We start from the raw sequence: 136,116 nt of genomic DNA, 5'->3' as shown, positions 1-136,116 counted from the left end.
GGGCTGGACCGAGGACTTCCCATCTCGCAGATGGGTCCACCAGGGCAAGGTTTGCCAGGTGCTGATGGTTAACTGGATTGGCTTCTGTAAACCTGAAGGACTGTGATTCCAGACTCTCAAGATCTCGTTCTGTAGAGGGCGCATATGCCATAGGGCCCAAGGAACTGCATCTAGGGCAGCGGACATCAATCCGAGGACCTTCATCGCCGTCCTGATGGTGACCTTCCGTGTGGAAGACAAATGATGTGCCGCCCGAGCAATTTTCCTTTTGCGAGGAGAGGGTAGAGAGACCGTCATGTTGAGAGAGTCTAGAATAAGTCCCAGGAACTGAACTCGTGTTGATGGCACCATCATTGACTTCTGCCAGTTTACCAGCCACCCCAGCTTGTCTAGTAGAGCTACGATGGTCTGCACCTGCGTGGTAAGAACCTCCTTTGAATGAGCCTTCAGAAGCCAGTCGTCCAGGTACGGGACTATGAATATGCCTTGAAGGCGCAGGGCGGCAGCGACCGGAGCTATGACCTTTGTGAAGGTGTGGGGGGCGGAGGATATGCCGAACGGGAGGGCTGCGAACTGGAAGTGCACCTCTTTCCCCTGTATGTCTACGGCAATCCTTAGGAACTTTCGGTGTGCCAGAAAGATGGGTACGTGGAGGTAGGCGTCCTTCAGGTCCAGAGTGACGAAGTGATCTCCAGGGTGCATGAAAGGTAGTACTGACCTTATGGTTTCCATGCGAAACCGCAGCCTAGAAGGCTAGAGCCTTCCCCGCCTTCCCGGTCTCTGATTCTTAGGGTCTTGAATACTCTGGACATTTTGTCCAGGGGAAAAATCTCCTTCTCCTCCTCCGTACTAGAAGACGACTCCACATCCCTGAGGCGCAGCTTTTCCAGAGGCGGCAGGGACAATTCGCAATCCAGCCGTGGCCTCTTGGCCAGGGAGACGGCTTCCATTCTTTTCATGGAGTCCTGGACGTACCCCTTCACCCAGGACACCATCTCTCGCATGGGAGTTGTTTCAACAGAGGGGGCCCTGCACCCCTGACAGAAGCGATATTGGGAGTCATCAGGCAGCGGCACTCTACAAGAAGCACACGCCAGATGCTTCCTTTTGGAAGTAGCTTTCCTTCTAGGCGGAACAGTGGAGGAAGAAGAAGACATTCTGAGGAGGAAGAAAAAGGATACACTAACTACTTACTGCACTCAGAGATGCAACTCTCCAACCTCCCCCCCCCCCCCCGGCCATGTCCACCAAACCTTAGTCAATGAAGACAGTTCTCCAGCACAGAAATTGACCAGGGAGATTCACCAACTGATGTGCTTGCAACCGGAGCGACAAGCACTAACTGAAGCTCTAAGGGGACTTAAATAGACCAGGGGGCGGGGTTTTGCCCGGAGCCCCGCCCAAGGGGTAGGGGCTATAACGGAGCCAGAATCTCATGAAAAAAAAGGGGAGGGGAGAGGAGAAGACAGGGGGAGGGGGATCTGACCCAGGTATGGTCCCCAGGACCGGGGGACCCCCCTCCCGAACTACCGTGCAATGCTCGTGTCTAGGGGTTGTTCTCTTCCCGTCCGCCGCGAGACCCGCGCACTGCGCATGTGCGGCGGACCCTATTAGACGGCGGACCGGAGGAACCTGAGAAAGGTTCCTAGGTCTAGCGTTCCTAGGGGAAAGCCCCGACCCGGCGCGCCAGCCGGACAGGAGCGTGCACGAGCCGGCAGGGTCCCTGCCGGGAGAAGGGGACCTCTGCTGAAAAAAGAGGATGTCCAGAAAAAAGATCTTCTGCTGTCAGGTACCAGTGGGGGAGAGTAGTGGACCCCTATAGGAGGTCAGAACATCTGCTCCCCCCCTGACCACCTGTCCTGTCCCACAGGACAGAAAAAAACACAAGGGAGGAGCAGGTCTTCCGGCCTCTTATAGGGGTCCAAGCTGTTAGGTAATTAAAAATTCCACCTGTCCTAACAGCTCATAGGGGCAGGAATACCCCAGTTGTGCTGCTGTTGGGCGTAGGGGGAACGAGTTTTAACTGAGAAATAATTCTGACAGCTATTTTTAAAATTGTCAAACTGGGTATAGTCTCCTGAAAAACAGTCGGGTAACTTAATTTTAGGCTCCACATCTTGTGGCAGCCCTGCAGTCTCAAGAGCTTGTATGCGCTGACCTAACTCCTGATTTGAGAGAGTCAGTTTTTTCACCTGCTCAATCAAAGAACCAATAGCTTGCTCCATGACAAAAAAAAAAACTATTGAAGGATCCCACAAAAAAAAAAATTCCAATGAAAAAGGTCAGCTAGTTTTTTCTTTTTGGCCGGTCTTACTGTTATGGTCTCGGGATCCTTGACCACGGACTAGCCCCTGACTGATAACTTCTCAGTACAGTACAGGAAAAACACACCAAAAGAAAACAAAATCGGAAGTATGAGCAGTTTGGACTTCTAGTGTGGATCCTCCTACACCCTGCCTCGCACAACTAGAAGTAGCCGTGGGCCCGAATAACTTACCTGAATGGGCACGAGCACAGCCGGAGAAGTAGCTAACCTGCCAAGGGAAATAGAGCCCCTGTCTAGCTTCACGTTTACGAAGGAGAGGCAGATACAGAACAAGCCCCCCACGGATGTCCAGACGCGGACTAACGGTGAACATGAGAACACAAAGCATAGGAAGAGAATAAACGTGAAACACAGAATAACTGAACTAAGCAAGGGATAGGAAAAAACAGAACTTAGGATCACACACAAAAACCCCTACCAAAATTCCAAACTTCCAAACAGAAAAATACCTAGGGCTCGCTGCGCCCGGAACACTATGTCTGGATACAAGCTCAATACTTAGCGAACCAGTCCTGTGTGAACAGGAGCAAGAAACTGGATGGGCCAGGATGCAGATGGTAGCAGCTTCAGACAACAGACATTCACTGAGAACAGGAACAGACGTTTAAGACCGGCATCAGATAGCATGTGCAACAACCTTATATAGTAAGGAGAAGGCCTCGCCCATGGCCTGTAAAGTATTCAGCACTGCAGAGAACTTAACCCCTTCAGAGGCCAAGACACACCAGGCACTGATCCATCAGGCCACTCACCACGTGATCCACGCCCGAGTGCCAGAGCAGAAACTGCATGTCTGGTGTGAACATTCCCCTGCTGTGCATCAGGTGGTTCACGCACTGAATGCCGTCCGGACACTCTGCGCCTGAACCTAACAGGCCGAGACTGCTGAGACCGGGTCATAACATTTACCCCCCAAGGCTAAGTGGGATACACAGCAATTCAGTCATTCTATGCATGCAACATCCAGCTTTCCACATGCTGTACCCCCCAATGCTAAGTGGGAGACAGCTGTTCATTCAGTCAGTCCATATCCGCGACATCCAGCTTTCCTCCACTGAACCCCCCCAAAGCTAAGTGGGAGACAGCCATTTATTCAGTCAGGCCAAGTAGGCTCAAACCTGTTTTTGATGCTGTACCCCCCGAAGCTAAGTGGGATACACAGCAATTCAATCAGGCTACATCAGGTCAATCCAATTTTTAAGGCTCTAACCCCCAAAGCTAAGTGGGAGACACAGCCGTTCATTCAGTCAGACCATGTATAGTCAAACCTGTTTTTAATGCTGTACCCAGCGAAGCTAAGTGGGAGACACAGCAATTCAATCAGGCTATATAAGGTCAATCCAATTTTTAAGGGTCTACCCCCCAAAAGCTAAGTGTGATACACAGCAATTCAGTCACGCTATATAAGCTCAATCAAATTTTTGGACAATCCAGATCTGCTAGCAGGTTCTGGCCATTATCACATACGCAAACATGCCTGGGCCCAGGTGCAGCGGTGAAAACCATATTGCCATATCATCCAGGATGGCATCCCTCACCCTGGAGGCAGTGTGCTGTCTGTCCCCCAAGTTGATGAGCTTCAGCACGGCCTGCTGACATCTCCCCACACCAGTGTTACAGTGTTTCCATCTCGTAGCTGAGGTGGAGGTTGCAGCGCAGGAGTAGGCTTTCAGAGAGGCTTTCCCCAAAGTGTCAGAGACAGATATAGAGGTGTCCAGGCCGGTTGGACTGGACTGCAGCACCAGCACTGTAAACAGTGAAAGAGGCAGTGTCGGCAATGCCGGGCGACGATTGTCCTGTGTTTGCTCTCTCCCACTGAGCTCAGAGCTTGCCTTCCAAATGACAGCACACGCAAAGGTGGTAAGGTTGCTCTTTTCAGAGCCCCTACTCAGTTTAGACTTGCAAAGTGTGCAAACCACACTAAATTTGTCATGTGACTGGTGACACTAAGCACCTCAGTGGCGATAGTTTGGCCAGGGGGTGCCGCTAGCCTCCTGTGTGACAATGAGATCATCTGCGGACAGGAGTGTGCACTGACTATCCTGCTGCAATGGTTCTGCTCCTATGCCTGACTCCTCAGCGTACAATCCCTGATGGTGATGAGGGATTCTTGCATCACACACAGGAGTGGGATTGTTAAAATCACTAATGCATCGTTACAGCTGACCCTCTTGGTGGACTCCTCAAAGACACGGAGAGATCTCGCATAAGTCTGGCAACACGGGTGAGTGGCTAGTACAAGGAAAATTTTTGGCCTTGCTGCCTCTGAACATGCCTCTGTCTCTAGCCACCTTTTTTCTTGCTTAGCTCGCCCCCTCATCTACACTGCTTTCCCCGCTATACATCACCCCTGTCCATGCCTCTGCCTGTAGCCACCTTTTTTGCTGCTTAGCCTGCCTCCATATTTACATATTATTTGTGCGATTTTATTCTTCCCCTGTACCAAAACAAAGGATGAGATTTTTAACTTATACCGGGGGTCGAGGATTGCAAAAATCCATTATTGTTTGCTCTCCATGATGTGAACTATGCCTTTGTCTCTTGAAAAGCAACCTAACATGAAGTCAGCCATGTGTACCAGTGTGTTACTTGGCATGACTTATAATGAGCTTCTAACCAGCACAGTTGGGGGAATCAGGGTGGATTGAGCCTCTAACCAGAAGAGTTTGGGGGCACTAGTGTGAATTGAACCTAGTAGGAGCAGAATTAGGCAACGCTGATGGTGGAGGAGTATGAGGAGGAGGAAGAATTGTAGAGGGTGAACACACACATGAAACTTCATGTCAGGGTGCTTGACACTGCTGGACATGAAAATGATGGGTCTATCCAGTGGCTGTTCATTTTGATCAGCATCAGCCGGTCAGCACTGTCGGCTGACAGATGGTTGTGCTTATCCGTGATGATGCCTACGGCTGCGCTGAAGACATTTTCTGATAGCACGCTGGCGTCAAGGCAGGAAAGGACCTACAATGCGTAGAGCGCAAGTTCCAGCCACAAATCCAACTTGGAGACCCACTAAATGTAGGGCGTAGAGGGATCGGAGAGACAGGGCTGGGGTTGGCCAAGTACTCCCGCAACATGCGCCTATACTTGTCCCTCCTGGTGACACTAGGCCCCTCAGTGGCGGTAGTTTGGACAGGGGGTGCCATTAACGTGTCCCAGACCTTGGAAAGTGTGCCCCTGGTGGGTGTGGACCGGATGGCAGTTGTTAGCCTGTTGGAGGAATTAGTCTGGCAACATGGGCGAGTTTTGCATGAGTGGCTAGTACATGGAAAATCTTTGGCCTTGCTGCCGCTTGACATGCCTCTGCCTCTATCCACTGTTTTTGCTGCTGCGCTTGCATCCACATCTACACTGCTTTCACCCCTAGACATCACCCCAGTCCATGCCTCTGTCTGTAGTCACCTTTTTTCCTGCTTAGCTTGCCTTCACATTTACAATGCTTTCCCCGCTATACATCACCACTGTCCATTTAGGGTCGGTGGCCTCGTCGTCCACCAACTCCTCTTCCAATTGCTCACTCTCCTCTTACTGCAAACCGCACATAACCACAGCTTGCCCTGATAGCAACTGTGTCTCGTCATCATCACTGAGGCCAAGAAACGCTGGTTGCGGGTCCACAACCACAAGATTGGCAGGAAATGGCAGATTCTCCAGTATTTGGGCATCAGGACACACAAAGTCGTCTGGTAGCTCCTGGGATTCGGGAAGTGGTTCAACAGAGGAAGAGACAATAAAAGTACCCAAAAAGAGATCCTGGGAGGGGGCAAGGGTGGGATGACTTTGTTGGTAAGATTGGGCATGTTGGGAGGAAGGAGGGGCAGACTCTTGGGTATGAACACGACTGCAGGTAGTGGCTGACTGGCTGGTAGAAAAGAAGCTGGAAGCATTATCTGTTAGCCATTGTAACACCTGTTCCTGGTGCTCGGCCTGGTCTGCGTTGTACCCTGTACCCTGCTTATCAGGAATTGTGATGAGCGCATGCTAATGTTTCTTGTCCAGTGGAAAGGATGGGATAGGATTTCACATAAGTCTGTCACCCATGGAAACTCATTGTACAGAAACTGAGGGAGCTGACTTTGATGAACCCTTGGGTTTTGTAGATGGAACTGTCACAACCTGAAGACTTGTTTAAAAGTTGTGTGTTTCTAGTGGGGTTTGGTCCGGTGGTCTGAGGTCTTCTGGTGGTTTCCTTGCCATTGGGCCATCTGTTTGGGCATTGAGTATCGGCCTTCAGAATTTACTTGAGGTTCTTTGGATCGAACCTCAGGTGTTGGTTGTTACCATTATCCTATGGGACAATTCTGGGGCCTTTATTAGGAGGAGGGCTGGCTTCACTAGTTGCCGGTTTTCGTTGTTACCAACTGGAATTCATGGCTCTGGGAGGAGTATTGTTTTGTGGAATTACAACTGACTAGGAAGTGGTGTGAGTGTTGCATTGTGTGTGAGTTTGGTTTGTCCCTCCACACTTCTACTCTACCCTGTCCTTCAGTTCTGTTTGCCTGGCACTATCTGGTTATTTGTGAGGTTTGGGTTCCAGTTTGTTTTGCCCCAGTTCTGTGTTTACCCTTTCCTCACCTCTCCACTGTCCCTCTCCTCATTATCTTGTTGCGTATTGTGTTGTTCTGCGTGTCTGTTGTCCAGCACATCCCATCCTGTTTGTTTTGTCTGCAGCTGCACCTTGGTTTCTGTAGGGGTGACCACCTTAGCATCCCCAGTCCCTAACTCTCTTGTAGCTCTCGCCCTATCTGTCAGCTAGGCCTTCTTGTTAGAGAGCCAGGAGTTGTTGGGGCCAAGGCTAGCTTAGGAACAGCTGACCACCATCCGCAGGCAGGGCCTAGCCAGCCGCTGTAGCATCAGGGAAAGTCTCCTTCCCCTTTTCCCTTAGCGGTGCAGTCTGCAGTCCAGATTCTGGGTCTGGGCATAGACACAAACGTAACATGAACTCCATCAAAGGTCTCTGCTCAACATATGGTATCTAGGGTTTCAGCGTGTGGTGACCTCGCACAACAGCCGGTGCTTCAGGCAGATGTAGGCGTTGCTGGAGTGTATTGAGGCTAGCACCAGGTACTGTAGACTTGCCAAAGTGGGAGCACAAGCGCCGCACTTTAACCAGTAGCTTGTGTATATTGGGGTAAGTTGCACCAATAATTTGAAAACGTGGGCCATGGTTTCTCAAGGGTGCAACAAGGTTAAGGCCTTCCATAAGCTCTCCGATCCCCCAATGGGACCATTCTACTGTCTTAGTGGGGCTTTGTAGTCCTCCATTTGAGCCAATGCATGAAGTGGACCTAAAATTTATGTCTGTAAAGTTGGCCTTTCTTTTAGTGATTACATCAGCTAAACATGTAGGTGAACTACAGGCTCTGTCAGCCCATGAGCCTCACACAACCTTTTTTCCTGATCGTGAGATTTTTGCCCGGGTTTTTGCCTAAGGTCCCTTCCTATGCTAACCTAAATCAGGTTCTCTCATTACCTGTATTTTTTCCCTCTCCCTCCTCTCCTGAGGAGGAGAAGTGGCACTCACTGGATGTGGTGAGATGCTTACGTATTTACCTAGAGTGTACTAGGGATTTTAGGAAAGAGGAGAACTTGCTAGTTTCCTTTTTAGGGCAATCCAAGGGGTATAAAGTCTCAAAGCCCACATTAGCCAGGTGGATTAAGGAGGTGATAAGGCTCTCATTTGTCTATCAGGGGCTTACTCTGGATTTTGTTAAAGCCCACTCTACTAGAGCAATGTCTACCTCCTGGGCGAAAAAGCATTCGGTCTCTTTAGAACGTATCTGTTCTATTCTCAATCCACTTTTATTAAGCATTATCGTTTAGACCTTCAAAGGTCAGAGGCTACCGCCTTCGGCCAAACTGTCTTGTTATTTGTATGTCGTGGGGCCCGCCCTAGGGGTTATCTCGCTACATCCCCATCTGTTGTGCTGCGGTTTGGACGTAGGGGAATCGTTGGTTATGTATGATAACCTGTCTTCCCTTAGTCCAAACAGCTGCACAAGACTCCCTCCCTATTATGGCTATTGTTATTATTGTTATTTTACTTTATAACTAACACAAGGGGAGGAGGTTCCTCTTACCTTTTTATAGGGGAGGTTAATTATTGCATTTCAATTAATAAAAATTTCACCTGTCCTAAACCGCACACAGGGGCAGGAATACCCCATCTATTGTGCTGCTATTTGGATTAAGGGAAAACAGGTTATCATACATAACCAACGATTATCTTTCCTACAAAGTTAGCTTTTTACTTGCTGTTACTTCAGCTAAGTGCATTGGTGAGCTTCAGGCATTGGCATTGCCTTTTTCCAGGAGAGGGTTCAACTTAGATTATTCCGGGGGATTTTACCTAAAGTGCCATCTTTTCAAAATGTCAATCAAGTCACTATGTTACCAGCTTTTTTCCTCCTCCCACTTAAGAGTGGGAGGAGAAATTACATAAATTGGATTTGGTGAGAGCCTTGCGGATCTACTTAGACCGGACATCGCCTTTCCGAAGATCAGAGAACTTACTGATTAATACCTGTGGTCATGACAGAGGTATCAGAGCCTCTAAACCCACTTTATTTAAGTGGGTTAGGGAGGCTATTTTTTGTTCTCGCCATGCTCAGGGCCTTCTGGTTCCTGAGTTTTTACAGGCCCATTCAACTAGGGCAGTATCAGCTTCATGGGCTGAAAGACGCGCTCTCTCTCTCTGTGGACCAGATCTGCTCCAAAGCAACCTGGAGCTCTCACCTAACCTTTGCAAGACACTATAGGCTGGACTGGCGCACCTTTGAAGCAGCTGCTTTTGGCCATTTAGTCTGTCATCCACTTGCCAAGATCTCCCTCCCTAGGGGATTATACTTGCTAGTTCCCCAATCTTGTGCTGCTGTTGGGCGTAGGGGGAATGGAAGATTATATAGATAATGTTTTCCCTTAGCCCAAACAGCAGCACAAGGCTTCCTCCGTTATCTTGTTGTAATATTTGTTATATCTGTACTTATTTTTTCATGTGTATGATACTTTATGACTAACACAGGGTGGGGGAGGTCTCTCCGGCCTCTTATAGGGGATCTGTTAGTGTAATTAAAAGTTCCACCTGTCCTAACAGCACACAGGGTCAGGAATACCCTAATCTTGTGCTGCTATTTGGGCTATCTATATAATCTTCCATTCTAACAGCTAAACTGCATATTCAAAGGAGCAATCAAGATGTGTCTCTATCGGGAAAACTTAATTAGTGATGTTCAATTTAAAACAAGTTCCCTTATTAGAGATGAGCGAGTAGTATTCGATTGAATACCTCCCCTGCATAGGTATTGGTGTAATCGGTCGAATACCAGTAAACGCAGTAAAAATTTGACTCCCCTCCCACCTTCCCTGGCGCTTTTTTTTTTTACACCAATAACGATGCAGGGGAGGTATTTGATCAAATACTACTCGCTCATCTCTATTCTTTATGTTTGATAGTTGCAAGTCAAAGGATCCCAACAGATTAGTTCGGATGACAGTAAATGTTTTATCTAAGCATTGTGCTACACGTGAACATGCAGAGTACAAAATACAACATTTCGGCTGTTATAGCCTTTTTCAAGTTGTGTTATGTACTCTGTCTCTGTGGGCTGCAAATGTAACACGAGTGATTGTCCTGGCTGTGGGTAGGAGCAACCTTATGGGTTAAATATAGAGCCGTAAACAGAGGAGGCCCACGAGACCTTAATTTGCTTGTGGTATACAGTCCCTCTGGTGGAAAGTCCCCCGTACCTGTGGCTCAAATTGTCTGGGACCAAGCGGCCTAATAAGTTTGTGGAGATGGCCTGTGGGGCTTGTTGATGAAGTTATATGTCATGGCGAGGAGTCCCTCTGTAGCGTGGTCCAAAGCGGGTACCGTTGGTGGCAGTAGTGGAAGGTATGATCATTGTCACAATTTTTGCGTATCTTTTTGAATTGGCCGAACGGTATATTTTTCAGCCAGGGGCCGTAGTGTGCGCTATGCTACTATAAATAACTATTGACCTCCACGCTTTTGAAGTGCATAGATGTGGAAAAGGAGCCATCTGCTATGATTGTGATGAGCAAGTCAGGGAACTCAAGGCTCTCCGTGGAGAAATGGTAAGTGAAAGAAAGACCCAAATTATTTAGTCCCAGGGAAATGAAGTTCCTACCTGATTGCTCATCACTAGAGATGAGCGAACACTAAAATGTTCGAGGTTCGAAATTCGATTCGAACAGCCGCTCAATGTTCGTGTGTTCGAATGGGTTTCGAACCCCATTATAGTCTATGGGGAACAGATACTCGTTAAGGGGGAAACCCAAATCCGTGTCTGGAGGGTCACCAAGTCCACTATGACACCCCAGGAAATGATGCCAACACCTCTGGAATGACACTGGGACAGCAGGGGAAGCATGTCTGGGGGCATCTAACACACCAAAGACCCTCTATTACCCCAACATCACAGCCTAACAACTACACACTTTACATACTCAATACCACATCTCTGACAGTAGGAAAACACCTTGAAACATGTGTATTTGGCACTTGCAGTGAGGAGAGCTTGTCACCAGCAGTGAATTTGGCCCTTGTAGTAAGTTGAGGTTGGCACCAACATTTGTTTTGAAAATCAGGGTGGATTGAGCCTCTAACCAGCAGAGTTTGGGCAAATTCATGGTGGAGGGAGCCTCTAAACACCCCAGTTTGGGCAAATTCATGGTGGAGGGAGCCTCTAAAAACCCCAGTTTGGACCAATTCATGGTGGAGGGAGCCTCTAACCAGCCCAGTGTGGGCAAATTCATGGTGGAGGGAGCCTCTAAAAAACCCAGTTTGGACCAATTCATGGTGGAGGGAGCCTCTAACCAGCCCAGTTTGGGCAAATTCATGGTGAAGGGAGCCTCTAAAAAACCCAGTTTGGACCAATTCATGGTGGAGGGAGCCTCTAACCAGCCCAGTTTGGGCAAATTCATGGTGGAGGGAGCCTCTAAAAAACCCAGTTTGGACCAATTCATGGTGGAGGGAGCCTCTAACCAGCCCAGTTTGGGCAAATTCATGGTGGAGGGAGCCTCTAAACAGCCCAGTTTGGGCAAATTCATGGTGGAGGGAGCCTCTAAACAGCTCAGTTTGGACCAATTAATGGTGGAGGGAGCCTCTAACCAGCCCAGTTTGGGCAAATTCATGGTGGAGGGAGCCTCTAAACAGCCCAGTTTGGACCAATTCATGGTGGAGGGAGCCTCTAAAAAACCCAGTTTGGACCAATTCATGGTGGAGGGAGCCTCTAAACAGCCCAGTTTGGGCAAATTCATGGTGGAGGGAGCCTCTAACCAGCCCAGTTTGGACCAATTCATGGTGGAGGGAGCCTCTAACCAGCCCAGTTTGGGCAAATTCATGGTGGAGGGAGCCTCTAAACAGCCCAGTTTGGACCAATTCATGGTGGAGGGAGCCTCTAAAAAACCCAGTTTGGACCAATTCATGGTGGAGGGAGCCTCTAAACAGCCCAGTTTGGGCAAATTCATGGTGGAGGGAGCCTCTAACCAGCCCAGTTTGGACCAATTAATGGTGGAGGGAGCCTCTAAACAGCCAAGTTTTGGGAAATTCATGGTGGAGGGAGCCTCTAACCAGCCCAGTTTGGACCAATTCATGGTGGAGGGAGCCTCTAAACAGCCCAGTTTGGGCAAATTCATGGTGGAGGGAGCCTCTAAAAAACCCAGTTTGGACCAATTCATGGTGGAGGGAGCCTCTAACCAGCCCAGTTTGGACCAATTAATGGTGGAGGGAGCCTCTAAACAGCCAAGTTTGGACCAATTCATGGTGGAGGGAGCCTCTAAAAACCCCAGTTTGGACCAATTCATGGTGGAGGGAGCCTCTAACCAGCCCAGTTTGGGCAAATTCATGGTGGAGGGAGCCTCTAAACAGCCCAGTTTGGGCAAATTCATGGTGGAGGGAGCCTCTAACCAGCCCAGTTTGGACCAATTCATGGTGGAGGGAGCCGCTAAACAGCCCAGTTTGGACCAATTCATGGTGGAGGGAGCCTCTAAAAACCCCAGTTTGGACCAATTCATGGTGGAGGGAGCCTCTAAAAAACCCAGTTTGGACCAATTCATGGTGGAGGGAGCCTCTAACCAGCCCAGTTTGGACCAATTAATGGTGGAGGGAGCCTCTAAACAGCCAAGGTTCGACCAATTCATGGTGGAGGGAGCCTCTAAAAACCCCAGTTTGGACCAATTCATGGTGGAGGGAGCCTCTAACCAGCCAAGTTTGGGCAAATTCATGGTGGAGGGAGCCTCTAAACAGCCCAGTGTGGGCAAATTCATGGTGGAGGGAGCCTCTAAACAGCCCAGTTTGGGCAAATTCATGGTGGAGGGAGCCTCTAAAAACCCCAGTTTGGACCAATTCATGGTGGAGGGAGCCTCTAAAAATCCCAGTTTGGACCAATTCATGGTGGAGGGAGCCTCTAAAAAACCCAGTTTGGACCAATTCATGGTGGAGGGAGCCTCTAAACAGCCCAGTTTGGGCAAATTCATGGTGGAGGGAGCCTCTAAAAACCCCAGTTTGGACCAATTCATGGTGGAGGGAGCCTCTAAAAACCCCAGTTTGGACCAATTCATGGTGGAGGGAGCCTCTAAAAACCCCAGTTTGGACCAATTCATGGTGGAGGGAGCCTCTAAAAAACCCAGTTTGGACCAATTCATGGTGGAGGGAGCCTCTAACCAGCCCAGTTTGGACCAATTCATGGTGGAGGGAGCCTCTAACCAGCCCAGTTTGGGCAAATTCATGGTGGAGGGAGCCTCTAAAAACCCCAGTTTGGACCAATTCATGGTGGAGGGAGCCTCTAACCAGCCCAGTTTGGGCAAATTCATGGTGGAGGGAGCCTCTAAAAAACCCAGTTTGGACCAATTCATGGTGGAGGGAGCCTCTAACCAGCCCAGTTTGGGCAAATTCATGGTGGAGGGAGCCTCTAAACAGCCCAGTTTGGGCAAATTCATGGTGGAGGGAGCCTCTAAACAGCCCAGTTTGGGCAAATTCATGGTGGAAGGAGCCTCTAACCAGCCCAGTTTGGACCAATTAATGGTGGAGGGAGCCTCTAACCAGCCCAGTTTGGGCAAATTCATGGTGGAGGGAGCCTCTAAACAGCCCAGTTTGGACCAATTCATGGTGGAGGGAGCCTCTAAAAAACCCAGTTTGGACCAATTCATGGTGGAGGGAGCCTCTAAACAGCCCAGTTTGGGCAAATTCATGGTGGAGGGAGCCTCTAACCAGCCCAGTTTGGACCAATTCATCGTGGAGGGAGCCTCTAACCAGCCCAGTTTGGGCAAATTCATGGTGGAGGGAGCCTCTAAACAGCCCAGTTTGGACCAATTCATGGTGGAGGGAGCCTCTAAAAAACCCAGTTTGGACCAATTCATGGTGGAGGGAGCCTCTAAACAGCCCAGTTTGGGCAAATTCATGGTGGAGGGAGCCTCTAACCAGCCCAGTTTGGACCAATTAATGGTGGAGGGAGCCTCTAAACAGCCAAGTTTTGGGAAATTCATGGTGGAGGGAGCCTCTAACCAGCCCAGTTTGGACCAATTCATGGTGGAGGGAGCCTCTAAACAGCCCAGTTTGGGCAAATTCATGGTGGAGGGAGCCTCTAAAAAACCCAGTTTGGACCAATTCATGGTGGAGGGAGCCTCTAACCAGCCCAGTTTGGACCAATTAATGGAGGGAGCCTCTAAACAGCCAAGTTTGGACCAATTCATGGTGGAGGGAGCCTCTAAAAACCCCAGTTTGGACCAATTCATGGTGGAGGGAGCCTCTAACCAGCCCAGTTTGGGCAAATTCATGGTGGAGGGAGCCTCTAAACAGCCCAGTTTGGGCAAATTCATGGTGGAGGGAGCCTCTAACCAGCCCAGTTTGGACCAATTAATGGTGGAGGGAGCCGCTAAACAGCCCAGTTTGGACCAATTCATGGTGGAGGGAGCCTCTAAAAACCCCAGTTTGGACCAATTCATGGTGGAGGGAGCCTCTAAAAAACCCAGTTTGGACCAATTCATGGTGGAGGGAGCCTCTAACCAGCCCAGTTTGGACCAATTAATGGTGGAGGGAGCCTCTAAACAGCCAAGGTTCGACCAATTCATGGTGGAGGGAGCCTCTAAAAACCCCAGTTTGGACCAATTCATGGTGGAGGGAGCCTCTAACCAGCCCAGTTTGGGCAAATTCATGGTGGAGGGAGCCTCTAAACAGCCCAGTTTGGGCAAATTCATGGTGGAGGGAGCCTCTAAACAGCCCAGTTTGGGCAAATTCATGGTGGAGGGAGCCTCTAAAAACCCCAGTTTGGACCAATTCATGGTGGAGGGAGCCTCTAAAAATCCCAGTTTGGACCAATTCATGGTGGAGGGAGCCTCTAAAAAACCCAGTTTGGACCAATTCATGGTGGAGGGAGCCTCTAAACAGCCCAGTTTGGGCAAATTCATGGTGGAGGGAGCCTCTAAAAACCCCAGTTTGGACCAATTCATGGTGGAGGGAGCCTCTAAAAACCCCAGTTTGGACCAATTCATGGTGGAGGGAGCCTCTAAAAACCCCAGTTTGGACCAATTCATGGTGGAGGGAGCCTCTAAAAAACCCAGTTTGGACCAATTCATGGTGGAGGGAGCCTCTAACCAGCCCAGTTTGGACCAATTCATGGTGGAGGGAGCCTCTAAAAACCCCAGTTTGGACCAATTCATGGTGGAGGGAGCCTCTAAACAGCCCAGTTTGGACCAATTCATGGTGGAGGGAGCCTCTAAAAACCCCAATTTGGACCAATTCATGGTGGAGGGAGCCTCTAACCAGCCCAGTTTGGACCAATTCATGGTGGAGGGAGCCTCTAACCAGCCCAGTTTGGGCAAATTCATGGTGGAGGGAGCCTCTAAAAACCCCAATTTGGACCAATTGTGGGAAAGCAGGGTGGAGGGAGCCTCTAACCAGCAGAGTTGGTGGAAATCAGGGTGGAGGGAGCCTCTAACCAGCAGAGTTGGGGGAAATCATGTTGGAGGGAGCCTAGTATTAGCAGAATTGTGCAACGCTTATGGTGGATGAGTATGAGGATGCGGAGGAATTGGAGAGGTTGAGTACAGACATGGAGTTTCATGTTGGGGTGCTTTACACAGGTGGGCACAAAAATGAAGGCTCTATCCAGTGGTGGTTCATTTTTATCAAAGTGAGCCGGTCGGCACTCTCAGCTGACAGACGGGTGCGCTTGTCAGTGATGATGCCACCGGCTGCACTGAACACCCTCTCAGATAGGACGCTGGCGGCAGGACAGGACAGCACCTCCAAGGCATATAGGGCAAGTTCAAGCCACAGGTCCAACTTCGACACCCAATACGTGTAGGGCGCAGAGGGGTCGGAGAGGACAGGGCTGTGGTCGGAAAGGTATTCCCGCAACATGCGCCTATACTTCTCACGCCTGGTGACACTAGGACCCTCCGTGGCGGCACTTTGGCGAGGGGGTGCCATCAAGGTGTCCCAGACCTTAGACAGTGTGCCCCTCGTTTGTGTGGACCGGTGAGAACTTGGTTGCCTACTGGAGGAACTGCCCTCCCTGCCGCCAACGTCACATGCTGGAAACATCTCCATCATATTCTGCACCAATTGCCTGTGGCAAGCATTGATGCGATTGGCCCTCCCCTCTACCGGAATAAAAGACGAGATGTTGTTTTTATACCGGGGGTCAAGGATAGCAAAGATCCAGTACTGGTTGTCCTCCATGATTTTGACAATACGCTTGTCGGTTGTAAAGCACCCCAACATGAACTCAGCCATGTCTGCCACAGTGTTAGTTGGCATGACTCCTCTGGCCCCACCGGAAAGTTCAATCTCCATTTCCTCCTCATCCTCCATGTCTACCCATCCGCGCTGCAACAATGGGACGATTCGAAGTTGCCCGGAAGCCTCCTGTATCACCATCACATCATCGGACAACTCTTCTTCCTCCTCCTCCTCCTCCTCCTCCTCCTCCATTAAACGCAGTGAAGCGGACAGATGTGTGGACCTACTCTCCAGCTGTGACGGATCGGATGCTATCCCTAACTCCTCTGTGTGATCTGAGTTATCCCTGATGTCAATCAGGGATTCTCTCAGAACACACAAGAGCGGGATTGTAAGGCTCACCATCGCATCCTCAGAGCTCACCCTCCTTGTGGACTCCTCAAAGACCCGTAGGATGTCACAAAGGTCTCTCATCCATGGCCACTCATGGATGTGAAACTGAGGCAGCTGACTTTGTGGCACCCTAGGGTTTTGTAGCTGGTATTCCATCAAAGGTCTCTGCTGCTCAACCACTCTATTCAACATCTGAAACGTTGAGTTCCAGCGTGTGGGGACGTCGCACAAAAGCCGGTGTTGTGGCACATGCAGGCGTTGCTGGAGAGATTTTAAGCTAGCAGCGGCTACTGTCGACTTGCGAAAGTGGGCGCACATGCGCCGCACTTTCACCAGTAGCTCTGGAACATTGGGGTAGCTCTTTAGGAAACGTTGCACCACTAGGTTGAAGACGTGGGCCAGGCATGGAACATGTTGGAGTCCGGCAAGCTCCAGAGCTGCTACCAGGTTCCGGCCGTTATCACAAACGACCATGCCTGGGCCCAGGTGCAGCGGCTCAAACCATATTGCCGTCTCATCGAGGAGGGCATCCCTCACCTCAGAGGCAGTGTGCTGTCTGTCCCCCAAGCTGATCAGCTTCAGCACAGCCTGCTGACGTCTACCAACGCCAGTGCTGCAACGTTTCCAACTCGTAGCTGGGGTCAATCTAACAGTGGAGGAGGAGGCGGTGGCGGAGGAGGAGGCGGTGGCGGAGGAGGAGGCGGTAGAGGAGGAGGAGGAGGGGGGTGTTCTTCTCGTGTCCCTGCCAGGAATGTTAGGCGGGGAGACGAGGTACACCGGGCCAGTTTGGGAAGCAGTCCCAGCCTTAACTACATTCACCCAGTGTGCCGTCAGTGAAATGTAGCGTCCCTGTCCGCATGCACTTGTCCACGCGTCGGTGGTCAAGTGGACCTTTGTGCAAAGCGCGGAACTAAGGGCCCGCCTAATGTTGAGTGACACGTGCTGGTGCAAGGCGGGGACGGCACACCGGGAGAAGTAGTGACGGCTAGGGACGGCATAGCGAGGTGCCGCAGTTGCCATCAGGTCCAGGAAGGCGGGAGTTTCAACAAGCCGGAACGCCAACATCTCCTGGGCCAGCAGTTTAGCGATGTTGGCGTTCAAGGCTTGCGCGTGTGGGTGGTTAGCAGTGTATTTCTGCCGCCGCTCCAATGTCTGAGAGATGGTGGGTTGTTGTAAAGAAACGCCTGATGGTGCCTTTGATGGTGCAGGAGAAGGAGATAAGACAGGACCAGGGGAGGATGAGGTAGAAGTCAACAAAGTGGCGGAGGCAGATGAAGTGGTGCCTGGCTCGTCCTCTGGAGTGCATCGCCAGCACAGTCAGCAGTGGCAGTGGCAGAGGCAGTGGCAGAGGCAGTGGCAGTGGCGTGAACGGCAGGCGGCCTTTGTCCTGCCGTTGCTGCCTGCCACTGATTCCAGTGCTTGGATTCCAAATGACGGCGCATTGAAGTGGTGGACAGGTTGCTCTTCTCAGAGCCCCTAATCAATTTCGAGAGGCAAATTGTGCAGACAACACTATATCTGTCCTCGGCGCATTCCTTGAAAAAACTCCACACCTTCGAGAAACGTGCCCTCGAGGTGGGAGTTTTTCGGGGCTGGGTACGAACTGGAACATCTTGGGAGATTCCGGGTGTGGCCTGGCTTCGCCTAAGCTGCTGACCTCTGCCTCTAGCTACCCTTTTTGGTGCTGCACCTGCCTCAACATCCACACTACTTTCCCCGCTTGACATCCCCCCTGTCCAGGTCGGGTCAGTGTCCTCATCATCCACCACTTCCTCTTCCAACTCCTGTCTCATCTCCTCCTCCCGCACAATGCGCCGGTCAACTGGATGCCCTGACGGCAACTGCGTCACATCATCGTCGATGAGGGTGGGTTGCTGGTCATCCACCACCAAATCGAACGGAGATGGAGGAGACTCTAGTGTTTGAGCATCTGGACACAGATGCTCCTCTGTTAGGTTCGTGGAATCGTGACGTGGAGAGGCAGGTTGAGGGACAATGAAAGGAGCGGAGAACAGCTCTGGGGAGCAGGGACAGTTTGGGTTATTGTTCTGTAAAGCTTCGGAATTTTGGGAGGAAGGAAGACAAGACTGTTGGGTAATAGGAGGAGAGGAGGCAGAGTCTGACTGGCTGCTGGACAATGTGCTGTAAGCGTTCTCTGACAGCCATTGCAAGACCTGTTCCTGGTTCTCGGGCCTACTAAGGTTTGTACCCTGCAGTTTAGTTAATGTGGCAAGCAACCCTGGCACTGTGGAGTGGCGCAATGCTTGCTGCCCCACAGGAGTAGGCACGGGACGCCCTGTGGCTTCACTGCTACCTTGCTCCCCAGAACCATTCCCCCGACCTCGCCCACGGCCTCGTCCACGTCCCTTTCCGGGAGCCTTGCGCATTTTGAATTCCTAGTTAGAAATTGGCACTGTATACCAGTAGTAAAAATTGTGGGTGCACGTAACCCCAATATATTCTTTGAATTACCAGTCAGAAACTGGCACTATATGGCAGTAGCAAGAAATGAGGGTATTTGTATTCCCAATATATTCTTTGAATTCCCAGTCAGACAATGGCACTGTATACCAGTAGTAAAAATTGTGGGTGCACGTAACCCCAATATATTCTTTGAATTCCCAGTCAGACACTGGCACTATATGGCAGTAGCAAGAAATGAGGGTATTTGTATTCCCAATATATTCTTTGAATTCCCAGTCAGACAATGGCACTGTATACCAGTAGTAAAAATTGTGGGTGCACGTAACCCCAATATATTCTTTGAATTCCCAGTCAGACACTGGCACTATATGGCAGTAGCAAGAAATGAGGGTATTTGTATTCCCAATATATTCTTTGAATTCCCAGTCAGACAATGGCACTGTATACCAGTAGTAAAAATTGTGGGTGCACGTAACCCCAATATATTCTTTGAATTACCAGTCAGAAACTGGCACTATATGGCAGTAGCAAGAAATGAGGGTATTTGTATTCCCAATATATTCTTTGAATTCCCAGTCAGACAATGGCACTGTATACCAGTAGTAAAAATTGTGGGTGCACGTAACCCCAATATATTCTTTGAATTACCAGTCAGAAACTGGCACTATATGGCAGTAGCAAGAAATGAGGGTATTTGTATTCCCAATATATTCTTTGAATTCCCAGTCAGACAATGGCACTGTATACCAGTAGTAAAAATTGTGGGTGCACGTAACCCCAATATATTCTTTGAATTCCCAGTCAGACACTGGCACTATATGGCAGTAGCAAGAAATGAGGGTATTTGTATTCCCAATATATTCTTTGAATTCCCAGTCAGACAATGGCACTGTATACCAGTAGTAAAAATTGTGGGTGCACGTAACCCCAATATATTCTTTGAATTCCCAGTCAGACACTGGCACTATATGGCAGTAGCAAGAAATGAGGGTATTTGTATTCCCAATATATTCTTTGAATTCCCAGTCAGACAATGGCACTGTATACCAGTAGTAAAAATTGTGGGTGCACGTAACCCCAATATATTCTTTGAATTCCCAGTCAGACACTGGCACTATATGGCAGTAGCAAGAAATGAGGGTATTTGTATTCCCAATATATTCTTTGAATTCCCAGTCAGACAATGGCACTGTATACCAGTAGTAAAAATTGTGGGTGCACATAACCCCAATATATTCTTTGAATTACCAGTCAGAAACTGGCACTATATGGCAGTAGCAAGAAATGAGGGTATTTGTATTCCCAATATATTCTTTGAATTCCCAGTCAGACAATGGCACTGTATACCAGTAGTAAAAATTGTGGGTGCACGTAACCCCAATATATTCTTTGAATTACCAGTCAGAAACTGGCACTATATGGCAGTAGCAAGAAATGAGGGTATTTGTATTCCCAATATATTCTTTGAATTCCCAGTCAGACAATGGCACTGTATACCAGTAGTAAAAATTGTGGGTGCACGTAACCCCAATATATTCTTTGAATTACCAGTCAGAAACTGGCACTATATGGCAGTAGCAAGAAATGAGGGTATTTGTATTCCCAATATATTCTTTGAATTCCCAGTCAGACAATGGCACTGTATACCAGTAGTAAAAATTGTGGGTGCACGTAACCCCAATATATTCTTTGAATTCCCAGTCAGACACTGGCACTATATGGCAGTAGCAAGAAATGAGGGTATTTGTATTCCCAATATATTCTTTGAATTCCCAGTCAGACAATGGCACTGTATACCAGTAGTAAAAATTGTGGGTGCACGTAACCCCAATATATTCTTTGAATTCCCAGTCAGACACTGGCACTATATGGCAGTAGCAAGAAAAGAGGGTATTTGTATTCCCAATATATTCTTTGAATTCCCAGTCAGACAATGGCACTGTATACCAGTAGTAAAAATTGTGGGTGCACGTAACCCCAATATATTCTTTGAATTACCAGTCAGAAACTGGCACTATATGGCAGTAGCAAGAAATGAGGGTATTTGTATTCCCAATATATTCTTTGAATTCCCAGTCAGACAATGGCACTGTATACCAGTAGTAAAAATTGTGGGTGCACGTAACCCCAATATATTCTTTGAATTACCAGTCAGAAACGGGCACTATATGGCAGTAGCAAGAAATGAGGGTATTTGTATTCCCAATATATTCTTTGAATTCCCAGTCAGACAATGGCACTGTATACCAGTAGTAAAAATTGTGGGTGCACGTAACCCCAATATATTCTTTGAATTACCAGTCAGAAACTGGCACTATATGGCAGTAGCAAGAAATGAGGGTATTTGTATTCCCAATATATTCTTTGAATTCCCAGTCAGACAATGGCACTGTATACCAGTAGTAAAAATTGTGGGTGTATATAGCCCCAATTCTATTGCTAGGGGACTTGCAGGGTATTTCTGGGGTGAAGGTGGGGGGGCACACCGTTGGAACGGGTATCGGGTATACGGGAATACACTGACAGTGTATTCCATTCAGGATCCTGGGAAAGCTGGGTTGCGGCGATTGAGCCCGTCAGTGCCACGTTACACTGACAAGCTTCTCCCTGGAATTTAGCTCTTACAAGAGCTGTTGTGGTTGTCTTCTCCTTCCTATCCTAGCCTGTCCCTGCCTACCCAGAATCTAAGCCCTAGCTAGCTGGACGGAAACCTCCGTCCTCGGTGAATTGCAAGCTCAGAATGACGCGAACCTGGGCGGCGCTGTTCTTTTAAATTAGAGGTCACATGTTTTCGGCAGCCAATGGGTTTTGCCTACTTTTCTCAACGTCACCGGTGTCGTAGTTCCTGTCCCACCTACCCTGCGCTGTTATTGGAGCAAAAAAGGCGCCAGGGAAGGTGGGAGGGGAATCGAGTAATGGCGCACTTTACCACGCGGTGTTCGATTCGATTCGAACATGCCGAACAGCCTAATATCCGATCGAACATGAGTTCGATAGAACACTGTTCGCTCATCTCTACTCATCACCTTTCCATACAAAAATGAGATTGTGAATATACCGCTTAAAGAGAGCAATGTGTGTGTGTGATAAATAGGGGAGCTATAGATATACGGTTCTTCAAAACGACGCATATACAGGTTGGCATACGAGGGTGTGAACCTGGTCCCCATTGTACAACCCCTTGTTTGTCTGTAGATCTTATTATTGAAAGAAAAAACGTTATGTTCGAGGATGAAATTGATGTCAGACAGGAGAAATTGCCTCTGATTGTCTGGCATGTGTGTATTTGATGGAAGAAAGTGGTCTACTGCTAACAGACCTTTGTCATGGGGAATGTCAATGTATAGCTGTGAGACATCTGCAGAAAGAAGGGACCAGTGAGTGTTGGATGGACGGTTCTTATTGAGCTGGTGTAATTCTTTCATTGTGTTGAGTCCTTTAAGTATGATGTAATGTTAATAGTCATTTCTTAATTGCTCGTCAGAGAGCCTACCCCAGAGATAATGGGGTGGTCAGGGGGACATGTGAGAAACTTATGTACCTTAGGCAAAAGATTAAAAAAAAAAAAAAAAAAAATAGAAGGGGTGGCTCAGTAACGTGTAAAAATGTATTTTTTTTGGTTAGTGCGTTTTCTTTTGATGCTTGTGAGATGAGAAGTATGTATTGGTTAACATATGTGGATAGTGGATTAAAAGGAAGGAGCTCGCAGAACTCCATATCACCCAATAGATTTACTGCTTCATTGATATAATCGGTTGTATCTTGGATAATCATACCACCACCTTTTCGGCAGGTTTAATGGTTATATCGAAATTAGACTTAAGTTGCTTTATGGCTCGTAGTTCAGAGTAAGATTAATTTTTGGCCGAGGGTATGTGGTGTCCAGATAGTTTTTGTAGGTCTGTGTGGATAGCGAGAAGAAAGTATCAATAGCAGGGCCCCTGTGTTGTGTGGGATTGAAGGAGGAGGGTGGTGGAAGATTGGGTGATGGTGGTGGAGCTGTTAATTGGGGTAGCAGAGTGATGGTGGGAGCTGGTATGAAATAGGAGGCACGGTTAATTGCAAGGGGAGGGCTAAAAAGGAGTCAACAGAGGGTTTGGCGGAACGGTGGGGATGCTCGGAAGACTACACATATGGTGTGGAATTGAAACGTGGTAAGCGGTAATGGCATTGAGTGGGCCCAGAGGTAGTGCAAGAGGGGCCTCCAAAGGCACTGAGGTAGATGAGGGTGAGGATGGGACCTAATGGATGGAGATATGTGAAGAGAGTATGGGTGAGTCCTCATGGACCGATATTTGTGAAATGTGGAGGTCATCTGTAGATGTAGGTTGAATAATGGAGGCTAGGTGATCTAATTCTGAAAGCTCCATTGGCGATATTGCCTGCTGAGATGGGTGGTATTGTATGGTATCCTCTCTTCTTAAAACACTAAATAGACGTTCACAAGACCAAAGTTACAGAAGCAATGATCTGTACAAAATCCTACTCAACCACTACTTGTGTTTTCATGTACTCACACACTTTAGGATAGCAATTTTTATTTATTTTATTTATTTTTTAACGATGGATAAAAATTAAGTTGTAATGCAAGTCATTGTCCACAAATATTAGGATTTTTACATGGTAAACTAAAAAAAAAAACACAAGTCAATGTTTCTGTTAATAAATCTTTAATTTCACTTTTACAAAAAAAGTTTTATTTTAACGAGCACTTAAAATCAAGACAAAAGCTGTGTATTCACAATATGGGGAGAGAGTGTTCTTAAAAGTTACTTCTGTTTATTCCTCCTCTACTTCCTAATGGAACTCCTGCAAAGAAAGAAAACTACTGTAGAATTATATCAATTAGATAATACTTGAAGAAAAAAAAGTCAATTTTGCTATATTTTGAGCATTAACAATATTTTCTGACTAGAACTTTCACCCATAAACTATTCTACACTGTATTGTATCTAAAAATGACAAACTACCAGGTGTGTATAAAAAAATAAAATAAATATAAATATATATATATATATATATATATATATATATATATATATATATATATATATATATATATATATATATTTCACCTGAAGAAATCCATCATGACTTCAGCACAGAGTATTCTGTATTCATTAATATGCTAACCACTCCATGATCAGGCCATTTTGAAGGCTATATACACACTACCAAAGCCTTCAGTTTGGAGAATCCAGCTGTCAATCACACACACACACACACACACACACACACACACCTCAACAGCCTGGATATATATGGTCAATGAGTGTAGGACATTGTCTAAAAGAATCAATTGCAATTTAAATCCAAACATGAACTGGTTAATAGCTTAAAGTTTATGGCCGTCTCATAGATGCTATAAAGTTTCTTGCAGAATGATTTATACAGACATTAAAGGGGCTATCCAGCCTTTATATGGATAACTAATCCTCAGAAAAGGTTATAAATATAAACTCGGTGGGGATCAGATATCAGACGATCAGTAAGGGTACCAGCAAGCTCCATTGTGCAGTGTCGGTGCTGGGGTAATACAGCCCAGCACCCATATTGATGATCATGAAGATAGGTCACCAATATTAAGAGGCAGGTGAACCCTAAGTTATTTCACTTTACACTCCATTTTACTTTTATGAGCCAACCAACCTCTTTGCCTGGTAAACTGTCGCCCCCGAACACCAGGTCTTCCAGTCTGTGGATGAAGTCTCACTCGTCTGAGGGGCTTTGACTGATTGGTGCTTGTGTCTGCATAGAACACATCAAGAAAAAAAAGTGATACGTTATATTCCAACACACCAATAGGTCTGCAAAGAAGGCTGCAGATGGAAGTAAGTGGCCAAATAATCTAACTTTCAGAAACTATATAACAAGTATACTATTAATATACATGATGGAAAAGTAACAAAGATTCATTTATGGGCATGAAAACACGCTTACCAGTCTGGTGTGAGGGTGCAGAGAGGTTTGGAAGATAATGTAATAAAACATGCTTTTCCACAAAATGGGGAACTTTTTGATGTGATACAGTGGGATTAATGACTAAGGGGGCTTTCACAACTGTGCTCTCTCTCCAGTTTGTGCACTTCCGATGGAAACCCGGCAATCTGTTTTAAAACCCATTCACTTCAATGGGTTTGTAAAGATGACCATCTGTATGTGCCTTCTGCCTTTCCGCGGGGAAACCGTTTTCTTTTAGCCAGATGCAAAGTTGGACATGTTGGACTTTGTGTCCGGCTAAAAAAAAACGATTTCCCAACAGACAGGCAGATAGCGCACACAGACGGTCACATTTACAAACCCATTCAATTGAGTGGGTTTTAAAACTGAATGTCAGTTTCTGTCCCCTGTCCAGTTTTCCTGGGGCTGAAGACAGAAACCCAGCTGAATGCACACACCAGACACCAAGCGCAGGGGTGAAGGCCCCCTTACTGATCAGTCTGTATGTATTCCTTGTTGTCCATCTATGGATATCGATTTACCACTGTAATTGACATACTACTTGTAATTGTTATACTATGCCTCATTTCAGTGCTATTCTGCCCATATACATAGCTTAAAGAGGACCTTTCATCAGATTGGGCACAGGCAGTTCTATATACTGCTGGAAAGCCAACAGTGCGCTGAATTCAGCGCACTGTCGGCTTTCCCGATCTGTGCCCCGGGTAAAGCGCTATCGGTCCCGGTACTGTAGCGCTTTACAGTCAGAAGGGCATTTCTGACAGTCTGTCAGGTACGCCCTTCTCCACAGCAGCGCCTATCGCGCTGTACAGTGTGAGCAGGGAGGAACGCCCCCTCCCTCTGCTCACAATGCTCGTCTATAGACAAGTATTATCAGGAGGGGAGGGGGCATTTCTCCCCGCTCACACAGTACAGTGCGATAGGCGCTGCTGTGGAGAAGGACGTACCTGACAGTGTCAGAAACACCCTTCTGACCGTAAAGCGCTATGGTACCAGGACCAATAGCGCTTTACCCGGGGCCCAGATCGGGAAAGCCGCTGAATTCAGCGCACTGTCGGCTTTCCAGCAGTATATAAAATTTCCTGTGCCCAATCTGATGAAAGGTCCTCTAAGTTTTTTTTGGTAAGGTTGTACTGTTTTCTGTGTATACATTCCTGTACCATAAATGGTCATGTTATGCATTGATCAGACATACACATCCATGAAGCTCACCCCCCTCACCCCTCTATCTAAAAGGTACTATAACACTGATCTATTGTGCTGGTTGGCTACATTCCAGGAATGCCAGACGGGTGCTTATTAGAGCATAATATGCAATGCGGCCTCACATTTCTTCAAGTCAACCACTTTGCGTCACCTGTAGCTATCATCTTAGTTTTGACTTCCTTTATATATTATATATTCTAGTCATTCTACAACCATCTTGAAGTTAACCTGTTCAAAAAACCATTTGCATACTCATATCCATTAAAATACCAGTGTAAAAATACAATACCAGCAGAAGAAGAACTAGGAGGATCTTGGCTTGTAGAAGGAAGGTCAGTTTCAGAAGGTTGAACGGGATCTTGGTCTTGCTGCGTTTCCATTTCCAGCGTGGACTCTGCGGCAATTCTGTAAGAACATTATATGCTCTTCAAATTGAATAGCTTTTATTTTGTGAACCAATGTTTCATCCAAGTATGAACTAGATACTTGAACACATGTAGTACACAAACCGTAAAAGGAAATTAAAATATTAAAAGCAGAGCTTACCCCTCAGATTCCGCCTCCACAAAAACTTCATCTCCTTCATCTGCCGTGCCAGACTCAACAGCTGTAGAAACATTTCCAGTGGAAGTTGTGACCATAGGAACGGACTGAGACGCATGATCCGAAGTATCAGCCGCAGGGTTCTCGGCAAAAACAGAAACTAGGAAGCAAGGCCAAAACACATTGAATAAGAACAGATTATGCAAACGTTTCACTTCTAAAAACAACAAGACAATCAGCTGGACGCTCTGCTACAGTAAAGATATGTTCTCGGACTTGGTTACATGTTTGGTCCTACCTGGTGCTGCAACTTGAAGAGGTGTCGTTGGGACGCTGCGACCACCTGACTCCTCCTCATGAGCAAGAAACAATGGCGTTTCATACATCCCTAGGCCTTCAAACATAGAACATGGTAAAACAAATGAGTGTTCAAAACCTAAAGTAATAAACTTCACAAACTCAGGACAAGAAACGCAGCTACAAAATGTAATACACTCCCAAAATTCACCAAGGAGGAGCTGCATACATTGAAACTTTACATGTGTGAACGTAATGGTTGTGTTTACAGGCAAAACTGGACAACAGAAATAAGGCTCTAGTATCTGAATACAAGAGGGAATATGGTTGGGTATAGAGGCATACAGGTTCCAAATGGGATCCTGCAGCACAGTTGTCCAGAGATGTTTGAGGTTGCCAAAGCCGGTTTCATATCAATTGGTAACAAACCAGGGCTAAGTCTCCATACCCACACTTGACTCCAAGCAGAACATGAATTTTTTTTTACAAAACTGGTGGTCTGTTTGGGCATATTTGCCGTGTGCGTGCCCTCATATAACCACTGCTCCAATACCTCTCAATAGCTAGGTCAGAACAGATTAAATAGTAAGCAATTTTATTGACGATCCTGCATCTCTATAGAATGACCAACACACTCCAAATCAACTGTGAAAAAATCTGATTGTAATTAAAGGTATGTCTAGCTGTCAACAATCTCTCACCATAAGGCACACTACCCAAAAGTAACTTTTTCTTGTGGCAAGACCCAGTGTATATCAGACCACACCTAAAATCATTTACATAGCTGCATGTCAAACTTTGCATCAATCAACCATTTCTATGTGAGTGCATTTTTTTTTTTAATGTCAATGAGTATTCATAGGTTAAAGGTTTAACTCTAAAGTACTGCTTAGATAAAAAATGAACACTGAAATGAATTTCATACCTCCTTGAGACGCAAGCTGACCAAGGTCAGAATGACTAGAGCTGGCTTGTGGCATGTCTTCCGGTGGCCCAAACCGGAACCGAGGTACTCCAGCTACTTGGGGGGAGCTGAAAATATGTACACAAACCAAAATTACTAAACTATTTAATTTAAAAAGATGGAGAATATAAATAGATTGTCAGGATGAACTGTGACATTACTGGAAAAATAGTCTGGCTGTCATTTTACCACATATAAGTACGGTCACCTATCCATTACTCTGTGACACCATACTGTAATAGAATATTTTCATCCACAATGGTAAAAGCGTGTAGTTAGCCTACTAAGTGATCAAAGGATATAGAAATACTAGCCATAATCAAACTATGGATTTATAGTTACTCAAATACTAGAACATTTCTCACTCTTTTTAGCACCACTGGTACAGACCTGGCCATCGACATCTTTTGTTATTACTAGTGTCAGCCTCTTACTGTCCAGGTCTATACCCATGGTGCAATGTCCCCAAATGAATTCAATGAGAAAAGGATTTTATGGATAGTACATTTAACCTGCACAGACAATCCTAGTGTGACAATAAGGACAAGTTACATGAAGCAGGACCCTGTATTTCTATAATACACTACATCTTATGCAACAACTTACTGAATTGCTTCTGCAAAACCATCTGTACGATGCGGTACAACAAGTGTTGGTGTGCTCGGCACTGTGCGATCTTCATCATCAAAAAAGTGTTGCTGTTAGGGAAATCAATGTAAAGTGAATATATATAATTTACTTATGTCTTTAGTAAATAATTTTAAACAAAACTTAAAATCTGCAAATATTAAATACATCTGTAACGATAACTAAACAATAAATGAATCATCAAAATATTAATTGTTGAGTATAAAATTCAATTGCTTACCATTCCACCTAAGCCAGGTGTAAGCTGAAGTCCACGGCCTACTGACTGTCTACGGGCCATCTGAATTCGCTAAGAAATTGTAAGATATTTATCGTTATATTCATTTTAGATGACATTCAAACATTATATTGCCTCCGCTATATTAATATCAGGAAACTTTGTCTTTAGGGTGAGATTTCTATTAATCTGGGCACCAGCAAAGACCTATGATGCTAGAAGTTCCAGAATGACTGCGACTCTACTGTTAACTCACATTATGTTGCAAGTATGACACTAGTCATTTTGGAATTCATTGCATTATTACCATGATGAAGTAAATTCAGTTAATTAAAGCCACGGTCAGGACAGAATAAGAGTAGGCACAATGACTGTTTCATGGCCCAAATAAAGCAGTGTAGGGCGCTGAAGCGGACTAAGCAATAAATACATCGGATCAGCTGACAATCCCCCCTACCCCTCCATCAGTTCAATTCAGATAAAAAAGGGTTGATTTGAATTGGTACCTGAGCTGGCGGTCCAAGCTCTTGAGGAGGAGCATGGATTGTTAAACGGGGAGGCAGAGGATGTGGTGGTCTGCGCGGGGACTGAGGAGGGCGAGGACTTGGACGGTCAGAAGCAGAAGAAGGCTGTTCTCTAGCTTCTTGTGAAAGTGATGATTCAGTGGTCCCTGTAGAAGCTTCACCTATACACAAAGATTAAGGCAGCTACTGAGTATGAGAAGTCAGTCAAAAGAAAAGCAATTCACCAAGTTCACCCAACAAATCCTCTTCCAGGTAGGAATACATTGTAGAATAATCCATACCACTATTTTGAGAGTCGGCAGGTCTTTGCCCAATATCTCCAGTACCCATACTTTCTTCTGTCTCTGTGCCAGGATCAGTTCCTTCAGCACCCTGAGGATAAACAAGTTAAAATGAATTCTTATCCTATAGATTAGGGTAAACTTTGAAAAAAACAAAAAGGCCGAGACCACACATTATGGAAAATCTGTAGTCGTTGTGCAGATTTTACTTCATTTATTTGTCCAAGTCCGGAGTGAATTTTACAAGACAAAAAAACAAACAAAAACAAACCTGAGACATGCGTTGACCAACCCATACACAACCTCTCACCTCATTCTCCTACCCCATTCCACTTTTTCCCCCTGACTCCCAGATTGAGGGATAAGTGCTTTGGTGGACATAGCACCCTGGCCCCGGCCACTAGGAGGCTGACACATAGCCTTCAATAGAGCCCCGCAGGACTGGGCAACACCTAGGCCCCCCCAGTTTTCCCAGGCATCCTGGTCTCTCTTGGCTGGGTGCAGTGAGGGTTGGAAGGGGGAGGGGTTTAGACGTCTTCCAACCCTCTGTGTGGGAATCCAGTGCTCCTATGCAAGCAGCCCTGCTCTCAGAGCTTTTAGCCAACCTGGTGGGATACGGCTCATGTGGAAACTCTGCAATATTTTTTTTTTTTACTTCTGACTGACAAATAAATGCAGCAAAGTCTGCTGTTTTTTTCCACGTGTGGTCTCAGCCTTAGGCAGCTTTAGGTGCGGTGTTTTTTTAAATTTGTCTGTTTTTTACTCTGTCCTGTTCTATAGTTTGAAAACGATGACAAACCCAATTTACATAAAACCACTTTCTCAGTGTAATATGGGATAACTAACTATATTGCTATTCTACAAGAGGGCTGATTTAAAAATCACAACTACATACTGGAGGATCATCTCGGTCATAGGTATCATTGTCATCAGGACTACCATCTTCGCCATTACTCTCATCCCCTTCTTCACCCATATCACCATCATCCTCATCATCTTCATCCTCCTCATCATCATCTTCAATGTCCTAAGGAAAAAAAAAACAACAAAAATTAGGAAAAACTACAAACACTCTATGCAGACCTCTAGCATGCAGAAATTGTAAAATATTACCTCCTGCTCTCCTTCATTTTCATCCTCTGCATCCTCTCCATCACTTACTATAACAATTATGTCATCATGTTTAGTGGTAGAGGCAGAATCCTGAGAGGATTGCACAATTTGAGGTGGATCCGACGCTGGCATTGTATTATCCATAACCGGTGGTATAGACTCCTCACTCTCATGAATTAGCGGGCATTCCAGACTAGAAGACTTCAAATTTAAAAGAATTAAGGAAAAAGAAAAGGGGAGAAAAAAAAAATTACTTCAAGTGCAAATTCTTGGCTTTCTAAATAGATCTAGTCAAAATAGTTTAGTAAGGAGACGTGGTGGCGAACCTATAGCATACGTGTAAATGCACATAATAGCTGAAAACTGTCTGTGTAGGACGCAGGTCCACGGCTTACATTGACAGAACACTGTGACCTCTCCCCAACTCAATGACGGCACAATTACATCATTCATCAGCACCTGTATTTCTGTGGAAAGGGAGGGCGTCAGGTCGCTCTTCGTGGCAGCGCAGGTAAGTACAGGAGCAGATTATACTGTGTTGGGGCCCCTTCACTATTTACATCATACGGTGTGTTTTATAGCAAACAAATGATATTAGAGGTTGTAAAAACCTTGCACAGTCACTATAAAACAGGTCCTGAGCAATGTAAATAATTTAGAACAATTAAAGGGGTTGTCTAGGCAAAAAATGGACAATCCTTTAAACTTTTAAATCAGCTGGGGGCATAGAGAAAAAAAAAAAAGCATACTCACCTGTCCTTGCTGCTCTGGTGTCCTCCCATGTGTCCCAGTTCTTCTGCTCTGGCAGCTTCTCCCGGGTCTCTTCCAGAGTTCCACTGAACCCGCGCTGAGGCAATCTGTGAAGTGCCTGCAATGTCACTACCTGTGACAGCATAGGTCCTCTTCCTGAGGCTGTTGATTGGCCTCAGCGCTCATCTGAACCTGGACGCGCAGGAGGACACCAAAGGATTGGGGACAGGAGAGTACGCTTTTTTTTTTTTCTTTCAATGCTCCCGGCTGATTTAAAAGTTAAAAGGGTTGTCCATTTTTGCCTAGAAAACCCATTTGGGTTAAGGTCTCACGTGGCGTCCCGCAGCAAATAAAGCGCTGATGTTACAACCAACGGCTACGCATCATGGTTCTTCTCGCAGCGCTTTAGACAAAGTTTGCAGTGGTTTCCTGTGCGGACTGTCTCAATTATACCTATGGGGAAACCGCCGGTGTTTCTGTAGGTATAATTGACATACTGCAATTTCCAAAACCGTTCCAGTTTTGGAAATCACCAAGTATCCGCAGCGCAGTTTTTACCATAAAGTGGACATGCGGTGTTGCATTGCATAAAATGCGGTAAATAAAATACATTGAATAAAATGCGATGTTGCACTGCTGGTGACTCACGACAGGCTCCCTTTAACCTTTCCCCGCCAGTGACATTTTTCGATTTTGATTCCTCGCCTTCCAAACCCCATAACTCTTATTTTTCCATTCACAGAGCCATATTATGGTTTAAAGGGGTATTTCCATGAACTGAACTATATTTAAATTAGTAGATAATTAAAAGCTAAAACATTTGTGCAAATGTAACTAAACATTTTGCAGAGTTGTAAAGATTCTCTCTAAATATCTTGTGGTCACAGTCTGTTGTCTTGATCGGTTGCCAGTGGATAAGACCATGAATGCAGGACCTTTCTAAAGGTCAGAAAATCAGCCAAGATGTCCATATTATGGTTGGGTTATCTTCTGATACATGTAGTGTCCCTGCCTGATGACCCTGCTACAATAAGAAAATCATGGCTGGGTTTCTGACAAGTCCCAAACCATACAAAGTTTCTGCATTTCTGGTTGTATCCATTGGCAACCGATGTAGACAACAGACTGTCACTACTAAGATGGTTAAAGAAAATCTTCAAAACTCTGCAGAATTTTTAATTACTTATATTTCCAAAACTGCTTAACTTTTAATTATCTACAAATATAGATATGATTATGTACATGAGAATACCCCTTTAATGTTTGTGGGACAAATTGTTCTTTATAATGGTACCATTTATTCTGTACAAAGTAATAGTAAGCTGAAAAAAAAAAATTGAAGTGCATTTATGTGACTTTCTTACGGCAAGATGACCAGGGGTGGTGGTGGGGTGTTAATATGGACACTGTTCATGGGCATTAGTGCTGGATATCTGCTGTATAATACAGCAAAACCCCCAGCGGCTATGAAGACCGCTCAGCTCCTCCTCATATTTAAATACCCGACTTTCGCCGTACTATTACATTTTAGGTACGACAAAAAATTGCAGATTTTGTGCAGAACCACCATTTACATGAAAATTTGGAACTTCTTGCCTGATCAATTTTTTTCTTCGTAGATCAAACTTTGATGACACAACACCCTTATGAAGTAGGCTCCAGAATATGTTACAAATTATTGCCTATTTTCTAAATTCTGTTAGCAGTAGCTGAGGCAAGCCAATTTCCCATCTACACTTGTATAGAAATAAAATCAGAAAAACTGAATAATGTATCACTATCTGATTTTAAATTATACACAGAACTACAAAGAACATTTATTTTTCACCAGTAAGCTCAATGAACGATACAAGACTGTGGGGCTGGGCTGATATCCCTTTAGCCTACCATAGGACTTTCTTACACTTCTGCTGCAACTTACAGAAACAAATGTATATTGGAAGTGAAGAAACAAGATCATTACCTGTGTAAGTGTCTCTTGGGATTCCTGATCAATTGAGTGTGATTCTGCCTCGGGAAGGTCTTCTGCTAAAACCTCCTCCTTAAAAGAAAACAAAATCCCAAGAAGACATTAACTCTCTGGAGAGGCACTTTACATTAAACAGGTTGTCCGTCTTTAAAAGTGAAACTGTTTGCTGGCTGTGACATCCCAGATCCCTTCCGCTGAAGCCCCTTTAGCCTAAGGCCCCACGTTATGGAAACGCAGCTTTTTTTGTTGCGGTTTTTTTAGCCTTTTTTGTTCTTATACTTTCCCTTTCTGCTCAATCCACCGCTGACTTTGGTTCAAAAAATTGCAACAAAAAAAGCTGTGTTTCCGCAATGTGGGGCCTCAGCCTTAATGGGTCTTAGGATGAGACCCAGGAACGTTACAGGTAGTGATTGGCCTCAGCAGTCACATGTGCTGCCAGAAGACAATAATGGACCAGATAATACTGGGAAAGGAGAGTATGATTTTTAAAATTTTTTACTGCAAAGTTGAAGCGGTCAAGTTGAAAGCTGAAAGGTGAAGCGGCGCTCCTGCCGGCGGTCAGTTCACCGAACTGCAAATCTTTGAAGAGAGCAGTTTTAACTGCTTTTAGTTAAGAGATGGCAGACTAAGGGACCCCTGATGAATCTTTGTGTCTAAAAGACGAAACGCGTAGGGTCAGCTTATATAGTACTAGCTTTTACCCGCGACTTCGTCTGCGGTGATTTGAGAATTGGGCGGACACAGACGTGTGAAACTGTAAAAGTGCTTTAAAAAGTTTGGTGGGCTAGCAAATGTGATGTGTTATATTGTGTATGTCGTGATACAGACAATGTGATGTGTTGTATTGTGTATGTCGTGATACAGACAATGTGATGTGTTGTATTGTGTATGTCGTGATACAGACAATGTGATGTGTTGTATTGTGTCAGACAATGTGATGTGTTGTATTGTGTCAGACAATGTGATGTGTTGTATTGTGTCAGACAATGTGATGTGTTGTATTGTGTATGTCGTGATACAGACAATGTGATGTGTTATATAGTGGAATGTGAGTGAGTAGAGTGAGGGCTACTCCTGAGGTGACAGTAAGGAGTGTGCAGGCAGGTTGAGGCAGGAAATGCCAGGCAGTGTGTGTGAGTCTATAGCTGGGGCTAGGAGTCCTGCTTTTGTGAGTCTCCTGCTAGGAAGCCATGTTGTTTAGTGGCACCAAAAGTAGCCTGTGACTCAATCCTAAGGGAAAACTATGTTTGTGGAAAATTGCACGCAAATCCGTCCAGGCGTTTTAGCGTGATTGAGGAACAAACATCCAAACTCACAAACATCCAAACACACAAACTTTCACACTTATAATATTAGTAGGATATGTGAACCATTTGCCAATGTGAGTCTGAACAGGGACCTGGCCATCAGTACCTCCCCCTCTCTGTTGGTGTGGCGATAGACCAGTAGCCTCGGAGGGGTGGAGGAGTTTTCTGCTGAGCCTGTCTACATAGGTCCTGTGTATGAGACTAGACTTCGATTATATGGTCACTAAATCTTTGTAGGAGGTAGCCATAGATGGTATGGTATCTAGAGCAAGGTGCCTACAATAGTGCTCCTCCCTTCAAAGATTTTTCTCACTAATAGGATATGGTTAGCCTTTTGTGTGGAACATGTTTTTACACTTTTTGGGATGTTTTTAAAGGATATTAATAAAAGTGAAGTTTTATTCATTTATAAATTAATATGGTGGACAAGTCAATCCTCCCTCTGTGAATCCTTTGATGATAGGAATTAACTACAATATATTTAGCTGAGAATTTGTATTTATAACCTTATCCCATAGAAGTGAATTGGACAAGGCTGTAATTACAGTCCAAGCGGGTGTCTGTGGTGTGAGCTTTCAAGAATGATACACTTTGACAATTGTTCTTTCAATATTGATGACCTAACAAAGTGGACAACCCCTTTCACGTGCAGATGAAAAGAAGAAGGTAACTACAATGCAAAGACTACTGCTATAGAGCCACTTCTAATAAAACAAACCTCTGGCTCCACTCTCTGCAAAATCCTCAGCTTCTTGTTATGGGGAAAGTCGGGCTCCTCCATGGTCTGCTCTGAGGTCTCCATAGAGCTTTCTTCTCCTTCTTCACGTTGACGTTTTGACACAGAAGAACTTGCTATTGCTGAAACTGCAGAAGTGTTCTAGGTTAGTAAATACAATTTTTAACCCCTTAAGGACCAGGCCATTTTTTGGTTTCGCATTTTCGTTTTTCCCTCCTCACATTTCGAGAGCCATAACTTTTTCATTTTTCAGTTCACAGAGTCACATGATGGCTTATTGTTTGCGGGACAAATTGTACTTTGTAATGGCACCATTCAATATGCTGTGCAATGTACTGGGAAGCTGGAAAAAAAATCAGAATGAGGCGCAATTGGAGAAAAAAATGCATTTGCGCCATTTTCTTATGGGTTTAATTTTTACAGCGTTCACTGTTTGGTACAAATGACATGTTACCTGTGTTCTACGTGTCAGTACGAACGCGGTGATACCAAATTTATATAGTATTTGAAATGTTTTGATACTTTTAAAAAAATGATAAACTTTGCAAAATAGAAAAAAAAATGTGTGTCATGTTCTAACACCTGTAACTTTTTCATATTTCCATGTATGGAGCTGGTTGTGGTGTCTTTTTATGCGGGACAAGATGACGTTTCTATTGATACCATTTGGGGAAAGATCTGATGGTTTGATCACTTTTTATTCAATTTTTTATAGGAGGCAAAGTGTTGAAAAAACGCTTTTTGGCTGTTTTTATTTTTTTTGCCGCTACGCCGTTCGCAGTACGGGATAAATGTTTTAATATTCTAATAGTTCGGGCATTTTGGAGCGTGGGGATACCTAATATGTTTATGTTTAATGTTCTTTAATTACTTTTATAGCTGATCTAGGGAAAGGGGGGTGATTTGAACTTTTATATATTTTTTTAATACTTTTAAAAACTTTTTTTTTTCTTCTGTTACATTTATGATCAGACCCCTTAGGTACCTTGAAACCTAGGGGGTCTGATCACTCATACTAGTCACTGCAATACTACAGTATTGCAGTGAATAGGAAAATCGCAGCACTTCTATTAGACGATGCCTCTGGCATCGTCTAATAGATCTAGTGCAGAGACAAGCCTGGAAGCCTTCAATAGGCTTCCGGCTGTCATAGCAACCGATCACCGCCCTCATGTGACGTTCAGGAGGGCGGCGATCGGAGAAACATGGCGGCGCCCGTGCCGCCGGCGCCGTTTACACACTGCGGTCACGTTTGACCGCAGTGTGTAAAGGGTTAACAGCAGCGATTGGCTCGGGCACCGACCGCTGCTGTTATTGGCAGGTCCTGGCTGTATTATACAGCCGGCATCTGCCGTGTATGGAGCGAGCTCAGCGTGTGAGCTCGCTCCATACATCCCCATGCGACCCATGACGTACAAGGGTCGCTAAGGGGTTAAGCTTAAGACTATAATAAAATGTTAAAACACCTACAAGTGGTAAACACAGATGAGGATGTAGATGGCCTTTCTATAGGAGAGCTTTGGACAACTTCTACAGCGGGTTCCAGAGTGCAGAGTTCTATGGTAGGATGCGACTGCTGAGTAGGCTGGACAAAGGCAGTTTGCTGCTGGACAGCTGGAACTGGTTGTGAGAGCGAGGACTGAACATTTGGGCTAGTAGAACGAACAGATCCACTGGTACTTCCAAAAACTGGTACATGCTCCAAAAGGCCTTCGGACTGCATTGCTACATAGAACAAAAGAAACAAAATACGCACCCATATTAAACAAAACAGCATCTTGAAAGTTATTGTAAAAACAAGAAAAATAGACATGCAGCAAGTTGTGATAAAGAATAGCAGACAGGATACATGCCTTCTTGTGTTTCCACCTGGGTCGTGGGCATAACTGTAGCTGTTGGAGTAGATGCAGCAGGGGTAACCATGGGACGGATACTAGCTCTTGGCGGTCTTTGAGCTGTAGTCACTTTACTCGGTGTGGCCACAACTGGAGTTGGTTTGATATTAGCAGTTGGTGGTTCTGTCATACTGGCCCTGGAGGATCAGGAACATAGGCAAAAATAAGTTCATGATTTCAATGTATTGGATCATATCTATGCAACACCCTTAAAAAAACTCACTTATGCATGGCCTAATGCTACATTTTTGCCACTATGTTTTTCTGGAATGTCAGGGTTTTTTTTTTTTTTTTAATTTGTTTGATTTTTGCCACTGACTATATGCAAACAATAAAAAAAAATACAAGAACTAAGTTATTGGTCCTAGAGAGGATCAATAACTGGAGAAAGGCTTGCTGTCCATTCCCCTTTACTTACATTCCCCTTTCACCGGGTGCAGCAGTTGGTTTCACAGTTATCTGTCTCTGCTCTGGTCCCTGCAAAAATGAATTTTAGAAGTTAGCAGGGGAACTCCTGAGAAATGAACCTGTCCTAGACTTCCAGTGCAAAGTTTTACCTTTGATGGCTCCTGAATCTCATCCCTTTGCTCATGATGGCGTTCTTGTTGCTCACGCAGCTCTCTCTCTAAGCGGCAGATCCTCCCTTCATACTGAGATTTTAAAGCACTCATTCTAACCTCCAGCTCTTCCTTCTGCTGGTCGAGAGAATTGAGCCTTTGTTTCAAGTCTTCATTTTCACTTGACAGCTGCTCCTTTAATGCTATATAAAATTACAACACATACAATCAAATTTTAGAACTATATGCTACTATATACCAAGTATACTAATGTAGAACTATTGCTAAATAGCAAAAACAATGGATACTTGGATACTGGTTTTTGCCATGTGGATGAGAACTACAAAGAAAATGTGCTTGCTGTTTCACAGTAAATCACTGTGGATTTTTTAATGCAGTTTCCACCCATGTGGCTTATAGAAGTGAAGCTCAAGCATTACAATCAACTGTATCCACTGTACAAGCCATAGCTGCATTGAAAACTACAGCAATTTGCGGTATGAAAGCAAGAGGTTCTCAGACCCACCAAACCTATGTGTATGAGTACACACTTATTATCAAAGGTACAAAGCAGACACACATGTATGACCCGTAATGGTAGCACTTCATCCTTACATGTAAGTTGTGCAAGCTTCTGCTTGGCTCCGAGGAGAGTTTTCTTAGTTTTCTCCTCCTTTTCATTCATCAGCTGACGCATTTGCTCCTCTTGAGCAGTTTTGTCTTGGAGATCTCTATGTACTTTGGATAGCTCAGACTGAAGTTGTGTAATCTGTTCCTGCAAAGCCTTAAATTCATTTTCTTTTTCATCCATGGTCTACAAAACAAACAGAAGTATATATTAAGTATATGGCTAGAACACTTTCACAAAGTAATGAAGTCATCTTTAACAAACCATATGGTATGCAAGCCACTCCATGCTGCCCGTTGAATACGTAACAGGTACAATTTAACTTTGTAAATTTTTTATTCACCATATCTAGCCAATATAGGATATGTGAAAAACTCAAATATGTGGAGATATTCGTATTAGCAAAAAGTATTTGACCAAATAAAGTGTTGCTTTTCCATAATTCTTAGATTGATTTCTACTAGAGATGAGCGAGTACTGTTTGGATCAGCCGATCCGAACAGCACGCTCCACAGAAATGAATAGATGCACCTGGTACTTCTGCTTTGACGGCGGCCGGCCGCTTAACCCCCCACGTGCCGGCTACGTCCATTCATTTCTATGCGAGCGTGCTGTTCGGATCGGCTGATCCAAACAGTACTCGCTCATCTCTAATTTCTACCATTTAAAGTATACTATGCATACTATATGGAAAGAGGTTATTTCAATTTTAGTAAGAGTTACCTTCTTCATAGCTTCCAACTGTCCTTCTAGCGTCGATATCTTGACTTCAGCTTGTGCCCGGGAATCCTTCAATTCTTGTAATTCCTTTTGAGCCGCTCGCTCTTCTGACTGATTTGCTTGGGCTGTTGAGGTTTCAGCAACCAACTAAGAATATAAACAAGACCTTGTAATAGAATACAGTCTCCGAGTACAATAGGCTTTACTGCACTGCTATTAACCAGGTGGAAACACATGCACCCAATACTGTAACACTCTAAGCCTTTTAAGATTTTGGTTTTCAAATATTTTTGAATTATAAATGTAAAAATCAAATACAAAACAAGTAGACAAAACAGGTTACACAATTCAGAGATGAATCTAGATGTGGGTCAGTCTCAAAGCCTATGAACATTAGAGATCAATAAAGCATTAACTAGGAGAACAGAGTAACATCAAAGTCTCCTTATACTAGTGGGATAAAACATCAGCATGTTTGGCAAAAGGGGGAAGGAGAGATAAGTAGGTTTATGTTAAACGGAGAAGGTGAGGGGGAGGAGAAGACAGAGTAGGCTTGAAGAGGTAACAGGTAGGTAAAGAGGAAGAGTATGATAATGGGATATAAAAAAATAAAAAAATTGTGAAAAAAGGGACTGATTCAGGCACACAAATCCAGCCAGGGTTGCCATGTTTTCCGGAATTTGTTGTGGGTTCTGTTTTGGTAACTTGAAAGTTCTTCAAAACGGGAGATTTGGGACACGTTGGCAAACCACAACTGTTTGGTAGTAGGGTCTGTCTGGAACTGGAGTTGGGGAATGAGAATTTTGGCAGCAGATAGTGAGTGAGTGCTTAAAGGGGTATTCCCACGTCGCATACTTACCAGTCTTCGTTTCTGTGAATTCTTCAGTCTTCCGGCTTTGTCTCGTCATTGGTGGGCGGGGTCACATATGCAAAGCCAAGCGGCGAGATGCCGCCGGCCCTGCGTGCGCGCTCATAGACCAGTCTAGCTTTCACAGTGCAAATACAGACCCGACAGGGTGTCGGGTCTGTATTCGCATTGTGAAGGCTAGAACTAGTGTATGAGCGCGCACGCAGAGCCGGTGGCATCTCGCCGCTTGGCTTTGCATATGTGACCCCGAAGCGGAATAACAGCATCGCTCCTGCCGCTGCTTGCTTCATGCAGGGCAGAAGCATAGCGATGTTGCTGGCTTCACCTGTACCGGCGTTTAAACCTGTATTGGCGGCCCCTTCCCCCAAAGGGTAAACTACCCCCCCCCCCCCTCCAGGCTCGCTCCCGTGTACTTAGCCCCTCCTCCCTCCCCCCTGAGAGCAGGCTGATACATCACTTGACTCAGGAGCAGCTAGGTCAGGGCTGTAGCCACAAAAAAATGAATAAAGTAAAATAGTGGCCAAACAAAGCAGTTTTGCTGAAGCAGTGTATTTAGGAAAAGTCTTACATTCACATTAACAAGCAGTATAGATAGGATCCTTGTGATGGGACAACCCCTTTAAGTTTGCTTTGGAGGGCTTGTATTGAGGCCATGGCAAAGAAACTATTTCCGGAGTGATAGAGAAGGGTGTTTTTGTGATCTTTTGAATAGTATCTTGAATATCTTTCCAAAAAGTCTGGATGATGGGACAGTACCACTAGATGTGCGATACAGTTACTTCATGGGACTTGCAATGCCAGCAGGAGTTGGAGGAGGATAGTAAATGTTGGAAGAGCCAGGAAGGGGAGCGATACTACATAGTTAATAATTTGTATTGGTTTTCTTGGATACGGACGCACTGTGAGTGTCCGTGCGCAGAGAGGATTGTTTGATGCCCAGTTCAGATTCCCAAGAAGAGAGGAAGGATGGTTTAGAAGGTTTCATTGGATGTAAATATCTGTCCAGCATATAGGAGATCTTCTATGTATGCAGGGTATTTACCAGAAGATAATCCTTTCATTTTGAGGAGAGACTGAAATATGCGTTCAAAGTGATTCCAGTGAAGGAAAGAGATGAGTGTCTTCCTCAAGAAGGGACATTGCCTGTGTTGGTAAGTTAGGGCCATTTTGAATTAGAGTATCCCAGATAGTGGAGGACCCAAATTTTTTAAAGGCTATGCAAGGATGTGCTTAGTTAAAAATGACTTTTCCCAGTGATAGAGCCCCTTTAATATTTTTGTAATTCATGAAGGAGACTTCTCCGCTGGATATGTTATTCAGCCAAAACATCACATGCATTGGTGAGTAAAACAGAAAAAATCTGAAAAAAAAAACAAAAACAAAAAACAAAAAAAAAAACAGCACCCCAAACATACATCTACTTTTATTCATGGAAGTATATCTGACCTTATCATGCTGAGCCTTTAATTCTTCATACTGGGTCTTGTATCGCCTTCCAATTTTTTTCACTTGGGTGATGGTTTTTATCTTCTCTTGTATATCCGCTACTTTAGCATTAAGCTCCTTCTGCAGATTTTCCTTTTCATTCTTTAGTCTCAGGCTCTCTTCTTTTGCATTCTGGCACTGACTCTGACTTGTATTCAGGGCTGCATTTAACCTGATACAGGAAAGGGAGAATATTTGCAAACTGAAATACATGGAGGAAAATCACTGCAAGATCCCATAATTCTATTAATAATCATAAAACCTAGTATGTTCTTATTTTATAATAAGTTTTAAGAGCATTTGATAAGTGACCCATAAATTGAGGTGCAATATTCTGTGATTGTTTTAGAGCAAACTGGGTAAATATACAAAACATTGGTATTTAACCCTATATTACGCCTTGTTCTGAGGATTGCAGAGATCCCAGCCGTCAGATCAGAGAGGAAACTTCTATCCACATAAGTTTCCATTTACCGTGCAGTGTCAGTCTTCAGTTTTCCGGTCTCTTCAGTCAGCTGCTGAATGCGTTTAATAGTAACCTCTCTTTCGGACACAAGCTTTTTATACTCCTCCACATCTGTATCCTTTTGTTGGTTAAGCAAGTGCTTAAAATGAGAAAGAAAGCAAAAACAATAAGTAAAGGTTCAAGATGGATTCAGGATGCATGGGAAACTTGCATGAGCTCTGCAGTTATATTACAAAAGATATATGCTAAATAGCGCAAATCGTTCAGTTGACTTTTACCCTGAATTCTCAGTGTGGACCTGTGGCTGACCGGGTATGTAGACTTAGTGGATTTAGGTTTTTACAGCCTTCAGCTGTCGTGTGAATCTTTCTGGGCCAGAGAATGTTGAACTGCAGTCCAAAAAGGCCTTTATGACCAGTCAACAGTTACCGCTAGTCCAACTCTCTTATGTAAGCTTATGAAAGCTAATCTTGTAGGTTTTCAATATCCAGAGCAGGACTTACATTCCAGGAAAAAAAAAATAGGGTCTTTACAATTTGTGCTCAGGGGGTTGTCTGGATACATCCAGTTTGGTCCATGTCTTGTTTTATTAAAAACCAGAACTCTCCTGAATTCATGTGGAAATCTCAAAGAGAGCTTTGACAATTCATCTCTTAACAAGCACCATAACATTACAAGAGGTTGTTTGGGCTTCAGGTTTTTTTATGGCCCATCCTCAGGACATGTCAATAAATACCTGATGGGTGGAGGGCCAACAACTGTATCCAGAGGACTGGCCCATCCTGTACAATGGGAGGTGAGCTGTGATGATTGTTGCTATACAAGGGACAGAGCTTTCTGCTCCTGGCCCTTTATAGTGTATAGGGAAGGTGCCAGAAGTGGCTCTCTACAGCTGATCAGTCCAGGGACTTGCTTTCATTGCCCAACCATAAAGTATTTATGGCCTAGCCCTTCAAACAGAAACTAGGTGGAATCATAGGTGCATTTTTATTACTTGCAGTGGGTAGAGGATACACCCCCCTTCCCAAACACACTATGTTTCAGTTGACTTTCGATAAAATTAAGAAATTACAAGTAGGATTTTATGAAAAATGCTGTAAATCACCTACCAGGGGACAAGACTGAAAAAGCCCAACAGTAACTAAAACACTGTATGAAATGTGGTGACTTGATTCAGCAGAATACCTGTGTTCGGGACCTCCAGAGTTTCACATCTTCCTCAAGCAATTTCTTCTCTGCCTGTAGCATACCACTTTTCTCACTTAACTCCGAATTGGATTCTTGCAGTGGTAATATATTTGCCTCAAGTTTCCTGATCTGAAATACAGATTGGTGGCTTAGACCTTAAGACCTCTTATGGGTCAATTCTCACAAAACACAAATAAGGCATAAAAAGAAATGTATTTTGTTATAAAGATTTTCTGTCAAGAAACCGTAAAATATAGCAAGTTGCAAAACGTAATCAGCTGATCTTGGTTATAGATCATCAGCATATTTCACAACACTTTACAGGCGTTCACTCACTGTACCTAGTAGAACTCACAATCTAAAATTCCTTACCTGTAGATCTATAGCTGCAATGATCGATACGCGCACTGTAACATACTGAGTAGAACTCACCTTAGCTTGAAGTTGCTGCAAGTCATGTTCCAGCTTCTCTTTGTCTTCCCTTAACAACCGATTGGTTTCAGATAAAACGTTCATGTTATCGGTTTTTCTCATGAGCTCATCATATTGGGCCTTAGTTTTTGCAGTTACCTGAATTTGATAGGAAAAAAAAAAAAAAAAAGTGTCACACCACATCGATAGCTGTCTTTAGGATTCCAATAGCAGTAACATAGCAGCATATCCAGCCCATACCAAGTGATTGACCGCTTTCCCTGTATCACTGGATATCAATCATTGTGTGCCTGCCTCTCTGTCTGCCTCTTGACCTGCCATTATTCTCCATGAGGAGTCCGAGCTGGATTTATTTTTCTTCGAAATTCTGCTCCAGAACTCGTAAACCTATATAAATCACTAAGCTCAAACTTCTCTTCCACTATTATACCCTGCTCTCACATAAGACAACATACAATCATCTGTCAAGCTCTGTTTAACCTCTTACGGACATCTGCCGAAACAGTAAGACATATGTCAGGTATTTAAGTATCGTGTCGATTTAGAAACTAAGTAGGTGCCATAGTTGCAAGTCTCTGCTGTGATCAGAAGTGACAACTCCCCCAAACACATATAAAGATACACAAAAGGAAGCCAACACACTAGGCATCCAACCCACACAATGCCAATTGAATTACCGTATATACTCAAGTATAAGCCGAATTTTTCAGCAAACTTGAGTCAGCAAAAAAATTTTTTTATTTTTTTATTTGTTTAAGGGGGGGGGGTCTATCTATGACCAGCTGCAATATCAATGTATAGAATCTCCAATAAAATAGTGGGGGGAAAAAAAGAAGCTTTAAAAAAAAATAAAAGTTCTAAATCACTCCCTTCCCTAGAATACATACAAAAGTAGAAAATTACAGTGAAACACATACACATTAGGTATCCCTGTGTCTGAAAGTGCTCGTTCTACTGAATATAGGGGATCTGCAGTGCTCCTGTTCCGTCGGGAAGGGGTTAATAGGAGCACTGCAGATACGCTATATTCAGCCAGACTGAATTCCAAGTAGGGGAAAAACCCCAGTCTTGAAGCTCAGGGAAGGGGCAGACAACCAAAACACCCCCTCCCCTTCCCCAGCACCCCAAAACTCCGACCATTTTAATTTTTGAAATTTTCCAGTAGCTGTATTCCCCCCCCCCCAGGCTTATACTCGAGTCAATAAGTTTTCCCAGTTTTTTGTGGTAAAATTAGGGGCCTCGGCTTATATTCGGGTCGGCTTATACTTGAGTATATGCGGTAGCTCCAAACGAAAGAAAGCTTTAGGTAGGTACATTCTCTCAAACACATTTCATGGAACAGAAGACTTCCAGTAAAAAGATACACTGAACAGAAGTTACAAACCCAACCTGAACTTTTTCTCGTTCTGCATTCAAGCTGTCCTGCAGCTGACCGATTTCTTTCTCCATATGTTCTATGCGCTGGCGGTATCGCAAACATTCAACTTGTGCAACTTCAAATCTGGTCTCTGCAATTTCTTTTTCCCGTCTCACAAATCTGCAGGTCACCAAACAAAGATATTTATCACAGCAGTTGCAGGCATGAAAACACATATGTACATACAGATCCAAGTGTCTAAATGGCACTTGAAAAAAGTACGACGTGCGAAAGGAAGCGTAAAACATCACTATGGCTAGCCAAGTAAATAGCGCAACTGATATTTAAAAAAAAAAAAAAAACACATCTGTTGCAAGAACTAAAAGGATAGGAAAATTAGTGTCGCAAAGAACAGCAGTGTGAACAGAGACAGACAAACACAAAAAAGCCTTTTTTTAAATTCAAACGTTACTCTGATCACAGACATATCCACAGGGCATGAGAGATACAGACTGTTGTACCAATACACAATAGATTAGACTGGGCAGAGAACTGCATGTAAGCTTAGATTGCTCTTTTCTTGTCAGTCATTATTCTTGACATAACAGGGTTCACAAAGCCCCTGCTGTCTCCCATTGCTGGGGATCCTAAAATCACAGCACACTCTCCGTTCACATACCTGAGAATTTCCATAACTTGCTCCTGGGACTTTCCTTCTTCACTTAAGGGTACATTATGAGCGCTTTCCTGAACAGATGTCACCATTTTTTTACTGAGGTTTTCTAACTGTTCATGTAATAGCCTATTTTGCTTTTCCAAATCTTCACACCGAGATATACTCTTTGAAGCTTCATCCTATGGATACATTAAGTGACTAAAGTGAGAAAGATACTTCAACTGGTCGCAGCTAAGTCGCAAAGCACTACACAAGCGTAATGAAAGGCTAAACTAAGCAAAAACATTTTGCCTTTTTTTTTAACCTTTGGAAGAAAGTCTAGGAAACTACATGTGAAATTAGCTCTTGGTATGGTATTATTATATGTTGCATCATGTCACGTGACCTGCACTCATAACAGCACCTCCACAGAAGAGATGCCTACTTAAAATTACCTTCAGCATTCGTTCTCGCTCCTCCCAAGATGCCTTACTCTCCAGCAGTTCAGCTTCCGCCTTCTGGGCAGTCTCCTCAGTTTTCTGGCGTGTAGCAGCAGCATTATTCAATTGCTCTTTAGCTGCCTGAAGAGCTTCCACGTCCGCTGCATGCAACATCAGTTCACGCTCATATTTATTCTGTGCTTCAGCAGCAACTCTAGCCTGTGATGGAGGAAAATATGGTTTTAGAAAGTTTTACTAAAAAGTTTCAAACTTTTCAAAAGTACAAAAACTCACTTGCTCTTGGCAATCCTGCCTGGCTTTCTGCTCATTGTTTGCTGCAGTACTCGCCCTTTGAAGAGCAGATTGGACTTCTCCTTGGACGGTGGAAAGACTTTGCTTGAGCTGTGATAGCTGGTAAGGAGGGGAACAAAATAAAAATTATACCAATAATCACTAAGTCTAAGTTCATATCTGTGCCAAGTTTCTATCTGGTCTAGATCTATGATAAGTTACTAGATGAAAAAGTGCTGTGAGCCCAACTTACTCAGGCGATTTTTAGTTCATTAACGTAGTCTCTTATAACTAAAAACATAGGAACTTATAGTTCCTAGAAGACATAAGTCTATTAAAACAACTGTATGCTGACAGTCACATGGCAATTTAAGAAAACGTATCGCCATTTCTAAAAACATATCTACGCAAACTGTCATAGGCAGGTAGCAAACTAAAGACTTGTAACCATATATGCACGGCATACCTGTTGCTCCATGTTTTCAATAGCTTTGTGTTTTTCATCTCTGAGCTCTTGTTTTTCCTTTTCTGCTTCCATCATCTTCTTTTCAAGCTGTGCTTGGTACTCCGCTGCCTCTTTCATTCGTAATTCTATGGTTTTACGTGCTTCTTCAGTAACCTTTTAAGTATTATTTTATGATAGTTTTAGGTAAAAACACTTTTTAGAATTAAATCAGTCAAAATAAACTAGAATGCCAGAAGAGAGGAGGAATACTGACAAAACTGGGGATTTGTTCTGGTGCTCTATAAAATGCTTTAGTAACTAAGTTATACCATAACATTCAAAAACTAATACATATCTTGTATAAAACACTTTACAAGGCCAACCACTGAACTTACAAGTCACAGTCTCTAGAGACAAGTAAGACCTCAGTATCCTAAGAACCAAGCAGCTAATATATCAATGATATCCAGGTTCCGCAGTTACATTTCATTTAGTTTTCTTGTACCTGTTTCTCCTTGTTGAGAGATTCTTCCAAGCCAAGCACAACCTCTCTATATTGCTCCACATTACTAGTGGCAGTCTTCAGCCTCTCTTTAAGGTCACTCACTGACTCTTCAGATTGTCTCAATTTATTCTTGATCTCTTCTATATCTTCACCTTTGTCATCTGCATCTAGAAGAAAACAGCACATGCACGATTTACAATGTACAACTTATCCCTAGAATACATACATTACATTTTCCTGATGGAGAAACGTCATAGCCATCCCCCAATGTATATTACCTTTGTTGGCTGATGACTGGCTTGTGCGAGATGCCAACTGTGCTTCAAAACTACCAAGTGTTTGTTTCAGTGCAGAAATTTCTTTATGGGAATTTTTCAGAAGTTCTTTTGTGCTATTGTGAAGATTTACTTCCGATTCATACTGTCTTTTAAGGTCCAAAATCTGAACCTGTAAATTAAACATTTAATTTTCATAAACAGATGACAAATGTTAAGAAAAAACAGGGGGATGGGAAGCCTAAACAAGGGTTGACTTACATCTTGATTTTTACCGGTGATATGTTTCTGCTCTATTTCATGCTCCAATTTCTTCTTGACTTGGGTTAGCTCTTGCTCCAGCTTTTCTATTTGATTGGTATATCTCTGTCTAATTTCTGCATCAGATCTTTCAAGGGTGACCTAGAGAGCATATCCAAAACTAAGAACTCCATAACCAGCACAGGTACAATGGTGAACCAAACAGAACAGACTATCCAGATGGCATCTCAGGAAAAATGTAATACCATCAATAGGTATTCAATCGAATATTACGGTATTCAAAATATTCATACTCAGTTGAATACCATGCAGTAAAAATTCGATTCCACTCCCACCTTCCCTGGCGCTTTTTTTTTTTTTACACCAATAACTATGCAGGGGAGGTGGGACAGGAACTAGGACAACGAAGGCATTAAAAAAAAAAAAAACACCGTATACAGTAGAGATGAGCGAGTAGTGAAATATTCGAAAATTCGAAATTCAATTTGAGTAGACCTCAATATTCGACTATTCGATCGAATACTTACTCGATCGAATACTACTCGCTCATCTCTAACCATCAAAAATGGCTTAAATATTAATGTGCTGCTTAATAGATTAATAAATAAAATATAGTCCAATTATAGATGTAGTTACATATCACACAAGTCACAAAATGAAGAAGAAAGCAATGAAATAATGTAACTAACCTGGATAGTCTGTAGGTTTGTTAGTAGTAGATTTTGACCCCTTTGCTCAACAAGTAAGGAGTCTCTTTCTTGGGTAAGTCTACTTTCTGTCATCTTCAAAAGCTCCTTTTCCCTCTTTAAGTTTTCCACTCTTACCTTTAAACAAAAACAGAAAAATAAAAAAAAAAAATTAAAAATTATACTCTAATAAGCGAACACAAGGGCCAAAAGTATATTAAACATGCAGGACGAAGGAACCAAAGCACTTTGTATCTTTGGGCCCAACTTTACTAAGAGACATCTCATTGTGGAATATACACAGATGGCAGAAAGTCTACACATTTTCAGGCAGAAAATCTGTACCATAATACACTATCCACTCCAGTAGAGATTAACAAATCTCATCCAAACAATACTTAAAGAGGACCTTTCACCATATCCGGGCACAGGCAGTGTTATATACTGCCAGAAAGCTGACAGTGCGCTGAATTCAGCGCACTGTCGGCTTTCCCGATCTGTGCCCGGTGTGAAGAGCTTACGGCCCGGTACCGTAGCTCTTCTATGGTCAGAAGGGCGTTTCTGACCATTAGCCAGGAACGTCCTTCTGCCTCGCGGCGCCAATCGCGCTGTGCTGTGGAGCCGGGAGGAACTCCCCCCTCCCTCTGCTCACACAGCTTGTCCATAGACGAGCATTATCAGGAGCGGGGGGGGGGCGTTCCTCCCCGCTCCACAGCACAGCGCGATTGGCGCCGCGAGGCAGAAGGACGTCTCTGGCTAATGGTCAGAAACGCCCTTCTGACTGTAAAGCGCTACGGTACCGGGACCGATAGCGCTTTACACCGGGCACGGATCGGGAAAGCCGACAGTGCGCTGAATTCAGCGCACTGTCAGCTTTCTGGCAGTATATAACACTGCCTGTGCCCAGATATGGTGAAAGGTCCTCTTTAAGAAACATGTAAAATTGACACATGGTGGAGGTTCTTAAAACCTCAGCACATCCATTCTTTCCGTAGACTTTCACTGTGCATTTCACACGACTAGCAATACATAGGGTGAAATCTGGGGCAAATCTGCAGAAAAACATGCATGGACCTCAGTAAATTCGTAGAGAAAAAAAAAAACAACTCCATTTCCAAATGCATTCATACAACTGTTTAGCCTAAGGGCTCGTTCACACCTGTGCCCGATCTCCGTTTTGCAGGTTTCCGTTTCCTGCACAAAACAGAGGCAGGATACGGAAACCTGCAGGACTCTCTCACCCATTCATTTGAATAGGTGAGAAAGCTGTCCGGCGGTGAGCGTTTTATGCTCTCCGCCGTGAAACCGTTTTTTTAAAATCCGGACACAGAGTCGGACATGTAGTACTCTGTGTCCGGATTTTTAAAAAAAACGGTTTCGCAGCGGAGAGCATAAAACGCTCACCGCCGTACCCGGTCTGTGGTATCCGTCTTCTTGCATGCAGAAGACGGAAACCACAGAACGGAGTGCCGAACGCAGGTGTGAACCTAGCGTAATACTTACTTCTGCAACAGCTAGCTTTTCATTGGCCGCTCTCAAGTCTTGTGTTATTGTGTTAATGATTTGTTCTTGTTTTTGAGTTGTGGCAGAAAGCTTTTGCGACTTCTCCTGTAAAGTTGTTATTTCCCTTCGGTAGCCTTCAACATTATCCTGTAACATTTCATATCTGACGAAGCAATGATAAGATTAATAATATTATTTAAAGCCCATACAAGTTTAAAAATCACATGAAATCACATACATCGAATGACAACTCTGTCTGACATATGAATGGGCCAAGTAATAATGATGGCATGTAAGCAAGTGCCATCTGTAGTCAAAAATGGTCATTACTAGTAGAATCACAGGAAGGGCAACATCCCATACTAAGCTTTTCTTTGCTTGTGAAGAAGCCTGCATTTGAATTACATTTTTTTTTAAATAAATAAAAACATTTTAGCCTTTGTTCACACTTCGTAGGAGACTCAGTCCCAGATTCCGGCGAGAACCGTCAAAAAGTCTCGCAAAGGAGTGGCAGTGTCACACCTTCCATGAGGCAATGGCCCCAGGTTTATGGAATAAACTGGGGTGCAGTACTATTATTATTATTTTTTTTAAATCAGCAACTACTTATTGTGTTATTCCAATATGCACCTGCCAATCTTTACACTCCTGTCCATACTTCTGTTCTGGCTGCCCTCTAGGGAGCGCTACACTTATGTCATAGCACTGGGGGGGCAGTTGTCATATACTGCAGACGGGCTTTAAAAAAAAAAAAAAAAAAGGGGATGTCATACACTGTGAAGGTGTATAAAAGGGGGTCAAACAGTGTGGACGTCATAAAAAGATGTGACAGGCACCAGAGTTAGGCTAGGTTTTTTTTAACAAACACAAAATGCTCAAAAGGTTAATCATCACTGGTTTAGATAAATAGTGTCAATGTGTATAGGGACAAACCAAAAGGTACGGCACAATTTCAGGGAACAGATAAGTGGAGCTCTAAGGGATATTACCGTTTGGAAGCAAATTCTAGCTGAGTGGAAATTTTTGCATGTTGGGAACGAAGCTCGGTAACTTGCTCCTGCAGTTTCTCATTTTGGTCATTAAGAATCCTGTCATTTTCGGCTTTCTCTTTACGATAATTTTCAAACACTTCTTTAAGCTGTAGGAAAAAAAAGGCAAATTATTAATGGCCACTTTGCATCTCACATTATTAAAGTATAACTTATTCCTTATGGTACACTGAAGCACTGCCATGCATGTGCTAATATTAAGCCTTGACAGCTCTCCAACTATCTGCTCTCCACAATGATGGCCACACTGCCTCATCCAGTTCTGAGCTGCAGAGACTAATGTCATAAGACAACCAGGTAGTAGATGAAGTCCTTAGTACCTGAACTGAGGGCAAATGAAGCCTTTGTTCTTCATAGGGGTTAAACTATACTTCACCCATTCATCCACATTCAATTCTTATGAAATTGAGTAAGTTGATAACCTTTCACCCCCACAGACACCAATTTAGATCTATACGTAACCTGTTTCAGTGCAGCTTTAGCTTCAGTAGCCTCTGAGGATTCAGAGATCAAAACTGCAGGTGCTGGAGTAGAAGAGAGTTGAGATACTCCAGGGGATTTTCTTGGTGTTGAAGTTATGGAGGAGTCATCTAAAATGGAGCATTCAAACATGTATTATCCACTTTAAGGTAATGCATGCGTAAACTCACTGACCCCACTCACTACAGTAGTGTCTTACCTGCTCCAGGCAACGTGACTCCAGTTGTCTGAGCCAACAGTATGCGATACATGTCTCGCTGACGTGCAGTAGACTCCACCAAGGTCATCTGATGCTGACGGTTTTCCCGAAGTTGCTCTAATTCAGAAAGGGCCATTTCAAGCTCCCGCCTCAAATCAGAAAGTCTAGGAAGAGGATAACAAAGCATTAACCAATGATAATTTATACAGGGCAAAAAAAAAAAATTATCAAAACGGGCTGTATTAAAAAATATAAATTGTATGAGGGTCGTAGTGGTTGGACCTCCACAGATGTAGAATGAATCACATATCCAGTGTAAAGAGGGCAAGTGTCACCAGAATATATAAAATTCTACTCCTTACTTGCAGTCCATTGCTCCCACATCAGACCACAAATTCCCTTTTTAAATAAGTGAATGCTACAAGGCAAACTGATGATGAGCGATACCTTCATATTAGAAATCTATTGTTCAAGTAAATGTTACACTATAGGAGAATATTCATTACTTGAATCTAGGGTTGGCCAATCTCAACCCAAATCCAAGTAATTAATTGAACCTTCATTAATTTCTGTGCAGCGATATCTCAGAAGACAATAAGAGTTATTGAAAAAGTCAACGCCATGTGCCTCAATGTTAACGTGTTAAGAGACATATTAACCTTTGTACATCTCTCTGTATATCTACATCTCTACATATCTATCTACAAGTAGTAGTGGTATTGCTATATTCCATTTCACATTGCCAAGTCAGTTATACACATGTAGCTGAAAAGGGGGTGTTTTACACTCTTAGTGAAGGCAGCCATGAGAACAGCAACCAATCCCCTGGGGGGCGCTATATGGATAGAGGATAAATACTGCTCATGGCGCAACCCCTTTAACTACAAATGAAAACAACAATTGCAAATTAAAAAACAATTTTAGCACAGAACCCAGCCCAATAGAGGACCCTGACCTATCTATTGGCAGTGCTAGATGATAAACTGGACTCTGGTGGTAGACTCCCTTTAATAACTTACTGTGCAGCAGAGGCTTCTTGCTCTTCCTTCTCCTTCGCTTCACCAAGCTCTCTCAATGCAACCAGAAGCTTTTGGTTTTGCTCCTGAAGTTCATCAATGTTCCTGAAAGTGACCAAGTGCTGCGTTATAACTTCAGAAGAACTGCTGATATTAGCAGAGCTGACATCGTCGTCTCTTTGGACATGATTTCCTCTTGCCTCTTCCAGTTCTACTAACAGAGCTTTAATCTATAACAAGAAAAACAAAATACATTTACAAATTGCAATAATGAACATGGAAAAAACAGACAAACCCACACACTATTAAAGAGGTCAGCCCTGGCAAACAAGAACAATATGCTGCAATAGTAGACATACCAAAAGTCATCCAAGTCAATCCTAATGCATAAAACTGTTACTTTAATTCAGTTAACCGACTTTAGTGTATACGCATAAAAACATGCCCAAAACGTAGATACTTGTGCAAATTGTTTGGGCAAAAGTCTGAAGTCTGGGGGAGATTTGGGAAGCGCCCCCATACACATATAGACGGTCAATGGAATCCACCATAATCAGTGGTTCAAATGACAATAGTCTGATTTCAATGGTCAGATTATCTTTATCTCTTCACCTAAACTATATTTAAAGTTGTAACTAAACCTACATATATAGCCATCAACAATAAATATAAACCAATACATAATTATTTCAGTATATTCTGAGTTACTCTGGAAATTTGTAGAATCATTATATATAAAGCTGTACCTGTTGGGAAAGATCTTTCACTTGTAACTCCAATCTCTGATTTTCTCTTTCAAGCACAGAGGAAAGCTTGTTTGCCTTATCAGTTTCATTTTGCAAACGTTGAATTTCCTGAAGATAAATGGAAATTAGCAAAAACCTTCATGAACAAGATGCAAAAACCGGAAAAGTTAAAGATAAAAAAATACCTTCATAGCTTGTTCAAGTTTGGCAGACAGACTTGCCACAGTTTTCTGCATTCGCTCATACTCTTCCCGTTGACGTTTCAGAATGGGTGCTTTAGCCTCAACCTCTTTCACGATGTCGTCCAAGTACTTTGTAATTCTTTTATTTTCTTGTTTTTCTATTAATAATTGGTCTTGAGTTTCCATGTATGCATTATAGAGCTGGAAAAAAATATACACTACATTTACATAGAATGCGGAAACAAGTGCAACTATGTTCCAGTCTAAAACGTTAAAGTGGGGTTCTCACAAAGACTTCAGAATTCCCTTCAAGGTAGACATTCCCATTTTACAACTTGTGGTTTATGCTGGGTGAGTGGAAAAAAAACCCATTTCTCTCACTAAAAGTGACATATAACAAACTGATCTTGCCATCTACTCCATTGGTGTCAAAAGGCTTTTACCGGTTTCCTCTCATAGGGTATGACCTCTGAACTCCAGAGAGAAACGTGGCTTAGCATGGGACTGTGTAGTTAAAAGCATCTATAGTTATAATATATAGTTAGCACCTATATACTGCTGTCCACTGTAGAAAAGTACATTGTGGCAAATTTATTAAATATACACCAGTTTTTTGGCATAAGTGGGTGAAGTTGGGCAGGGGCCAGTTTTCTGATTTACAGAAGACAGAGCTTAAACCTGAGGTCTATGTCACTTTCTGACTGGCACAGATTTAATTTCTAAGAACATGGCAGCTCCCATGGAGTTAAAGAGACTGGAGTCTCTTGATTCAGACACATTGTCACAAGCACAATAATAACAACACCCCCCCTTCCCCATTAAGCGTTACACACAGTAGGCACACAGTCACAACAAGGTGATAATACCTCGGTAAGTTTCATGCCCGGTTTCACAACTTTTGCTACAGCAGCAGCTGTTGGGGACATTGCAGTTAATTCTTCTTCACTCAACAGAACACCTGTATGGACAAAAACAAAACAGAACAGTATAAGTAATAGTGTACTACTAGCTTGGAGTAGTGATTGACTGGAAGTGCCAGATTTGGTGGTATACATAGAGATGGGTCCTGACATCATAGCCTAGGAAACAACTTATCTGGCGTGTATTCATTGGATTTCCTGGCCTCAATAGTTATGTATGATGCTAGAAGTCCCTCTCCTGCACACTGTTCAGGCTGGGAAATCCAGCAAACACACAGTTTCATGAGTGAAACTCAGTCATGTGAATCTAGGCGTAAAGGGATTCTACCATTAAAAACTTTTTTTTTCTCCCTAACATGTCAGAATAGCCTTAAGAAAGTCTATTTGTCTCCTACCACCTTTAGATGTCTTCTCCACCCCACCGTTCGGTTAAAATCCCGTTTTCCACCGGTATGCAAACCGGTCTTGACGCGTCTTCTTCAGGGGGTTGGCTTCAAACTTCTAGGCCCTGGGCCTAGGGCAAAGCAGACTGCGCATTCCCGCAGTCACAAGGAAAATGGCCGCTTACACAGTATTATAAGCGGTCATTTTCTTGTGGCCAGTGGGCATGCGCAGTCAGCTTTGCCCTAGAAGTTTGAAGCCAACCCCCCAGAAGAAGACTCATCAAGACCTCATTTCTGAAAATGGAGGCGGCGCTGGAGAGTTCCCTTGCAGCATTGGGGACGCCTCAGTCCTGCGAGAGAACTCATTTGCATACTGGCGGAAAACAGGATTTTAACAGAACGGCGGGGCGGAGAAGACATCTAAAGGTAGAAGACGAATAGCCTTTCTTAAGGCTATTCCGTTTAGGGAGAAAAAAAAAAGTTTTTAATGGTAGAATCCCTTTAATCTGTGAGTTGGAGTACAGATCAGATGTGTGTTAAATATCTAAGTGGATCCACATGAAGACATCTAGATTAGGAATCCACTCTGATAAAAAAGGTGTGGTCGTTCAAACAAATACTATACATTTCAGGAACCAATATTGCTTAAACCTATAGATGACACATATGTTTAGCAGTGTAAATATACTCATTAAATTGAGATTGATTAGCCATACCCAAAGAAAGGCTTTGATACACAGTAAACATAATGTAAAATTCTGTATTCAACCTAGTTCTGCACATATAATGCAGATTTTTTTTAAAAAAAAGTTTAAAAAAAAAAGTGGTAGAAGGATGGGATCGGAACTATTATACTGGTAATCCTAAGTCCCTAAGTTCACCATGTAAACAATCCATAAGTAACAATTTTTAAGTATAGGATATGATGTGTATTCTTTTAGCATAGGGCTAGCACACAGAAGTCCGATAAGTTCAAAGGAAAGTAAATGCACTGAAAGATTAGAAGCAATCCTCAACCAACTGCAAGGATAAACTAGATGACATTTACACACTACCTTTCCGCTTGGTGGATGAAAGCAAATCGTTTGCATTTTCAAGTTCTCTCTCTAGTTTACTGATTCTTTCACCAAGGTCTTTTTCAGCCTGACGCTTTGAAGCCTCCATTTCTCCTAGTTGATCCTGGAGAGAGGAGTTATCTTAAAAAAAAAAAAAAAAAAAAAAAAAAAAAAAAAATCAAAACAATGAAACGTGTAACATAAGATGATTCACGTGGTTATCAGAACATGAATTTAGGTGGAGCCCATTATGAAATTAGATATATTAGAAACAGCAATGGTAATATAAACGTCAACTTACTATCACCAGCTTCTTTAAGGAATTTCTGCAGTTCCTCCACTGCCCGAGTCAATTCTACATTCTTTGCCTCAGAGTCGTCTGCAGCGCTCTAGAGTAACACACAGCAAAATAAGTCATTTTCCTTTTGTAAACTTGTTTTGTTGAGAATTGTACATCACAGTATACAGTACAGAAATACAATGCTAGTAGAACAAAATAAATACAATGACGTTCCATACAAGAGACATAAAAAAATGTACAAACACAAAGGAAAAACAAATAATCGAAACCGTAGCTGCGGAGTCCATAATCCTGAAAAGAAAAATCACAAGGAAATAGGCAGGGAGACCAGTCAAACCAACCTGTGGAGGTAAGAAAGACACGCAGGAAACATTTCAATTATTCCCACAGGCCCAAAATAAGTAAGAGGTACCAACCTAAAGTAAAGGATAGATGGAGACCATTGAGATGCATAGTAAGGATGCCAGGCTAAGTCATAAATGAATTAAGAGCCACCCGAAAAAATGGGGCCGTATATAAGGTCAGTGGTGAGGTACATGAAGGACCCCAAACCTCGATGAATTTTGCAGGACAACCTCTACCCTTATATACTTGTACTAGTTGATTATATGGAAGGAGTAATTTCACTAGTTTCCTCCACTGTGAGAGAGAAGGCAGGCAAGGCGCCATCCATCTCAAAGCTATGGCCTTCCTAGCTAAGAATAGGGATTCTCGCAACATAATGCGAGCATGATGTGGCCATATTTCTTCGTCCACGATGCCAAACAGGCAAATATCTGGAGTAAGTTGGACAAGGGTACCGAGGACCTCTGACAATATATCTACAACTTCTGCCCAGAAGCTTTTACAGGGCATTCCCATATCATATGCCAAAAGTCTGAGTATTCTGCAGTACAGCGTGGGCATCCTGGATGTTGCAGTCATCTCATTTTATGTAACCGCACAGGTGTCAAATAATATTGATGTATAATATATACTTATATCAACCTGTTAACTGACAGACACAAATTGCGCTGGTTCTTAAAACTCTAAATAACACTCATCAGTAAGAGCGCAAATCAGGGTGCGCTACTTCAACAAAGAAGATGCAACCAACTGAGATGTCTTAGCCTGTATAAGGTGGGAATATAAGTTTGAAATGAGACCCTGGGGCCCATAGGGCCGAAGTACCCCAATTAGAGGGTAGGTAGAAATAAGTGCATCGGGCAGGGGAAACTAGTAGTCATGGCATGTCTGATTTGTAAAAAACGGAAAAACTGTGTGCGGAGAATATTACACCGAACACTTAGGGAGTTAAAGGAGCAAAAAATACCTTGATCATATAGATCAACCAAAGACACAACTCCAAACCTCTCCCAGTACCGCGAGTCTGGAAGAGTCAGGAGCTCAGTCAGTCCAGGCTTCGCCGCAGAGACCAGAAGCTGGTTTCCGTCTCCTGTCCAGTTTCTAGGGCAGAAGATGGAAACCTGAAAGCGGAGACCGGGGCGCAGATGTGAATCCGCCCTTAATTAGGTTTATACGCCCAGCTACCGACAAAGGCAGGGCCCTCCATACTTTACATTTAGTTTTAGAAGGGGATATACATTCAGAAGGGGATATACGTTCAGGATCAGAAAGTTACTATAATCATTAGAGCTATGAATACCCAGATATTTGCAGGTATCAACTACTTTAAGACCACAGACCAACTCTCCAGTATTCACCGGTAGGTGTGAAGAGATGGGCATATAGGAGGATTTAGACCAGTTTATTCATAAACCAGAATAAACACAAAATCTATCAATAACGTCCATAGCTCTGGGCAGAGTGTTAGATGGGGCAAGACATAAATAAAAGCATATCATCTGCATACAAGGCCATCCTCTCCTACAGTTCGCCAATGGTCACCACTTTATATATTGGGTCCCTCCTAAGGGGATAGCAAGTGTCTCTATCGCTATTGCAAACAATAATGGGGGTAAAGGACATCCCTGATGGGTTCCCCTGTGCAGGGGGGGATGTGGGAGACAGAGCACCATTAATAGAAAGTGCCGCTGTAGGGGACTGATAAAGATAAAGGATTCCCCAAACCCGAAGCAATGAAGGATCAGGAGGAGGAAGGGCCATTCTAAGGAATCAAATGCCTTAGCAGCATCTAAAGAGGCTATCACCCAATCCTTTTTAAGGGCAGACCCGATTTGAGACATCACGTGGACTCTTCTAAGGTTAAAGTTATTTTCCTTAATGAATCTGTGAATAAACAACTAAACCTTTAGACTGAGGCATCACGTGGCAGAAATGCACTTTTATTGTCTGCAGATTTTGCCTGTGGTTTTTTGAGCCAAAGCCAAGAACGACTACAAAAGGAATGGAAGCTATATTATATAATTTATACTGTCTGCTCAATACACTCGTGGCGTGGGCTCAAAAAACTGCAGCAAAGTCTGAAGAAAAAAAAACAAAAAAAACAACAACTTATCCAAAGACACCTTTAATTGTCTACAACTTCCACCTAAAATACACTTCATAAAGAGGAAGAAGTAAGAACACTGGAAATACCATAATACAAAATAAGAAGCCAGTCAAATTTCATGCAAAGGTTCAGTGAAGACATGCCATTTAATAAGACAAATTCTAGGCCAGAATACAAGATCTGAAAGGGCCGCTATAACTTGACAATTCTCCTGTCAGTTTATTAACATCGGACCAGGTTTTCCAAATCCCAGTAGTGTTTTCTCACTTGGGCACCTACTAATTTTCCTGGCAGTGTTCTCCATATTACATTACAAGAGGCTCCGATACATAATGAGGTGACCAGATAATACATGGTTGCATTGATTTCACCTGAGCAGGATCCATTTTTTCCAGCTCTGCCCTGAACTGAAAGCTTCCTTCCAATCTTTGATATGTACGGACCAGATTTCTAGTTCTATTATATATTATGCATAAGACACCCCCTCCTAGAAAACTTTTCAGTGTAATTCTGAACAGTTTCAAAAGGTTTTTATCTAGGAGAAGAGGTTTATCCAGATGTGACTGCACTAGGATGATTTCCAAGGAGCATTTCGGATGGACTTTTGTAATGTCTAGTCTTACCTTGTAGAGGTTACAAAGCTTAATATTTGCTTTGAGTTCTTTATGAAACTTTTCTTCCACACTTGCTTGCTGTTCCTTCGCCTGCAAAAGCAAAAATATTAATATGGTAGTTACACATTTTAGGCAAAAAAAAAAAAAAAAAAAAAAAAAAAATCAGTGTATGATCCTTCAGTGTTGGTTCAGAAGGCATAAACTGCTATGTAATGGTATTCACATACAGAAGTATTTTCCCAGCAACCTGACACCAAGATAGTCACGAATACATTGGTGTTCCTAAAACTAATTTGACTTGCCTCTTTGAGCTTATTCATTAGATCTTCAGCTTGTTTTTGTAGGTTCTCATTGCTTGCCTTTAGACTTTTAACCTGTTCCTCTAGTCGAATAACCTTACAAAAAATCAAAACAACCATTTTAGCATCTGGAGAGAAATAGTAGTAAAGCAGGAGTGCAACAGTAAAGCGAGGTCCATTCTAATAAACTGCTCTTGTGACAATAACATGACATCACCTCATCTTTTTTGTTTTCCAGAGATCCTTTAAGTTCTAGAATTTCATTTCCTTTTAGTCTTTGAACAGATAGAAGTTCATCTGTTTTCGATCGCAGTTCATCGTTCAGCCAGTTGTTTTGTGTTTGTAGAAGTTCCTTTTCTTGTTCCAAGCGATTCTCTCGATACTTGTGAAAAGAACAGAAAATAAATTTAGAGCTCACGTGCTTCTAAACATGATCTCAGCCTTTCATGTCTGAAATGAGAATAACTGAGTCTCCGGTCACCCATGGGGTTTAGGATTAAAGAAACAATCACACGTGTTTTACTTCTTTTCAGTAAACAGTTACAGTCTACAGACATACCATAGTTCTCTCTGTTAGTCTGTTTGCATAGCTCACCATCACCTTAATGGGAATCACAGAAAAAGCCAAGCACAGCCATGTTCAGCGGTTCCCTTAAAGAGGACCTTTCACATGCAGTGTTATATACCGCTGGAAAGCAGACAGTACGCTGAATTCAGCGCACTGTCGGCTTTCCTGATCTGTGCTCCGGGTAAAGAGCTATCGGTGCCGGTACCGTAGCTCTTTACAGTCAGAAGGGCGTTTCTGACAGTCTGCCAGGAACGTCCTTCTGCAAAGCAGCGCCTATCACGCTGTACAGTGTGAGCAGGGAGGAACGCCCTCTCCCTCTGCTCACAGTGTTCGTCCATAGATGAGCATTATCAGGAGGGGAGGGGGGCGTTCCTGACCGCTCACGCTGTACAGCGCGATAGGCGCTGCTATGCAGAAAGACGTTCCTGACAGACTGTCAGGAATGCCCTTCTGACTGTAAAAAGCTATGGTACTGGTACCGATAGCTCTTTACCCAGGGCACAGATTGGGAAAGCCGACAGTGAGCTGAATTCAGCATACTGTCGGCTTTCCAGTGGTATATAACACCACATGTTCCCAAACCCATGAAAGGTCCTCTAACTTTTAGTCATGATTGGCTGAGATTGAGTATCAAGCATTTCCTTTTCTATTCCTGCTTCTCTCTATAATCTTTCTGTGCACAAAGTGAAGTTACACTTGTTTCGAAAGCATTATCCAGCCTAGTCACTGTCTGCTTGCTAGTCACACCTCCTGGATGAGCCTTACACCTCCTTCATGAACTCAAGGAGCGAGTGGACTGTAAGAGAGATTAGTGTCGCACGCAGGAGGTATGACTATCAAGTGGACAGTGTGACCAGGCTGAAACTGCTCCCCACTGCCCAACTTGTTAGGTTAACATATATGACTTCTGCTTCTGTGTTAAAGCCCAAGATATCATACGCCCAATAGGGAATTACTGCATCCTGCACATAATGGGGTCAGTTTATTATGGAAAAAACACCGGACAGGTTCCCTTTAAATAGATGCATACAACCAAACAGTGAACAAGTAATCCAAAAATGAAACTTACCTTAATGGACAATTCAGAGGACTGTATCTCATCCAGCTTTAACTGTAGCTGTACTTTTGCAGCATTGGCATCTGTTAGTTTTTGGTCAAGACGTTTTATGTCATCTGAGAAGAAAAAGGGACAAATGTAAGAAAACTGGAAACATAAAATGATTTGCTAAGTAAATGCAGTCTCAGAACAGTTTTCAAACTTTTTGCCATAGGATACTGTGATGGTTGATTCGTTGAACAAAGTCAGGAAGGGCCAGGAAGAAGAACTTCGGATATCATCAGTAGATTTTTCCGGTGGATTTATTCTGTTGATCGGATGGAAGGAAAAAAAATTTCTCCTAGTATATGGAAATTAGTCTCAAAGGTTTTTTGCCCATCTTTGGTTCAACTTGGAGTAAAAGGGGTTTTCAGAGCATAAAAACCCCTTTTTTAAAGAGAGAGGAGGCGGAAACAGGTAAAAAAAAAAGGCAGAAGGCCGACAAGGGGATCACAAGAGCGTTGGCAGCGATGGCGCAAGGGTGCTGGGAATTAGCAGGGTAGACAGGGAGCTTGTGGTTCAAACGGGAGGCGAAGAGGTCGACGTCTGGCATGCTCAAATAGAGAAAGACCTGCTGGTCAAGTGACTACTTGCAAGCTTTTCTCGGCTTAGGTAGTCTGCAGCACAAATGTCTAAACTGGAATATAGACTGCAGACAGGGCCAGAACATGACACTTCACCAAAACAAGAGAGTGTGAGGCTTATTGCTAGGCTGCTCAGCTTCTGGTGCCTTCCTGATGGGTCAAGTAGGTGACCGCGGTAAAGTTGTTTGTCTGGACTCTGACCAGACGTCCTTGAGATCCCTGGGGAGGAGAGCCACCAAAGAACATCGCAAACGCAAGTGGAATTGAGCATAAGGACCAGCAAACAGAAAATACGTAAACACGGAGAGTTCCACAGAAGGCAGAACATAGCCAATCTGAGGGCTAGATTTTTGGACTTCAGGAGAAAAATCTTGCCCAGGTGGAGAGCAGCCATTCCCACACCCAAGGGTGGGGGAGAAAGACCTTAATGTAGAGGAGGGCTTGGAGGAAGAAAGCCTGGACCGCTTAGTGTGGGACTGCCAGGCAAGTCTGGTATTGAAAGAGGGCTTCTTGGAGTGGGAGTCCTGGGATGACTGCCCTCTGGAGCGAGAGGTGGGGCCATGAAAAAATAGCAGGCGGTGGAGGAGGGCTGGCGCTTAAAACACTTCTGAAGGAGGAGAGAGCTATTTTTCCCCTGTAGCTTCAGAGATGAACTTCTCTAGGCTTTTAACAAAAAGCTGGCCCTGTTCATCCTGAAAGGGAAGGGGCACAACCCATTTCTTACAGGGGAATTCAGCATTCCACAAATGGATTCAAACAGTACAGCGGATTGCCACCTTAGCAGAATGGCAAGTGGTCAAGATTTAGGAGACTAGCAAATAGTTGTCCTGGAGGGGGCTCCAGTGGAAAAGCTGTTTGGTCCAGGAAATACAGGCCTTGCTGACCCAAGATGCAGCAAAGGAAGGCCACAGGGAGGATCCAGCCACAACGAAGGCTGCTTTAGAGAGAGAGTCCACCTTCTTGTCTGAGGGATTGCTGAGTGAGGCAGAGTTTGCCAAAGGCAGAATGGTAGCCTGGGAAAGCTTAGCTAATGTGGAGTTCACCATGATAAACTCTGACCACTTGGAGACACACTGGTCTGTACACTGGTCTCCGACTTACTGCAGGTCCGCTTCAATTCAAGTTCTGTAAACAGCTGATGGGTGAGGGTGCTTGTTGTTACAGCGTCACTTGAGTAATAAGGTTAATCTATCCTAAAGATAGGTCATCAATATGAAAAATTTGATAAACTCTTTAAACCCTTTCCTGTGCCCAAAATTAAGCACATTTTGCAGTAGCTCAAGTGCAAAACAAGTGCAGGGTCACACTGAAATCCCTCACCGTTGAGATGTTCCAGCTCTTGAGCTTGGCGCTCCCTGGTCCGAACTAGATCTCGCTTTTCAGCTTCAACAGAATCTTTAGCTCTGGTTAACTGACTCTGAAAAATTGTAAAATGACATTCATATTAGGAGAAAACAGACTACTAACATTACAATGAATTACCACTATCTGCAAAGTTGAAAAACCATATTTACTATTTTATTTTATTTTTTTTTGTAGATTGTGAGCCCCACATAGAGCTCACAATGTACATTTTTCCCTATCAGTATGTCTTTTTGGAATATGGGATGGAAATCCATGCAAACACGGGGAGAACATACAAACTCCTTGCAGAAGAGGCAACATACATATTGTTGGATCTCAATTAAGGTTTTCAGTATTTCTTAAAGTCTATATCATTACAATATGGAAATACAATGTGTGTATTTAGTAAAAGGCATAAATGGACAACACTTTTAAAGTTTAAATCTGCTGGGGGGGGGGGCAGTGAAAAAAAAACCAAAAATGCACTTACCTGTCTCCGGTGTCCTCCAGGTTTATCTGCTCCGGCAGCGTCTTTTGGCGATGTGCTGAAGCCACTGATTGGCCTCAGTGGTCACATGACCGTTGAGGCCTAACAGCCGCTTCAGCACCATACCGGAAGAGACCCGGGAGGGCAGATGAACCAGGAAGCGCAGGATGACACCGGAGCAACAGGGACAGGCAAATATGTAAGTTTTTTAAAAAAAATTTCACTGCCCCCAGCAGATTTAAACTTTAAAAGTTTTGCCTGGACAACCCCTTTAAGGTACATTCACAAAATGGAAAATGAAGACGTTGAGGTAGACATCCACCTCAAATTCCTTTCAATTTTCCGCCCTCTGGTGGAATGCCGTTACGGCTTTCTAGCAGATGATGTGGTGGGGAATCTTGACCTATGAACTCAGCAGAAAGATAAAGCAGAACACGTATTTGCTTGAATAACAACAGGAAGCACTATGTGGGGCCTTAGTTTTAAAAAGATTTCCTGAGATTTTTATATTTATGAATTATATTTAAAAAGTTTGTTAGTGCTACTGATGGGTTAATAAATACACCCATATACCATTAGAAGTTATTGTGGTGATTTCTGAGTGTCTCTGGCGGCAGCTATTGCGTCCTCTGTGTTTGTTTACATATGGTTAGCTTCCTGTGTAAGCTGCTGCTCTAACTCCCTCTCACACAGCCCACCTCCATCCTCCTCTCTCACTCCATTACAAACCACTCCAGCTCACTATCCCAATCCCTCCCACCCTGCCTGCTTCACTAAGTCTAGCCCCTCCCACTTACTGACTAGTTACCCTGCGCATTTACTTGGCCCCCCACCCTCACCAAGTCTAATGATCCCGTCCATTATTAGCCCCTCCCACTTTCCCCATCTCCTGGGCTAAGCTATTCCACCCACTGTTAGAAGACAGGAAGAGGAGGAGCCGTTCCCTGATCACAGGAAGGTTTGATAAGTATTGCAGAGCATAGGACAAGAATAGGATAAGAACAAACCTGTAAGGCAACAAGGCGATCATTGGACGTCTCAAGATCTTTAACCTTCTCATTCATTTCTTTTTGTTCCTCACCTTAAATAAACAATGCAAACCATCAACATACCGTCTGCATAAAGATCCGTCAGACTAGAAACAATATAATAAACTATACACCATGAACACATTTGGCACAGATTTTTACAATTATTGAATTGTACGGATTCTGTTATAAAATCATTTTTTTCTAACTGGGTTTAGTTAAGAATTCTCAAACAAGAGACAAACCCCATATAATAAAACGCCAGTCGCATGTTAGAGGTTGGGATCTCAAAATAAGAACGATCCCACTAGCGAGATCAAATCACATGTAATTTCCCCTGGCAGCAGTTACAGTATTCAGATGGTGTTGTGGGAATTCAATGGTGGATAAGCGGCTCCTGTTAGAGACCGTAGAGCATGTGAACAGTGATCTAAAAGGGAATATCCACAGTGCCTTTTATAATCAGGTATTATTCATGCCGTTACTAGATCAACTGTTGATTTGTATTGAATGTTAAAATAGAAACTATGCCAGTTAGACTGTTAGGAACGCCCTTCTGACAGAGGCCAGAGATGGTTAATGGCACTGATCTCTCTTGCCCCGGGGCACATAATGGGAAAGCTGACAGTGCGCTGAATTCAGTGCATGGTCTGCTTTCTAGCAGTATATAAAACCGCATGTGTCCGAGCACATGAAAGGTGTTCTCGTTCTCATATATATATATATATATATATATATATATATATATATATATATATATATACATACACACACACAGGTAGTCCTCGGGTTCCGACGGTCCCGGGTTCCGACGTTTCGCGGTTACGACAGCTCCCTTGTAACAGAAAACTGCCAGCACTCCCAGCTAGCAAGGACTAGCCTGGGGAAAATCAATGCTGGCAGCTTGCTGTTACAAGTGAGCTTGTAAAATAAAACCCTGAAACAGAATGTGAAACTTACCGTACGGTGCAGGGTGGGCGGGCGGGCATTCAGGCCTCCTCTTTCTCCGATGTTCCGTCCTCCTCCGGCGCTCGCAAGCTGATAATGGCCAGGGCACATGCGCAGTATCATGATGCTTCTATTACGGCTACTGCGCATGCGCCCAGGCCATTATCAGCTTGCGAGCGCCGGAGGAGGACGGAACATCGGAGAAAGAGGAGGCCTGAATGCCCGCCCGCCCACCCTGCACCGTACGGTAAGTTTCACATTCTGTTTCAGGGTTTTATTTTAAAGGGGGGGGGGGGTTTGATCCGTTCCTACGCGGCGTCGGTATGGTAGGTTCCGACTTACGTCGAAATTTGGTTTACGACGCCGCGCAAGAACGGATCAACGTCGTAAGTCGAGGACTACCTGTATATATTATACACTCACATACACACACGCAGGGAAGATTGTCCTATACATACATTTCTTAGTAAGCTGTTCCCTCAGACTCTGACATTCTTGTGATTCAGATACAAGACGTTCTTGGCTTTGCGCTAATCTCTTCTCAATTTCAAAGTACTGTTGATCTACAGGGAGAGAAGAAGAAGAGTTAATGTTGATATCATCAATAGAAATCATGTCTGAACAATGGTTGCATGCTCTGAAACCTCAGTCCACTGATGCACCTGCTATCTTATTTTCTCCTCCTGAGTGATAAATACTACAATGGTGGGGATAATCTGCCATCATCCAAAAAATACTTCCAATGGCAATGCTTCAAAAGAATGCAGAGCTCTGCTGTACAGTCCACAACCTTGGGCACTTGCAACAACTCAGATAGTTAATAACATTGTTCAAGACTACATATTGATGGCCTATAGTAATGCAGGAGTGATAAACAGCTTTAACAGTATGTTCACACCATTGTATTCTGCTCAGTATTTTTTATTTAAGTTTTGTCCCTCCTTTTTGAAGCATGTATGTAAACTAACCACCACCTAGTGCAGACCCCCGATACAAAGGCTGGCAATCCCAGCTGGATGCAGTCACAGCTCCCTGCCTATAATTCTGCACATGTTCCAACTGATCCCCCGCAGGCCTACACCGTGTACGGCACCTTCTCGGCTGTAGTATACAGTACAGTACCACATATGAGCTGAGTTATATAGCTTCTCTTTGAATGTAAGGTGTTTTAAAATAAAGCTAAATCTGAAAAGCTATTAGAAGTACACAAATATTTTTGGGGCGCGATTTGGAAGTGGCTTAGTTGCCTTTAAAAGGGAATGTGTCACTGGAATGGATTATATCGAACTATAAGTGCAGACACATAACTGTGGTTCACATGAATACAATGCTATTAGTCTTTTTTCTCCTGATATGGTGTAAGAAGGGTATCTCAATTGCTCTAAGTCTCCCTGCTATGACTCGTGAAAAATGGAAAAAATTAAAAAAAATAGAGCATAACCTGGCGTTTATTCATTGTAGTTTCATGGCAGGTAGGTCATATTAGTAGGTGACAGTCTCCCCTCTATGACTGGTTAACTTCTCAGCATAGAAAGTGCAGAGATTTTTTTTATCACAGGTTCACTTTCGCATTACTTTATGAATATTACTTAAGGTTTCGAAGTTATTCCCGATTGATAAGATCCATCTCTGGCACTCCCATAGAGTGAATGCAGTGGAAGTGCACATGCTTGGCCTGCCACTCCATCAAGACATGAAAACTTATTCAGTGGGGAAATGACTTCAAATCTGTATACCACCCCTTTAAGCCAAGATAATTCTGCAGCATTCCTTGTTGGTTCAGTGACTACACAGAGAGATAATGGTTTGTATTCTGAGAAGTGCAGGGTTTATATCTAATGTAAGAGTCTAATGGTGTCTATACACACTACATGAAAAACCAAACATGCTGCTTTTTGTGGAACCAGTGGGCAAAAGGTAAATAAGCCATTGCCGGGCACTTCTTCCCGATGAAATGCCAAGTACACTTGTCCAAGACTAAACACCAGTTGCAACAATAATTGTAGAACCTGGAATTCTTGCACCTCCCATAGCACTTTCATAAAAAAAGGAAAAATGTACATATGATCACTGAAATCTACGCCAGCTAGATGGTGTTGATTCCAGCACAGGCCCACAAAGGAGTCAACACATTTATGAAGAGTCATGCACCTTGTCATAAGTGAGGCAGCTCTTCAGCTAACAGCGGTGGTATGAAGAGTGATGTTCCAATAGGTTACTCTTAATAAATATTCTCCATCGAGTTCTTTATTTGTTGCATTTTCTAAATAAACAATTTTCCATGTACTGTTGGTCACAATGGATATGTTCTACTTCCATAGGGTGTGTTCACGCTAACATTATTAAAGTCTGTTTCTGCCATACATCACAAGATGACAGCAACAAACAATAAACGGAGAGTAAATGACACAGACAAGAGTCTCTTCTGTCGGCATCTGTTCCCTTTGACTTTGTGTATCGGACAAATGTTCAGTCTGCCATCTAAAGCATGTGGTCAGATAGACTATACTAAACTATCCTATGCTACAGGAGTTCAGCCAAGACATTAGGAGTGTAGCAAGTGGATGTTTAATAAGATATGGCCGATCTCCAGTCTATTATGACACAACATCATGTCTGTTATACAAACAGCACAAAAAAAAAGTCTGCACTATCTGTATAATAAAAGCTTAGTGAATACAACAGATTCGTTGTTACTAGAGATGAGCAAGTAGTATTCGATCGAATACTCGTATCGGTCGAATACCACGCGGGAAAAATCCATTGAATTCAATGCAAAAACTTCCTCGTGCTCCTCATCCTGCTACTTCCGGAACTTGGAGGATCCAAGGTGTCGAACTTTGGTTTCCATGGAAGCCGGAACAACATTCCCGTTTTTTCCCCATAGACCATAATAGGATTTGATATTCGAACGAATACTACTCGCTCATCTCTAGTTTTTACAACTACTCTGCATTTAGGAGATGGGCCAGGTTCATCATTCTGTCTTATATTTTGCCTGCATTTCCTAGGCTGAATACGGTTCAGAGACTGGGTCTCCCCGCACCTTGGTGATGCTGTGAATTTACACTATATAAAGTAGGGGACATAAGAGCTGTGGCAAGGCCGGAGGGACTCCTGGTGTATTTGAGTCTTCTGACAGTTCTTGTTCTCCAGTGTCCAGGAGGCCTCACATACAGGATGACAGCCCCATTCACTCCTATCTGGAGCATCAGACTAGTTCTATCTGTCCCACACAGATCACACACCTACTCTATTCAGATAGGGACTTACAGAGCACTGACTGATTGGACCCTAGGTGGTCATTTGGTCTCTAGTCTAAGGGTCACGTGTTGATAGGAGTAAATCCCCCTAATGCCATTTTCTGATGTCAACTGATCACAGGAGGAGAGACTATTCTGCTGCAGACCAGGGACAGCACAGGCTGCTATGGCCATCAGCAGGAAGTCTCCTGGGCCCTGCAGCTAAGGATACAATGTAGCAGAGCCCGGAGCGTGCACAGCACGTCGTGCAGAGCTACAGGAGCACCACGCGCACACACACACACACAAAACACCACACCGCCACTATGCCGTACCGCAGTCCACTCTGAACTTCTCGTGCCTGGACTTCATCAGGTCGATCTCGCTCTGCTGCTCCGCCAAAAATCGCTCCAGCTTGCCCTGCACGGCTTTGGGCAACTTGGCCAGCTCGGCCTTCTCCAGCACTTGCTGCAGAACGGCCGCCATCTTTCCTGACACAGATTGCCCAGCCACACGCGCAGAGAACCAAGACTCACAGATACCGCCGACCCGAGCCCTGAGGGCTGCTGGGAAAAACACGCTTTTTCGAAACCCTCACCAATAGGGCGGCGGAGTGACGAGTAATAGAAGCGACTTCCGCCACAGCGCAAAGCATTCTGGTTAGTGTAGTTCAGGAAGCAAAAGGAAACACATTAGTGGAAACAGATTGTCCTCTGTACTGATGGCGTGACGGCCATGTTTCTGTAGACTATACTGTATTGGAGTGGAGGGAATGTCATTCAGAACTATGGCGCCTTCTGACTGTTCAGCAGAGGTTGTAGTCTCCGGGTCACGTGATGTGGATGGAACGCGTCACACAGCTGGTCTGGGCTAGACAGTGATTGGCTGCCAGACTTGTCAAGACCACTCAGCACTGGGAAGAGGTAAGTAGTCTCCTGCTCAGGGGCGGACATGTGTGCGGGATATTGGTATTTGTAGAGTATCATATGCATTGTATAATATAGAGTCTCACAGTAACATTCTGTGTGGTCTCAGCACCCCCCAAATGTGACCACCCCACCATATGGCTGCTGACTGCCAGCATCATCATCTTCATCAAGGATACATGATGCAGTGTGAGAGGCAGAGTGCTGGAGTCCTGCTAGATCAGCCCCAAATTCCTGACTTATGTGTGGTCCAGTGCGGCTCTGGAATAGGTTTAAGCCCAGGTGTGGGTCATAGTCTCATACCTGGGCCATAAAACGCTGCTGAGCCTGAACGTCAGGGCAGATCCTAGTAGGAGAAGTGTCCTGACATTGAGAGCCTTGTGTACAGTACAGTGGGTTTTTTCTGTTTCGCTAGCGCTCAGACAAGCCATTATTTTGGCTGAAGTTAAGGCTGTATTTTATTTTGCACATTTTGTGCCTGATCTAAAAGTTTATTTATTTTGCTGTTTTTGTTCAATAAACCAGTTAGCTGCACATTTTGTGTCTGTGACTGGTTGGATCCGCACCACTGCTTCCACCGAGCTACCTTTCCCACAGCAGCCATATATTGAAGAAGTAATTCAGCCATACACTAGACACATAGATAATGCCGCTATATACTTTACATATGAGTATATACTGTATACATTATTCAGCAATATACTGTACAAATCAGTAATATACTCTGCACACAAATAATACAGCCATATACGGTAGAAGTAATTCAGTTTTATACTATACACATAGATAATGCAGCCAAAAACAGTACATATAGTGTGTAAGACATTCAGCCATATGCTATACGAATAGATAATATAGTTATATACAGTATAAGTAGTTCAGCCATATATTGTACATATAAATAATGCAGCCATTATGACTCATTTTAGTCTTGGTTTCCTTATGGCATTATTGGTGTTCATGTGGTGGATCTTCCACTCCTAGAAAACAACATCATAAACAATACATACCGGTATATGTACAAAGCCTCATACACTGTATATGGAAATAATGCCACTTTAGTATATATAAATATCATATTTAAATCCGGCCGCCAGATATTGTACACACAGATGCTACTGCCATATACTGTACACACAAATTGTTCCTTAATATAAGTAAGTATAAATAACATCACCATATACTATTATAATAATATTGCTATACTATAATTAAAAACCGCTAGTATATAAAATAGAAATCTTATATGCTAAAGTCATATATTGAGACATCTAGGTCAGAAATAAATTCCTTGGCAGTGATGCCATACTATATAATGAAGGTTAATACAGTATTTGTGTGTGTATTTTGCTGCTATACTTTTACCACTGTATTAGGTTTGTTATATAGATTTGTGAGACAAGATTAGATGACATCTTTTCATCATGGGGAGAAGTTACTATGTGGATGAAGCAGTGGAAACCTATTTCACAAAGATTATTCAACAGGAAAAGCCGTATGTGACGGGGCTTCTTATAGGACACGTGAGTACAACTGCTGAAGCAGGTTACATTACAAGAAGTCTTGGCTACATCACTAGTGTCCTCGACTATACTAGGAAGCCTATCTTATATTATACTGGTGTTGCACTAATATAGTTTGATTTGGCACACACAGCACATCAGCGTTCAGCACCTGAGCCAGAAAAGAACCCAGAGATCTAAGGGCTTTCAGTAATAAATCAAAGCTCATACTCACTCCCCAGGCCTCTCATTACTAATAAGTCTCTCCATTTCTGATAAAATTGCTATTCAGTTTAAATAAAATTGCACCCCCTAGCCATGGGTGGCGATGAAGTGTCTTAGGTGGTCAAATACCAATGCCTAGCCATCCTCCTGGACCTGGTGCCTCAGAGGAGGTTTCAATCTTAAAATATGTCATGCTGTATGTCTTGTCGTAAGTAATATAATTATAATGTTTCTCAATTACATGTTCTCAATTGGCCTTTTCTCTTTTCAGTGCTCTATGCAAAGGGATTATGTTGTCCTGGCTGTTCAGACCCCACAAAAAGATGATCAAGGTGAAGTCCCTGAAAAAAGAGCTGGTCCTTCCAAGCTGGATGACATTGATGAGGAATGGATTTCTATTCATGCTAGTCAGGTATCAATTATTCAATAAAATATGGTTCTGAGCAGAAAGTGTGTATTTAGTGCTAAGAACATTATTGTCTACTTTACTGTGTGATAAAGACTTTCATAGTTTCATAGGTCAGGTTCACACTTGAAGCTTTACTGATCCTGATGGACCACTTGACGCATCGTATTCTTTCCAAAGTGCACCAGTTTTCAGTGCGTTGTTGGCTTTCCCGTTATGTGCTCCGGGTTAAGAGACATTGGTGCAGTTACTGATAGCTCTTCACTGTCAGAATGGCGTTCCTGACAGTCTGACTGGGCTGTGGGGATCGCCCCTCCTGACTATACCAATAACCAATTGAATAAATAACCATAAATTTATCATAAAAATAATAATTAAATTAGCAATAACTTAATCAACTAATCAGTATTAAAAGAGTTCTATCAGCATTAGCTTATAGACTAACCCCTACAATGAACACCATGACAATGAAAATTACTTTATTTAAAAAAAAAAAAAACAAGGGTGGGAGGGGGCTTGACTGGACTGGCGCCGAAACAGCTGACTGGCTGTTTATTTATATTCAAAATTCCTGCTAACCTAGCCCCTCAAATAAGTAAAACAGGGTATGTATATTAGGCGAGTGTGTGATGGGGGAGGGGGCTATTGCTGCAAAGAACTCATTTGTATATTGACAAGACTAGTGATATGTCATGAACAGAAGAATCGATTCACAAGGGGAAAAAACTGAATCAGCAGACCCTAACCCATCTGTCTGTGAGGCTGGCGTGACATGCTAGGTTCTGGTAAAAGACTCCCTTTAAGCTATTTCGCCTTTGACTAAGCCAAACTCCTTTGTAGACAAGTTTTAGAAGCTATCTAATAAATATCTATTAATAAATGTAGTGTAAGTCATGTACGTCAGTTTTCACTGGTATTCTAATTCATTTTCGTAAGTAAATTGAGTGTGAATGTATAATGACTAACTATCTGCTGTCACTTGCATTTGTAGGTAAATCGGATGCTTCCTGGCGGCCTTTTGGTTGTTGGCGTATTCCTTATTACATCTCCACAGCTTTCAAAGGATTCCCAAAATGCTTTACGAAAGGTAAACTAATATTCATTGAATCTCTCTTGGTCAGGGAATTTATGCCCACCTTCTCTGACATCTAAGCTTCACACAGCTCACAGACTTTCCGCTAGGCTAGGAATCGGAGATGGTTACCTGAAAGGGAGCAGAGATTATTTAGTGTTATCGTTATTATGTGCACAGTGAGTACATGGGGGCGGCAGTCAGAGGAACAAGTCTGTGAGGGGGTACAGCTTACATACATAGTGTAACCTAGTGTAAAGCTGAATAAAGACACAAATCCTTCAAGTCTAGGCTATATTTATACCATATTGATACGGAAGAAGGCAAAAAAAAAAAAACCTCAGTGGGTTGGAAGTTATTTGCCCCATATTAGGGCTAGTTCACACAGAGTTTTTTGGCAGCGGATTTTGACGTGGAATCCGCCTCAAAATCCTCTGCCAAAAACGGCTCCCATTGACTTCAATCATGAGTGTCTTGATGCATCCCATTATTCTTTTTGCCTTGGCAGCAGCTACATGGCACTGGTTGCTAAAATTCATCGATTTCCCCAAGTCTTTTTTTAGTCTCAGTTTTACCCAAGTTTTTATTATTTAATAAATAGTTGTAAAACTTGTCTCCATGGCCCTGGTGCATAACGTTATATTTATCACTCACATCACAATGATTTTTCCAGTCCCTGTGGAGCATTTAGAATTGCCAGAGAAGACTTCATCATTTTGGAAACTTCTTCCTTACTGTCCTATTACATACAGCCATTTTGTTATTTCTTGTATTTTAGTTTAGCTTTATTTAAGTACTAAAATCCATATTATGTTAAGTAACCACAATAGATCCATTTTACAAATGATCATAATTTACCTGGGATGTGACTGAGAAACACTGATGTGTGAATAAGGCCTAAGTATTGTGGAAAACCCTTTTAAACAAGACATAATATGTAGCAACATATGTGGTTTGTTCATCACAGCAGTAAAAAAAAAGCCTAGTGTCTTCTTTATTTCTTGTTTTAGCTTATCTTTGCTATAGATAAGTCTTCGAAGAAGAACAGATTGTGGAATCTGGATGAAAATGATGTTACTGACAGAGTAGCAGTACACGTATGTTCCGCATCTAAAAAGTAGGTTATAGCATATTATTAACATGTTCCTTGATGTTTTTTGAATTATATAGGTATATTGGGCACCTAACCATAAGTGAGGAAAGCTTTTTCTAAAATATGTAGTCTTATTAGCTTCCATGATGTAGACTGATAAATATAGTCCCCACCATTCCTCATAAGGAGAGAGCCTGACTAATCCTTGTTTCTTCTCAGCATCAAAAAGTTGATTTAGACAGGTTGGTTTCCAACTTGTGCGATTCACTAGCTGGCCCCAGAGAAGCTGCTTTTTCTGGTTCCTACAGTAGAAATCACACTTGATGGAAACAGCTGTCAATAGTTACCATATCTCCTGTCCAATGCTATTTTAAAAGGGTTGGCTACTTGAGAGGTGTCCTAAAAAAGTTTTTCGGGCCCCAAATGCATGTTTACATAGTGTACCAGTATCTAATCTGTGGGAGTCCAATACCTGGAACCCTCACAGTCCAACTGATGCGGCAGACTCCGGGTGTATGAAGCTACTACAGTGGACACTGAGCCGACGGAGGCTATTCCTATTCAAGTAATAAGAGTGTTGCTGCCATGATGCCACCACTATAAATTGGACAGCATGCAGCTTGTGCATCAGAATAAAAGCTGACTTTCCTACCCCACACCATAAGAAATTTTGTCATACTGGTATTATACAAGCTAGTAAATGGTGGAAGCCTTTAACAATGTCAGCTAATCGGCGCCCTCTGAGCTCATGTAAAGTAACACTTACATACATTTCTTATGTAGGTTCAATCGGGGTCATCTCCAGATTTATATAGGCCCTATGATAGGAAAGTAACACTAGGTCATTCTTTAAAAATCTTGCCTCTGTCTTTAGCCCAAAATGCTTAACCTGATCACCAGTCTATATAACCGCCCCTTCAATCATTGTTAGATCTATTCTTGCCACTCCTTCTGGTTTGGCCAAAGGCACTTCACTGTTTTGCCTAATGTTTTGTTATATGACTGAAAAATTTAGATGCAGAGGTAAAGAAAAAAAAAAAAAAGAGGTTAGCCACATCAGCTAACAATCAAAATTAAGTAATTTTACCTATGAGGCGTGAAGTCATTTGTTAAAATGTTATTGGTAAAGGTTAGTTGTGTTAGAGGAATATGGTTATTGTAAGATAAAAAGAATATGAATAGACTGTAAAGGCATATACTGTAAATGTATGTCAAGGTTATAATTTTTATGGGTGTTTATACTTTACACGCCAAAAAAACACAATTCATGGACAACTCCTTAAGGGCTAGTTCACACGTGAAAACCGTGTGGCGAATTTTTGTCTGGAAAAAAATCGCTTCCTAATTAGGAAACGTTTTTTTTTTTTGTTTTTTTTTTTACCTTGAATCGTTTTTTTGGGGAGCGTTTTCTGGAGCGTTTTTTTTTTTTTTTTTTACTGTGTTTGCCTCATGGTATTTGATTGGAATCGAATACCTCGAACGGCCTGATATAGAGAGATACTAGGCGTCATAGCAACTAAAAAGAAAGAAACAAAAGACAATCTGCAGAATCATTTAGTTCTCTGTGCACAGCATGTAGACATAATAGGCAGAAAGTTTTTTTTGCAGAGGTGGGGGGACATATGCAGCTATCACCATAACATGTGGTAGTTCCTTTGGTAGGTAGTAGAAAAAAATGCAGAAGCAGCACAGCATGCAAACCGGGTGCAGGGCCAAACTAGGAGATGGCAGGTAGGTAGTGAGATCTCATGCTCAACTAATAGGTAGGCAGGTAGTGACATCTCATGTTCAGCTCAGTTCGATATCTTGCATCAGCACTATTGTTGCTTAACCACAAAAATGTCCCAAAAAGTACCCTATCCTTCATCGCAAGCCCTTCTACTATCTTCTTACTGCTGTCACGTGTTCTATCCATCCAAAGCAGTCTGAAGCCATCCACGTAGACAGGGTGCTGCTCTCTTGCCATGCTTCCTTAACTCTTGGGGGGCGGGGGTAGATGGTGGGTTCCCTGACTGTAACAGAGTCCCATGTGTCCACAGTAAAAGAAACAAATAACAGTCAGCCAACTGTAACCATCTTCCACGTATAAGCAATAGACACCAAAAACATTTCCTTGAAAGAAGAAGTCCGCAATTTAATTCAGGTTTCTCATGCTTTGTCTGCCTCATGTTGTCCATGCTTTCCTTAGCTCGTGGGGAGATGGTAAGGCACATGTACACAGAAAATTCCAGCCGAGCAGGTATCTTCCAAGCTTAAACAATACACACAAAGAAAATAGTCTGCAGGTTCCGCCATTCAATACAGTTAGCAAATTCATAGTGCTAGGTTACTTGAGTAGAGGATTCTTGAAGATACAGACAAAAAGAGTGAAAAAGGAAAGATAAAGGTCGCTCTCAACTTGGAGCCCTGTATCGAGGCTGCCACTCATGTGGCTCCATCTTGTAAAAAAAAAATAATAATAATTTTGAATCTTAAATCTGTAACTTTTTCCTAACTCCACAGCCCTGGGTTAAACTGATACATGTTCATGGAGAATTGCTTACATTTTAATGTTATGTGTTTTATAGGAATACTTGCAGAACCTTTGATATCACAGATCCAAAGGTGAGTTTCATATCCAATTCTTTGTTTCTTTGTTTTATGATGAATTTATGTAATTTCTAAAGTATGTCTTTGGAAGGTGTATCCACGACTAACAACAGATCTGTAACACATGGAGGGCTATAACAAGAGTAGAGGCTGATTCTTATTTATTCTCAACAATCGTCATCTGCTCTCTCATGTAGCCGTAATTCTTCTACTTGAGCCTGTGACACACTAGCAGATGGGATGTTCACGTAGAAGAAACAGTACTGCCCTTCTGGGTTAAAAAAAATGACTCATTCACCCTACACAAAGAATAAATGGAAGGATGTGAGGGCAGATACACGACATCTGCTGTGCAGGGGTACAATATGTGTAGTGGTGTTCTCTAGGAGGGTGAGTCTTTAAACAATAAACAAGGCTTTTGTGCGAACAGAATGGGGATTTATTCTCCTTTTCTAGGTATACATTATACAAATACCTCCTTTTATGTTGCTGGATTCCCACCCACACCTTGACGCTGTGTACACACACGTATATTTGGAGGAGAGGGTCCTAGCAATGATGACTGGGCAGCAGTCTGAAATAGAATGGCCCAAAATATTGCCTAATTTTTCTTTATTAATGCTTACTAAAATGATTTTCCTTATATTTTAGAGTACAGCAAAGCCAGCAGATTGGAAATACCAAAATACACCTTCACCTTGGCTGACAATAGATTGTAATGTTCATGTAGACCTGACCGTTTCATTGTCTTCATGTTCAACTTATCAAGAAAAACAAAAATGTACAAGGGTGAGTGTTTTATTTGCTTGTATCCATTGTTTGGAATCATGAGTGTTGTCTCTGAAACATGTAAAAATCTTTTATAGCAAGGACTGACACAGTGGGCAAAAGAACTGGAAAATGCAGTCATACTTTTCAATGGACAAGTAAAAGACAGTGATGGTGACCTGGTTGAAGAGCAGGTAAGACATTAGAATGAGTAAAGTAATTTCATTTGCAAGTATTGTGGTTTATAATCTGCATCGGTCAAGTTATCTGTCTTGCCTCTGATTATAAACAGAGAAAGTGTGCAAAATTTTTGGGCTTGTATGGAAAAAATGCTGCAAGGTAAGAATACTTTCATAAGTAGAATCTGAGTCAAATCAATATTTGGTGTGACCAACCTTTGGAGGGAGAAGTCCTGGAAGTGATGATATGGAAGCATACTTCCATAGAAGAACTGTTGGTTTTCCAAAATGTTTGGTACAACTTCCCTGTTAAGTTCCTTCAAAAACTCTGAGCAATTATACCAAGGAGATGTTCTGGAAGTGATGAAATGGCCTCTATAAAGTCCTGATCTCCATGTCATTGAGTCTGTCTGGGATTAAATGAAAAGACAGAAGGATTTGAGCAAGTTTACACCGACAAAAGATCTGTTGTTCGTTATCCATGGTGTTTAGAATAAGGAACTCAGCTGGGCAGTTGTTCCAAACGACTCTTAAGTTCATTCACTTAATTTTGTTAATTGACAAAAAAATAAACTAAAAAAAAAGTCAAAATGTCTATTTTTGAAAAAATTCTTACTCTGCAGCATTTCTTTCTCACCCGTCTTGAAGATTTGCACGGTTCTGTATATCTTCTAAAATAAAATGTATCAGATTCCTTTTATCCTCATGGCCATGCTTTAATAATTGTATAACATGCATGTCACTCTGTGTCCGGAGCTGTGTTATAGCTGTGATCAGGTCATGTAACCAATGAACGGAAAGTTGAATCAACACTCAGATCTTTAATTGTTGACCCATCCTAAGGATAGGTCCTACATTTTTGCATTGACTGTGCTTCGTATTGAAGCCTTACTCATTCGCTTGAATGGAACCGAGCTGTGATACTATCAGGTAATAGTACATCCTGCTTCGCATGGGGATGTATGGAGAGAGTCCAGGAGCTGAGCTCTTTCCATACATGGTGGATGCCGACTGTATAATACAGTCAGCACCTGCCTGCACCGACCGTGGCAGTTAACCCTTTAGATGCCGTGGTCAAATGGGACCACGGAGTCTAAACTGCACGGGCGCCGCAATTTTTCACTGATCACCGTCAACAAGAAGGTTACCGGAGGGCGACGAACAGTTGCCATGACAGCCGGGAGCCTTTTGAAGGCTCCCAGGCTTGTCATTGCATTAGATCAATTGCCCGCTGCCTGAGCCAGCATCTAATAGAAGTGAAGGCATTTTGCTGTTCACTGCAATATAGTATTATTGCAGTGAATAGTGTTAGTGATCAGGTCTTATCATAAAAGAAAAAGAAAAAAAAAGTTTTTAAAAGTATAAAAAAATAAATAAACACAAAAGTTGACCCTCCCCTTTCCCTAGATCAGATATAAAAGTAAATTTACAAAAAGTATTTTTTCTCCAATTGCTCCTCATTTTGAATTTTTTGCCAGTTTCCTAGTACGTTGCACAGCATATTGAATGGTTCCGTTACAAAGTACAATTTGTTTTGCAAACAATAAGCCATCATGCGAACTGAAAAATGAAAAAGATAGGGCTCTTGAAATGTGGGGAGGGAAAAACCAAAATGCGAAAAACGAAAAATGACGTGTCCTTAAGGGGTTAAAGATATTCTGATAAATCATTTATCTATTTTATATTTCTTCTAATGTTATTTCGATTACCTTTACACAGAAAAAATCCAGGTCAGTTGCACATTCCAGTCCTCAGGTCATCTCTGCAAACATCCTTGTATCCTCAGTAAGTAGCCTGCTAAATCTTTATGTATTATACTGTGCTGCTAACTTAAAAGTGAATGCTAAAAATATTAATTAATTAACAAGAGTAAGAGCGATCCGGAGATCTCAGCCCCTCTTCCCTTCAGAGGGTAGTGAGTCACGTCACCCATCCTAAGATCAAATACTAGGCTGGGGACCTAGGCAACGTTGTGTTAAGAATGGGAGGAAAAATTTCACATAGCAGGTAAATGAAGCTGCATTTGTAAAGCAATGCATTTAGGAAACCTCTTGAATTTAAATAAGCTAGCAATTTAGATAGGATCCTTGACATGGGAAATACCACTTTAACATGCGCTACTTGACTCTGTCTTGAGATAGCAAAACTATTCTGACAATGGTTAGCGTGGATGTACTATATGTTCTATTTTAGTTAAAGAAACACTGATATTTTAGGCAGTGTCTAATATTGGCTGATGCATGTATCTGTTAAATGAAATATAAGTGACACAAAATGGGAGTTATTAAGGCGCACCTGAAGAGCAAGTTGTATGTGTGGTAAGGTGTGCTAATGGGTGTACATGTACTGGAACACCACAAGTATCTTCCTATACCCATTGTTCTGAATAATCCTACTCTTGGCATGGAGTGAAAAATAATAACATAAAATCCTAAATAAAAAATAAAAAAAAAGTTTGTTCTATTTTGTATTATTCTGCATAGTTTTTTCCAGTTTCCTTTTATTTAGTAATAGTTACAGTATATGTTTTCATCATTGCAGAATTCTTTCAATCGTTCCACGGCACTTGTTCAAGCCTGCAAGTCTTCTCTAAGAATTCAAGGAGATGTAAAATGTCGGGGGTTTGTAAGCAACAACAAACCAAAAGTAAAAGATGCTGTGCAGGTAAGAGGTGGCTTTATCTCTAAACCTATGTGACCTATGTAAGCGATGTATTACAATAATTTGATTTATTTGCCCTGAAAATGGATGACTATTCTCTTTTTTTCAACAGAATTGTCTAATTTGATTTTTAATACCTTTAAAAAGGTTATCCATTTTTTAACATTGATGGCTTTTCTTAGGATAGCCCATATTAGATCTATTATATTTATTATATTTATTTACATACCACGAGCCACGCTGCTCATTTGCTGTACAAACTGTGGCAGTGAGGATACTTAAAGGGGCTCTATCATAGCGAAAAGTCATTTTTAACTAATCACATGCTTGCATAGCCTTTAGAAAGGCTATTCCACATCTACCTTTAGTATGTAAATTGCCTCAGTGGTTTTTGAATAAGTCAGTTTTTATTCATATGCTAATGAGCTTCCAGCCAGCACAGGAAGTTCCCAGCAGCACTCGTCCCTGCTATTATCTTCTCTGTGTGTGTGCAAACAGGAAGCAGAGTTATCAGCAGCAGCCTGTGCTGTATACACTCATAGGAAACAATAGCAAAGAGGGTGCATGATGGTGCTCTGAGTCTAATTAGCATATGAATAAAAATGGACTTATTCAAAAACCACTGAGGCAATTTACATACTAAAGGTAGGTGTGGAATAGCCTTTCTAAAGGCTATTCAAGGATGTGATTAGTTAAAAATGACTTTTCCCAATGATAGAGCCCCTTTAATGCAACGCTCCCCTTCAATGTCAGAAACCATATAACTATTTTAACTCTGTCAACCGTAAAAGTGAGGAAGATGGCAGAACTATAAATATGGCACCCGCTTATGTAAAAAATAAATGAATAAAAAAAGTCCAAAATTTCAACCCTCCCCCTAACTAGAATACGTATAGAAGTAAATAAATAAAAGCACATTAGGCATCCCTGCCTCACAAAATCTGCCGAAAAGGAAAAATGTTTGTGGTTATATGGCACCATTGAAGTCCCACCAGAGCCCACAGTAGGCTGAGCCAATGATATAACAAAAACAAGACTTTATTGACTAAGCCTGAGGCCATATGTAGCCATCTGTAACTAATAAAACACTGTGGAAGACTCAGTGGGAAGTGTAATCCCCAAAACACTTGCATTTTTCACTGCCTTTTCACTATGTTTTGCATTATTTACTTCTTCCATAGAATTAACGCTGTGTTTCTGCAAAGTATGGCCTCAGCCTTAAAAGGGTTGTCCAGCTTAAGGCAGCTGTCTGATTACTGACCTGTGATGTAATGAGCTGTGCTCAGATGTGTCCATCACATGACCATGGACTGATACATATAAATGACAGCAAAGAGAGACCTAGAAAACCTTGTGGAATCGATACAGACAGTATATTGGAAAATTGTACAACTTTTCATTATGCCAACAATATTTGTGTCTCAGTATTTGTCTGAACAACCCTTTTAGGAGGTTTTTTGAGTTGATCAAAGCCCAAGGGAGATAAAATAATAAAACACACTGTACACAGCAGTTACATCTCCCACCGCCACCACTCTGATCCTCTCCCGCCAGGCTTTCCTCAGTAGGCTGCAGTAATGCCTGTATTTCCTATGTGACCACAACTGCCCATCACTGGCATTAGCTCTATAGTTCTATTTACTGCTGAGGGTAGCCCTACTGAAAAGGTGAAAGCAACAGGGAAGGGGATTAAACTAGGTAACATGGTTTCTTTACATATTTCATCACAATTCCTGACTTGGCGCTGTTTTTTGTTTGTCTGTTAAGCTATTCACATTGTCGGTTTTTTAAAACAGAACTCCCACAAAAAAATATTTTCTCGTCTATTATAAAGGTACATAAAGTAATTTGTAGGGTAATCTTCATGATAGTGGTTGTATTTGTGGGATAATAACTTTGTTCTGGCCCTCCGCTTTGCCGCATGAGTCGCAGTCAGACTCTACAACTGAAACTGTTTTGTCTTATATGTATACAGAAAGGTAGTATCTAGAGATGAGCGAGTAGTATTCGATCGAGTAGGTATTCGATCGAATACTACGGTATTTGAAATACTCGTACTCAATCAAGTACCACTCGCTATTCGAATGGAAAAATTTGATGCAGAACCAGCGTTGATTGGCTGAATGCTATACAGTCGGCCAATCAACGCTGGTTCTTCTCCTACCTTTAGAAGTCTTCTCCGCGCAGCGTCCCTGCAGCGTCTTACGGCTCTGAATTCACTCTGCCAGGCATCGGGCCTGGGCAGAGCCGACTGTGCATGCCCGCGCTACAAGAAAATGGCTGCTTTGACTGTAAGCGGCCATTTTCTTGTAGTGCGGGCATGCGCAGTCGGCTCTGCCCAGGCCCGATGCCTGGCAGAGTGAATTCAGAGCCAGAAGACGCTGCGGGGACGCTGCACAGAGAAGACTTCTCTGAGGATCCAGCCCGACCCTCACTTGTGGACTTGGTAAGTTCAATTTGATCGAATGTTGCCTACCCTTGAAACGAGCATTTTTCCCCCGTAGAGTATAATAGGATTCGATATTCAAATCGAGTAGTCGAATATTGAGGGGCTACTCGAAACGAATATCGAATATCGAGTATTTAACTATTCGCTCATCTCTAGTAGTTTCCTATTTTTTCTCCAAGTCTCATTGGAATGAATAGAAAAACTAACTTCCGATCCATATATGGGAGGCTGTGTTAGCTGGAGATTCCTATTGCTGGTCATATGACAAAGCTGAGGCCTAGAAATATATGGATATATCACAAATATAGCCGCCAGTAAGATCTTCACTACAATTAACATAATCTACCATAATATTCCAATCACTACAAGCTGTTTTTTTTTGTAAATGATCAGATTAACTTCCCAATACAAAATTATGAAAAAGTCAACTAAAAGATGCATGACAATCCAGATATGTCCACTCTCTCCTTTCCCGAGATGTGTGATGCAACATGATTTCAAAATATTCATAAGACATAATGACATCATATGTGTGGCCACCCTGTGGTGGTCTTGTGAGTTGCGGCCTGTCAAGGGTTTACAAACATGTCAACGTATTGTATTGATTTATTTATTGAGAAACTGAGCTCATAAAATTTTAAGCTGAGGTAAAGGTGGAAAAATCTGTATGATGTGTGTTCCCTCCATTTGTTTTTATTTAGTCTGTATTTTTTATTTCTTTGTAGGCTATAAAAAGAGACCTTTTAAATACCATATCAGACCGTTGTGAAATAATGTTTGAGGATATCATCCTTAATGGATCCCAACACGGTAAGCAGTTGATCACAACGGACCTAACAGTCTAGTACAAAGGAAATGTTGATGAGCTGCACTTAAGATCCTTTGGAAAATGAAAGTAGCGACCGGATTGGACAGTTCCTCTACTTTTTGCTTTGCACTGATTTTGATAAATCTTTACCATTATATTGCATTGGGATACTATGGTATGTTCTGTCTTGTTTATTATTATGTTTTGCAATTCTTTTATCTTAAATGTTTTATTGTAGAGTCCGGGAATGAGCTCTGTCCACTTCCTCAGCGTGTATTTGTTCCTATCCCTGGGTCAAACATAATGCTTTGTGACTATGTTTTTGGAGATGAAACAGAGGAAGACTTGCAGAATCGATTTCTTGAGATGTTGGATCAAGAAGTGTATTATAAAGCATTAGCATTTGTGGAGGAGACAAATAACAAAGACACAAATGGTATGTAGTGACAAATGCATAAACGTTGCAAAAGTCTTTCGATCAGTTTCTGTCAGTTTCCTAAAACATAATTCAGAATGTAATTTTGGATAGATCAGTCTAGGTACTATTCGTTACAGTTTTAAGCTGGTACCAAAATGAGCATTGACATTCATGTAAGGCATTGATTATTATTATTATTATTATTATTATTATTATTATTGTTGTTTATTTATATAGCACCATTAATTCCATGGTGCTTTACATTTGGGGGTTACATACAATACACAAAATATACAGGTACATATCATACTAACAGTGATCGGCTGGCACAGTGGGGTAGAGGGCCCTGCCCGCAAGGGCTTACAATCTATGAGGGAAGGGGGGTAGAGACAGAAGGAGAGGGGGAGACTGTATAGATGGTGCGGTGATAGTGTTATTGGAGGTTGTAGGCCTTCCTGAATAGGTGAGTCTTCAGGGCCTTCTTGAAGCCTGTGATTGTGGGGGTCAGTCTTATGTGTCTTGGTAAGGAGTTCCAGAGTATGGGGGATGCTCAATTGTGGTGCAACAGAACCCAAAGCTGTTGAAACCTTCCAAGGGTACCACAACATTTTGTTGGGAAGATGGCTCTATGTTTTCATTCATTGCTATTTACATCCTAAGGATTTGAATAGACTGGTGAAGCTGCTACTTGTCATATATGTGAGTTTGTGCAAGTAAATAAAACTTTTTGCATATATGGCCCAACTACTGTCAGGAGCATGGAAGCATTATATACTGTCTGACAGTATAAATTCTAGATATGTTTTGAGGAGCTTTATGCAGGAACTGATATGGTGACACAAATATCAGTAAGCTTGTTTCACTCTTGCATTGAGCCAGGGCAAGACCACAAGAAACAATAAATTTGTGATTATCTCATGAGATGCAAAAAAGCGTTTGCTAATGTAGCCTGGTACTTGATGAAATCAGGCCCTGAGGAAACTGGGATTAGCGGAAGATTATTTTCTTGATGTTTAGATCCCCTTATGCCCAGGTCTGCACTCCAGGTTGGGTCTTGGACAGATTTAGGCTGTTTAAAGGGGTCTTCTGTGAATTGAAAAGATAATTCCACATAATAAAACCTGCTGAAATGCATGAACTTCTGCCTGCTCTTTGTGAGAGATCATTGAATGTGAGACATGATGCATTTAAAGACATTTTGTCCAATTGACAATCTTTCAGAGGGGGCGCATCATTGGACAGCGAGAAACAGGTCAGTTGTTTTGATGAACTGTCCACCATCTAGGCCATTGTGACCTAGTTGTTCAGAGGTTTTTGGAGCAGAAGTTACGTGAGAGCATTTATGGCAAATATGCCCCGGACAGTACAGACTCCCACAGTTTCCCTTTCCACCATCCAGACACAGATGGCACTCTCACTACACTCCTTTGTTTTTTTTTATGTAGATTGTGATCCCCACATAGAGCTCACAATGTACATTTTTTCCCAGTATGTCTTTTTGGAATATGGGATGGAAATCCATGCAAACACGGGGATAACATACAAACTCCTTGCAGATGTTTTTTTGCCCTTGGCGGGATTTGAACACCAGAACGCCGGTGCTGCAAGGCTGCAGTGCTAACCACTGAGCCACCATGCGGCCCCACTACACCCCTTGTTTCTATTTGGACCATTCCCAAGTGCTTACCAGGTAGCAGTTGACTTCACAGTGCCCATTAGGTGTCCTACCTTGACAGCCAGCCACCTTCACTTTTGTTTGCTGAGGTTTCATGAAAAAGAAACATGGACTGAAACCATATCTTTAGCAATGAATGCAGATTGGAGTATGAATGGTCAGGTTGGAGTATGGCGGCTTCGAGGTGAGTGTCTCTATCCTGCCTTTGCCCCAACTGCTTTTGTGATGATCTGGTGGAACCGTAACATATGATGGTCAATCCTAGTAGACAAGACAAGGTAAACAAGGGACCCTAATAGTTGTGAAATATGCGCAGGACATCCTTTGGCCACATGTATTGCATCCATCTGGCATTTTTCATACAAGGGTTTCCCAGTAATTTCTGTGCCAGATTGCAACACTTCCTTGGCCTGTGCAATTGCCAATCGAGCTTGTATGGAACCAGTTGGGACGCTAACTTTGGCAAACTACAAGTGTGCAAGATCTACAGGCTGCGCTACAACTTCAGTGAGTGTCTATGTCGGATGGTACCATATGGAACCCGTTTTAGTGTGCAGCAACTGAGGGAAGGATTATATTAAGGATTTTTATTTTTGTTTTGTTTAGTCAAAAGTTACCAGATTTTTGGGCTCACTATAGGTAAATTGACGACCATGAAAAAAAATGGCCCTAAAGGGAGTCTGTCACCAGGAAAGTCAATATTAAAACAGTCACGGTAGGCGAGGGTGATTTTATCAGAAAAATAACCGAAACCAAACATCAATCAGAATAACCAACGTAATTTTGTTCGCTTTGGTTATTTCGGTATTTTACAAGACCTGCAGTTTTGTTCAGACCGAACACGTCCGAGTTGGAACTGCTGTAATACAGATCGGAGGCCCAGGGAAGGCGTTAAAAAAAAAAAAAAAAAAAAGTGTTACTCTCCTCTCCTGGGCTTTGGCGTGACTCCCTGCTGTCTTTGGCGCTTCTGACTGATGTCCAGTACCGCTAAGGCCTGTGATTGGGCCTCAGATGGTCATGTGGCGCCATGATGCACAGGTGCAAGTGGCACAATGCTAAGTGACCACTGAAGCTCAATCAGAGGCCAGTTGTCCCTGACATCAGTCAGAAGTGCAAAGGACAGCAGGGAGTCCCGCCAAAACCCACGAGAGGCGCATAACACTGTTTATGTTTGCTCACCTCCTTTGGGTCTCTGATCATCAACCCCAGAGTTTCATTTAGGTCATGATTGCCCAGCCCTAAGCCACAGTATATTTTAGGAGACAGTACGCAGAGGAGCAGCATACATTTATAAAGTCCAATAGATAAACCATTCCCTTGATTAATCTGTTTGTATACATATGCAAATGAAGCCCTGGTGCAATGGGGTTGTGTCAGAGAATCATGTTTTGGCTCCGGTGCACCCATTACACTTTAGCCTTATCAGCCTTACTTTAGTTTTTTGGGGGTTTTTTATCCTCCTTTTTTCAGCCTGTTATAGGTTGTAAATGTATTTGATGCTTTTGCCACTACCATATCTCACACGCACCAAAAGTAAAACATGGTGTGAACATAACCAGGCAGAAACACGTTTTCATTTTTCCCCCCTTCCCTCATAGATTGTAAGCCCTCGCGGGCAGGGATCTCTACCCCACTGTGCCAGCCGATCACTGTTGGTATTATATCTACCTGTATATTTTGTGTATTGTATGTAAAGCACCATGGAATTAATGGTGCTATATAAATAAATAATTAATAACCTTAATGAACTTCGACGGGTTCGTTCAATACTACAAGTGGCCATCTTGAAGGTTGCATTGGATGACTTTTGTTACAGCACTGTTTTTTACTGATCTGTGCTAGAGTCAACAACTATTGTATAGTGTTTTCTGGTGTCTTAGACTTTCACACAGTGGCGTAACTACCGCCATAGCAGAAGAGGCAGCTGCCACAGGGCCCGGGACATTAGGGGCCCGGCGACAGCTGCTACCACTGCTATCATTATACTCCGGGGTCTTTTCGGACCCCCGAGTATAATGATTGGCGGACCGGGAGAGGTAAGAAACATAAAAAACATGTTACTTACCTCTCCATGATCCTGCCAGGCCTCCTTCCTGACGTCCTTTCTGATGTCACATGAACCCGGTCTGCGTCCCGGGTCATGTGACGTCCGACGTCATTGAACAAGCACAGCAGCGGAGAAGACAGCGTAGGAGCCTGGGGATAGGTAAGTAACAGTAGTTTTTTTTTTAATGCTTTTATTCCTCCAGGGTCTCTGATTATTATACTCTGGGGTCTGAAAAGACCCCAGAGTATAATAATTGTTTATGGGTGTCTACAGTGGGACATAATACTGTGTGCAGGGGCCACTAACGGACATAATACTGTGTGCAGGGGCCACTAACGGACATAATACTGTGTGCAGGGTCCACTAAGGGACATAATACTGTGTGCAGGGGACACTATGGGGGATAATACTGTGTGCAGAGGCCACTATGGGACATAATACTGTGTGCAGGGGCCACTAAGGGACATAACACTGTGTGCAGGAGCCACTATGGGACATAATACTGTGTGCAGGGGCCACTAAGGGACATAACACTGTGTGCAGGGTCCACTAAGGGACATAATACTGTGTGCAGGGGACACTATGGGGGATAATACTGTGTGCAGGGGCCACTATGGGACATAATACTGTGTGCAGGGGCCACTAAGGGACATAACACTGTGTGCAGGAGCCACTATGGGACATAATACTGTGTGCAGGGGCCACTCTGGGGGATAATACTGTGTGCAGGGGCCACTATGGGGGATAATACTGTGTGCAGGGGCCACTCTGGGAGATAATACTGTGTGCAGGGGCCACTATGGGGGATAATACTGTGTGCAGGGGCTACTATGGGGCATAAAAGAATGCGCAGGAATGCGTAGGAGGGGGTCGGTCAAGGTCTTCGGTGGGGGGGGGGCATGTCAGAAATTTGCCACAGGGCCCTGCCATTCCTAGTTACGCCACTGCTTTCACAGATACATTATATGCACTGGCGGATTATACGGCCATTAGTCATATGCGTTTTGAGGTTGTCTACTTACTATAGCGTGCAGTACCTCCCACTATATCAAAGCATTGAGTGATAGATAGGGTTTCTAACATAGACAGTGATGGATGAGGTTGAAGAACACATCACACATTTTGCTTGAATTTCCGCTTGACTGATCAAAGCTGTGAGACTACATAGACTGTAATCACCATGTGGAATAGATGCTATGGCTTCCTCTCGTGTTTTGATTCGTAGAAATCTAACACTGTGCGGCTGTTGTAAGAGTGAGGGAAAGTCATTGAGTAGTAACGCATTTCGCCGTGCGCATACAGTAGGTATTTGTCACGGAGCAAAGGTATACGTCCTTCCTCCGGATGGTCTTTTGAATCAACAGGGACGCAAGAGGTCGGGAGACAACAGCAATTTATTGTAATCCACAAAGTTAGTAGCCGGCGGCGGTCACATCAACCGTAATAACAATAAGTCCACAGAAGTCACAATCCAATGATAACTTTGGTTCCTTGGTCCTGTAACTATATCCTGGCTCTCTGCAGAGCTGTGCACAGGCCGGCTAACACATACTAACTCCAGCTACAACTATATACTAAGACTGTTACACCTATATCTGTGGGTGGGAAGGGCTGAGTCACAGATCCTTCCCCCCTCACCTATACCAAGGAGAGCAGACTCCCTGTCTACTATGGACAATGCACCATCCAACATCTTCTTGGAGACACTGATCAGATTATCTCCACCCATTGTCCTCACTAGTTAGAGGTATTTGCATACAATGTGCTAACACACTAGACCCTAATCAGCCAACTACACATTGATGTATATAACAGGTTAGAGAATACATTCCACATGAAATATATATTACACATTGCCTATAGTATAGACTCTAACCATCCCGTGACAGTATTAAAGCCACATCCTGTGGAAAGTTTGGAGAGGCCTCCAGACTGTCACTGGCCTCTGCGTGATATGTTCAGTCTGTCTGATGTAAGCATTAGTATTCCTGTGGTTTATGTGCCAACGGCTCCGATGGATTGCATAACACAGCTGTCTAGAGTGTTGTTAGTTTTCCAGTTAGAATTTACTTTTACATGTAAACTTTGTGTTTTAATGTGGAATTGTTTACTGTGATTTATTTCATAGCCGCCTTCTGCTTAGTGATCATGAAAAAGCAAGTTGTGGATAAGATGTAGCATATGGTCGGTGACCTTCTGTCAGCTCTGTTCTTTCTTGTGTGCAATGGTCTATTCGGCTATTGAGTGGGCTCTTGTAAGCTTCAGTGGGTGTAGAGAATAACTTTCTATATATAACATGTACAAAGTCCTTACTTTCCAGCGTCCATTGTTTTCACAACTCTCGCTCACAATGTGGGTTCCCCGGGCTCAAGCTGATCATGCATGCGGGTTACTGTTGGAAGCCATTGCTGCGAATTGTTATTGCCCGTAGACAAGGACAAGACAGGTGTTTGAAATAGGGGTTTCCAAACATGCTGGTACCTGTGTTAGAGATTGCAAAATGCCCCTATATCTTCACCCCTCCCCCGCACCTTTCTACAGATGGTTGGTAATCCCTGGTATTGTGGTGTACATAGTAGGGAGGAGAGTTAGGGCAGGAGTATATACATTTAATTCATTCTGTTTACCGTATTTTCCGGACTATAAGGCGCACATAAAAACCTACGATTTCCTCAGAAATCGTAAGTGCGGCTTATAGTCCGGTGCGGCTTATATATGGATGGAAGCGGTGGCAAAGTCTGCGTGCCGCTTCCATACATACATAAAAGGCACCGTAAGGGTGCATTCACACTACCGAACGCCGGCGTGTATCACAGCCGTACACGCCGGCGTTACAGCAGGGCTGCCGGACACTTCCTATTCATTTCTATGGGAGCCGGCATGCGAGCGCTCCCTATAGAAATGAATGGAAAAAAGCAGTCCATTCATTTCTATGGGGAGTGCTGGCATGCCGGCTCCCATAGAAGTGAATGGGAAGTGTCCGGCAGCCCTGCTGTCACGCCGGCCTGAAACAGAACGTGAAACTTACCAAGCGGTGCAGGGCGGGCAGGCGGGCATTCAGGCCTCCTCTTCCTCCGATGTTCCGTCCTTCTCCTCCGGCGCTCGCTGATAATGGCCGGGGCGCATGCGCAATATCATAATGCTTCTACTACGGCTACTGCGCATGTGCCCTGGCCATTATCAGCTTGCGAGCGCCGGAGGAGGACGGAACATCGGAGGAAGAGGAGGCCTGAATGCCCGCCCACCCTGCACCGCTCGGTAAGTTTCACATTCTGTTTCAGGCTTTTATTTTAGAGCCCTAACGTTTACGGTTGGGCTCTATCAGCATGATTTTGCTGATAGAGCCCCTCCTCGCCTGCCGAGCGCTTCCAATAGAAGCAGCTGGCACGCGGGGGGTTAAGCGGCCGCTGGCAAAGTCTGCCTGCCGCCGCTTTCAATAACATATAATGCGCACCGGACTGCGGCTTATAGTCCGGTGCGCCTTATATTTGAACCGAGACGGACTATAAGGCGCTCATGGGCAATGCGGCTTATAGTCCAGTGCGCCTTATAGTCCGTAAAATACGGTAATATCATGCATGGTAATGACCTGATACGGTAATCCTCTTTTTCGCATTTAATGGTCTGCACCTTATAATCGTTCTGTATTTCTTGTAATAGAAATCGTCTTACTGTTGAGCCTGTTTTAGACTAGTGTTTTTATACAGCGGCCAGTCTAAGGAAGCCGCAGACTGGCCATTGGGAGGAGTAATAGAGCAGCAGCCTGAACCAATGATGAGACAGAAGGTGTGTCTCAGACTACCTCAGACTCCCTCTCGGCACTGTAGCTATACTATAGTCACAGCTCTGCTCTAATGGAGCTGAAAAACAGCCAGGCTGTAAATATCAGGTAACCACCACTGTAGTTCCTGACTTACATATTATGTCTGATCTCCTAACTGGACAGTCGCTTTAACACCAAGTCTGTTAATAAGCAAATTTTTGTTCACACATACATAGTAATCTACATTATTTCCTTAAATGTAATTTAAAAACAAAACAAAAAAACCCTTGTTCACTCACCCACAGGATAGTTGTATGATTGTTCCCCCTCACTGAATAAAGCAGCAGCCAAGTAAGCACAATACAGTGGCATTCAAAGTCCATGGTTTGATGGAGACAAGCAAGTGCTGTACTGTACATTGGTATCCTATGTGAGAAGCCACCATAAATATTAGGACAGATCTATTAATCAAGGAAAAAGCTTGCAGATTCACACGTCTGACGCTGCTGGTCGTACTATATGCTGTCATTTGTGCCACTTCAGTAAATAAAAAAAATATGCATTTCCTACATCTGTCAAGATCTGCAATATTAATAAGAAACTTCCACTTTGAGAATAATGTTCACATCACTGTTGATCAGAAAAATCATGATAATACAAGATAAACATGTTTTCTGTAGCTTTGGACAATATCATTTCATAAGAGTTTCCTTGAGAATAAGCTGTTCACAGAGTGATCTGGGGTTCGGTCCCCACAGCATTTCCCCAGCACCATTGCGAGGTAAATAAAGCATTACACTATCTCCATCGGGGAGTCCAGGAGGAGAGATGCTGTTTGTTTAGCATCATCAAGTCAAGAGCTAAAGAGTCTAGCAGGTGGTGTCAGCCATCGATGACACTTATTTCTGTATTCACACTCCTATTTAGCCATAGAGTTATGCCCAGAGTTAGAAGGAAATCAAGTCAATATGTATGTTTGATAGGACATATTCCCATATTCCACTCTCCATAGGATAGAGGATACATTGATGATCATGGGAATCCAGCCACTAAGACCCCCACTGATTGAGAATGTAGCATTGGATGCAGATGTGAATCCATTCATTTCAGTGGGATCACCAGAGAAATTGAGTAAAGCGTCCGTGTCCACCATTATCAGTGGGACTAAAACACCCCCATTGGTTGGACACCCGCTGACCACCAGTGTATCCTCTATCTTTTGGATAAATGATTTACCTGGCATAATACCCAATTAAGCAAAGCAAAAAAAAAAAAGTGATTTAGTGATGATGTAGCAGACCTTCATGCTTATTTCTATTTCTTGCTTCACATTTACTAATTTGATGACTATTACAGTAGATCACATTGTGACCAAGACTATACAACTACACAACTTGAGAATTAAACAGTATGACACTTTAGGGTAAATTAACATCTGCACAATTTTTTTTTTCTTTATTCTTGTCCATGAGCCAATCAGAAAAACAGGGGGAAAAGTGTTGCTTAGTAATGGATACAGACTGTTGGGTCACTGTGATCCAGAGAATTCAGGTCACGGGTATTTAACCCCCTTATATGCCACTGATAATGGCCGGGGCGCATGCGCAATATCATAATGCTTCTACTACGGCTACTGCGCATGTGCCCTGGCCATTATCAGCTTGCGAGCGCCGGAGGAGGACGGAACATCGGAGGAAGAGGAGGCCTGAATGCCCGCCCACCCTGCACCGCTCGGTAAGTTTCACATTCTGTTTCAGGCTTTTATTTTAGAGCCCTAACGTTTACGGTTGGGCTCTATCAGCATGATTTTGCTGATAGAGCCCCTCCTCGCCTGCCGAGCGCTTCCAATAGAAGCGGCTGGCACGCGGGGGGTTAAGCGGCCGCTGGCAAAGTCTGCCTGCCGCCGCTTTCGATAACATATAATGCGCACCGGACTGCGGCTTATAGTCCGGTGCGCCTTATATTTGAACCGAGACGGACTATAAGGCGCTCATGGGCAATGCGGCTTATAGTCCAGTGCGCCTTATAGTCCGTAAAATATGGTAATCAAAATTAGTATGAAATTCTCTAAAGGGTTAATAGCTCATTTTTTATTAGGATAACAGTGGTCTGAATGCAACCATAGTGTTACATGATAAAATGCTATCTGCCAGTAGAGGGAGCTCATTGCATAGGGTTTTACGCAGCTTTCATGGAACCCTATAATACATCCATTTATAATAAACTCTCACTAGTGTTCGTAGGAAACATTTTATAGGGTTGCTGAAGTATTTCAGAGTGAACTTAGAAATCCGGACTATCAGGAATCAATGGAGATTCCTATTGTAACAGCGTGTACTTCTGTAAAGTAGATAGCTCCTCCATTAAGCTTGAGTTGTATTATATAACCTCCTGCTTATGTACTTACGTTTAGCCTAATATATTAGCTTTGTGTGAAGCACTTATGGAATGTGTTATTCTGATCATTGGACATGTGGAATCTTTTTTTAGTATGAAGTAGCCGGTTATAGAGGGTCTCACGTCGCTCCTGACAGGTAGTTCTTAGAGAATACTTGTGTTCCCCGTAACATAACACCACCTTTATTATAGCTCTGTGTTGACCAAACTAGAAATGTATGAATAATCTGACAATGGAGAGGTAAGTTTATCAGACTTGCGTAGGTGTCCCTTAGTGCTAGTCTGTAACACTCAGTTGTCAATATATTGATAAATTTCTAGAAGAAATATCAGAGGAACATAACAACACAGAGTCATTAAAAAATGATCCACAATCATTGTTTAATGGGGAATACATGTTTTATTAAAGGATTTCTCTGGGAATTCACCAATTAAATAAAAACTAAAAAAAAAAATACTAGGTATTTGCAATGGTACCTACCAGCATTCTCTTAAGATGCAGGAGCTTATTTTGCCTCTTGGGGCATGATTGTGAGAAGGAAGTCAGCCAGAACCCTCCCTGGACAGGTTTCCTGCTGCTGGAGGGAAGGGTGGGCCTTAAAGGGGTATTCCCAACTCACTTGTTCACCACCATGCAGGCTGTGTGCTCTGTTCACTTCCTGGTTTTCTCTGTAAATATGTGGGCGGAGTTTCCCTTGCTATCTCACAGACAAAGCCAGCTCCGCTATCTCTCTTCATAGCAGTACATGTTTGCAGTCAGTAATGAGGGACGGTTGTAAATAAAGTAGCAGAGTATCACTGGAAGATGCACAATATGAAGCTGATGTAGTAGAGCTGGATTTCATAGGTGATGAGAATCCCAAACTTACATGCTACAGGACCAAGAGTCGGCTTACAATATACTCACTTTTAGGTCTGTGTTTAATGGACTCCCTGTCTCAGCCCTTATCAGCAAAATTCAATTAGCCAACTGATAACTGAAAGAGCCGGAGATAAACAGCTCAGAAATACAATCACTGAGCACTCAGCTCCCCCTCCCCTCCTGAGAGCAGGGAGCTATGTTACTTGTCCTGGGCAGAGAGATAAGATCATCCCGTCCGTGGTTATGGAAACACAGTGTAAACAATGAAGTGAAGAATCTCAGATGACAGCCAAACAAAGCAGTTTTGCTTAAAGGGGTATTCCCACCTCACATACTCAGCAGTCTTCACTCTTGTAAAATCTTCTTTCTTCCTGGTTTCTTGCATCATTTGGTGGGCGGGGTTTCACAGGCAACCTGCCGTTTAGCTCCGCCCCAAAATTTGTGTGTAGCTCCGCCCACCCACATTGGACTATGAAGTACAGGCAGCAGCAACTCCATTCTGTGTTACATACAGACACTGCCTGTCTCTGCCATAATGAACACAACTGAATTAGCTAGCCTGATAACTGGGAGAACAGAAGAAATGAAAGCAGCTCCCCTATCTGATAGCAGGACCTAGGTCACATGGTGTAGACACAGGATTAGCTCGATACACAGGCTCGCTCCCTGCACTTAGTCCCTCCTCCCTCCCCCCTGAGAGCAGCAGATACATCATTTGACTCAGGAGCAGCTAGGTCAGGGCTGTGGCCACAAAAAATTGAATAAAGTAAGATAGTGGACAAACAAAGCAGTTTTGCTGAAGCAATGTATTTAGGAAAAGTCTTACATCCACATTAACAAGCAGTATAGATAGGATCCTTGTGATGGGACAACCCCTTTAAGCAATGTATTTAGGAAAAGTCTTTAAAACCACACTAGCTAGCAGTATAGATAGGATCCTTGAGATGGGACAACCCCTTCAAAGGTGTTTTCTGGGCAAAAAATGTTTTTCTAAAAAACATTTCTGTTATTTCTATTAATGTGTTTTGAGTGATTTCTAGCTGTCTCTTGGAGCTCGTGTTATCTCCTGCATTTGTTTACATGGTTCAGCTTCCTCTGTGTGACGATCCACCTCTACTGTGCATGCTGGAGAGCTGCACAGTAGAGGTGGATTATCGGCAGCAGAGCACAGAACAGCACTTGGAGAAGCGGCGGCAGCCAGAAAAGAAGGTGGAGCTGTCCCACAGGATGAAGCCTGGAAGGTAAGTATGATGGAGGGGAGGGGGGAGGGGGAGTAGTAGTGACAATCCGTTTCTGGAAATGGATCGTCACCGGATAATCAGAAAATAGGGCGGTCTCATGACCCCTTTAAATATTCTGGAAGTATGATTCACTGTTCTCTATAAAAGATAAAAAAGTAAAACCCCTTCGGGTTCAGATTACTCAGTGTTACAGCAAAGAAAGTCTCAAGTGCATTTTATTGCTTAACATTGTTTGAAAGCAAAAACTGGAAGTTCCGTTTCCTGAAGATCTCATCAGACTCCCTAATGATTTTATTATTTCAGACGCAGATCATACACCCGTCATGTGATGAATGGGAGAAGCCGTGTTTTGTGTCATTTCACTGATTTTCTTGCTGCAATGATGTCATATCAAATTGCAAAATACCAAAAAGTCTTTTTCATGGAAATATCTGCTACTAGTAGGCAGACTGTCATCCTCAGATATTATTGGACTCTGCTACAGCAAATTGCTTTGATTCCTAAAGGGGTTGTCCAGTTTCAGACAAATATTGAGTAGCAAATCTTTTGATTTGTATAATGAAAAGTTCTACAATTTTCCAATCTACTTTCTGGTATACTTCTTGTTTTCTAGATCTCTGATCAGTCCGTGGTCATGTGATATACAGTCCCTGGTCGTGTGATATACACTCCGTGGTCATGTGATACATAGTCCGTGGTCATGTGATATACAGTCCCTGGTCGTGTGATATACACTCCGTGGTCATGTGATACACAGTCCGTGGTCATGTGATGTACAGTCCGTGGTCATGTGATGTACAGTCCGTGGTCATGTGATATACAGTCCGTGGTCATGTGGTATACAGTCCATGGTCATGTGATATACAGTCCGTGGTCATGTGGTATACAGTCCATGGTCATGTGGTATACAGTCCGTGGTCATGTGTTGGACAAACAGGTGCACAGCTCGTTATCAGATGTCTTGAGTATTGTGCTGTGACTATAACAAGCTTTGCACCTGTGTGACCATCACATGACCATGGACAGTATATCAGATGACTATGGACAAATTTTTATCCACTGGGAAAAATCAGAATGAATAACAGCAAGTAGAGATCTAAAAAAAAACTGTGAGGAATTGATACAGAAAAGATATTGGAAAACTGTATAACTTTTCTTTATACAAATACCGTAATAACATTAGTCTCTGTGTTTGGGGTTGTGGGAATGTTGTGTAAACAATGGAAGGAATAAGATCACATAGCAGGAGGAAAAAGCAGAATTTCTAAAGCAATATATTTAGGAAAAGTCTTCAATTTACATAAGTTACCAGTATATATAGGATCCTTGAGATGGGACAACCCCTTTCAGAATGCTTGAAGAAATCATTGTGTAAGAGCAGGGTATATTTATGTTGGCCTTTACTGAAATGTATTCATTTTTTCTTTGTAGAGAATGAACATGAACTACCTCATGATTCACATGAACCTGAAAAGCCTTCAAATGAAGAAACTCATACAGTAAAAAAGGGCGGATCTACAAAACTTCAGCAGAATATGGGTATAAGCTGTTTTACATTTTTACTGACAAAATTGTTTGCGGTCAAAAACAATAAAAAGCATTGGTGAGATCTCATCTGGGATAGTTCTGGCCAGCAGGTTATAGAAAGTTTGCCCTGAAGTTTAAAAACTGCGGGCATTTCTTCCATTTTCACTCCCCCCCCCCCACACACCACTTCCAAACCCCATAACTTTTTTATTTTTCCACTCTCAGATCCATATGACGTCTTAATATTTGAGTGACAAATTTTTCTTCATGATGCCTCCATTTATTATTCTGTACAATGTACTGGGAAGCTGAGAAAAAATTCCGTATGGGGTGGATCTGAAGAAAAAGTGCATTTGTGTGATTTTCTTACAGGATTTGTTTTTATGGCATTCACTGTGCAGCCAAAATGTCATGTCATCTGTATTTTATGTTTTGGTATGATTCCGAGGGTACCAAATTTATATGGTTTAAATTACATTTTAACCCCAAAATCCAAAATTGTACTAATTTTATTTTCTAAAAGTCGCCATATTCTGACACCCATACTTTTTTTTTTTTACTTCTGTGTACGGGAATGCATAGGGCGTTTTTTTTTTTTTTCTTGCAGGGCTGAGTGTACTTTTTAGTTATACCATTTTGGGGAATTGCTATTGCTTTGATCACTTTTTATTAAAATTTTTATCAGAGGCAAAACAGCAAAAAAATAGTGGTTTGGCACTTTTGACTTTTTTTCCCAGATTTGTAGAGCGGACGTTTTCGGACACAAGGATACCTAATGTGTATGTGTTTCACATTGTTAAAGTACTTTTATATGTGTTCTAGGGAAAGGGGGGTGATTTGAATTTTTAATACTTTTTTTTTTTCATACATATTTTTTTATACTTTATTTTTTTACATTTATTAGACCCCCTAGGGGTCTGATCACTAACGCAATGCAAAAAATTGTCATTTCTTTTGCAGGTTAAATAGAGTAGCCTGCAAAAGAAAAGCATTGCAGACAGGCCGGGGAGCCTTCACAAGGCTCCCAGCTGTCATGCCAACATGACGCAGACCCAGGAGTTTGCTCCAGGTGCCTACGATCACCAGCAAAATGGCGGTGTCCAAGCGCCGCTGGTAAAATGGCTGACCGAGGCTTCAGAAGGGTTAATGCCCATGATCGGTGTGGCTACAGACCGCAGGAATTAATGCTCCCAAGCGGCCACCATAGTTAAAAACCCAACATCCGCCGTCATAGTATGGCAGATGTCGGGAAGGGGTTAAAGGAGTTACATTTATGTAGTTATGAGAGAAGACATGTATACCGTATTTTTCGGACTATAAGACGCACTTTTTTTCCCCCAAATTTCGGAGGGGCTACTGCCACCGCTGGTTTTCTTCAGCGGCAGGAGTGTGACAATACTGCAGGCCCCGGCAGCTAAGACACTCCCCGGCATCCGCCGGTCTATTACAGCAGATGCCGGGGACTGTCTTAGCTGCCGGGGCCTGCGGATTGCCGCACTACTGCCGCTGAAGAAAACCAGCGGTGGCAGTAGCGCGGCCATGCTGCAAAACACCCCCCCCCCGGCCTCATACTTTTAGTGATGCAGGCCGGCTCCTGCACGGCGAGGCCGCAGGAGCCGGCCTGTTCCGATGACAGCCGGGAGCCTAATGAAGGCTTCCAGGCCTGTCATAGATATATATTACTATCGCGGCTGGTCTATGACCCTCCGCGATAGTAATGTATAGAATCATCCATAGACGGCAATACACTTGTATTGCCGTCTATGGGACTTGCAATCAAATGATTGCAGGTTCAAGCCCCCTAGGCGGGGGATATTAAAATAGTAAAAAAAAAAACAAAAAAAAAAACACTTAAAAAAAATATAATAAAAAATAAAATAAATAAAAGTTCACCTCCTTTCCCTAGAATACATATAAAAGTATAACATTACTGTGAAACATATACATTAGGTATCCCTGTGTCTGAAAATGCCCGGTCTACACCTGGCCCCACAAAAAAAACGCCCTATACATCCCCCTACAGCTGCAGGGTCACCTGTCAATGTGGCCTTGCAGCTGTTCCAAAACTACAACTCCCATATATTAAATATTTTACCATTTTTTGCCTGAAAATTTTTTTTCCCTATTTTTCTCCTCTAAAACCTGGGTGCGTCTTATAGTCCGAAAAATACGGTAATTGGTCTGTGCAAAAAAAAAAAAAAAATTCAATATGTATAATTCAATACAAGGCCTCTCCTACCCTAACCCACTTAGTTTGTTGTGGATACAGTAGGTGAGGCTTCATGCTAACAGTCACTGGAGGCAGCGCCACCCACTGGATCTGCAGCAAGGCAGTACCCACTCCATTACAGCATCTACTGTAGTAACACTGCGTGAGATGCAGAACACCGAGACCCGGCACCCAGAGAAACCACAGTGTTACCACCCACTTAGATAGTATATACTAATCTGCATCAACACTATAATGGCTTGTATTTTTGGATCGGCTAAATTTGGATGAACAAACTCCAAACTGCTCAGGGTGACTGCGCCTATCTGATGAGGTATGTCATTGGGCTTTTCAGACCTGGTGATAGATCTCCTTTAAATGGATCTGTTAAACAGATAGCTAGAATATAGTAAGGAAGTATCCTAAACCAGAACATTTCACAATTAGCAAAATTAATTATTAGTGTTATTTACCATATCAGGCCGTACATGTATACAGCTTTTCCATCGACTAGCCCCAAGTATGTATTTATGAACAAATAAGTAGTCATCTTCTATGAGATCAAAATTTGTGACTGCTGCCGTGTATAGTGAGAATTACAAAGACTAACAATATGCTGGGATCATCTATGTGAGACGTACTTGTTAGATATAAAGGGTTTCTGATGTCTATACCAATACAGCTACCTTCCATGCATGAGTACGGGATCATGGAATTAATCTTCATGTATAGAAACACTTTAATAATATGAATATCTAAGCTAAGATGTATACTGTGGTATTTAGTTTTTTTTGTTACATGTCGTATTCTTATTGACTTGTCGCCAGTATTCACCATGTTTATATTTTCTGTTTCCATACAGGACTCCTAATGGCAGCCGCAGTTGTTCTTCTAGCAGCTCTAATATCCTTACATTATCTAAATGAGTAAACATTTACAAATTTTAGTTTTTTTTTTTCTTCTTTTCAAGAATGTTGCTGAAACTTTCACATCATTTTATAAAGGAGAAGACTAATCCTTCTGTCAGTGTGAATTATTTCAGCAATGTATTGCTTTGGAATACCTAACCAGAGGCTACATCACACTCATTAAGAATCTGTACCTGTATTGTGGTCAAAAAGTCACTCTTTAATGTCAATTGCAGCAAGACTAATCAAAAGTTATTTGGAGGGCGGGGAGTATGCCAGTCTTGTTTAAAATTTTTCAAGTTTTGGGAGAAGCCAAAAGCCATGCTAGATCTACAAACATTTACACCCCTTTTTTGGCTGAAATGTCGACAGAACTGTACACCAGCTATGAACAGGCGTGGATTTCTTCTAAGCTGCACGGCCTGGCGGAACGTGCGTGTGATTCATGGCACCGGCATGAGCCAAATCCTCCACTCTCACAGGGACCATAAAGACCAGAGTATGAACCCCCTTATTGATGAAACCGCCTTATTGTTCTACCTTGGTGCAAATAACACTTTATCAGCTTATTTCTGATTAAACGGTTGTCCTATAATGAATATTTATCACCTGTCGTATGGAGAGGTGATAAATGTCTGATCAGTAAGGGTCCCAAGTCCTGTTACTCCTCACCGCAAAAATCAAAGTCCTCCCTGCATGACTGTGCAGTTTGGGAACCAAATTCTATAATCATTGGGCCCCAGCTATCAGCAATTTTACCACCTATCCTGTGAATAAGTGATACATTGAGTGTCCACTGTAGGACGATATTTTTAAAAGTGAAGTAGTGAATGCTCTGGTGTGACCTTTATTACTTGCACTGCTAATAAATCGCCTGTGTCTTGGCTTTGCTTTTCACTTTTTTTTTTTTAGTATCTCACTCAGGCAGCCTCTATGTTACAGTACCTGCAGGCTAGGCATAATTCTTATAGCACAGGCACAGTATTTTCTTCTGTTTTGTATTGTCTTTGGTTTGTCACCTGAAAACATGGTTAGCACCGGGATTTTTTTTAAACTGTTTTAATATGTTTGCCTGCCTTTGTACTAAGCACTTCAGGTACTTTTAGAAAACTCACTGATAGGGGCCACACGGTGGCTCAGTGGTTAGCACTGCAGCCTTGCAGCGCTGGAGTCCTGGTGTTCAAATCCTGCCAAGGGCATAAAACCATCTGCAAGGAGTTTGTATGTTCTCCCCGTGTTTGCATGGATTTCCATCCCATATTCCAAAGACATACTGATAGGTAAAATGTACATTGTGAGCTCTATATGGGGCTCACAATCTACATAAAAAAAAAAAAAAAAAAAACTCACTGATGGGTTTATGGTCCCCTGTAAATGTGTTAGAAATTGGGAAAATGATGGTTTAGCAGTGTCATATTTCCAAGTATGGAGGGAATTAGAATTGGAAGACTAATATTATCAGGGGCCAGAATTAGACACCCTGAAAGTAGCAAATGAAATTTCTGCATCACGTCAAAATATACTAAAAATACCAGAATTATTCAGTTACTTCTCAGAGACACTTCTAACTACAAAGAAATAGAGACTGGTGGTATTGAGACTGGAATTGTGTCTTTTTATTTTAGCAAATTTTCTGCACTTAGCAAAAAAAATTAAAAATTAAATCCCAGACAACCTCTTTAAGGTGTAGACTTTGAATAAGGGGGTAACTTGAAATACCATCGTCTGCTTTCATCTGAGTACTGGGACCTACCTTCTGGGTCCCGGGAAATGCGGTTTTGACTGCACACCGTAATTACCTGTAGGGTGTACTTGATCTCCGCTACACAGTTTAGGCAGGGACAAATTGTCAGTCTCCTGATGAGTTATGTTAGAGTAATGAAACGCGTTGAGACGTAACAATTGTTGTGAATACGCTATTATCAAAGGCATTCCGTGTTTTGTACCCTCCTCTTTTTCCCACTCAATGTTAGCAATCCCCGGCAGTTCTCTGGCCATTAGTACTATGTAGCCGCAGTTACCATCTAAACTGGCCATTGCTTTGCTATACACCTGATATCAGGGTCTGGGGTCCTGTGAGCACAACCCCAACAACAGTAGCTCAGCATGCACAGCCAGGGTACAGGAAATTCGTGGGGTTTAACTACACTGGATGGGCTAGGTAATTCCACTCTCTGGTTAGTAGTGGGTTAACGTAGGCTACATTGTTGCTCCTGAAACAGACTAGGTGTGGCAACTCTACTCCCTCTGATCAGTAGTGGGTTATGTTAGCTACATTGTTGCTCCTATAACTGAATGGGTGATATAGATATCAGACTGGCGCTATAGAGAACTCACATCAATCTGCCAGTGCACTCTAATAGGAGCCTTTGAATCGTTGGAGGAGAGCCTTTATGATCGAACTCGATTGGGGGCCGTTAGCTGTCTTGTATTTTAATACAAAACATTTTAACTTTATTAAAGGTTACGTTTTACCATTTTTTGTTTTGGGGGGGGCACCCCTTTTTGTATAAACTGTAACTTGAAATACCCCTTTAAAATCAAATAATTGCACTACAAAAAGTATTTATATAGCGGTAGCTTTTGGACTCCTATACATATGGACATACTATTGCTCCTTGAATTTTTCAGGTTGTACAGTGCTGTATTATGGCACCCATAGACTTATATGGGACTGTACTGTACAGAGGCACGTAACATAAAGCTCCTGAATCTCAATGCAAATAAACAAGGCCCCCACTTACCATATGCTATCTATAATATTGGGGGTTTTTTTGCCTTTGAGCCTCTGAGGTTCCCAGACCTGGTAGCGATTGCTACCCCTACACCCCCTGTACTGAAACTAGCTTTATAACTTACAATATAAATGCACCAAACCAACAAGCATATTTTTAAACTGTGTTTATTGATCTATTCATACACTATAAAATTCTCAGCCTTACTAGTTACTATGCAACCGGAACCAAGGCGGTAAAAGGCGATATATTAGAGCGACCCTCCAGACCCTCTACTTTACTAAGGCTCCATTTACTAATATCATGCATGGCAATGACCTGATAATCTGCTTTTTTGCATTTAATGGTCTGCACCTTATAATCGTTCTGTATCTCTTGTAATAGAAATCGGCTCTCAGTGCACTGTCTTACTGGTGAGCCTGTTTTAGACGAGTGTTTTTATACAGCGGCCAGTGTAAGGAAGCCGCAGACTATTGGGAGGAGCAATAGAGCATCAGCCTGAACCAATGGTGAGACAGAAGGTGTGTCTCAGACTACCTCAGACTCCCTCTAGGCACTGTAGCTATATTATAGTCACAGCTCTGCTGTAATGGAGCTGAAATACAGCCAGGCTGTAAATTCTGAGGAAAATAAATATCAGGTAACCACCACTGTAGTTCCTGACTTACATATTATGTCTGATCTAACTGGACAGTCGCTTTAACACCAAGTCTGTTAATAAGCAAATTTTTGTTCACACATACATAGTAATCTACATTATTTCCTTAAATGTAATTTTAATTAAAAAAAAAAACAACCCTTGTTCACTCACCCACAGGATAGTTGTCTAATTGTTCCCCCTCACTGAATAAAGCAGCAGCCAAGTAAGCACACTACAGTGGCATTCAAAGTCCATGGTTTGATGGAGACAAGCAAGTGCTGTACTGTACATTGGTATCCTATGTGGGAAAGCCACCATAATTATTAGGACAGGTCGATTTATCAAGGAAAAAGCTTGCAGATTCACACGTCTGACGCTGCTGGTCGTACTATATGCTGTCATTTGTGCCACTTCAGTAAATAAAAAAAAAAATGCATTTCCTGCATCTGTCAAGATCTGCAATATTAATAAGAAACTTCCACTTTGATAATAATGTTCACATCACTGTTGATCAGAAAAATCATGATAATACAAGATAAACATGTTTTCTGTAGCTTTGGACAATATTATTTTGTAAGAGTTTCCTTGAGAATAAGCTGTTCACAGGGTGATCTGGGGTTCGGTCCCCACAGCATTTCCCCAGCACCATTGCGAGGTAAATAAAGTTCGACACTATCTCCATCGGGGAGTCCAGGAGGAGAGATGCTGTTTGTTTAGCATCATCAAGTCAAGCGCTAAAGAGTCCAGCAGGTGGTGTCAGCCATTGATGACGCTTATTTCTGTATTCACACTCCTATTTAGCCATAGAGTTATTCCCAGAGTAAGAAGGAAATCAAGTCAATATGTATGTTTGATAGGACATATTCCCATATTCCACTCTCCATAGGATAGAGGATACATTGATGATCATGGGAATCCAGCCACTAAGACCCCCACTGATTGAGAATATAGCAGTGGATGCAGATGGGATCACCAGAGAAATGACTGGAGTAAAGCATCTGTGTCCACCATTATCAGTGGAACTAAAACACCCCCATTGGCTATTCAGGCACCGTAAATGTTATATTACACTACCCCCCCCCCCCGTTTTAAAATAAAACCCTAAAAAAGAATGTTATCTACTTACGCATCGTGCACGCTGGGCGGGCATTCAGGGTGCGCCGTCTTCTTCATCTACGCCTCTTCTTCCTCTGATGTCCTTGGGTCCCGTCCTCCGGCGCTCGCAGACTGACACTGATAAAAAAAAAAAAATGGCCTGGGCGCCTGCCTAGTAGCCGTAGTAGAAGCCGCATGCTACTGCGCATGCGCCCAGGCCATTTTTTTATATCAGCGTCAGTTCGCGAGTACCGGAGGACATCGGAGGAAGAAGAGGCGTGGATGAAGAAGACACACCCTTAATGCCCGCCCAGCGTGCACAATGCGTAAGTAGATCACATTCTTTTTTAGGGTTTTATTTTAAAACGGGGGGTAGTTTAATATAACATTTACGGTGCATGAATAGCCTTTTTAAAGGCTATTCACGCATATGTGGGGCTCTAGCAGCATGATTTTGCTGATAAAGCCCCTTTAACCCCCCTTATATGTCAATAGAGACCATGGCATTTAAGCAGTTGTTTATAGGTTTCGGGGTGTGAGAGGGTGTTGATGTGGTGTTATTACAAATGATAATATCGCATAGTGTAGTTTGCTACTGTTGGTTAAAAAAAAAAAAAATTCAATTAAAATTCCCCCTTTTTCTCCATTTTGAAATACTTTATTATGTAAGAAAATAATAAAAACCAATACATATTTGATATTGCTACGTCCATGACAAGCCATACAATAAAATAAATACATTAGCTATCCTGCTTGGTGAATGCTGCCAAACAATGCTAGAAATGCTGTTTTTGCTCACTTCACCTCCAAAAAAGCAAAATGAATAAAAAGTCATGAGCTTCAATATGGTTACAGTGAAACATAGAACTCACTCCCAAAAAATAAGCCCTCAGCTAGTTTTATTGATGGGAAAATTAAAATGTGGCTCTTAGAATATGGTCATGTAAAACAGGTCATTTGTTTTTTGTCCAAAGAAGTGTTTGTATTTTAAAAATGGAATAAGGACCAACACCCACACGTCTCTGATCCAGATAAGTATGGTGAAAAGAGTCCACGCTTACCCTAGGCGTCTTGATCAAAGTGTGTGAGGTACTACAATAAAGGAACTATAAGGAAAGCTGGTTTACATTGGTTAACATAACCATGAATATGCTTCACATCACTCCAAATATATTCCTATGATATTCCCTTTTAATTCTCTGAGCAAAGGAACACCTACATGTAAGGTATGTTATAACCTATGGGTATGTTTTAGCTATTCAATATCACCTTCCCCATCATCACATGCTATGCCTTGGATTTCTCGCTCAGGCAAAAGCCCATATTCATTGAGAAAAGCCTCCACATCCCCAGCAAAGAATTCCTCGCTCAAGTTTTCTGTAACATTGATGAAGTTGCTAATAAGTTCTCCTGCCTTATAGACCAATAGAGTTGGGAGGACTTCTCTAGAGAACCGTTCTCCAGCTCCAGTGTCAGCTGATCTAATTTTACAGAACTTCACTGTGGGATACTCTAAAGCAAGGCAGGTTAAACAATTATTCAGCGCCTCACAAGCCTTGATCTCCTCACAAAAAATATGAACTATTACTGTAGTGCTTTTTCGCTCCTTTTCTATTGCTTCTAAAAATTCATTCCCACTGTTTAGCTCATAAAGGCACCCATATTTAGGGCCAAAACTCAGCTTCTGGTGCATGTCCTGCATACATTGTTTGCGGTACTTTTGTAGACAATTTTCATCTTCTTTGTCGTGGATTAGCTCATATTCTTGCATACTCATCTGTGAACAAAAGGAATAACATTTTAGAGGTACAACTTGGTAAAAATCACTTACCCTCACAATGAGTATTTACTCTTAAGATTTTCACAGACTGTGACACATTATAATATATATGTATATATATATTAAACACACACACATATATATATATATATATATATATATATATATATATATATATACACACATATACACATATGTGTGTGTGCGCTAGTAGCAGTAACCATCAGATGGAATTTTGCCATCTATCCTTGTATTTTACAGTTACACATATCAAGCATACATATATTTCCTTGCTTTATCTGTTTTTGAGTCTTGGATATCCTAATGGTTATTTCTATCTAAACATCATTTTGATAGCCGCATATAGTACAAACGTTACAAATCCTGTAAATGCATTACTCCCTACTTTCCCACAACACACGTGCCAAACTAAGGTTACTGAATTTCCTAACACAATTTTACTTTACATGTTCCTGTTCATGTTCCTATTACCATTAAAATTCAGTCCAATCTACGAACAACGTGTTAAAGAGCAAACAGAGCTGAGCAGATTGATATATCATTTTGTAGAACAAGGTTCAGTGTAACTTATGTTGGTTATAATTCACACTCTTTCTAGGCTTAGGAGATTGCTGGGCAGTCTCACTCGCCACACAACAAAAAAAACAAAAAACTTTTTGTCTGCTACTGGGAATCTCCATTTGTCCTAAACTAAATCGAGTGTGTGGATTCCAAATCCGAAGTCAGAATTATTGTAACACGTCAGGAAATTTTGCTATGCAATGAATTAAGCACTTGGAAAGCATTGAACGAGTTTGAACAGAACGAGTTTTACTCAAACAATTAACTGATCTACATCAAAGTTTTCATAGTGCACAGTGTATGAAAATGTAATGGAATAGAAAAATTTAAAAACTTTGTTTTTCAGTTTAAAAGTTTTACTTGAGCAAGGCCCAGGACTGTTAAAAGTGCTGTTTGTCATCAGACATTTTCCTGTTGGGATTCCAGTGGCCATGATATTTGTTCTCCATTGTAGAAATATCTTTATGGAACCGCTCTCCATGTTCGTGACTTGTGTTTCCCAAATTGGGTGGGAAAAAGTTGAGATGGGAATATAAGAAATGCATTTTCAATTAAATTCGGCAGCCAAGTTATTCATATGCTGTAAGCCTGTTGTCTACTAATTCAGCAGAGTTTTCAGCTTGGCTGTTCCCAAGGAAGTTCTGCACTACTAGCACAAATACATCCCAAGCTGTAAGGTTCAGAGGGTTGAGTTTTGTTCTGAATGTTTCGTCATACATTTTTGTTGATTTCGAGGCCAATAAAAATTCCTGCCTTAATTTTAGACTCAGTTTCAGTGAGCTAAGCTTCTTCAAATACTGGAAACATTTTCCATCACGATCAAGTGCAATTACAACAACATTTTTCATTAAACCAAGTTTAATTTGAAGTGGTGGAAGATAAACTTGAAGTGGATCGACCAGTATTTTGTGTCACATTGTACTGACCAACTGTGTGCTCGACTGAGGCTACTGTCTCATGTTGTTGTCATCACTACTGTCCCATTGGCACAAAAAAACAAATATGCTTTGTGCACCCTGACTGTAGGCCAAGTAGCAGCGCTACCACTTTCAGGTCAGCAGAAATTCTCCATTTATGTTCTGAGTTTTTGATCATTTCCAAGCACTAAGCATGGGTCTCTCTCATTCCAACTGCATTAGCCAATGGAACAGATGGTAACATCTAACTCCAAAATAAGACCATTTACATCAGTACAGAAACAGACGTCGCTTTTCAATGTATAGTATGCAGCTAACTTGGCGTGTCAATGATGAAAGTGAGAAGTTTTGGTGCCGGACATTCCATTCCATTCCGTATTTCCAATACATAATGCATTAATATTATAACTGAATAGGCTTTGCATGTATAACTTAAAATCTAGATGTGTCAGGCAAATTCCGAGTTCATATTTGGAATCAGCGCACTCATTTTAGTATGAATCACATGTTTTTCTTTCAGTAGCAAAATCATTGTTGCCCGCTGTAATAGGCAGCCTTGTCATTAGGAGCATGCATATACAGAGATAGCTTTCATGTACTACAAAGGCCACCCAGTGCTCAGCTCTTAATTTATAACCTGCTGATAGAAAATTGCATGTATGATGTGATGGCATACCTCCCAACTTTCAAAGGAACGAAAGAGGAACAGAATGTGTGGCACGCCACAGTGAATTTTATCCCCACTCATTTCCATTTTGACCCTGCCCATTCATTTTTCTTTGTGTCCCCATACCATATAATGCCTCTACAGTGGCCCTGACATGGTATGCCCCAATATAAAGTCCCTCTCCTAGTGCCCTCAACAAGCTAATAACTCGCCACAATCCTTTGCTGTTCTCTTGTGTCTGTCTCTCCTTCTGAAGCCTTGTAGGGAGCAGCAGGCGAAATGTAAGTGATGTCACCACGTCGTGCCTATTGCTCTGAAGACACCAGGAGCAAAGATGGAATGGTAAGGCGGGGAGAAGACGGTTACCTGCTTTATTGTTGTATTCATTTGAAAACAGGACATACTTTCCACCAACCAGGAAAGAATCCAGGGCTGATCTGCTGAATCCGGGATGGTTGGAAGGTACATGATGGGTTCCCTTTAAAGGGAGAAGAGAGATACCGAGCGCTCTGAGTGTAGTATAATAAAATATTATTGAAATGTCAGGTGATGGATGAGGTACCAGATGGCCTCTCACCTTGTGGGGTTGTGTCAGTCACAACACGCTTTACTGCATGTAGATGTCAACGATGGGGTAGCAGCCATTCAACCCTTTAACACCAAGGAGGAGGATTCAAGGAAAAGACAACAATGTGGACCTCAATCCACAACAAGGGGATCCGCGCTCACTGGTACCACATTGAGGTCCACATTGTTGTCTTTTCCTGGGTAGTCTTTCAGCACCAGAATTGCTTCTATATGCTACTGTGAAAATCCCTATGCAGATGTGTTGTCCACGGCACCCAGGGTTTGACTTCATCTGTTGGAGCACCCATTTTTGTCTGTGGTTGCTGCATATAGTAATTATCAGTGTTAGATGGCAGCACTGGCTGGTACTTGCAGGTGAGAATGGGGCCCTAGCAGGCAGGGCCACACAATATAATGGCATGTTCACTATGCCACATACAAGCCCTACAACAGCATACAAGTGGTTTAGAAGTGATTTTATTTGGTGGAAAACTTCCTCTAATAAAAATATTTATTAGAAATCTCTATTTCCATCAAATGGTTTGCGGTTACTGAGTTACCTTACGATTGAATTTTTCTCTTGTATCCTTTTCCTCTTTGCTTGGTGTCCTGTAAGGAGAAGACATTTGACGGAGGATTTCCTTTTTGCTTGGTGGTACTGCCTCTTGGTCTTCACTGACCAGCTTGAACTTTCTCCAGTCATGTATGACACCTTTTGGGCCTGTGTAAATAAATATTACCACCAAATGATTGTCCAGAATCCTCACTGATCTATATGTAGGATAGAACAGTGATTTCCACACTAAGTGCCACAGGTTATAACAGTATCGTGCAGTAGATACCATTTTTTTTTTTTTATAATTCATTTCAGTATAAAATTGTGCATAATCTTACACTCACGGCTATTCTATTTTTGCCTTTTACCTGTGTTCGTGGCCGAGCCTTCAAAATCAGTCTCTTCTTCGAGGCTTTGTGTGTCTAAGTCTTCCATGATTATATAGTGACTCTGTAGTAATGAAAACATCACTGTCATTACATAAAAAAGAAAAAAGACTGGTTTCAGATCAGCAACAAATGATATTAAAGAATGGCACATTGCGTAATTATAACTAATCCTATATACTTAAAAGTGGATGTCCAGTGTTGGGGGGGGGAAGTACCTCCCTTGCACATATACTGTGTATGTTATTGCAGCTAAAACCATTTGGTGAAAAAAATAAAGCAACTTTGCTTAACCCCTTCCCGCCGACGGCATTTTTCGATTTTCATTTTTCCTTTTTGACTCCCCCCCCCTTCCAAACCCCATAACTTACTTTATTTCTCTGCTCCCAGAGCCATATGAGGTCTTAATGTTTGCGGGACAAATTGTTCTTCATGATGCTACCATTATTTATTCTGTACAATGTACTGGAAAAAAATTCAGAATGGGGTGGATTTGAAGAAAAAGTGCATTTGTGTGGTTATCTTATGGGATTCGTTTTTATGGCACTCACTATGCAGCCAAAATGACATGTCACCTGTATTCTATGTTACGGTACGATTCTGGGGATACCAAATTTATATGGTTTTATTTACATTTTAACCCCTTAACAAAAATCCAAAACTGTGCCAAAAATGTTTTTTCTAAAAGTCGCCATATTCTGACACCCGTAACTTTTTTTTTTATGTATACTTTTGTCTATAGGCTGACCCCTATGCTAAAGTCATATAAAACAAACCATAACATAGAGGGGTGCTATCAGGGCCGGCGTCAGCGCATGGCATAGTCGGGCAAGTGCCGGGGCCCACAGAGCCTCTGGGGTCCCCCTGGCACTTGCCTGCCCCAGCACTTGCCTGTCCCAATTTCATAGGCGATTAAAGCAGGAGCTGTGACAGCTCAGCTCCTGCTTTAACGCTGCGGCCCGGCTTCGGTGTGTGTAGGCGCGATGTGATTACGTCACATCACGCCTACAACAATGTGAATGGCATGAGAGCAGAGAGAGGAGTGGCGGGGGAGCGATGGAAAGTGAGTAAGTGTTTGTTTGGGTTTTGTGTTAAACATTAAGGTGGAACATAATGAAGGGGGCCCATGAAACTGGGGGGCAATTGAAGGGGAGGGGGGAATGGCATGACACTGGGGCAGATGAAGGGGGAAGGGACGTCATGACACTGGGGCAGATGAAGGGGGGGGAAATGGCATGAAACTGGGGACAGAGATGGAGGGGGACATGAAACTGGGGGCAGAGGAAGGGTGTATGTAAAACTGGGGAAAAGATGGAGGGGGGCATATAATTTACAGGTGACTGTAGGAGGATTATAGTGTGTGGGAGCACACGAAAAATTAATGAGAATGGGCGGAGTCAACATAAAAGTGGGCAGAGCTAAATTTGCTGCAGGGCGCAGAGGGCGCTGCACATTTTGTCCTTCTTTCTACTCTTCAAAAGTTGGGAGGTATGGCATTGGTGACGCCACGCTCCTGCGTGACGTCACTCGCTTCATCTGTGACGTGCAGTGTCCCGACTCCCCCGCCTCCTCCACAAGGGGGCCCACTGAGGCTCTGTCGCCCAAGGGCCCATAAAAACCTGGAGCCGGCCCTGGGTGCTATTATACTGTGCTCTCAGCCACATACGTTTACCGCCATTTGCCTTGATACACCTGTACACTTTTCATTAGAAGCAATGTAAGTACATGTGCAACCCACAATTAGAGGTAAATGTATATGACTGGGAGCAGAGTGGGGTAACGCCTTTAGGATTTCACACTATGTACCTGGATGCTGCATACATTCCCCAGTCATCGATACTTTCACTTTTCTGTGAGTGAAACGCAAATTAATTTCATCCACTTTTAATTCCTGGCGGTGCGGTAATAGCAAAACCACCGCCAGGAATTAATGAGTGTCGCACTTACAGCAAAGTGACAGCACTGGTGCCCGGGGATTGGATTTGGCCATAGTCGCACCTCAGCATACAGTGTGTCACCACCCAAAAAGAATCACCCTAAGGCTGAGGCTCCATGTTGCAAAAATGCAGCTTTTTTGTTGCAGATTTTGCTGCGTTTTTTTCAGCCAAAGCCAAGAATAGCTACAATAGCTATAAAGGAAGCTCTTACACTATTTTATTCTTAATCCACTCCTGGCTTTGGCTCAAAAACCACAACAAAGTCTGCAACAAAAAAAAGCTGTGTTTCTGTATTGTGGGGCCTTAGTCTAAGGCTGGACCCCACGTTGTTGTAGAAACACAGCTTTTTTAAAAATATTTTGCTGCATTTTCTGAGCCTAAACCAGGAGTGGATTGAGCAGAAGGGAGACAAATAAGCAGCTTCCTAAATATTTTCCATTCCTTTTGTAGCCATTCTTGGCTTTGGCTGAAAAAAAAAAAAATGCAACAAAAATGCTGCTTTTCCACAACATGGGGCCTCAGCCTCCTGTACTCAAATGGCACCGATGTGATTTTCACTGACCTATACATTAAAAATGAATTGACAGGGCTGCAAATGTAGATATAGGGTATGTATAGGACAGATATAGGACTTTCTTCATAATTTAATTCAATTTGGCCCAGACACAGCTGCAAAAAGAATGGTTGTTTGTATGGGCACAATGAAATATATATGTCCGTATTTTTATCCACAGTTGTGGTTAAAAAGTATGGTCACGTGCGTTACAGTTTAGCAATCCATGTGCCTGATATTAATAGTTAACCCCATCGTGTCCCTCATATTAAGGGTAAGTTCACATGGAGATTTTTGGTCAGGATTTTGAGGCCGTATCCGCCTCAAAATCCTGGCCAAAAAGATGACTCCAATCAATGGGAGTCGCTCAGAGTGCGAGATGCTCATTCTTCATGCCGAGTCGCCTCGCGATTCAGCCTGAAGACACTCACTCCTCCAGAGCGGAGTGCGTGGCTGGATGCCAGTGCACTGCACCAGTTTTCAGTCGTGGCTACCCAGTTTTTAGATCGGAACCTGAGGTGTCCTATACCTCAGCTCTAGCAGAGAATTTAATGGACGCTCCCCCTTCATTTAATACATGAAGGTCCTGTATTGGCTGCCGTGCCAGCAAAATATGCCAATGAATTGCAATACATTGCAAATTTCCAGCTTTTCTCTTGCAGGCTACATACTATAGCCTGCAATAGAAAATGATAGACAGGCCTGGGAGCCTTCACAAGGCTCCTGGCTGTCATAGTAACAAGAAGCTGTCCCCGGAGCTTGCTCCGGGTGCTGGTGATCCCCGACAAAATGGCAGCGCTCATGCGCTGCCGTAAAATGGTACTTCCGTCAACTTTAACCGAGGAACCAGAGGAGTTAATGCCTGCAATCAATGTGGGCACCAGTTGTGGGCATTAGCGTATAAAACAGCAGAGACTCAGTGACTATGGTGGCCGCCAGATTGCCGTTACTGTTACATCCAGTTCTTTATAATCTCTTTATTAAAAAGGCTATCTGATTTCTTTAGAATAAGCCGTCAAGATTAGATAGGAGTCCAAAACCCGGGACCTCCACAGATTACCTGTACTGTGAGCATGGCTCTCGATAATGTTTACATACCACTAAATACGCTACTCACTCTTTGTACAAACAGTAGCGGCGAATTTAGGTACTACAGTGCTGACTTGATGAAATCTATAGGATAGTTCTGCAGTACCTATACGTGCCGTTACCCCCACAGATCTAATAATGATGGCATATACTAAAGATAGGCCATCAATACCAGAAACCTGATCACCCCTATAATGAATTGGTGGATGGAAATGAAAGCAAGGTGTCAATTTTTGCTGATGATACAAAACTATTTAGGTTATTTTAAAAGTCAACTTGTAAAATATTACAGAAAGACTTAGATAAGCTGCGGGCATGGGCAAGAACATGAGGAATCGATAAATGTAAACGAATGCATTTAAGCTGCATTAATCATATTTCTGCATAAAACAATAAAATGGGGACAACAGAACGAGAGAAGAACTTGGGTATGCTGGTCACAAGTAAACTAAGTCGTAGTACTCAGTGTCAATCACAAGCTGCAAAACTATATACAGTTTAAGGGCTCATTCACATCTGCGCCCGGTCTCCGTTCTGAAGGTTTCCGTTTCCTGCACAAAACAGAGGCAGAAAACGGAAACCTGCAGGACTCTTTCAATCCCATTCATTTGAATGGGTTTGAAAAGTGTTCAGCAGTGAGCGCCAGTGAGTGTTTTATGCTCTCCACGGCGAAACCGATTTTTTTTAAACCGGACACAGAGTCGGACATGCAGTACTCTGTGTCCGGTTTAAAATAACCGGTTTCGCCGCGAAGAGCTCAAAACGCTCACCGGTGCTCACGGCCGGACTCGGCATGACAGGTTTCCGTCTTCTGCATGCAGAAGTAAGGTTTAAAACAAAGTAATAAAACATGTGATCTCAGCTTAATATTACCCCTCTATAAATCTCTTGTATAACCACAACTCAAATAAGGGCATTTTTGGGCACACATTTCAAAAAGACTGTAAGAACGCTAGGGATGGTGCAAATAAGGTTGACTAGATTATTAAATGGGATTAGAGGTCTCCTTTATAATATAAATATATAAAAAAACATGCTTATCTTGGGATCTGATCTGTACTTGTATGAATATGTACATATTGTGCCATGAGTACAAGTAGTCGCACTATAGGATGTCCTTAAAGAGGACCTTTCACCTCCTGGAGCACATGCGGTTTTATATACAGCTAGAAAGCCGACAGAGCACTGAATTCAGCGCACTATCGGCTTTCACTTTCTGTGCCCCCAATGGAGAGCTATCGGTGCCAATATCGTAGCTCTTCACTGTCAGAAGAGCGGTGTACTGTGAGAACGGTGAGGAACGACTCCCTCCCCTCCTGATAGTACTTGTCCATAGACGAGCACTCTGGGGCGTTCCTCACCACTCAGCATCATTACTGGGCGGTAAGCAACGCCTCCTCTCACAGTACAACGCTATAGACACTGCTGTAAGGAAGGGCGCTCCTGACTGACTGTCAGAAACGCACTTCTGACAAAGAAGAGCTACGGTACTGGCACTGATAGCTCTTCACCGGAGCCACAGCGCACTGTTGGCTTTCTAGCAGTGTATTACACTGCATGTGCCCCAGATGGTGAAAGGTCCTCTTTAACACTAGATTCTATGGTAGCATTCAAAAAAGAGCTAGATAGTTATCTAATAACAAATAACATTGAAGGTGCTGCCAAACAGTGTTCAGAATATGGTCACTATGTAAGTGAAACACCAATTAATTCCAAGGTATTTCGCATTTCTAACACCAAAACCATAATGTCAGCAATGAGAAATAGCCTGTTATTCAAAGGGTTGGCCCCTTTCAGACCAATATTGAGAGACAAGTTCATATAATAAAAAGAAGTTATGTGATGTACAACCAGGTGCACAGCGCGCCACAGTAAGTAAGTAAGAATTCTCTGCCTGGCTAGCTGCAACAGGATGCCGATGCAGTGCAATGGCATCCCGCTCCTGATTACGCCCAAATGAATGGGAGGCTCACACTGCGGACGCTGCAGCTGAGTCATCCACGGAATTTGTGGCAAGATATGGCATGCTGCTTTTTTCCCGCTAGCTAGCCAGCGGGGGGAAAAAAAGCGAGTGGCTCCCATTGAAGTGAATGGGAGCCTTTTTTGTAGGTGGATTTTGAGGCAGATTTTGAGGCACAGCTTGTTTCCAGGCAGATGTCTGATGACATTATGTTCACACTGAATTTTCTCAAGTAGAAGGTTGAGGGTCCATTCACATGGAGGAAAATGGTGTGGAATTTTCCACGCTGAAAAAAAAAAGCCTCCATTGATTTCAATGGGTTCTGCTAGCTTTATTCTTTCCACTACCGGATTTTTCTGCTAGCAGAAAATTCGGCTAGTGGAAATAAAAGCTAGCAGAACTCATTGAAATCAAGGGGAGGCTTTTTTTTTCAGTGTGGAAAATTCCACACCAAATTTCTCACCATTTTCCTCCGTGTCAATGGACCCTGAAGGTGACTTGCAGTGGCTCACATTGCTGTCCTGTCTGGGCAATCCCTTTAAATTAAAGGGGTTGACCTCCTTCAGACAATATCGAGAGACAATTATTATTGTTTGTATAATAAAAAGTTCTACAATTTTCCAATATACTTTCTGTATCAATATGATATGGCAGCAAGCAGAGATCTAGAAAACTGAGAAATTGATACAGAAAGTATATTGGAAAATTGTAGAACTTTTTATTATACAAACAATAATAATTGTCTCTCGATATTGTCTGAAGGAGGTCAACCCCTTTAATTTAAAGGGATTGCCCAGACAGGACAGCAATCAGCGTGGAAAATTCCACACCATTTTCCTCCGTGTGAATGCACCCTGGACCTTCTACTTGATAAGGGCCTTGACTGCAATTTTGTCTGAATAGACCAGCTCTTTAGATTTAATTTGATTTCAAGATTATGGGGGGGGGGGGAGTCATTAAGATTAGTACTTTATCATGAATTAGGCCCTGCATTCCAATAGCCTTGGGGCTGGAATAGATTTAGGATTTTGGTATTTTTGTGGCATAAATGATAAAGAATATGGTGCCATATGAGGCCAGTACAAAAATGCCAATTGCAACTATTTTAATAGTAGTCTCAATATAAAATGGGGCAGACCATGATATTCCATCTTAGAAAGATGTACAGATAGTATGTTGCAGGCAAGTCTTTTTGCTGTACACCTTCAAAAGAACCTACTGTATATCATAATGATGAAAATGATAGTAAATACGGGGCAACACGGTGACTCAGTGGTTAGCAATGCAGCCTTGCAGTGCTGGAGTCCTGGGTTCGAATCCCGCCAGGAACAACATCTGCAAGGAATTTGTATATTCTCCCCGTGTTTACATGTATTTCCTCCCATTCTACAAAGACATACTGTTAGGAAAAAATTAAAAAAAAAAAAAAAAAAAAGTACATTGTGATCCCTATATGGGCCTCACAATCTACATTTAAGAAAAAAAAAAAAAAGAAAATGATAGTAAATACAAAAATGTATTAAAGATCAAGGGAAATTATGTGTAGGGCAAACAGAGTAAGAAAAACTGGCTTTTGAGGGGTTAAAAACATTGAAAAAAAATATTTGTGGACCACTTAGATAAATGACTAATTCCTGCTAAATACAGCACGTGAGAGGTTTGTCTGGCATGAATGCCCATTCCCTACATGTATTTATAGCTGAGAGGTAAGAAGTTAATGTGATTGGATTAAGATAAACAAGGCAGGCTGAAATGACGAACAATGCTTCCATGTTTGCTACAAATAACCGGAGTTGTTAAGAGGCTACTGGCTTACTACTTCTATCCGATTTGAAAGAATTACCTTATAGTAGGGATGTGCATATGAGAATTACTTGCTTCACTTCTGGGTCCCCAAGTTTAGACTATATCTAAGACATCAACGTCTATAGTGATTTTAGGTTTTTTGGTTTCAGACCCTACTGAAGCATTTGTATCACAAGTATACAGAATCTATATTAGATATAGATTAGATATATTAGATATAATATAAGTATCAGAAGCTATACTTTACATTGTGTTTGGTTACCTGTGTAGAAATCTGCAGCTGTTCAGAAGCTGCAGTACCAAGTGAAATTATCAAATTTGTGGTTAAATACACTGATAAAAAAAGATGTTAATGTTGTGAACTTTTGACTTTCAGGCTCCAAATCTCACCATCCACTACAGCTTCGAACGTGAGACTACTATCATTTTGTAGATAATTATCTCGGCTATCTCATACCTAAATTTGACTTGCAATTATTTAGCATATCATTAGTTATGCACATTCTTGACATGTAACTGTATTGTTACTGTTTTGTAACTGTGCAGGACGTGGGTTCACTTATGATCCCCTGCTCTTGGGCCTCCTGTTGTAATCTGTTTTAGCACAGCTGATGGTTCGTTACAGTGTATCAGTCCAGCCAGTACTCTGAGTTCCCTCTGGTTTGCTAAGAGTTCACATTAGTTGCTCCTTATTGACAATTTGCCTTCTAATCCCTTCTGGGGTGGATTCGGGGCTTCTAATATACAGCCCTTTATTCCACTCTTGGGTGCTTGCTATTAGCCTCTTTAGCGCGGGCTAGTGTTTACGGTTTTTCTGATTTACTTATATTTTGACCTTGGCTTTTCCCTCGACCATTCTTCTGATTCTGACTTTTTACCTAGTTGCCCATCTGGTTCAGACCCCTTGGCAAGTTTGAACACCAGTTTTTGTTGTTTGTGTTGACTGCATTCAGTGTTCACTTATTATAGTAAGGAACCGTCGCCCTCTACCACTTATGGTAGTTTAGGCAAGTAGGTAGGGACTTCGGGGTGGGTAGCATCAGAGCTCACTCCATCCTTCCAGGTTCCTGCAGAAGCTACTGGGAAGTTGCTTAACCGACAATTCCCTAACACTAGTCTTGTTGGATACTCAAATATAGCTCAGCATTGAGACCACCATCGATCCTTGTCAAAGTTCCTTCAATTACTCGATCCATTAGCCTTCTTTTCCCTTTGTGCCAGAATTGATAGATTTGTGATGAGCTGACTTGTTGACTCTGATATTCTTCTGGGACGCCCACCTCTTGGCTTTTGAATAGATGGACAGACTTCATTTCTTATTGTTCCAACTGTCATGGCACTCACATGATGCAATTTGGCAATTTTCTTGGCCAAGAGACTATTGATGAGCCTTTTTACATTCATACGGTGAGCTCCAATCTCCTTTTTGCTTTGTTGTAGACTATTGATGAGCTGGATGATGCTGTTTTGCTTTTCATGGGAAATCTTCATGGCTGTTCCTTGATTTGAACCAGTGCCCTTTCACTTGGGAATCACCCTAATAACACACTGAGCTACATGGGAATGTGAGAACAGTTTGTAACTTATAGTATACTAGCAGAAGGACCTGGCTTCACACAGGTAGATTTCATTCTTTGTTTGTGTAGTGGCCCCATAAGAATCAGCACTGGTCTATTTTGTATGGCGTTTGTGTGTAGTTTAAATTTCTAAGAATGCTGAATCCAGTATGACAGTCCAGTATAGGTGCTGTGTTGTATTTATGGCTGTGTTGTTATGTAAATGTAGTAAATGAAATGTGAACTTCTCTTTAGCTGATACTGAATATTTAAGGACGTGCGAACTACTATTGACTAATCCAAGTCATAAATACAGTGTTGGCCAAAAGTATTGGTCCTGCAATTGTCAGATAATACTCATTTTCTTCCAGAAAATGATTGCAATCACAAATTTTTTGGTGTTATTATCTTCATTTAATTTGTCTTCAATTGAAAACCACAAAAAGAATTGTCAAAAAGCCAAATTGGATATAATTCCACAGCAAACATAAAAAAGGGGGTGGACAAAACTAAATCACATTTGCAGCCAATTGAAATGGATTAAAGTTGATTCATCCTCTGTCCTGTGTCCTTGTGTGTACCACATTGAGCATGGAGAAAAGAAAGATGAACAAAGAACTGTCTGAGGACTTGAGAAGCAACTTGTGAGGAAGCATGAGCAATCTCAAGGCTACAAGTCCATCTCCAAAGACCTGAATGTTCCTGTGTCTACCGGGCACAGTGTCATCAAGAAGTTTAAAGCCCATGACACTGTGGCTAACCTCCCTAGATGTGGATGGAAAAGAAAAATTGACGAGAAATTTCAATGCAAGATTGTGCGGATGGTGGATAAAGAACCTCGACTAACATCCAAACAAGTTCAAGCTGCCCTGCAGTCCGAGGGTACAACAGTGTCAACCCGTACTATCCGTCGGCGTCTGAATGAAAAGGGACTGTATGGTAGGATACCCAGGAAGACCCCACTTCTTACCCAGAGACATAAAAAAGCCAGGCTGGAGTTTGCCAAAACTTACCTGAGAAAGCCAAAAATGTTTTGGAAGAATGTTCTCTGGCACTGGACTGCTTGACCGTGTGCACGGCATTATGAAGTCTGAAGACTACCAACAAATTTTGCAGCATAATGTAGGGCCCAGTGTGAGAAAGCTGGGTCTCCCTCAGAGGTCATGGGTCTCCCAGCAGGACAATGACCCAAAGCACACTTCAAAAAGCACTAGAAAATGATTTGAGAGAAAGCACTGGAGACTTCTAAAGTGGCAGCAATGAGTCCAGACCTGAATCCCATAGAACACCTGTGGAGAGATCTCAAAATGGCAGTTTGGAGAAGGCCCCCTTCACATCTCAGGGACCTGGAGCAGTTTGCCAAAGAAGAATGGTCTAAAATTCCAGCAGAGCATTGTAAGAAACTCATTGATGGTTACCGGAAGCGGTTGTTCGCAGTTATTTTGTCTAAAGTTTGTGCTACCAAGTATTAGGCTGAGGGTGCCAATACTTTTGTCCGGCCCATTTTTTGGAGTTTTGTGTAAAATTATCAATGATTTGACTTTTTTTTCATTCTCTTTTGTGTTATTTCATTGCAAGCAAAATAAAGATATTAATACCAAAGAGTTTGTGCTTGCAATCATTTTCTGGAAGAAAACGAGTATTATCTGACTGAATCGCAGGGGTGCCAATACTTTTGGCCAACACTGTAGTTTGGTTGTTGTGGAAAAAAAAGCCTGGTGTAAAGCTGTGCATATGTCAAGACTGAAGAACCTGCGAGTTTACAGTGGTCCATAAGCATCATGTGTATCTCAGTTTGGATATCAGTGAAAAACCTGTGATCAGTTGTTATGGAAACTAGGTATAAAACTGTGTGACTCATTCATGCGGGCAGTGCGCGGCAAGCACACGGACCCCATTATAGTCTATGGGGTCCGTGTGCTTTTATAGCACAGCGCTTACAATTGCGTTTGTGTTCCGTTCGGGGGTCTCCATGCAGACTCTCCCCAGATGAAATACAAAAGAAAATGTGAACAGGGCATTATTTTCAGTACGGAGACAAAATTCTGCAAGTTCTACATTTCTCTCCGCACAAAAAAACTGAAAGCAGACGGAAATGGCACAAACTGATTACATACTGATTACTTTTAAACCCATTGAAATTAATGGGTTTTCATCTGGACCGTTTATAATCCTTATTTGACATCTTCAAAAACTGATTTCAAACGGAATGGCCAAGTGCAGATGTGAACCAGGCTTCAGTGTAGCTTGGTAAAGGGACAGTTTTTGATGGCCATACACATTAGATAGCTTCCCCCTCGTTCCCATCTGTGTTGGTATTCTGTCCGGGGGAATCCGCATGAGGACCCCCCCGAACGGAATACCATAAACAACTGCAAGCGGTGTGCCAGTGAAAGCACACAGACCCCATAGACTATAATGGAGTCCATGTGCTTGCCACCAGATCTCTGCAGGGATCACGCGGACAGGAAAGTAGTTTACAATCTACTTTCCTGCCCGCATGATTTGTGCGGGCAGTGTGCAGCAAGCACACGGACCCATTTATAGTCTATGGGGGTACGTGTGCTTTTACTGCACACCGCTTGCAGTTGCGTTTGGTATTCCATTCAGATGGTCCCCAATGCAGACTCCCCGAACGGAATACTGAACGCAGATGTGAAACAAAAAATACACTCTTTTGATTCTCTTGTAAACATGTTGCAGTTCGGATGCCCTTATACATTATATGAAAGTCAGTTAGCATGACCAACATCCGAACATGTAAGGAGATGTTCCAAACATTCCCTCGGTGGCAGAGGTTGTAATCCAAAATGTCTGATCCTTTGTTCCTGTGGAAGATAAGTCACTTGCAGTTACTCATATTTCTCAAGAACTAAGGATCCAACATGGCTTCTTTCCCCAAACCTCTGCCATTGAGACACTTTTGGGCTTCTCTTATTGTTCATCTAATGCATTAAGGGCTACTTAAAGGGATTCTCAAGGGTGTATGTTTTTAAATGTATTTAGTCCTTTTATTCATTAAAACCTTCCTAATATGTTCCATATATATTGTGAGAGAGTGAAGGGTGTGGTGTGGGAGGACAGGTATGCTCCAGCCAGGCAGATAAAGGGTGTTTGGTAAAGACCCACACCAGGCTTAGACAAGCCCCCCTCAATCTGCCATCTTTGTACACCTATTAAGCCAGTCAGATGTATTGCAGGGTATCATATGAGTGATTAGAGGATCATCCATTCTAGTCCCCTACTAGAAATAAAATGGGAAAGTTTATATTTGTTTTAAAAAATTGTGTTTTTTTTTTGTCTAAGTGAAAAAAAAAAGGCACCAAAGAATTGGCATGATTATTATCGCTGCATCCACAATGCCTGGAATTGTAAAATTATCACGTAAACAATCACAGTAAATACGTTAGAAAATTAAATAAAGTACAATTACTGATTTCTGTAGATCCCCCTCTCTAAAGGTCCATTCACACAGTTTTTGGCCCTGATTTTGATGCTGAATCCGCCTCAAAATCAGCCTCCAAAAAAAGCCTCCCAATAGATTGGGAGGCTTTTTTTGGAGGCTGATTTTAAGGCAGATTCAGCGTCAAAAAACTGTGTGAATGGATCCTAAAAACTTCATAAGATGTGATCAAAAATTCAAATGCACCCCAAAATAGTGCCAGTGAAACCAGTCAACTTGTCCTACAAAAAACAAGTTCTTTTTCAGTCAATGAAAAAGTAAAAACAAACATCGTTTTTAACATTCTTAACAACTGTATTACCGTAATTTGTTTTCTCCACAGTCATACTGACACACTGAATAAAGTCATGTCATTTAAGCAACATAGTGAACTTTCCTAAACTAAAGCAGTTGTACAATTGCTGTTTTCTTTCTCTATATGATATGTGCTCTAAAATACTGTCCAGCAATAAACTCTGGTAGGGTGGCAAAAAAAAGAAAATCAATGCAACGTAAAAGTCGATGAGATTGAGGCTGTGGTCACACCTAGTTGGATTCCTGTTTAGGGATTCCATCCACCATTCTGCTTGGGTTTGGGGTCCAGGGGTTTCCGTGAGTAACACCTTTTTAAGCAGATGGGGTTTCTTCTTTTTTTTGGGTCCCCAAGAGGACCCAAATGCCAGAGACCCCAACGCAGGTGTGAACCTTAGAGGGCATTCAAATGACTTGTGTTTAAAAAATTCTCGCTCTTCACCTACAATGCCCACTGACCTAAATGCTACTGTAAATGTAAACTTTACAGTAGCGCTCATGATCATACATAAAACCAGAAACATAACTTGAAGCTTCTGGACTCAATGCAAAATTTGTAATGGGGACCCTACCAACCTACCTTGTGCCATTGAGAGTACTGGTATATTTTATAGGGGCAGAGGGAACTATGAGCTCCCTCTCAGGGTCCAGGGTCTGGTAGTGACTGCTACCTCTGCACCCCCCATAGCTACGCTCCTGTATAGGTCCTTCCTCTCATTTTCTGTGCCATGTACAGGACAAGTTTGTGGCACAACTACAGCAGGAACACCCTGAGTGTGCAAAGTCCTGTGGCCATGTTTGTTTAGAATGTACTATGATCTAATGTGTACAGAGGCCTCTCGACTGTCCTCCAGCAACGGATGTCAAGCATGCATGTTTATGGTAGGGTCAGAAGTAGAGATGGGTTTGGTTTTTAGCTAAATAGATAAATGGTGGCTTCATCTTGGATGAACTAAAATGGCTGCCATGACATGCATTGTGATAAATTATTATACTCTGGGGTCTGAATAGAGGTGGAAGCCCAGGGGAGGAGACAAAAATGAAAACATTTATACTCAACTCCCCTCACCTCTTTTGGGCCTCCTTGTCTCCCCCGTCACTCTCCTGCTAACTGAGGCCTGTGATTGGACTATAGCGGTCATATGAGCACACCAAGGCCCAATCACAGGCCTCAGTGGTAACCCTGAGCGCATGGCATCACCAAAGAGACCGAAAGAGAGCAATGGGCGCTGGAGGCCCAAAAAGGTGAAGGAACAGGAGTATAAATATATATATTTTTATTTTGCATACTTCCCCTGAGCCCCCCACTTATTACACTCTAGGGTCTTTAAATATAAACACAAAATAACTATTATATAATGAATTTATAGAATTCTGTGGAAATTGGCTTGGATGACCATTTTGTGCACACAACGTGGCTACATAATTGCTATGTGTGACTATGTCCAAGAAGGGACAGAAACAACACAATAAATAAAATGACAATTTTTATTAAGTGATAATAAATATGAAAACATAAATTACACATAAACAACAGGGGGTAAATTCTTCACAAAAAGGCAGGTGGTGTGTGGTAATAAATAGTATATAGGTCTAGGGTGAAAAAAGTATGTATATCACAGTCAAATAATAAGGGTTCACATGTTGTTGCAAGTGTGGCAGTTCCAAAGCAGATAGAAATATCCCATAGGTAAGAATGCACAACAGAGACATATGTGAAAATTATATACATAGAAGATAAAGCACCAACCCTAAGACCATAGTTATAATATAAAGCACCTACCACCCGTACCGCGCCCCGACGCGCGTTTCGCCCAACAGCTTCGTCAGAATTCTGTGAAAATTGGCTTGGCTGACCATTTTGTGCACACAACATGGCTACATAATGGCTATACTGTGTGATAAATCTTAATTGTGTACATTTGGCCTTACATAGACAATAACTGTATGTGATTTGTTTTGTTGCTTATCCAGCGGTCGCAAAATTACGCGCGCAACGACCCATTGAAATGAATGGGATCTGTTTTGAGCGCTCACATTCTGACACGTGTATACGTGCCAGAATGCGAGCCCGTTAACTCCGTGTGAACTGGCCCTAAGGCCTGATCTTGCAAGCTATCACAGTGATACAAAGAGCCCTGAGACAATACTAGCCATGAGTATAAACAAAATATGTATTCTTTATGATGCCTATTTGCATTTGGTAACACAGTATATATATATCATGATAATACCTGGCATGGGTGTTTATAAACCACAGTTTATACATGTATAGATAAGAATATCTCATATTCCTTATTCACAGATATGTGTAATGTAATACCCCAATAATAATATGAGGTCTACTCCATATGCTTGATTAATATGAATTGGCCACAAACATTGATACACAAGACCATGATATATCCAAACTTGTGAACCTTCCTTTTTTTAGTAAAGGAGTTTTCCAGAGTATGAAACTTCTTTGAAAATGCTTCACAGTGGGTTTAAAAATAAATAAATAAATAAATAAAAGAATTGATAGTCATTTACCCCAGCCTTCTGTCACTGAAATACTAATGCTGCCCATGTCCCTGCCAGTCTGCCATCCTGGTGTCTCACTACAGTGGAAACCCACCTCAGTCATTACTTGTCTGAGCAGTCATCTCATGGCATTCCCTGTGTGTGTCGAGACACTAGGAAGTCAAGGCCAGAAGGAACCCATGCAGTGGCGTAACTAGGAATGGCCGGGCCCCAAGGCGAACATTTCACATGGGGTCCCCCAAGCCCCCTAACCCCTCACAGATCCCCCCCCCCTGCAAAAACTGCACATACATTATTATGAGCTATAGTGGCTCCTACATACACATTATGTGCAATAGTGGCCCCTGCAAACACTACTAAGCCCCACAGTGGCCCCGGCACACACTACTACGCCCCATTGTGGACCACCCATGAACAATTATTATATTCTGGGGTCTTTTCAGATCCCAAAGTATAATGATTGGAGACCCAGGGAAGGATAAAAACATAAAAAACCCTGTTACATACCTCTCCCTGGCTCCGGCGCACTCCCCGCAGATCTCTCCAATGTTGAAACAAACGTCACGTGACCCAAGCCTGTGGCGTAATGCATAATGATGTTGACCTGGGCCACGTGACGTTGCCAAACAGGCCCGAAGCCTGCTGGAATCCAGAAGAGGTAAGTAATGTTTTTTATGTTCCCTCGCTTCCCCGGTCTCTACGATCATTATACTTGGGTTCTGGCCTTAGATTGGGTTTCCACATTGTTAAGCAGGCCACAGGTTTCAAACAATATGTGAAAGGAAAAGGATCTCTACTGCCAAAAAGCGTCAAATAGTGCAAAGTATGAAAACATTATATATTTCACGAAAACTTAAGTGTGATCATTGTAGAGACTTAAGCATAGTGAGGTTTCTACCAGAAAAAAAATCATTGGATTAAGATTCCCATTACAAAGCAGCAAACAGGTATTTGAAGCTGCTAGTGCCTCTGGAGTCCCATGAACCTCAAAGTGTAGGATTCTCCACAGGCTTTCAGTTGTGCTGTATAATACATCAGAGACCCGGTGGTACTATTACAGCAGATATCAGGAAGGGGTTATTTTATGAAAAAAAAATATTAACATTGGTAGGTTTTCCCAATAAAATTTGATTTATACTCTAATGGTTGAAGATTTGAACAATACACTTGATAATCCAAAAAATATATATATAATTTGCATAATAATTTGGAACGTGGTTTAACTATAGTCAACAACTGCTAAGAACACCAACAATAGCAGTATATATAAAATTTAGTACAATAGCGCTATTGTAATGCATATTTTAGCGGAAAAAAAAAAGAAAGTTACATGCAGTGGGGATTTCCTATTCCCTCTATGACAGAAAACTGGCATAAATGTGACATAAATGGGGGTGGCTGTGGCGCATCTTTGGGGTACAGCACTTTTACACAAAGATGCACCATTTTGATTTTTCTGCACCCCACCCTCTACTTTTTAACTAGTAAGCTAGGGATGTAATATTGTTACACCTCCTGTCTGGATGACTTTGTCAGTTATATGTTGTATGTGTTGCTATTAATTTATTAGATAACCGATTGGATTCATGGTCAGTTATGGTTGGTCTGACTATAGGATAATAACTAATGGCATTTCCCCTCCGATTAGTAGTGGTCTACTGCAGGGCTTCTCAAACTGTAAGGTGGGCCTCACTTTTGAGACGTGGCTCACTGACTGTTGAGGTACCAGTGTCAATGTGATTTCACAATAGAAACTCTCCACACAATAGCAGCTTTACATCATCAGTGTAGTCTCTGAGGTTAGAAAGGCTGAAGGAATTATGACATCATCTTCAAGAGTCCACAGGTTCTTCACCCAGCAGCAGTTTGGCCAGAGTCTGCAGACTGAATGCTCTATTCTGGGGGTAAGAGTCTTCTCTTATCTCCTCTCTGTGTGGTGATTTTCCTGACAGTGTGGGAGGTGTAGAATTGGGAAATTATTTGCTGCAAATTGGGAATATCACCAATGGGATGAGGTAGAAAGGGGGAAACTATACCTGCCATTGGGAGAGGAGAAGGTTGGGGGCAATGTTGCTACCAATGATGTTTAACTGTGGCGTTCATTTTTCTGGGAGGTGTTTTGTGCTGGACGCTGATATTTGGCACAGCTGGGGAAGGTATTTTGTGATCCAGTGTGGTATTTGGTCTTCCTATGGGTACTTCGATTGCTTTACTCTTAACTTTAACAATGGCAACAAAAGTTATTATGTGTGCAGAACAAATGGCATTTCTTTGGCACTCAGTGGCAGTATTTCTTAGGCCTTGGCATCAAAATAGATTGACTGGTGAGGTCTGAATCAAAAAAAAAAGTTTGAAAAGCCCTGGTCTACAAAAAGTTAAACAGTAAGGCCATAGGTTCATGTTGTCTACACTGTTATAGCGGTAAGTTATTAATTGGATGTAAATTGTTGGAACTTCACTCCACGAACAACCCTACATTAAGCCTCTGATAGGGGAACAGCTTAGCACCAAAATATATCCTTTATGTAGTACACAAAAAAAAAAAAAAAAAATACAAATGACCCTCCAATTTATATATATGGACTCAGTTTTTTTTTTTACAGGGTGTTTTTAGAGATGCCATCTCACATCCATGCTGTCACCCTCATGCCTGTTTTAAAAATCCTATTATGGTAATGGCTACTTACTGCATTATATAGTTCATACGCAGGAGGCGATCCAACACCTAAATAAATCTGGTTACATATGGAACTAAGCGGCTATGTCATTACCATAAAAAGGGGTGGAACGTATGAGCAATGGTTTTCATATAAAGTATCTTTAATCCCCTCTTATCATATCAGATGAGGAAGTGGTTTTAACTTTCTACTGGTATAAGTAGCAGAGTATGTGACTCAAGAAACAAATGGAACAGCACAATTCTTCTATCTTCTAATTCATGGGAATTTCACATCTCATGTCTTTGTACTATGTATTGAAATTTAGTGAACCTATAAGATATTCTCTATAAGTAGTATAGCTAACTAAATAGAAAAATAAGTATTTTTGTTCCCCTACTTGTTATTTTGCCAGTTCTGATTTTGTCCGTAAGCATTTGAGGGTTTTGACTTATCTTTTGATAAATGGCCTTGTTCAGAAATTTGGAGTGAAGTAGAAAAAGGTGCACAAATCTTAAAGATAAAACTGAGGCCTGGTTCACATCTGCATTTGGTATTCCATTCGGAATACCAAATTCCAAACGGAATACCAAACACATTGACAAGCGATGAGCTTATGAAAGTACATGGACCCCATAGACTATAATGGGGTCTGTATGCTTTCTGCACGTGTCATGCGGGCATGAAAGCAGTTCGTGATGTACTTTTCTGTCCGCATGACTTATGCAGACACCACGCGGAAAACACATGGACCCCATTATGGTCTAGGGGGTCCAGGTGCTCTCATAAAGCTCTCTGCTTATCAATGCATTTGGTATTCCTTTTAGGTGGGGTCCCCATGCGGACTCCCCGAACGAATTACCGAATGTGAACCAGGCCTTAAAGGCGTTTTCCCATAAAGATAACTGTATTTACATTTCTAGACAATTAATAGTTAAACATTTCTGCAAATCAAAAAAATTAAACAGTTTGCAGAGTTTTAAAAGTTTTCTCTAACAACTTAGTGGTGACAGTCTGTTGTCTTGATCAGTAGCCAATGGATCTGACCGTGAGAGCAGGAATGTTATATGCTCTGAAACCTAGCCATGATTTCCTTATTTTGGCGAGATTATCTTTTTAGTGTCCTTGCCTTTTTCTGTGTACTGAATAAGGAAATTATGACTGGGTTTGTCGACAACTGATAACCAGTAAGATTGTTACAGAAAATCTTAAATACCATGAAAACTGTTATTTATATTTGCAAAACTGTTTCACGTTTGCCCACAAATGTAAATATGGCCAAGTTCATGGGAAAAGCCCTTTAAATCCCACACTTTCTATACAATTCTCAAATCATCTAACATAAAAGTGAAGACTTTCTAACAGTTATTTCCACATATTTAGATACCTCTCTTCACGTCTGACATTTATCCATCTTGCTTGGCTTGTATCGGAACACAGCATAGAATTCTATGAACACAATTAGACACTGGCTACACAAAGATGTCAAGGAAATATGAAAATCTCAAATATACTGTGACTTTAATTACAGTAATTAATATTTGGAAGGTCTTTTGGTATTTCTTATCCAAAGGGTAAGAAGTTTAGAGTTTAGATTTCCCAGCTATTCCAGAAACTTTTAGTTGTGTAGTCTCAACCTAATTCGGTGTTTGTTGTGACTTGTATCTGTGACCTCTGGGGGGTGTAATAGGTGTTCTGAAGACAAAATTTATTACAGAAAAACCGAAACCGATCAAACTAAACTCTCTGACAAGTAATCATTTCAATTTGCATTAAAACCTCTGGTGCAATACTAAAAAATATTGACCAAGTTGCAATATGGACCAACATTAATGCAAGTAAAAGCAAATAAAATATGAAAATATATTATTTTAATAAAAATAATATTATTGAAACTAAACCAATGCTGATGATGTCACCTGAGAAACAACAAATGGGACATTTTAACAACTAATCTTGCCCCAAAACAAGACGTAATGTCCCCAGTTAATAACAGCAAATAGCAAAGATTTTATCTCAGCAATTATTGCAAATTCTTACCATGTATATGTTACATCTATGATAGAAATTTGAGATGTTCATAGGTTTAGAAATATTTTTACCTACTGTGATGTTCAGCTTCAGTTTCTTTTGGTGAGCTGTGTCCTTGAGCGGAGAGGGATTAAGCAGCCTCACAACTGTACTTGAGAGCAGGTGGACAGATTGGGAAGGCGGTTTAGCTCCCTGGATAATAATGATGACACTTGCAGAAATAGCCCTGTGTAAGTAATAGGATTATCAGAAGGATTTAGGAAATGTTGTTCATTAGTGCAGTCCAATAAGAAAAATGCTGATATCTTGAGTGGAAGAAACCTTCCAAAATAGCAAATTAATTATACGGCCTGCATGAGACACAATGTATAGTTGTACAGCCAAAGTCAACTATAGTTTCACACATGTGATGTTTATTCAGTTCTCTGTGTGTAAAGAAATTTACGAGAGCTCAGCGTATACAAATACAGACGTCGCACAGCTCAATTTGTTATGCAACTGTTAATTTTAGGCGCTTAAAGAGGACCTGCCAGCTTTCCTATTAAGTAAAAAATTTATTGTCCATGATGTAAAGCTTTTCTTTATTTCTATGTAAGAGGGTGAAACAGCCCCTGTGTAGTGAATGTGCAATGTGTAATTGAGTTGATGTTTTCATAACCTGACATTTTGTTGTTTGACCACAAGAGGTCGCTGTTGCAAGATAACAGGTAAAAGGAAAAAGGCGGCATGCCCCTGGAAGATTGATGTGGAGACACTGATTGTTGTAGGAAGGTTCTAGGAGCCATTTTGAGTCAGAGTGTGCTGGACTCTAGAGGAGAAGAGAGAGCTGTGGAGACATCTCTGTGCAGAGAGGGTCCTTGGAGGGAGAAGCCACAGCAAGAATAGCTGAGAATTTGAGACTTTCAGAGTCTGTCCAGACACCATCCTAAGGAGAAGATTACTGTCAGAGACTTGGCTGAGAAGTGAGACTGCCAGTGAGACCGCATGCTGTCCGAGGAGCTCCTCTTCACCCTGATGCTAACAGAGACTAAAGGTACCCAACAGAAGTAAGCGTGCACGCACCACACTGCAAGTTGTCCCATATTGCTGGGGACTGAGTAAAAAGCCTGTAGTTAGCTAGTTAGGTATAATTATCACCCCAGGCTGCAATACTGGTGAACTATCTACCTGTCTGGTAAAAGGACTAAGTCACAGAGGATTTCTACAGAGTTACAGTCCTATGAAAATGTTTGGGCACCCCTATTAATCTTAATCATTTTTAGTTCTAAATATTTTGGTGTTTGCAACAGCCATTTCAGTTTGATATATCTAATAACTGATGGACACAGTAATATTTCAGGATTGAAATGAGGTTTATTGTACTAACAGAAAATGCGCAATATGCATTAAACCAAAATTTGACCGGTGCAAAAGTATGGGCACCCTTATCATTTTATTGATTTGAATACTCCTAACTACTTTTTACTGACTTACTGAAGCACAAAATTGGTTTTGTAACCTCAGTGAGCTTTGAACTTCATAGCCAGGTGTATCCAATCATGAGAAAAGGTATTTAAGGTGGCCAATTGCAAGTTGTTCTACTATTTGAATCTCCTCTGAAGAGTGGCATCATGGGCTACTCAAAACAACTCTCAAATGATCTGAAAACAAAGATTGTTCAACATAGTTGTTCAGCGGAAGGATACAAAAAGCTGTCTCAGAGATTTAACCTGTCAGTTTCCACTGTGAGGAACATAGTAAGGAAATGGAAGACCACAGGGACAGTTCTTGTTAAGCCCAGAAGTGGCAGGCCAAGAAAAATATCAGAAAGGCAGAGAAGAAGAATGGTGAGAACAGTCAAGGACAATCCACAGACCACCTCCAAAGAGCTGCAGCATCATCTTGCTGCAGATGGTGTCACTGTGCATCGGTCAACTATACAGCGCACTTTGCACAAATAGAAGCTGTATGGGAGAGTGATGAGAAAGAAGCCGTTTCTGCACGTACGCCACAAATAGAGTTGCCTGAGGTATGAAAAAGCACATTTGGACAAGGCAGCTTCATTTTGGAAACAAAAATTGAGTTGTTTGGTTATAAAAAAAAGGCGTTATGCATGGCGTCCAAAAAGAAACAGCATTCCAAGAAAAACACATTCTACCCACTGTAAAATTTGGTGGAGGTTCCATCATGCTTTGGGGCTGTGTGGCCAATGCCGGCATCGGGAATCTTGTTAAAGTTGAGAGTCGCATGGATTCCACTCAGTATCAGCAGATTCTTGAGAATAATGTTCAAGAATCAGTGACGAAGTTGAAGTTACGCCGGGGATGGATATTTCAGCAAGACAATGATCCAAAACACCGCTCCAAATCCTCAGGCATTCATGCAGAGGAACAATTACAATGTTCTGGAATGGCCATCCCAGTCCCCAGACCTGAATATCATTGAACATCTGTGGGATGATTTGAAGCGGGCTGTCCATGCTTGGCGACCATCTAACTTAACTGAACTTGAATTGTTTGTCCAAAATACCTTTATCCAGGATCCAGGAACTGATTAAAAGCTACAGGAAGCGACTAGAGGCTGTTATCTTTGCAAAAGGAGGATGTACTAAATATTAATGTCACTTTTCTGTTGAGATGCCCATACTTTTGCACCGGTCAAATTTTGGTTTAATGCATATTGCGCATTTTCTGTTAGTACAATAAACCTCATTTCAATCCTGAAATATTACTGTGTCCATCAGTTATTAGATATATCAAACTGAAATGGCTGTTGCAAATACCAAAATATTTAGAACTAAAAATGATTAAGATTAATAGGGGTGCCCGAACTTTTTCATAGGACTGTATATCTCCCAGAGAGGGACTTGTAAGGAAGTCTGGGAGCAACATTTGGTTTGACTTTACACTGTTTGGCTTGCAAGCTAATTAACCATTATACTTGCTTAGTTGTACTTGGTTTGGGGAGAATTTAGTAGTATTGTGATAAGATTGTAAACCCTGGTGTTACACCGCCGGTGCCTGTGTCACACACACTGAATTGTTCCTGTGTAATAGGGTAATAACAGGTAACAGGCAGCTGCATAGGCGCAGCCTGCAGGTAGGTAAAAGCTTGGAGTATATTGAAGGCCACACTAGTAGGCACCGTGCTGTATAACACCAGGGTCCCAGCCTCTAGGCTATGTAAATGTAATACCTGGGAGTGTTCTTTTGGACAAAAGAGGTTAACTAAACTAAGTAAAGTCCTATGTTGGTTAAATTGAATTGGACTCACTTCCTTTGTTCGTGACTTCGCTGTATCCTGGGGAGCCCACCTCGGTACACGGCTTACAACTTGGCGTAGTCGGCAGGATACAGCGACCCTCATGGACGGGAATGTGGCGGGAGAGAATCCCCTGGCACCAGCTGTGGTGGTCCAGGGTGCCTCTGCACAGCAAGCCCCAGCGCTGGTAATGCCGGCCCAAGTGGGGTACTTATCAGCCGGGGCACTAATGCAGCATCTGCCAAAGTTTGACGGTAATAATATGACGTTGCAGGACTGGACTGAAAGGGTACGAAGTATAGTTAGACTGAGCAACCTGATACCGGAACTGCGTGCAGAGATAGCATTAGGGGCCCTAGAAGGTGACGCAAGACGGACAGTGATGGTACGGCCCGAATTGGAAAGAGACACTTTAGAAAAAATATTTTCTCTGCTAGAGGGAGCTCAGGGAGGGCATGCCAAGGTAGCGCAGTTGCGGAGCAACTTCTTCAATCGGTCACAGAGGGAGGGTGAGACTTTAACGCAATACTCTAACGCCTTACAAGACATGCTGTATGAAGTGCAGCGACGGGACTCAGAGGCTATGGGTGCCTTCAAAGAAGTGGACCGGCTGCTACGAGATCAATTCATCCTAGAGTTATCCAATAAGTTGTTACAGGATAAACTGCAAGAGATGATCCGGGCAGATGCCAACCTGACATTCTATAATGTTTACCTGGCTGCTGTAGAGAGGGAAGAAGCGCCCGTGGCTGTGAATGTGAAGGCTGTGAGTAGCACCCAAGTGACAGGGACCCGAGGAGGTCCTGAAGACCCAGGGTCCTTAAAGGATGTAGTCCAGGCTCTACGGGCAGAAATGAGAGAACTCCGACTGGAGGTGTCCCAGATGCGAGCAGGTCAATCCATGGTTCCAGAAATGACCGCATCATCCTACTCTCCCCCGCTGAGAGTACACCGTGGCCGAGGACCCACCTACCGAGGCTCATCGGCTGGGCGGGGACCAAAGGGACCCCTCTGCTGGAGTTGCAGACAGTATGGCCATATCGCCAGAGAGTGTAAGGGAGAGGTGGAACCCAAGCCGGCTTTAAACTCCCGACCGCCACAGTAACGGGGCGTCCTGTGGCGGTTCACCAACAATCAAGCCCCGTACGTGATGAATGCGACCTATATGCTAGCAGCCCCGTTATGGAAGCTGAGCTGGAGGGCCAGAAGGTACGCTGCTTAGTTGATACTGGATCGGAGTGCACCCTGATGCCCCTGGAGTTCTTCGAGAGACACTTCGGACATATGATGGAGCCAGAGGATGGAAGTGTCATCCGGTTGATAGCTGCCAACAATGGTGCGATGGACGTACAAGGGATCGTCTGGATGCGGGTCCGGCTGTTTGGGCAAGACATTGGCAAAAAGAGGATCGTGCTAATAGACCATCCGTCCAGGAGAGGACTTGATGTGACGCTGGGCATGAATGTGCTGAGAGACCTAGATCATCACCTTTATGCAAAGGAAGGACCTAAATACTGGCAGCGGGCCACCACACACCGGCCGACTCAGAAGGTCCTACAGCAGATGGTGAGGAGCTGTAGTTTGCAGAAGAGCACCATGTCAGGGCGCTCCATTGGATACGTGAAGGTGCCGCTGAGTGCCCCAATGAAGATTCCACCGCGACAGGAAAATATTGTGATGCTTCCGGTGGGGGCTGGACGACCATTAAATGGACTAGAGGTCTTGATAGAGCCTGCCCTGCAGGGAGAAACGCAGACCCGCCCTCTGGTAGCCCGAGCACTTGCCACTGTGAAGGATGGGTGTGTGCCTATACGCTGTCTCAACGTTCTGGACAGTGAGTTGTTCGTGCCTGGGAATACCCTGCTGGCTGAAGTTCACGTGCCCGGGGGTGACATCCTTCGCCGGAAGAGCTTCACGTTGCAGCCTGATGGGAGGTCGTCTCGGACCTATGCTGTGAAGGTCCAGCAAAGGCAGGCTCCAACGGCAGAGTGGAATGGCCAAGTGATCATGTCTCTGATGGGAGTAGATCGCCGGTCTCTGACCCCGGGACAACAGAAGCTTCTGGAGGACACTCTGTGGGAATTCCAGGAGGCGTTTTCAAGACACGATGAAGACTTCGGGTGTGCTACCGCCATTGAACACGAAATCCCCACTGGCGACGCTGCGCCTATTCGGGAGCGGTACAGGCAGATTCCCCCCAAGATGTATCAGGAGGTGAAAGAAATGGTGGCTAGCATGCTGGAGAATCAAGTGATCCAGGAGAGTAAGAGCCCATGGGCTGCTCCGGTGGTCTTGGTGCGGAAGAAAGACGGAAGTCTCCGTTTCTGCGTAGATTACCGGAAACTA

General features: G+C 42.6%; 3 protein-coding genes across 5 annotated transcripts; 1 reads left to right on the top strand and 2 right to left on the bottom strand.

Annotated features, from left to right (window-relative positions):
- Positions 1–23,507: 23,507 nt before the first annotated feature.
- TPR (translocated promoter region, nuclear basket protein) lies at positions 23,508–69,602 on the bottom strand. Its single transcript, XM_075286673.1, has 51 exons — positions 69,350–69,602; positions 66,231–66,335; positions 64,804–64,877; positions 63,286–63,382; positions 61,355–61,458; positions 59,935–60,099; positions 59,721–59,813; positions 59,428–59,508; positions 56,353–56,440; positions 56,052–56,192; positions 54,560–54,651; positions 53,697–53,894; positions 53,512–53,619; positions 52,769–52,995; positions 51,750–51,913; positions 51,533–51,660; positions 51,011–51,159; positions 50,022–50,184; positions 48,522–48,656; positions 47,833–47,973; positions 47,575–47,743; positions 47,297–47,463; positions 46,813–46,965; positions 46,350–46,466; positions 46,071–46,274; positions 45,640–45,815; positions 44,993–45,140; positions 43,604–43,741; positions 43,169–43,300; positions 41,992–42,122; positions 41,479–41,689; positions 39,168–39,311; positions 38,432–38,630; positions 37,817–38,019; positions 37,678–37,736; positions 37,218–37,396; positions 36,835–37,089; positions 35,347–35,492; positions 33,316–33,393; positions 30,603–30,803; positions 30,385–30,516; positions 29,490–29,580; positions 29,191–29,369; positions 28,688–28,756; positions 28,426–28,517; positions 27,781–27,887; positions 26,857–26,952; positions 26,562–26,718; positions 26,305–26,420; positions 24,498–24,596; positions 23,508–23,657 (listed from the first exon to the last, which is right to left on the bottom strand). Exons 1-51 carry the CDS (start codon positions 69,498–69,500, stop codon positions 23,611–23,613), a joined length of 6,999 nt encoding a protein of 2,332 aa, XP_075142774.1. The 5' UTR covers positions 69,501–69,602; the 3' UTR covers positions 23,508–23,610.
- A 252-nt stretch (positions 69,603–69,854) lies between these two features.
- Positions 69,855–101,540, top strand: ODR4 (odr-4 GPCR localization factor homolog). Of its 2 annotated transcripts, none has more exons than XM_075286711.1 (14): positions 69,855–69,937; positions 71,330–71,463; positions 71,939–72,079; positions 73,065–73,160; positions 74,156–74,262; positions 76,806–76,842; positions 77,479–77,616; positions 77,694–77,789; positions 79,494–79,559; positions 80,316–80,438; positions 83,610–83,694; positions 83,931–84,128; positions 97,527–97,634; positions 100,694–101,540. In XM_075286711.1, exons 2-14 carry the CDS (start codon positions 71,365–71,367, stop codon positions 100,759–100,761), a joined length of 1,362 nt encoding a protein of 453 aa, XP_075142812.1. In that variant the 5' UTR covers positions 69,855–69,937; positions 71,330–71,364; the 3' UTR covers positions 100,762–101,540. The 2 variants fall into 2 exon arrangements, with proteins under 2 accessions (XP_075142812.1, XP_075142811.1); XM_075286710.1 differs by having other exon boundaries at positions 69,890–69,937; positions 71,317–71,463.
- Positions 101,541–106,279: 4,739 nt separating this feature from the next.
- PDC (phosducin) lies at positions 106,280–130,742 on the bottom strand. Of its 2 annotated transcripts, none has more exons than XM_075286720.1 (4): positions 130,606–130,742; positions 110,647–110,728; positions 110,283–110,443; positions 106,280–106,986 (listed from the first exon to the last, which is right to left on the bottom strand). In XM_075286720.1, exons 2-4 carry the CDS (start codon positions 110,711–110,713, stop codon positions 106,465–106,467), a joined length of 750 nt encoding a protein of 249 aa, XP_075142821.1. In that variant the 5' UTR covers positions 110,714–110,728; positions 130,606–130,742; the 3' UTR covers positions 106,280–106,464. The 2 variants fall into 2 exon arrangements, with proteins under 2 accessions (XP_075142821.1, XP_075142820.1); XM_075286719.1 differs by having other exon boundaries at positions 130,602–130,721.
- Between the last annotated feature and the right edge of the window lie 5,374 nt (positions 130,743–136,116).

The sequence above is a fragment of the Leptodactylus fuscus genome, chromosome 9 (genome assembly GCF_031893055.1).
Source record: "Leptodactylus fuscus isolate aLepFus1 chromosome 9, aLepFus1.hap2, whole genome shotgun sequence".
Taxonomy (NCBI): Eukaryota; Metazoa; Chordata; class Amphibia; order Anura; family Leptodactylidae; genus Leptodactylus; species Leptodactylus fuscus.
This window is presented reverse-complemented; position numbering and strand designations above follow the sequence as displayed.

Excerpts from the sequence above, each read along its gene's own strand:
- TPR (XM_075286673.1), bottom strand. The coding sequence starts at position 69,500 with ATGGCGGCCGTTCTGCAGCAAGTGCTGGAGAAGGCCGAGCTGGCCAAG. Across the intron at positions 47,974-48,521 it reads CAAACCTACAGACTATCCAG|GTCACCCTTGAAAGATCTGA; the intron begins GTTAGTTACATT and ends TATGCTCTCTAG. Across the intron at positions 39,312-41,478 it reads TAAAGGCTCAGCATGATAAG|TTGGTTGCTGAAACCTCAAC; the intron begins GTCAGATATACT and ends TTATATTCTTAG.
- ODR4 (XM_075286711.1), top strand. The coding sequence starts at position 71,365 with ATGGGGAGAAGTTACTATGTGGATGAAGCAGTGGAAACCTATTTCACA. Across the intron at positions 77,790-79,493 it reads GTGACCTGGTTGAAGAGCAG|AAAAAATCCAGGTCAGTTGC; the intron begins GTAAGACATTAG and ends ACCTTTACACAG. Across the intron at positions 80,439-83,609 it reads AAGTAAAAGATGCTGTGCAG|GCTATAAAAAGAGACCTTTT; the intron begins GTAAGAGGTGGC and ends ATTTCTTTGTAG.
- PDC (XM_075286720.1), bottom strand. The coding sequence starts at position 110,713 with ATGGAAGACTTAGACACACAAAGCCTCGAAGAAGAGACTGATTTTGAA. Across the intron at positions 110,444-110,646 it reads AGGCTCGGCCACGAACACAG|GCCCAAAAGGTGTCATACAT; the intron begins GTAAAAGGCAAA and ends TTATTTACACAG. Across the intron at positions 106,987-110,282 it reads GAGAAAAATTCAATCGTAAG|ATGAGTATGCAAGAATATGA; the intron begins GTAACTCAGTAA and ends TTTTGTTCACAG.